This window comes from Drosophila guanche, unplaced genomic scaffold (genome assembly GCF_900245975.1).
Source record: "Drosophila guanche unplaced genomic scaffold, DGUA_6, whole genome shotgun sequence".
In the NCBI taxonomy this organism is placed as follows: Eukaryota; Metazoa; Arthropoda; class Insecta; order Diptera; family Drosophilidae; genus Drosophila; species Drosophila guanche.
Window position 1 is genome coordinate 3,688,777 of NW_022995754.1, and position 129,415 is coordinate 3,818,191.

The 129,415-nt window shown below is 44.5% G+C and overlaps 10 protein-coding genes and 2 long non-coding RNA genes across 18 annotated transcripts; 7 read left to right on the forward strand and 5 right to left on the reverse strand.

The window, feature by feature from the left end:
* Positions 1-15,185: 15,185 nt before the first annotated feature.
* LOC117589024 (POU domain protein CF1A) lies at positions 15,186-19,141 on the reverse strand. The gene is given in 1 exon segment (XM_034280653.1): positions 15,186-19,141. A coding segment is annotated over 1 exon segment (2,271 nt). The 5' UTR covers positions 18,218-19,141; the 3' UTR covers positions 15,186-15,946.
* Positions 19,142-23,733: 4,592 nt separating this feature from the next.
* Positions 23,734-52,463, reverse strand: LOC117589236. Its single transcript, XR_004574197.1, has 3 exons — positions 52,163-52,463; positions 51,824-52,079; positions 23,734-23,780 (listed from the first exon to the last, which is right to left on the reverse strand). It is a non-coding gene; the product is annotated as an uncharacterized LOC117589236 (long non-coding RNA).
* Positions 47,356-53,435, forward strand: LOC117589233 (radial spoke head protein 3 homolog B). Its single transcript, XM_034280991.1, has 4 exons — positions 47,356-47,664; positions 52,187-52,277; positions 52,373-52,788; positions 52,850-53,435. The coding sequence occupies exons 1-4, from the start codon at positions 47,444-47,446 to the stop codon at positions 53,367-53,369; spliced, it is 1,248 nt and encodes a 415-aa protein (XP_034136882.1). The 5' UTR covers positions 47,356-47,443; the 3' UTR covers positions 53,370-53,435.
* A 651-nt stretch (positions 53,436-54,086) lies between these two features.
* Positions 54,087-55,975, forward strand: LOC117589234 (IST1 homolog). Of its 5 annotated transcripts, XM_034280992.1 has the most exons (5): positions 54,088-54,378; positions 54,449-55,160; positions 55,241-55,291; positions 55,549-55,611; positions 55,685-55,975. In XM_034280992.1, exons 1-5 carry the CDS (start codon positions 54,197-54,199, stop codon positions 55,901-55,903), a joined length of 1,227 nt encoding a protein of 408 aa, XP_034136883.1. In that variant the 5' UTR covers positions 54,088-54,196; the 3' UTR covers positions 55,904-55,975. The 5 variants fall into 5 exon arrangements, with proteins under 5 accessions (XP_034136887.1, XP_034136888.1, XP_034136883.1 ...); XM_034280996.1 differs by lacking the exon at positions 55,549-55,611 and having other exon boundaries at positions 54,087-54,378; positions 55,721-55,975; XM_034280995.1 differs by lacking the exon at positions 55,549-55,611.
* On the reverse strand, positions 55,897-56,846 carry LOC117589235 (ribosome maturation protein SBDS). The gene is made up of 2 exons (XM_034280999.1): positions 56,666-56,846; positions 55,897-56,600 (listed from the first exon to the last, which is right to left on the reverse strand). Exons 1-2 carry the CDS (start codon positions 56,794-56,796, stop codon positions 55,973-55,975), a joined length of 759 nt encoding a protein of 252 aa, XP_034136890.1. The 5' UTR covers positions 56,797-56,846; the 3' UTR covers positions 55,897-55,972.
* A 246-nt stretch (positions 56,847-57,092) lies between these two features.
* Positions 57,093-64,807, forward strand: LOC117589232. Of its 2 annotated transcripts, XM_034280989.1 has the most exons (8): positions 57,093-58,090; positions 58,160-58,885; positions 59,005-61,464; positions 61,531-61,651; positions 62,205-62,323; positions 62,400-62,616; positions 62,686-64,130; positions 64,201-64,807. In XM_034280989.1, the coding sequence occupies exons 1-8, from the start codon at positions 58,010-58,012 to the stop codon at positions 64,555-64,557; spliced, it is 5,526 nt and encodes a 1,841-aa protein (XP_034136880.1). In that variant the 5' UTR covers positions 57,093-58,009; the 3' UTR covers positions 64,558-64,807. The 2 variants fall into 2 exon arrangements, with proteins under 2 accessions (XP_034136880.1, XP_034136881.1); XM_034280990.1 differs by lacking the exons at positions 57,093-58,090; positions 58,160-58,885; positions 59,005-61,464; positions 61,531-61,651 and adding an exon at positions 61,914-62,070 and having other exon boundaries at positions 64,201-64,803.
* A 943-nt stretch (positions 64,808-65,750) lies between these two features.
* Positions 65,751-80,375, forward strand: LOC117589231 (PHD finger protein rhinoceros). Its single transcript, XM_034280988.1, is given in 11 exon segments — positions 65,751-65,867; positions 67,120-67,261; positions 67,327-67,415; positions 67,485-68,119; positions 68,185-68,394; positions 68,906-70,165; positions 70,819-71,430; positions 71,488-71,612; positions 71,679-76,229; positions 76,295-76,907; positions 77,151-80,375. Coding segments are annotated over 10 exon segments (10,074 nt in total). The 5' UTR covers positions 65,751-65,867; positions 67,120-67,233; the 3' UTR covers positions 79,102-80,375.
* Positions 80,376-90,948: 10,573 nt separating this feature from the next.
* LOC117589133 (tyrosine 3-monooxygenase) lies at positions 90,949-95,057 on the forward strand. The gene is made up of 6 exons (XM_034280819.1): positions 90,949-91,463; positions 92,462-92,573; positions 92,745-92,873; positions 92,975-93,046; positions 93,440-94,259; positions 94,525-95,057. Exons 1-6 carry the CDS (start codon positions 91,395-91,397, stop codon positions 95,048-95,050), a joined length of 1,728 nt encoding a protein of 575 aa, XP_034136710.1. The 5' UTR covers positions 90,949-91,394; the 3' UTR covers positions 95,051-95,057.
* Positions 95,058-96,587: 1,530 nt separating this feature from the next.
* Positions 96,588-99,105, reverse strand: LOC117589134. 2 transcript variants are annotated; one of them, XR_004574190.1, is made up of 2 exons: positions 98,968-99,105; positions 96,588-96,800 (listed from the first exon to the last, which is right to left on the reverse strand). It is a non-coding gene; the product is annotated as an uncharacterized LOC117589134 (long non-coding RNA). The 2 variants fall into 2 exon arrangements; XR_004574191.1 differs by having other exon boundaries at positions 98,964-99,105.
* Positions 99,106-100,705: 1,600 nt separating this feature from the next.
* On the forward strand, positions 100,706-101,346 carry LOC117589177 (putative 60S ribosomal protein L33). Its single transcript, XM_034280896.1, has 2 exons — positions 100,706-100,842; positions 100,908-101,346. The coding sequence occupies exons 1-2, from the start codon at positions 100,780-100,782 to the stop codon at positions 101,034-101,036; spliced, it is 192 nt and encodes a 63-aa protein (XP_034136787.1). The 5' UTR covers positions 100,706-100,779; the 3' UTR covers positions 101,037-101,346.
* A 354-nt stretch (positions 101,347-101,700) lies between these two features.
* On the reverse strand, positions 101,701-105,039 carry LOC117589037 (ras-related and estrogen-regulated growth inhibitor). The gene is made up of 3 exons (XM_034280664.1): positions 104,441-105,039; positions 102,246-102,376; positions 101,701-102,188 (listed from the first exon to the last, which is right to left on the reverse strand). The coding sequence occupies exons 1-3, from the start codon at positions 104,526-104,528 to the stop codon at positions 101,784-101,786; spliced, it is 624 nt and encodes a 207-aa protein (XP_034136555.1). The 5' UTR covers positions 104,529-105,039; the 3' UTR covers positions 101,701-101,783.
* A 1,645-nt stretch (positions 105,040-106,684) lies between these two features.
* LOC117589036 lies at positions 106,685-121,130 on the forward strand. The gene is made up of 6 exons (XM_034280663.1): positions 106,685-106,915; positions 118,239-118,479; positions 118,553-119,395; positions 119,460-119,605; positions 119,668-120,451; positions 120,515-121,130. The coding sequence occupies exons 2-6, from the start codon at positions 118,398-118,400 to the stop codon at positions 120,868-120,870; spliced, it is 2,211 nt and encodes a 736-aa protein (XP_034136554.1). The 5' UTR covers positions 106,685-106,915; positions 118,239-118,397; the 3' UTR covers positions 120,871-121,130.
* Positions 121,131-129,415: the final 8,285 nt, after the last annotated feature.

The following is a 129,415-nucleotide window of genomic DNA, read 5'->3' on the forward strand; positions in this document are numbered from 1 at the left end:
GTAGGGTTCCGCGACTACAAACTACAAACAGGGCGTGTGCCCGCCCGCTTGTCCACTGACTCAGCCTCTCGAGGCGCTGACACTCCGATCCGATCTCGTATGTGCTTACAGTTTCCCACAACAAATTTGATCAGCCATAAAAAACACAGCGCCAGGCAATCAAACTTTAAATTGGATTATACATTTTATGGTTTCACCTAAAGAAAGAGACGAAATTGGCATGATATACGGAAGAAAATGTTAATTTCGGCTAATTTTTGCCCATGTTTTAGAAAGAATTTGCACACAAAAACTCTCAAAATAAAAATAAAACACCAAAAATATCACGGAGAGAAGACATCCCTCCCTCCATCGCTCGATTAGTTCCCATCCGAAAAGCAAAGAACGAGGCTAATCAAAAAGAGCCCGACACTTGTTACCACAAGAGGGCAGAGGAGACAGATACAAGCACATTTGTTTCTATTTCGAGGGCCTTATCGAGCGACAGTCTGTAATTAAGCCGCGACTATGACTCCGACGGCGACTCTGCACCGATCGAAAGAAACTCTCTGGCCACATCACTCCCTCTCTTGGCCACTTAGTTTACATGTGGGCTAAGATGGAAATTTATGAGCAGCTACCCCGAAGTTTGGAGAGTTCGCTTGGCGGTTGGTCATGGCGTTGATTAGCCTCCCAAAAAAAAGAACTAAGAAAAAGAAGAAAAAACAACGTTTGGTCAGGGGGCAGGCGGCAGGCAGGCACAAGTGACACAGCATGGCGCAGACGCAGTTGTCGCTGCTCCGTTGGGTCTCGTCTCCGCCGGAGATGGAGATGGCATTGGGAATGGGATAGGGAATGGGTCTGGGTCTGGGTCTGGGGATTTTGGAGGCTGGAGGAGGAGATGGCTGCTCTGCTCTGCCTTTTGTGTCCAAAAAAGAAAAACGAAAAAAATAACCATTTGCCGCCATTTGGCTTGGGGTTTCAGCTTTTCGTTTGTAAAATTTATGTCTCATCGAGTTGACAACCTAAAGAATGGGGCTACCAACAACGACAACGGCCCAAACGGCATAAGGCAAGCGGCAAGCGGCAAGCGGCGGGGCGGCCAAGAAGAAATCTATTCAATAAAAAATTCGTACCGCTAAATTCGAAAGTTACATTTTTGGAAATTGGAAGATTGCTAGAGCGGCGCTGTCAGGTTTCTTTCTCATTAAACTTTGGGGCTCATCTTCTTCTGCTCATTTTTTGTTTCTTATTTAATTTAATACATTTTTGGTCACTTTACGAGCCAACAATATCTACTAGAGACTGTTTCTTATGGATACTCAAAACTTTAAATGAACTAGAAGTCAAGTTCGTTTTTTTTTTGACATTTTTTGGCGCGCCTCGAAAATGTTGCATAAATTTGCAATTCATTAAAAAATTGCTTAATTTTTGGTTTCATTCGGCAATCGCATAATTTATGCTACAAGTTCTACATTTTATTTACTTGATTGTGAGTTGTGGTTAAGCATTTAATGGGTTCATTGATTGGCCGCTCCAGCATACGGCAGTGCCTTACACGTGGTTCCAAGTCCAAGTCTCTCAAAGGCAGTGGCAAGAGATTCATCTGGTAGGTGTATCCTACTCTTAGTTGTAAGGATATATAGATCCCTCTCTTTTCTTGCTCGAAGAAGCGTTCTCTTCATAAAACAAAGTGCTTAATAAATTTGCTTAGCTAATTTTCTGAAATGCAATAAATTTCAATGAAAATGTACTAAAAACAAATCAATGTAAAGAATGAGCAGAAAAAGATTGCTGCTTTGGATACCCTGCAAAGGAATGACTGGATTGAAACTTGGTTGTCGCTTCTTAAGCTTGGAGTGCAGCCTTTGGCTTTAAATTTTAATATATTTATGCCATAAAATATACTCAAAAATCTATTTAAATCACACGCTAAGTCAGACGCTTACAGACTCACATTTATAATAAATATTTAATCATGCATTTATTGTAATAATGTGCTGAATATTTCCTTTAATTTCCCGTCACTTTCCTCTGGCCCTTTTCCAGGGCACTATGCCCGTCGAGACCCCTCATTTCCTGCGGTCATTTCTCACTTGTTTTATATATTTTGTTGTTTTTCGAACAACATGTGTAGCAATAAAAGCACTGACCAAACAGAAAAACCAAATCAAAGCCCAAAAATACAGCCACAACCAATAAAAAAGCAACAACACTCCGGCAAAGTGCAGAATGGTGGGGAGAGACGACAACAGAGCCAGCCACAGAGCTACAGAACAAGAGCAAACATCAAACACGATTTGTTCAAATGTACGCAATTATTTATCGGGAGATCCGGCGGAGAAGCCGTAACAAACTATTGAGAGCCGCGTCCCTCTGCACTTGAGATGAGTTGAGTCAAGGAGAGTGTGAGAGTGCCACAAGAAGGAAGCCAGTGGAGATTTATGCACTTGGCCACAGGACCCTTTTGTCTGTTGGGGGCAGGAGGCTGGCTGCGAGACTGCTGTTGCAATTGAGTAGTAAAAAATAATTTCGCTTTATATGAGATTTATGTGGCTTGTTTGCACATTTGATGTACCCCAACCAAGCCGACACCTCGCTCAGGAGGAAGTCCAAAAGGAAGGAAGATTGTTTCCCTACCCCACCGAACAACAGTCCACTCTGGTGCCCCACGCGGCATATAAATTGCACTCAAAAAGTGGCATCAGTCGAGGGTGTTTCGGGTGGGGAGAGAGAGCCAATGCCACGCCCTACTTTCTATTTCTAAACGATTTTGGGTTTTCTTTCTATTTTGTTTAAATCAACAAACTTTCACCCAAAAACCAAAAAAAAACTGTCATTGATTTTTAAAACTGAGCTCATTTTCGTATCATTAGTAAGACGAGAAGGAGAAGGAGAAATAGGAGGTGGAGCCGACCCCTAGAGCGTGTGCCGACGCCCCTGAAATTAGTATCCAACTAATGGCCAACCATAAAATAAACGTTACGAACCCAACTATTTCGTGCAATTGCACAAATTGGATTCATAATAAAACTAGTAAAAATTGAGGCAAAACAATGCCCAAATGAAAACAAATAAAAACCCATTTTTAAGTAGCAATAAAAGAAGCCAAAGTGGAAGAAAATTAAATGAAAAAAAAAGCAGCTCAAATGCAAATGGGAATATTATTTAATGAGTAGAATGTGCGCGGGGTACTTATGCTATAAAGAAGCACCTAAAAGCTTCATGAAGAAAGAACACTACCACCACCACTTCCTTACCCTTAGTAATTACTCAATTATGTTTAAAATTTTCTTTATTTTAGTTATATATATTTTAATCGATTTTAAAATGTTCATAAAACACACACAGAACACATCCACACACACACACACAGGGGAGACTGACTACTCGCATGTTTTGAGTTGAAATAAAATTTGAGTTTTTATGTCTTCGTTGACCTTCGTCTAATAAGAGGAACAACAACAATGGTTAGGAGCAGCATCCCAAAAAACAAGAAAAAAAAACTTAAACTTTGGGACTAATGAAAGAAAACAAATTTATAGGCATCATAATTATGCGAAATTTCAATCGACCACAGCAGCGCGTTATCGAAACCCCACAAACGAGAGGTACTATGATAAAAGTTTGAGTTCATTTTTTATTCAATCTTTATGGGTAGGGTATTATAATTCTGCAGATAAGTTTGTGATGAAGAAACGGCAGGATGGTTGGGAAGACAGAATATGTTATTTTTCCTTGCCAATTAATATTTATTTTCTCTGGCCAAACATCTCTTGCAGGCATATGAATATTTTTTAGCTCTTTAAAAAACGATTCGAAGTCAAGGTTAATTTTCCTCTAATGTTATTCAATCTTTATCAATCCAAATCAAACCAACTACCGATCTCTAAGTGTATCCAAATCTTCGGGCTATTCCTTTCATGTTTTTCAATCGTTTTGTGGCTATTAGTAAGTTATGAAGTCGATGGGGAGAGAGAGACACACACAAAAATCTGGCCATAGATGATTGCCGTTTGGGCCAATCAATTTCTGGTTAATAAATTTGGCGCAAAATTGTCAACGGTCCAACAGAGAGACACACGGATCAGAGGAGCAAGAAACGAGGTATTTATGACAGTGTTTTTGCTGCTTTTGTTGTAGTGAAATTATTGTTGTCTCTGCCGCTGCATTGGAGTTGTTTTTGGTCTTTGGGTTTTAGCCATTTAGCTTCTTTTTTTCCTTTCTGTGAGGCGTTTCGGATTTTTGTGGGTTTGTTTTTTTGCTGTATTTTTCGCGGAGTTTTGAGTATATTTCGAAAACGGCACGTGCGCCTGTGTCAGGTTTTTTACGAGCGGCTAATTTTGTGGCCCGTGGTCGGTATTTGCTTTTGGGTCTTTAACAGACAGTCGTCTCCAATGATCTGTGGTTTATTTTTCATTCTCTACAAAATTAAATGAAGCTCTCGGACAATAAGGATGATCCAAAGTCACAAATCGATAAAACTAGGAATACAACAGAAAGCCATAAAGGTGGGCTTTTTTGTTTAGTTGGAAATGTGTTTATGCTAAAACTATCTGATGGATTGATTGGTCCGCTAGGCAATGATTGAGTTGTCTCTTGGCCATTGACGAAGCGAAACAAGAAGATGGAGCTGACTGGACAAGAAAAACGAACATGGAATACCCTAAAAAAATGGTTTAGATAGAAAAAGTAAGATATCTGTGATTGCAAGAGATGATTTCCCCCAAAACTCTTTCTATTAAAAGCTAGTTTTCATCACTTAACTTTGTCGTACTCTTTCCCATAGTTTATACACCCCGAAACACCCCTCTAAAATCATAGACCTACCCAAAAAACATTCCTCCTGCTATCTCGTATTTCATTTCTTATTACTAATGTCAAACAATCTGATAGATTGATTTGTCTACACCATGAATTAACTCGTTTTGTGGTCAAAGATGATGTTGATTTACAAGCTGACAGAATGCCACAAACCCAACACGACAGACGTCCACAGCTACAGTCACAGTCCACTTAGCAAATCCTTCTTTATCTTTATGGCGTCTGCAGAGGAGCTTCGAGTTTGGTTTCATTCATGCAAACTGGTAGCCAAATTGCCATCCACTGAGGAGCCCATAAAATTGGCCAACGATCGCTCCATTAGGCCAGAGTTTTCCAGAGCCTCTTCCCTGCGACTCTACCCAAGAGATCTCCTTCAGAGTGTTCGCTCCTTCATTCATTCGTTGTGTAATTGTCAACTGGCACGATCAGGCAGCAGCATCAACAGCTCATCAGGCTTCCAGCTCTGCTTCAGCTTTCCAACTCCGACTGCTGCTGCTGCCTCTGACAACTCAATAAACCCACCTCTACAGATACAAACAGCGACACACACATACGGGTGATGATGCCTTGGACTTACACCTGACCACAGAGTGAATAAAAAAACTCAGCCACTGCCAGGGTCAGTGTTGCCAACACCTCCTCCTCATCCTCCTCAGCAGCAGCCTGTTTGATTTCATTTCATTTCGTTTGCTGTGCGGCTGTTTTGCATGCTTATTGCCAGTTTTGATTGCAGGCGCTACACAGGCCGAGCGCAGCCACATCCCAGAGCTGGCTGCTCCTGCTCTCCCTCTCCCACTTCCACTTCCACTTCCAATCGCAGCTCCCAGTCCCAGTCTCAGTTGCAGCCACCAGCTCACAGGGAAGGCTGTTAAGAAGGCGTTAAATGCATGATTTGTGGCCACAGTTGGTTAATGGTAATGAAGCTGATGGTCAGTAAGCCAAACAGGCGACGACCGGCGACAGACAAACTGCCTACCAACCCGACCGACTCCCCGTACGAGAGTGTACTGCAGCAGCATTCGATTTTTGTTTTTGTTTTTGCTCCTCGCTTGATTTTACACTTTTTTTTTGCTTTTTCACTTTTTGATTTCAATTAAGCAGCTTTGTGTGTGAATTGCTGAAATGTTTATAGTCTTTTCGAAAGGGGTGGTGATGGGGTATTGAAATTGCCTGCCAGAATTGATATGGTTTCAGAGTAGTTAAAAATGAGTTTTTTGGAGGGAAGTTTTCTAGTGAAAACTCTACTAAAAAATACTTCTGCCTGAAAGTGAATATTGAGAAGATAGCTTGAAGTGTATTTTGCATTTGTCTTCCTTCAATTTTCCTGCCCATAAAATTCGGTTTCCATATATTGATAGCTCGCAACCTCTGGGTCTCTGCTTAAGCCTTGATTTCAAAGCACTCAAACCTTGCTTAGACTCCCTTTCAATGCACGCATTTATCATAGCCGACTAAATTGGTTTTGTTTTCATTTAAACTTTGATTGTCTGTAGGAAGGAATCCATCTAGATCCGACCATGACGTCACCCCACACCAATTGGCTGCAGTTGTTGGCTTGAAGCCTCCTGGTCAGAGAGCCCAAGACAGACCCAAGACCAAAGTCGCAATGAAACGCCCAGGGCGCCATAATCATAGACGACTGCGTCGACGTAGACGCAGCGCATTTTGTAGGTCAAGTCTGGCCAGGCTTACGATATGGTTGCTCTTAGGGGGCTCTTTGCAGCTCTTTTGTGTGTAGGTGTCAGTGGCGCTGCATAAAAGTTTTCGCAGCCGTCAACCGGCGTGGCGTGGCGCGACTTGCCTTGTTGTTGTTGTTGTTGTTGTTGTTGCTGTTACTCTCTGCTGTTGCTTTTGGCCAACCTTGTGCAACTTTTCAGACAGGCAAAAGAAACTACAAGCTCAACGAGACTGCAAAAATTTAACTGCAGTCAACGCGGCGGCGGCGCGACAACTACATACAACAATTGCATTGGGCCTCGGCTATGGCTATGGCTACGGCTAGAGGTCTGGGCCTGGGCCTGGCCAACACAAATGGCCAACTTAGCTGCCAATGCGACTCTCGGCATCATAAAATTTAATTTCCTGCGCTTTAAGCTGGCCCAAATATGCCTTCGCCCTCCTTTGCCTCCTCCTCCCTCGTACTCTACTCTATCGCGTCGGCAGCCCGTTTTAATTGCGCTTTCATTAACGCGACTTTGATTTATGGCTACCGCGTTGCCAAAGGTTGGTTGTTTTTTTTTTTATTATTTCAGTTTTCAGTTCTCTTCGGCACCAACGATTTCTTTTGCAAATATTTAAACATTATTTTTATTTTTCTTGCCTCTGTTTGTATTGATTTTCAACGGTGCTCCGCTGCTGCTGCTAAGAGAGCTTTTTGTTTAATACTTTTTCGGTAGTCAAATTGCTTCGAAAAGCCAACAAAAAACTATCAATCCATTGAATGCGTTTACAAAACTTCAGATGCTACCTCTCCCTCTCCAAAGTTACAGCTGAATCAGTGAATATTTTTGGAGCCATGATCCATCTGTCAGCTTTGCTGGGTTTCTTTTCTTCTTTAATTTTTGCGCAAAAGTCTAGACAACCTGACGACAATATCTACTCATCATCGTTGGGAGGTCTATTCGGTTTTTATTTGGTTCATTTTGTGCCGATAGATTTGCATCTAATCAAAGTAGAACGAGGTCTGAGGTGCGGCTTTTGAGAGGGTTTATAACTTTATAAGATGACAAATGGGCAGAAGAGTGGATATGGAAATATAAACTAAAACTTTGCCACACAAATGCTGTGATTTACGATGATTCTTTTAGGTTCCAGGACCAAGGCATTAACAATTTCTAATTCATTCAATAGCAAACTCTTTTCCGATTCCAAAACCGTACGACTCTCACATATCCCATCCATTAAGGTCACATTATAAGACCCCTAACCAAGAGAGCCCCACATTTTCCTCACAAATACCTTCATTTATTCACTTAAAATTCTCCTAAAGCATTTCTCCTTCTCTTTTTGTCTAAACAGCTGTGGAGGTCAGGCAGCAGCACCAGTGCAGTGCCATCAGGCAGCAGATGTAAACACAAGGAAACGCTCAAGCGGCGCCTGCAAGCCGCACCTACCGCCCACCGCCCTAAGCAGCCACTGCGGCGGCGTCTTCGTCATTCGCGTTGCATTTCAAATGCAAAAAATGCAGGGAAGAAGCGAAGAAAACAAAATTAGAAATGCAAATGTATCTGGAGGTTCGATGCAGCCACAGCAACAGCTTTGATGAGTCGTAGTCGTCGCCGTTGTTTGTCTTTTGATGATGCGCATGCGCAGCGCGAGTGGAAAAACGTGCGGCCACGGAAAACGAAGACTGGCATCAAGCATCGACATCGACCATCGACATCTATCCTCCTGCGTTTGCGCGCATTAAGGCAGCAAGCACGTGCGCGCATGCGCAGCAAATAACTGGGAACGGAGACTACTCCTACTCCTACTCCTTGGACCTGAACCTGAACCTGGATCTGGACTTGAAATTGAAGCAGGAGCTGGGGATGGAGCTGCAGCTAAAGCCTGGACGCCATGCCAACATGCCCCACTACTTTGTTTATTAATTCTTGTGCGCATTTTTTCGCGCTTCACTTGCGGGGATATTCTGTATTATTTTTGTGCTCGGTGTTTGGCCGTCGGCAAAAAGATTATTGCCGGTTTTCATTAAGAGATTTATGGCAGCGACAGCAGCAGCAGGCGAGGAGACAACATCAGCTGCTGGCTGCTGCAGCAGTGGCAGTGGCTGCTCTCCATGCACTTGACCGTTGCATGCCGCTGGCATTCGTTCACGGCCTTTTTTTTATTGCAGCGTATAAAATTCAAATTTTGAAATTCTATGCTGCACCTGAGCTACACTGAGAGGAATTCATGATGAATCGATGTGCATTTCCCTCAAGAAGTTCTTTCTGCGCACTTCTGCGCACGGTGATTGACTTGCCTCCCATCAAATGTTTACCAAAGCCCTAGCGAAAACCTTCAAGTATCCCCTAGAAATCCCTTTCATCCCATTCCCTAACCATTTCTGTCAGTGTACTTTGCCCACTATTTGCTTTGAGATAGCTATCTTGAGCGCTGGGCGACCTTGTTGCCGGTTTTTGGTCGGACAGACGTTTGGCAAAATGTCAAGCGACGACGACAACTACAACGACGACGACGTCTGCGACTGTCTGCACAAAAATTGTGTGTGAGAAAAACACAAATTTTGTTAATGTTTTTTGTTGGTATCGAAACTAGGGGCCAGGGTGGCCCACAGCTCTCCACACTATTAGTCTGTGCCCCACTCCACACCCATTGCTGCTGACTGCCTGCCTGCCTCCCTGCCTTTTTATTTATACGTTAAAAATGTGTGCAAACAACAGCGAAAAAAAGAGGCAGCGCAAAGTGGTTGGCTTTGACACTGCGCCGCTTGATCGCGGCGGCGGACTCAGACTTGTAATCGAACTCGGGCTTGGACTTGTCTCTCTCTCTCTCTCTCTATATATCTCTGGGCCGCCTTTTGGTTGCCAATTTGCTTGCCAAAGAGCGACGTGGGGCAGCAATTGAGGCAGCGGCACCGGCACCGGCACCGGCACCGGCTGTGGCAGCAGCTTATAAAGCCATTAATAACCCGCGCATTTTCAACAGTTAAAACCCGAGACTGCACACGAGACGTAAATGGAGAGCCACCCAGAGAGGAGACAATGTCATGGTTCAGACATCAATTGCGTTTGCTTATTAGAGGATAGATGTTTGTTTGCCAGTTTGTCTCTGAGTTGATTGTCGCGCTGTCCAGATTCTGTGGCTGGGGCTATTTGCCAGCGAGGGTGGCACCAGAAGTAGTGAGAGCAAAGGGGAATGGATTTACTCTAATTTCTGTCATGGTTAATATAACTATAGGAAAATTCCTCAACAAATGTTTATGTTTTAGTGCTACTAAAGGGCGAATAATACGAATTTCACAATATTTAATCAGTTTATTATCGAACTAAAGGTGTTAATCTATTCGTTTGCCAGGAATAAAAACTCTTTTTTGGTCCCCTACCAAGTCTAATAGTATTGAATCGCCAAGCTGCAGTTATGTATAAACTAATCAAAGCTTCAATCAGTCCATAATTACATCCTTAACATGCACATACTTGAATCTTTTTTCTAATTTTAAAACTCTTGTTTACCCTCGCTCTAACCATTACACACACCACAACAGAATGATGATATTCCATATATGATCTACCATATATGGGAAGCCCGCATTATTTATGTCTAGGTGTCGTATCTGCTGATCAGCACTCGGTAAGTGCCTGTGCGACAGTCGAAGGTGTCGTTGCGGCAACCCCCGCACCACAATCCACTTTGCACCACCCGCACCTCTTACTCTCTCCCTCTCTCTCTCTGTCGCTTCCCAATTTGGGGCTCACTTGCATTTTCCACACTTTGCTTGTGGGAGGAGGCATATAGAGATACACTCGTACACTCGCTTTTTTTTTCTTTGTGGGTTGTTAAAAAAGATTTCAAACGCTTTTGACTGCATTTGACTTTCGGTTTAATATACTTTTCGAGAGGCTGCGTTAAAAGGTCATACATATTGTAATTAGTGTAGGATTTTATAATGATTTTGCTCTCGGAACGAAATACGCAACTTAAAGACAACAAATATACTTATACGAGACAATTGTAAGTATATAAATTTGTACACTTCCTATCGGCGGGGGCTATCTTTTGTTTTCTCTCCTTTCGGAACTGTCGCACACGAACGCACACGGTCGCCAGAAAAAACAAGACAGAAAACAAAAGCAAAAGACGAAAAAAGAAAAAGAAGAGCAACAGCGAGAGAGCGGCGGTAAAAAGAAAATGAAAATTCCCAAAGGAAGCATAGATAATGAGCACAGGGTCCCCCGTTTCCCAACTCCGACACTCCACTACGAATGAATGGCAGTGAAAAAGTCGCCCAGCCGAAGCAAAACGCCATAGCAAAGGCCTCCCTCCAGTTGAAGAGACAGGTGCGGATTTGGAGTATTTAGGGTTGACTCCTCGCAGTAGAAGAATTTCATTGAACCCTCAAAAAACACTAACATTTTTTTCCTCTTCAGTCAAATACCCAATTCTGTAATTTCCCACCTATAGATCATTAATTTGGAGTATAAGCCATTACATTTGACTACTTCGCACCTGCTTCATGGGCAATCATCTACTGATTAAGCCTCGTTTCATTTCTCTTAATACTTTTAAATCAGAAAATCCCTCAACCTGCACAGTCCGCTCCTGATGGATGGATGGTCAGCGGCAAGTCAGTCACCCAGTTCTCGTCAGGGGCCAGAGTTTTGGGTGACGTTCGTCTACTTGTAGTGTCAGCCATTTTGCCAGATAGCCAGAGTGTTGGCACGGAGGCAACAGCACCGGCACCACAATGGCCATATGCCCCGGCCAGTTCCCCGTCCCGGTCATTGTGCCACCGCCGACTGCGTCTCCGACTCCGTTACCATTACTCTGTCGCTGTCGCTGTCGCTGTGTCTCTGCCTCGGATTCAGCTACTGCCTCCAGCTTTTGTTTTTAGCCATTGTTGCCACTGCTGTGTTGTTGCTGCTGCTGCCACCGTGGCTGTTGCTGCTTCTGCTGCTGCTTTTGCAACATTTGAATGATTCTCGTTGGTCGTGTCAGTCCCACGGGTAATTATTGACACGGTTGTATGCACGCAGCCCAAAAAGCACACCCGAGCAACAACAAAAGCAAGCGGCACGGCGGCAGTGCGGCGGTGTGGCTTTGCCACGCGAAAAAAAAATACAAAAAAATAAAAACTCCACTCGAAAATAATAATGAAAATGTCGGTATTTTATGCCTCGAGGAGGGGTTTCTCTCTATAGAGTTAATAGATGATATAGTAGGGTGGGTAGGGAAGCGTTAGGAGGGTGGGTGTGCGGTGGTGCTGTGGTGCTGTGGTGCCGTGGGGGTGTTTCCACTGTCGCACTTGGCACGCACACGGGGCCACGATTAAAACCAATGAAAACTACAATTTGCCCTCGTATAACAGTGGCTATATTATATGTGGAATGTGCTTTTTACTATAAAGGTAGGTGCTCTATCTATAATGGCAGGTAATTAAACTTTCGAGGAAGATAAAGATCAGGCCTAGGGGTTGAAAAAGGTTAATGTTTAGGGTAATGTATAGGAAAATCATTGGCATGCCATAGGTAAAGTTCTAAGTCCTAACAATATAGCATTTTAGTCGATATTTTGGTTCTACCTTAGGCTTCGCTGAGCGAATATTTCATCAGTAAGGAATTTCACTAATTTCCAGTGGAATATCACTACATTTGTAATATCTTACTTGACTGATGGAAAGTCTCAGTCCAGTTCCTGTTTATATTGAAGCTGAAACTTTTTGGGTCATCTCCTTCCCAAAAAAAACTACATTTAAATACTTATATATAACATTAACCAAAACTAATCATTATTTAATGAGCGCCCAACTTTTAGACAATCCCTGGAAATTCCTCATGAATTCCCATAAAATTAAACAGTATTTTCCAGCAATGGAATAAAAACCTTTTCTTTCGCGCGTTTTCTATCTATACTAAATACAAACTTTATATAGCCGCCTGAGGGGCAGGTTTTATCTATTGTAGGTGGGTGTGTGCATATGCGTTTCATGAGTGTACGTGTGTGTGTTCGAGTGTTTCAACAACCCCAAAAATGGCAGGTGGCAATAGATAATCGTATGAAATAGTAGGAGGCTCTTGTGGGCAGGCAGCCATGTTGTTTCCCCATTAAATTTCCCATTTCGCTGTCTTTTTTTGTGTGTCTGTCTGTTTTTTCGTTTGTTAGAAAATAATTAAGAGAGCAAGGAGAGAGAGAGAGACGGAGAACATTTAATTATATACACGATATATAATGGAAATATATAGGGGTATATTCTTCTATAGATATTGTTCAAGTGCAAGCAGCCGCAACGCGTGGGCCTTCTGATATCTATATCATTTTTTCATTTATATTTCATGTTATTTCATTCCGTTTGTTGTTTATTTGAAACATTTGAACCACGCGCCGAAGGTTCAGACATTCGGACGCATAAATAAAAATCATTGCACCTTGCTTGCGCTTCTGTATAAAATATATGTATTATATTTTGTATTATTATTGGTATTATTTGTTGTTCGATTGTTGTTTATATATTTAAGCCTAAAACTGGCTTTCAATTATGCGAATTTATATCGGATTTTCGAGGGAGAGCAGCAGCAGAAGCAGGAGGATAAACAAATATATGATACATATTTGATATTTACAGAGGCTGATGCAATTTTTATGCAGAATTACTAACAAATATTACTGTGCGACTGCCTGGATGTACGCAATTGTTAATCAACATCAAAATGAAATGTGCATTTAAATTATGAATTAAATGTGGAAAGCGTGCGGCACATTAGAAGCCAATGATGAAGACAAGCATCGCATCTCCACGCCACGGGGGCAATGTGCAGACGACAAAATGTGCGACACATTTAATGATATTTTATGATTTTGTTTTCAATTTCTTTTTTCAACAAATATGATGGGAGTTTTAAGGAGATGATAGTGGAGAGATTAGATTAGCTCTAGGCATGGGGAGACATTTAAAATCATTTTAATGTCAGAAGATTCATCACAAAAATTTAGAAACATTAAAAGATAACCCCAAATCAATCTCAGCTGAGATATAGTCAATATCTAAGAATCAGGAAAGTCTTTTACGCCTTAGAAACAATAAAATGTAACCCCGAAATCAGTTACCGCTGATAATTACCGAAAAGGGATAAAACCCCAGTGACCGTGTAAATCACTGAAATTGTCACATTTTACGAATATTGCCGCAACAATTGACGTCAATCTTTTGTGATGATCCATCACAGAGCTTCCTCCAGACGCAGTCGCATCACTTAAGGCCTTATGAGAGAGTAATTCCATCAACTGCCACGCTTTTTTATTGCCCAACTTTCATTAACGATCTCTGAATAATACCGATTTCCGATGTCCGAGATGTCCATGAGGAGGGGCGTTCCTTTAGTTAATTGCCAATTGCATTCGCACTGAACGGTAGAAGGGGTTGAGGGGGCAATCGCATTATAATATCCGCCACTTAATTGTTTAATGGCTTTTCGAACACTTTAAGCAAACAAAAGAAAATTAATAATACGCGTAATTAACGCGTATTCCATTGATATATAAACGCCCTATCGCAAAATTCCGAATCGGGAATCGTAATCGTAATATCTGCAAAAAAAACAAGGTGACTGTTAAACTCCCTGTAAAAACGACTCATAAACTGTTAACCAAAAGCCAAAACTCAATTGATAATTAAATCATAATAAAAGGACGTATGACTTTTTTTTCGAATAATATTCTTTTTTATTTTAAGAGTTTTTTTGTTGTGGTTTCTTTTTTCATTTTTTTCTTCTTGATTCTTTTTCTTTCAGTGTGTGTGTGTGTGTGTGTGTGTGTTTTTGTGGGTGTGGAATGTGCACCGCTTTTTCTTTTGTTTTTGTTGACTTGGTGCTTCTTCCGTTCGCTATAGCATATATATCTATCTGTACGATATATATATATATATAATTTATTATACAATTGAGGGCATGGCTTAAATCTTAGATATTCGGTTTTCACTTCACAAAAATAGTTTTCAACATACCATTAATAAAACAAAACAGAAAAATAAAAATTCTAAAAAAGTTACACCCAAAGACAGTAATGGAAATTTTGTTTAAAGTAATACAAAAAATTATACAATAATTTTGTGGCATATAGTATCAAAAAAGTGGAGTTTTGTTTTTATGTTTTTACACAATTTTTCGTTTATTTTTTGCTTGTTTTGAAATAATTTCAATGTTTGTTCATTTTTTTCATTCGTTTAGCATTTAGTTCTCTTTTGTTTTTTGTTTTGGAATGTACATCAATTTATTATATATTACAATTTATATATTTAGCATTGTGTTTCATAGTCGATTATTCGATTATTTAGTTTTTAAGATTTAGCTATATTTTTGTTTTTTTTTTCTTGCTTATAGAGAGAGTACTGTACTAAGTAACTAAACTTCACGTTAAAAATTATCGCCTAGAAATTACTCGTTCAATTTGTATATTTTATAAATGTTTGTTGTTGTATTTATTTTTTATGGTTTTCAAAGGTTTGTTTGTTTGTTTATTTAAAAAATCTACAATTGCATTTAAAGCTAAAAAATATGACTTAACTGTAAGTTGTTTTCCATTTTATTTACAGATGTTTTTGTTTTTGTTTTTGTTTTTGGGGACTCATCGATTCGATTCGATTCTTCGTTCGTTCTGTTTTCGCCGCGCGTTAAATTCTAAGTTTTCTTTTTGCGATTATAAAGTTGTTTGTTGGTTGTTTTTTGTTTTTTAGAGTACAATCTACTGGCTATATATATATAATATATATAAACACGGGGCTTGCATTTAAGAACCTAAAACCCTAGCTAGAACATTCGATCGTGTGTGTTGTGTGTCTTTCAACCGCGCCACAAACTGCAAAAAATATCTGTGGACTGTGTGTGTGGATTTACCTTTTGTTGCTTTTGGAGAGCAGCTGAGGAATTTGCTTTTCTTTTTTTGGTTTCTTAACACTTGAGTCGCACTTTTAACTAGTTGTGTTTTTTCTTTTCTTTTGTTCTTCCATTCATCCATTGTTTAGTTTTTAATTTTTAGTTTAAGTTTTTAGTTTATTTAAATTTTAAAACAACATCACTTGGTTTCACGTTTGATTTGAATTGCGTGTGGTTTTTTTTGTTTGTTTACATATATTAAAAATTTAGTTAATTTGATTTAATTTAAGCAAGTTTTTTAAACTTTAAAAACAAAAATTGTTTGTGGATGGCAGCTCCTTCTCTCCTCAAAAATCAATCCCTGCTTCCTGCTTTTTGCTCCTCCTTTTAGCTGAAGTTTTAACACAGATTAATGCACTGGTAAAAAAGATGAGAATCCTTCCCCCTAAATCATTCATTCGTTCATTCCTTCCTTCCTTCTACTATATCTATACATATATATTCCCGATTTCTATAGCTGATTCCTAGGGTTGCGGCTCTCGCTTGAAATGCGGCCACCCGTTCGACACCGAATCCTAGGAGGACTCGTAGCCAAACCAGGCGGCCGACGTATGCTATTCCCCACCAGCGCCGCCCGCACCGCCAAAGCTATTGAAGTGACGCACTGCACCGGGCGCTGCGGCGGCTCCAAACTGGAGGCTCAGCTCGAAGAGGCGACGTGCGTGCAGCTGTTGCTGCTGCTGCTGGTGGTGATGGTGCTGCTGGTGATGGTGGTGCTGGTAGTGGTGATGCTGATGCAACGCCGCCGCCGAATGGGCATTCAGATTGAGATGCCCACCCAGGACACTGGAGGCGGAGCCTGGCGAGGTCGCACTTGGCGGTTGCAGCGGCAAGCCACTGTTGCTGCCGGCACCAGGAGAGAGCTGGGAACTGCTGCCACCCGAGGAGGCCACGCCTGCGGCCGCCTGTTGCAAGTGCTGGGCATGGGTATGCTGCAGCTGATCGCTCGTATGGAACAGATGCGGATGGTGGGCGGGATTCAGGTGCGGATGCTGGTGCGGATGGGGATGATGCGGATGCTGGTAGCGCATGGGATCCATGTACATGGCGGCTGCTGCAGCGGCTGCTATGCTGGAGGCCTGTTGCTGTTGTTGCTGCTGCTGCTGCTGTTGTTGTTGCTGCTGCTGCTGCTGTTGTTGGTGGTGTTTCACCTGCTCCTCCGTGTTGTTGTTGTTATTATTGTTGTTGTTATTATTATTATTATTGGTGGTGCTATTGTTGTTATTATTGCTAGTCTGATTGCCAGCGGAGGAGCTGCCCAGCGGACTCTGCGGCGACATTACCTGGCTGGTCATCGTTGCCGATGAGCCAACACTCGACGATGGGGTATTCGGTGTATGCTGCTGCTGATGTTGCAACACTTGCTGCTGCTGCTGTTGTTGCTGCTGCTGCTGTTGCTGCTGTTGTTGCTGTTGCTGTTGTTGTTGTTGCTGGCTAAGACTATTGAGGGATGCAGGAGTGGACGCAGCTGCAGCTGAGTTCGACTCCTGGATTTCTGATTGCTAGTGAGCCGCCAACTGATGAGCGGCTACCGACGCCGATTGCATATTCTGTGGACTGAGCATCGGGGGGCTGTGCGAGTGCGAATGTGTGCCCATGGGGCTGCCATGCATATCGTGATGTGGGTGGTAGCCCCCATGGTGCATATGCCCCGGCGGCATGCCATCCATCATATCACCACCGAGTGTATTCGGCGGCGTCATGCGCTTCTCCTTTTGCCTGCGATTGCAGAACCACACACGGACCACCTCCTTCTCCAGCTGTAGGGAGTCCGCGAGGGCGGAGATCTCCTGTGCCGATGGCTTCGGCTGCTTGTGGAAATGCTGCTCGAGGGCACCCTTCACGCTCACCTCGATGCTGGTGCGTTTCTTGCGCTTCCGCCCTTGGGCGGCGATCTTGTCAATGGATGTGGGCGAGCCTGTGGTCGAGTCTGCCTCCTCCAGCCACTTTTGCAGCAGCGGCTTCAGCTTGCACATGTTCTTGAAGCTCAGCTGCAGCGCCTCAAACCTGCAGATGGTCGTCTGGGAGAAAACATTGCCGTACAGCGTGCCCAGTGCCAGGCCCACGTCCGCCTGTGTGAATCCCAGCTTAATCCTTCGCTGCTTAAACTGCTTGGCAAAGGCCTCCAAATCATCGGATGTGGGAGTGTCCTCCTCTCCGCCACTGATGGCATCCCGGTCGCCACCGCCCATGTGATGTGAATGGATGTGCAGCTGTGGGGACTCGCCCCGCAGCGCATGATGCAGTGGCGCCACACTCTGGTGGTGAGCAGCCGCCGCCGCATGTGCCGGATGGTGCAACATCCCATTCATCGCATGGTGGTACTGCAACGGAGAGCCGCCCGTCGGGGCATAGTGGCCGGCGTGTGGGGCATGCCAGGCGGCATGGGGTGAGGGCGAGGCCATGCCCTGCTGGATGCGTGTCTGCTGCGAGAGATGGGACATCTCCTGCTTGACGGTGTCCGCGGCCGAGGCCACGGCTGCGGCGGCGGGATGGTGATGCGTATGATGTGTCTGCAACGACCACGGATCGGGATGCAGGGCGCTCCATGAGCCCAGACCAGAGCCGGGACCCAGTCCGCCCAAGCCACCGCCACCGCCATTGCCCTGGCCATTGGGCGACGGGGAGGAGGGCAACTGGTGATGTGCACTGGCCGCAGCTGCTGCTGCCGCATGATGATGATGATGGTGTTGCATGTACTTCATCTCGCCGGCATCGGCTGCCGATCGGGGCGAGGATGTGTGATAGCCACCGCCACCGCCACCGCCGCCGAGCGCCATGTCCAGATCACCGCTGGGCGGCGTCATATACGATGTTGCGGCCATCCCCACCGCTCTGGGGCTGTTCAGGCCCTCCACGCTGGCGGGGTAGGGCTCCAAGTTGGGGCTCAGTTTAACGACTTTGTACACCGATCGATCGAAAGGAAGACCAGTGTCCCTATGCTCATTCCACTCGAACCGTGAGGCAACCGTTTTGAAGTCTTTTACGGGGTACGTGGCAGGCGCAAAAATATTCCAATTGGCGACGAGGGGCGACGACGGCACCGACGGCGACGGCGACACTGGTCGGTGATGTGGCACCTCCAGTGGCAGTGGCAGCGGCGACAGCGGCGACTCCTCCTCTCCTCTCCAGCAGCGTCTGGCGCTCAACAAGTCTTCAATTTTCGCGGCCCTCGAAAATTCCGACGGCAACGGCAACGTCAGCGTCAACGCGGCGAATGGATCGATGATGGATCGTAAAATCTTTCGATATTTTACTTGACAAACTTTTTATACGATTTCTTTGCAATCTTTACTATAATATTTTTTTTATCTTCTTGCTGCTGTTGTTGTTGTTGTAATATTTATAGCACTTTTCAAAACACTTGGCACTTTTTATTTATTTTGTTTGGGGGCAATATTTCGAAATGATATTCGCTTTTGCGGGGGAAATTCGCTTTTCAGATCATAGCATTAAGCTCTGGAATGATGTTGCTGCTGCTGGTTGCTGGTGGTTGCTGCTGCTGGTTGCTGTTGTCTCATGTCACAGATAATAACGCACTCTGATTCTCAGATTCCGATGATGTGTTGTTCCCGTTTCCGATTTCGTTTTGAGATTCTTTTACTTTTTTTTTTTTGTTTGGCTGAGAGAGATTTGATTTGAGAAACTCAAAACACAGACATGACACACAGAAACGGACAAGAGACAAGAGACCAGGGAAAATTCACGTGCAGACTCGTAGAGCTATCGAAGTGAACTAACCGTCATGTCTCGCGCGGCAGCGCTACGTTGAGCGGGCTCTCGACCAGATACAAAGATACACTCACACACGCACAGCTACAGGCACACACACAGCGGAAACATTTGTGAGCGGCTCTCGACACAAGACGTTTGCCACACAGATACGCAGCGACACACACACACAGAGCAACTCACACTCCCCGTACGAGCGCTTGTACGAACCAGTTTTCAACCCATGTTCCAGCATTCTGTGCGTGTTGGAAGAGCACCGCTAACAGAGCAGCCGTAGCATTAGAGAGAGATGGCCGACACACGACTGGAAGGGCAACTCTTGCGCTCTATTGGATTCCATACATTCCAGTTTCCAGCGTTACGCCCACAAAACGAAACGAGAGACGAACGCCAGAGCGGTCGAGCGACCAAAAGTTCTCCCTCTACGATTGTGTGTGTGTGTGTACATTCCCATGCAAAAGTGACATTTTTAATTGCCAAAGCGGCAAAAGGTAGCTGCCAGAGCGAGAGAACACGAAACGAACATCGGACATCGAACATCGTTCCCAGGGCTGCTCCCCAAACAGAGCACAGGGCGCCGCGCCGCGCCACCACACAATACTCGATAGTCCGATAGGAGAGCTTTTCTGTGTGTAACATTGGGGCTGTTGCTGCCCTGAAGGATACTCGACGACTCCCTTCCATAAGGCGAAGCTTTGTTCAGTTCCCTGCTGCTGTTCTTTGGATAAAGAGACAACTTTTGGTTTCGTTTGTGCCTCTTTTTCAGTGTGTGGAAAGGAAAGAGAAGTGGGGTGTCTGTCTAGAAATTAATTTTTTTTAATTCTAAGCAAAAAGCAAAAACATTTTCCATACAAAATCATTCAAAAAAATATTAATTTTGCATGAAAATATCATTCAGAAATAACAGAACTTAATTCCAAACAGGCAGACATCTTCATCGTCAGAGTTGGACTTCTTTTTCTATTGTTATCCCCATAGAAAGCCCCACACATTGTCTGTAAAATATAAATAGTGTCTGCGTCTGATTCCCTTTGTGTGTTGTCGAGTGTTTTGATTGTTGCGTTAGTTTACTGTTAAATTATAGCTCAAAGTTATTGATTTGCTTTATCTGGCGCAGCCAAATTGTCACAGAAATTAGCATAGCAAAAGGGTGTACCGGGTGTACCGGAATATTCTCCTAAGTTATGGCCACAAATACAAGTTCCCGCCCCATTGTCTTTAGTCTTTAGAGTGCAGTTTTTATTGTTTGATTTAGTGGAGCGTTGCGCAAACAAAAGCAAAGCAGAATCCAACGGAAAACATATTTAAAAGTGTATGGTAGTTCCAAAGGGCAAACAATGATTGAATGGAGGAGTAGTAGAACAATACAAAAATTGTTTCAAAAATGCTTAAATATTATGATAGGCGGAAAGATTAATCCATTTATTGTTTTTCAATAGGAGAATCTTTCAGTAACTGCATTAGCTTAACAAAGTATAATCCAATTTGTTATCCCTCAATCCCACACAAAACTCTCATCTAAGTTGCTTCCATAAACACTTTATTTTTCCCCTATTAAATCCCTTTAAAAACTATTGTCTTTATCACACTTTTTACACCCCTTCTGTAAATATACACCCTCTCTTCCCCTTTCCTGTCTCACTCATAGACAACACTCATTTTTGGGGCAGGTCAAGAGCTCAATCAAAAATAATTATGCAAACTAAGGTCATTCCACAACGAGACACAGAGCGAGAGGGAGTGAGAGAGAGAGACCAGACACAAGTTCAACCTTATATTTGCATGAAATTTGTTCAGGCATTTTTCCACATCTCCACATCCTTTCGGCCACACACAAAACACAACACTTGGGCATAATTAATAAGCCAAACACAACACGCCGCATATATTTTCAGCCTCATTCCCTCTGCCAAGTCACAGACAGCCAAAAGAGTCACTGGGCATCATCATTGTTCATCAGTTTGTTGTCCTTAGACACTAAAAATTTACATGATAATTAGGTGGCGCGGCGGCGCTAACCAACACGGGAAAAAAACGCATTTAAATTTCAAATGTCGAAGGAGAAAAAATCCTGTTTTTCCCCACTCCGTTGCAGAGTTGCAGAGTAGAGTGCGGCGGTGTGGTGTGGCATATGCTAAATGCGCACGCGCCGCGTTTTTTTTGGTTTTTTTTTCTTTCGTCTTTCAGGAAAGGACTTGTTGCATAATTATGCGCCCCATGCGAGTAAAAAAAAAATGGATAAAAAACCTAAGCGCTGCGTTTATGAATGGAATGGAAGAAGAGATCTCTTGCGGCCACGACCACGGGCAATGGCAACGGCAAAGCCGCTGTTGATTTTTGGATGATAATGAGGCACTCCGATTAGCAATTTGCCTGCATTTTTATACAGTCTGCTCTTTCATTCACACACACTCTACTGTCCTCCTCTCTTTTGCTCACACACACACACTTCATGCAATGCCCCGCACTTGTTTATAATTATTAGCATAATTTTCTTCTTATTTGCGCATTAATTTGTTGTCTGCCAAGAGACGAGGAAACTTTTTTGGGCGTCTGTTTTCGGTAATTAAAGTGCCATTATTTGCCAAAAAAAAGACATATAAACGGGGTCTGGTTTTGATCGCTTTGTTTATCGCGCAAAACAATTAATGCACAAATACAATACATATTTATTTGTATCTCTATATATGTAGCTGTCTGGAGAGGAATGAGGGTGTTTCAGCGATTAATTTGTGGCAAAGGCAAAGCAATTTCGTTTGTTTAAGTGAATTTTAATGCATTTCAACACAGCATTTTATTGAAAAAAAAACACTTTATTTTATTTAAATTACTGAAAGGTTTCATATTTTCATCAATTGGAAGCATGTAAAGCCTTAAAAGCAATGACAACCTATCGTAACTTGGTTCTGGCTTAACAGATCTTAATGAAACGGGTTTCGTGGGTAGGTCTTAAAGGGATAAAGGAAATATTTCAGTTTAATTAGTGTTTAAAGTAATTACTGTCATAAAAATACTTAAAACTCAATCAAAGTACGCGGAAATAAATAAAATACGGTTAGGAAAAGTAACGTCTAAAAGATGACACGAAATATCCATTATCCAAAAGGTTAGGCTCAAAAAATTAACCCAACGAAAATCGATTTAGCATTTCACATGCAATTAATCCCATCTTCGGTTTCCTCTGTGTGTCTTACCTACATCATCTTCCTGGCAAAAGTTCATGCAAATAATCCTTACATCATCTTCGTTTTTACCACTTCCCCGAAGTCCTATCTGCGAGCCCTGCACCTCTGCTCGTATCTCTGGCTCATTTGCAAACAAACGTTTTATTAAAGAGACACACAAACACACACAGAGAGATACTTCTGAACCTCATGTTCGTCCTCAATCTCTCTTCTTTCAGTCCATTTGCCTACAGAAACGTCTTCTTGCTTCGTCGGTCAACTCTTTTTACCATATGCCCAGAAACCAAATCACTTTTTTGCGCGCCAAAAAAAAAGGAAGAAGCCCCGAAGAAGACACAACCCAGCCCAAGACAACCCCTTGAGACGCAACCCTTTATCCTTTGATTCTTTCTTCTGCGTCAAGGTCAACTATCATCAAAAAATCTAGATACTCACGTAGGCAAATTGCATAGGCAAATGTGTATCCCTCGAAACCTCACGGGGAGTTGCATTCAACCCATTTATCATTTTTGCAATTTCAATTTTTGCAATTTTGCATGCAACGGCCGTTAAAAAACAAAAACTCTCTCTCTCTCTCTCTTTCGCTACTCTGATCCTTTAAATCCTTTCACTTTCGCTACCTAGAGGAAGAGCAAACCCACGGCGGAACCTATCATTGAGTTTTGCCAAATTCCAGCACACATCCTGCCACAGGCTTTGCCTCTACCTCTGCGCTTCTGTCATATGCAAATTAGTTTGAAGCCCAAAAAATATAAATAGAATTTTGTGTCCCGCCAAAAAAAAAATAGAAACACGAAGAACGGTGCACAAAATGGCAATTGTTGTCGATACCGTAGGACTGGGGGGGGGTTAACCGTTAACGTGTGTCCCGCTTTTCGGTTTAAATGCATTTTCTGGTGCGCCTCATTGGCTTTCGACGTTCGGCTTTCGGCTTTTCATGCTGTCAATGAGACTCCGCGTGTGCAAAGGGCAAATATGCAAATTAGTTGGCATTTTTTTCCCCCTTTTTATTTTTTATTTATTAACTAATTTATCTCTGCGGCGCTGTGACACGTCCCATAGGCAGAGAGCAGAGTGTAGCAGCAGACCATCAGCCCATCGGCCCCGTCAGGGTCGTGAATTATTGGCGAATGCCAGCCATAGAGGAGGTTTCGACAAAAAACAAAAATTATTGCAACACCTGGACACAATTTTTTTTCGTAGCATGTATGTATATCTTTTGGTGGCTTGTGGGGTAAGAGAGTGGCTCTAACGAAGGCCTCTGTTAAGTAGTTAAGTAGGCGATGTCGGGAAGGAGACTCAAAGGGATTTTAATATTTCAAAGCGAGCAAAATTGATAATAAAATTGAAGGATATGTTGGGAATCACTTAGCAAGATAAACATTTATGTGAAAGATTTAAAGTTATAGCATGTTTTGCACTTACATTTATTCAGTTGCGAAAACCCGTGAAGCAGAATAGATAAACAGTCCTGAAAGATATAAATCGAAGATAATAATTAAAATAGAATCCATGTATCAATCTGATAACATTTTAATATAAGAGTATTTTAAATAATTTAGTAAATTTGCCAATAAAGATGAACATTTCTTATTTACTTGAATATTCTTGCTGAATATGGAAACATTTGAATGCTAAAAGTGCATTCTTGGAAGCACTTTACATCATATTAAGTTCAACATCTTTCAGACGCTTTCCAGTTTACAGCTTATAGACCATAAATTAAGTTAGACCACATGTTTTTTAAACATTTGAAAGCTCTCTCTCTCTCTCTCTCTCTCCAGCATCTCTAAAACCATTCCAAAGATGATCTAATAACCCATAACAGTCCACCAATAATATATTAAACATAAGAGCACATAATTAAAGGCCTGTCCCAGTCATAAAGGTAACATCGTAAAACCCAATTTCAAACCACAAAATACCCCATTTACAAGCTGAATTTGCTTAACTCACTTTCATCAGATGTCAGAGTTTTTCCTGCATTTCTTTTAGGGAAATAGAAAAATAAATAATTCATTAAGGCATTAAATCTCCATAAACTTCACTTTTGTACGGGTGTGTCACTGTGGGCAGGCTCTCACTTTCAATCGCATTACAAATGCATCCCAAAAACCAAATCCGATTCCCAAAATCAGAGAGAAATATCGCTAGAAAATTATAAACTCTGTTCACACCCACTAAAGTGGCGACAGGAAACCAAAACCAAAACGAGAACTCCAGAAGTCCGGAGCAAAAGGGAAAGAACGAGAAACATATGTCAATAAAAATCTCTCAATGTTTTTTCAAAGTCCATTTGCATAATGCAGTCAAAAGGGCAACGCGTTCGGGCTCTTCCTGTGCCCCAGAGCCGGAGGGACCAGGTGAAGCCTTGGTCCCAGTCCCAAGGAAAACTTCAAACAGAAACTCCAGAACTTTGCAAACTATGGCACTATTATACTCCTCACTCACTCGTACACGCATGTTGTTTGTTGTTTCCTTTGAAAAACAAAAACCAAAAAAAAAAGTAAAGGAAAAAACGTATGCGTCAAACGATATCCATCGCGGGTCGCGACCTTTCGCCGGCGTCCGAGGGGTGCATATCATTAGCGACACACACACACACACACACACATACACATGGACACTAAAAACAGTGGCACACATTTTCCCCGACGACTGACACTTTTTTTATTTCACTCTTCCGCTCTCCTCTCGGAGCAAATGCCTCCTCCTGCTGACATACGACACATCAAAGGCCAATCAACTCTTCTTCCAATTGTGTTTTGCTTCTCTCTGGTATTTCAATAGGAGTTTCGAGTTCGTATAGGAAGCGGAAGTGGAAGCCAATTTAACCCTTGCCTTAGCCTCGACACAAACCATTCCAGTGGAGGTCGTTTGGGGTGAATTTCTGCTTGTCACAAGCAGCGTGGTGTGTTTCCTTGACCTTGCCATAAAAAAGTCTGCAAACGGTAAAAAAGGAAGTGAAAATTTGCAAGAGGAGACGAAAAAATGTGGTTAACTTTCACCAAATAATATTTTCACATTTCTTTTATAGATCAGATATTTTTATAACATAGTTTTTTCACCATTTTCCTTAACATTTTCTCCAGCAAACACTCTTATATTGCTTCGAATTGCACAGATTTATTATTAAACAAACAAATTTTAATTGAAACATAAACGCCATTTCGATGATTGCACGCGCCAAGCGACTCTGATATTTATGCACCGTAAAAAAAAAGAAACGAAAATTGTAGTCCGAAATTGCAAATTGCCCATAAGACATAAATGAAATTTTTATAATCGAAACGAAACGGAAAAAAGCTGCACATGCGCCGAATATGTTGTGCTGTTACTTTGGCTGCTGCTGCTGATATTATTTTAATGTTATGGTTATTGTTATTAACTTTTGGAGGTGTACAAGAGCAAGTGACTGGAGGAGCAGCAAGAGTAAAAACAGTAACTGGAGGTACAGCAGCAGAGATGTGATTGCAGACGAGCAGCAGAAGATGTGACTGGAGGGGCCAAAGATTTCACTGAAGCAGCAGAAAAGTTGAATGAAAGAGGATCAGCAGGAGATGTGACTTCAGTAGGAACAAAAGAAGTCCCGCCAAAAGCAGCAGCAAGCTCATCTAAAGAACTTTTGCCGCATCTAAAAGAGAGTCTGCACTTTTTGATCTTGCAGCCGCTGTATCCTACTGATGGGGGTGGTGTGTGGCACGTGTGTGAAGTACCATCTGCCAGCACGAAAACCCTCCTGCAGTGGCAACGGCACACAAAAGAATCAAGCAACAAACGCATTTTGATTCGGGGAAACCGCTTTGAAAGTGCGCGATGCTTTACACCTGATAACCAGAGGACCAAAAACCATCCATCCACATCCATCGCATCCATTGAGGGACGGCTGCCGCCACAGGACTGTGATGTAATCAGACTCCTATATACACCCCGATCTGCCCCGAACAACCGCTCACACCCCTCACCACGATTTGTGGTACGTGATATTGTTAAAAGCTTTTAATTGAAGTCATCTTCTTCTGCTGCTGGTTGCTGGTTGCTGCAAAAACAGGTAGCTGCTGTAGCTGTGTCTTCAGCGGTTGTTGTGGGCCTTCTGCTGCTGCTTCGATGTCGAGCATTTTTATGATTAAACTAATTTTTCTTTTACCGCATAGCAGGTGATGGGGGTTAGCCCCAACCCCCCCCTCTCTCTCTCTCTCTCTGGTGGCTGGCTCTCCTCCCCGTTCATTCCTGTGCGTCGTCCCTCTAGCCAAAGTTATTTTAATAAACTGCGCGACGTGATGGGAATTCTGAAATGCGATCAGTTTCAATTTTATTATTGCTCGTCGCTTGGTCGCTTGTGGCTTCTGTGGCTGTTGCTGCTTCTGCTTTTTAGATTATGTGTATTGCCAGTCAGGCAGGCAGCCAGCCAGCCAGCCAGCCAGCCAGCCAGCACTTGTAAGTGTTGTTAGAAGGCAGCCCCCAAAAGAGGAGTGCCCCGGACACGGTGCTGCTGACCAGGAGACAGACCCCAGCAGACCCAACAACGTGCAGGCTCATTTAACAGTAGCCCGCAAAACGTTTGTCGCTCTTTGTATAATAATTTAAAAAAAGAAGCGGCATTAAAGCATATTTTTTTATGATAAGATATAATGACGCAGGCGTTTGTTTCTTGGGTTTAACCAAAGAATACATTAGGAATACATTTGTAAAATGCTTGGAATATTTTGTGATAATAATATAATGGGGGTAATAACATAAAGCAATGGTTTATGGAATGATAATAAGGGAAATAAACTTGTAGAAAAGTTCACAGAAATACCTTAAGTGATTTCGGTACTTCATAGAGGAATATAGAGTCAAAAACCAAGTCAAAACTGCAACTCCCTGTGAGTCCCAAGGTTTTATTGCAACACACAGACAATCCCTGCCACAAATATCAATGAAAAATGCATTGAGACCTTCGTTTATTCCACTTGCTTATCGCATGCATCGCTGCAACCCATTTTGGAGGCCAGTCCCTCATTCGGGGGGAGCTTCCTCCACTTATAAGTTAATTTACAAAAGGCAGTAGGAGGAGCAGCAGGTACGAGCACCAGTACCAGGTAGTACCTTACCTACCAGATGCGTATGCGTAATGCATATAATTTGCAAAGGAAAACCAAAGCCAAGACCCACAACCAAAAAACCTTCGAGGCATTCAAATAAAATAAAGTTGTGAAGTAGCGCATGGGAGATAAATTACAGACACTTGACTGAACTTGAGGGCACATGGGGGCATGTGGCAGTTCATTGGTGGGGTTCTATTGATTAAAATCAACAGAAAATATACAAAAATTTATACATCTCCATGCGGCATGCAGTGCCACAAGGTAGAGATGCCGATACAGAGGACATAACTATGTGCCAGACCATTTCATTTTTCAACAATTGGCCAAAACTACGCCTCAATACACTTCAGATACAAAATCCCGAAACGATTCGAAAGCGGAGGGGCGTGTGCTGCCACAAAAGTAATGAGCAGTTGGCCACGCGCGGCTCCAAGGGGACGGAAGGTGGGGAAAAGAGACTCTACCCCGAGGGCCATACAACAGAGGCCAGCAGACTTTAGCCAAGAAGTTCTACTCCAAGAGCTGGAGCTGGAGCTGAAGCTCTCCCTCCGATACGACTTGGGCCTGCACTCGAGCCTATAATTATAATTGAAATAAATTGATTTATTTGCTCAATATCGAATGCTGGTACTCTCCGTACTCGACTCTCGGCTCCAGCTCCAGCTCCAGCTCTATGCCAAAACGCATAAAACCATAAAGAAAAATGGCAACAATACAATTCCATGGCTCTCGCTTGTTCTCCTCTCCGATATCCCCTCTCCGCCACTGCTGTTGTTGTATATAGCGCATGCTTAATTGTTGTTATTGCCTTTTGGTTTTGGAAAATACAAAATAAAAAAAAAAACTATGCCTCTGGCCAAAAGTTGTGCAGGCCCCTACGATGACGATGACGACGTCGATAAGGTCATGAGCAAGTGTCATTGCAGCGCATAAATTATGGTGTGACGGGGGTAAGGACTTAACAATAAATAAATGTTCGTGTACAGGTTGTCTGTCTATGATGAAAAATACTTAAAATATGTTAGGGGGCAGGAAAATGGTTAAGAATGAGGGAACTTCCAACCAACACTTAGGATAGGTTAACTGCAACATAAATCCAGTCCCCGATGGGCTAAGCATATTTTGCGAAGCAAAAAGCTTCACCTCTCCGTGTTCTTATTTCCCCTTTCAAATGGCAAAACAAATAAAATCACAAAAATTCAAGTACTGCAACGAAACTTCCCTCAGCGACGCTCATGCCCTTTACCATTTTTCTCTGACATTCTGCCGCCCTTCGAAAAAGTCCAACAGAAATCTACAACAAATCTCGTAAAGACTGTACTGCACCTGCTATCCATCTGCTGTGGTGCTCGCTCCCTCCCCTCCTCGCACCACACACACACTTGTTTTGTCAACGACAGTAGCTTCAGCCCCCGACTTTAGAAATAGTTGTTCCCAATGGCTGACAGAGGGTACCCGGGTATAGAGATACAGATACAGATATAAAGATACTGCTACTACCTGCTACGATGCCTTGGCTTGGCTTGGCTTGGCTTGTCCCGCGAACCTGTCTCACATTTCAAAATACATAATTAAGTATGCACAGCGAGTTTTGTTAGATAAAAATCTTAAAAACCCTTAAAAAGCTTTAAGCGCCTAAGACACACGGAAAAAAGAGAGACAGAGGAGAGTGGCAGCAAGAGGTACAATACTTGATGGATAACTTGATGAGTATCTGAGGAGACGGCACAGATATGTCCCCCCTCCCACTCTAGAAAGCACAGATATATAAAAACAGAAACAAAATAGTCGAAGAACCCGCAACAAAAACCAATCTCACGTATTGGATGTATGATACGAAAACACTTTGGCGACAATCATGGGAACACTTTTTGAAACTTTACGAATGGAATGGATTTGTGTGTGCGCTTGAGGGGGGAGACCATTAAAATGACCAAACCCCAAAAGAAGAGGTCACAAAACCGATGATAACGAGCGAAAGCTAAAAAGGCAGTTAAGACGACGACCACGAGCACCTGATCGGTGGGATATTTAGACGATTTGTAACAGAAAAAAAAAAAACAAATAGAGCTTTCACATGTCTGTGTGTGTGTGTCGCCAAAGAAAACCAAGAAACCCAAGAGCCAAAACTGAATCGAAACCGAAAACAGAAAAAAAAAAAAAAAAACTGAAACGAAAAAGTGTTTGACCAATCAAGCGACAAAAATCGATAAAGTTTCCCAATGCCAGGGCAGACACAGACGGAAAAGACAGAAGAAACTTAATTAAAAGGTCTCTCCTCTGTTAATGTTGTTAATTTGAAAATATTGTCCAAGGAAACGGACTGAAACAGCACACAGATATGCAGATACAAGGCAAGAGGGAGCGAGCGAGAGATACAGATACACTCTATAAAAAAAAAAAGACAAAAGACTTGTCCCGTAGTAGAAACGTCGACTATAAAAAAACAGGCAGCCTCAAGCCTCCAACATCTCCAACTAATTTTTATGGCCCCCGCATTTTGTGTGCGTCGTCTGCGTTGACAGACATCTCGGCGGAATCGACATGGAAATGCCGAATGGGTTTCCAAAGCTGTGTGGGGATGCGGAGTGTTGCTGTGGATCCCAGCCAGGTGCTGGTGCTGATGTTGGTGGTGGCCCGCTAATCCAGACCCACAAAATGCAGTTGACCAAGTTCGTTGCTCAATTCACTTTTTTTTGTGGTGCTCTGGCTCCGCTGCTCCAAATAATTTTGTGTGGCTCTAAATATTTTTCTTCGATTCACATAAAATATCTCATTGGTAAAAAAAAAACTTTATTCAATAACAAGTTCGTTGCCTAAGTCTTTTATTTCATGAACAAAGAATTGATTAAACAGTGAAACGAAATCAAGTTCAAAGGGTAGCCTAGAGATATAAATATTATCTAGAGATTCAATAAATTTGTTTGGAAATTAAAGAAAGAAAAGAATTAAATTGTTGTATTACAGCCAGAGGTAAAAGAAAACATCCCAAAACCGTAGAGACATTCTGTATGAAGGAGTACTCCTTACCTGTTCCTTCTTTCCCCTCATAAAATTCTCCTTTTCCCTACACCATTTTCCACCTTCCGTTTCTCTACTGTCCCACAGTTATTTTCCCTCAAGGGAAACTCCCTTCTCTGCATACAAATGAAACTCTTTAACTTTATTTTTTTTTTGGTTAATTAAACACATTCGAAAATTTCACTGAACGGACAAGTGATTTCCTCAATCAAAACCAAGCCATTGAAAAGGTAACTCTTTGTACAGTCGAGTACATAATAATAATACTAATAATAATGAGTCTCATAGAGCGGTTGGGGGCGGGGCAGCCACAGTGCAGATGCAGCAGGTGGTGGGGGTTTGGTGCTGCGTGGCCTCCGTTTCATTTATTTTTATATATATAATTTTTGTGTTGGTACGCCCGAATGGCGTTGCACGCACACATATACACTGTCGTACATTGTGGCGCACACACACGCACTGGCAGCAATGTAACTTCAACCTTCAATTGTTGTTGGCGATTGTCACGAAACGGTATTCGTGCGGCGGCCATCGGAGTTCACTGACAGCCGCCTCCCAAGAGACCGCGGGTTGGGGGCAATAAGAGGGGAACTGTGGGAGCTCATGCCGCTACCATGTGTGTGCGTGTGTGTGTGCTCTTTTGGTGCTTTTTCACATACAGTGAAGACTCGTTAGTATGGGACAGGCATTGGAAAATATTATGTGGCCATTGAAAGCTTGGAAATGCCTAAGATACACTCAAACAAGAGATAATCTAGCTATAAATTGGTCAAAACTTATGAATTTCTGTATCAAAAATGTGACTTAAAATACGTATTGATTGGTAAATATAATCTATAATAAAGTTCCACAAGATTTCTTATAGGAAACTGCAATTTTTCTTAGAGATTCATGAAATATCTTTATAATTCTCTAAATTCCACATATTAAACATAATCACAGCATTCCTTTTCCCATTAGCTTTCACTGTACAAGCCCATACACAATGTATTGTATAATAATGTTGCTATCCATTCGCTTTGTTTTTATTGCCGCTCTTTTGCGGCATTCGTGGCAGCCCACAAGGCACAACAACTACAGCCACAACAAATGCTTCCAGAGAGCCACAATAATCAGAGCCAACAACAGCTACTCCTCACCCATTGGCGGCCACATGTACGAGCGTTAACATGGCCAAGAGCCACCAGTACACAACAGTACAGTTTGCACCTGCAGCTCAACGAATAGCTAACGAAATATCATTAAATGCCTCAAAAGTTTAACGACAGAAAAAGAGAGAATCCCAACCAATTGCACGTGATTCACAATCGAACATGAAAACAATATTGCTTTTGCTTTTTTTGGGAAGGGAATTAGAGAATTAGAAAATCTAATCACGATCTCAAGCCATCGACAAGAGAACCACAACAATTCACCAAAACAATCCAACGATCGATCGTTAAGGGGCATCGGGTGGTTGGAGGGTGAACTATAGTAAAAAATTTCCTAACTTTCAGCGCTAATTGTTTGTGACAATAATAATAAAAATTACTTTACTTTTTTGGCAATTTGGATGTACAAATATTTATGATCTGCAATTCACTTTTGACTTTGAAAATACTTTGCATTCTCTTTAATTTGTTTCACATTTCGCATCAAATCTTTCAAATATAGTAATCAAGTGGTTGGAAAATCATAGGAAAAGCTTGGAAAAATCTGAGAATTTAATTGGTTTCAATCATGCAAGCAAACATTGTGAGAAAACTCAGCGGAGTAGGAGGAGGAGGCATCAGACATGCAATTATTTAGTATATATGTATATACAACATAGAGAGTTGCAGTAGTGGTGGTGATGGTGTAGGTGTGAGGGGGAATGGATCTATTCAACGCTCACACAATAAATTCATTAGTTACTGTTTAATTGCTGCATATAACGAAGGCAATTTCAAGTGCTGCGCTGCTCAATGGGCATAGGATTTGGCATGATGCGAGAGGGGATTACGAACGGGGAATTATGGCATTAGTTGTAGGAAGAAATATACACATAGTGAATACATTTCGTGGAGTGTTTGAAGGCACTCTTTTAACTACAATAATAACTCAAATTAATGTACACTTTTACTAAGATAAAACCTCATTAGATCTATGATATTTTCATCTAATTTCGAGTGCATGAGATATAGATTTATGGCAGAAGTTTAACGGAAGATGTCTACACGTTTCAGGCTCACTTTGAACTCTAGAAAAGTATTATTTTTGTTCCCCCTTTCGGTATAATTGATTCATGACTTCCTTTCGATCTCTTCCCTCTGCTCATTTTCCGTCATTCAACGCGACGCAGCAATTAATTGAAGAACCAAGCATGTTGCCATTTTACGATCATCATCAAAACCAACAAGAAAAAAGTGTAGAGTAGAGTGTGGGCTACCTCTTAAAAGGGAATCTTTAACGATCAGCCATCAAGCGCAACAACTTTTGACGCTGATTTGTTGATTAGGCAACAGATGAAGAGATCTTAAAGGAAGATCTCAACAGATAGCGAACTCCTTTTTCTCCATAAATAAAGTAAGTATAATTCCCTCCACTAAATGTGCTAATTCCTGTTGCTGAATGTGCGAAAAAGTGTGCAAACATTGTTGGTTGCTGGCAAATGAAATGAATTTTATTTTCAATTTTGAGACCCACCTTCCGTTTAATATTCATGAGTGACTCCATGAATGAAGAGGGGATCTCTCGCTCTCTCAAGGCATCAAAGTCTCTTCCAAATTCTCCACTTTTATGGCGTTATTTTTTTTCTGTTTGTGTGTGAGTTTTTTTGTGGCGTTGGAAATGGGCGTCACTTCGCTTAGAAGTCAATTAAAAAGCGGAAGAGAGTTCGGTACCAGTCGAAGGAGTACGGAGAATGCTGTCCACGCCCTTGACAGACATTCCTCTGGCATAAATCAGAGCTCCACGCTGCGCTGCTCCACGCTGCGCTGCTCCACTCTGCGCTGCTTTGTTGCTCCACTAATAACAGCAATTGTTGTCAATTTGCCACAAAAGCAGGCGCGAAAAATGCAGACATAATTCGGTGTCGTGGTCGTTGTTGGTGTTTGAATGTTCGAACGAACACACCCTGACAATTGACTGAATTTAAATTGTTTATAAAAATAGAATTTGTCCCAAAACACGCGCTCCAAACACACACACACACACACACACACACACTTGAATGCAGCTTTACACTGGCGCTGCCCTGGCTGTGCTTTTTTTTTTTGTCTTAGGAAAGCCGCCTGCCCTGCACTTTGGGGTTTGGTCTGCAAGCAACAACAAAAAATACTCGAAATATTAACAATTTCGAGCACATACTCTGCAAGAAATCAAGGCGGTAAAAACTGTTCCACACACGCACCGAAAAATAAAACCAAACAAAAAATTGTCTACTCTTTGAATTTATTTATGTCGGCAATTATTTTATTTGTATTGTCATGGCTTTCAGTGTCGCCGAGTCTCTGAGTCGCGCATTTTGCATTGTCCATTTCGTCGGATTTCGTAGTCAAAATATGTATTTGCAACGCGTTATGATATGCTACTCGTTTTGCTGCCACTGCCACTGCCACTGTCAGTGCCTCTTCTGCTGTTGCGGCTACTGGTTTTCGCGGTTACGTGGTGACACAGACAGAAGGTAGCAGGAGGCACGTATATCTCTTTGCAGTAGAAGTACGAGAATCAGGGATGGGAAGGAAATATCTCTCCGATGTAGGAGAACTTCAGAGACTCTACAGAAGGACAATCTTTCTTCCAGCAGCTAGTTTTCCTCTGAAGTACAACCAAATTACAGCGTCTTCAAGTTATCGTTTAGCCCCTACAGCTCGCTCTTCCGGCACACCGACGCCTCCACAGGGACGCCAGCCACAACAAGAAACCTACAGACAACAGAAGACAGCAGACAATATCAGCAACGTTGCAAACTGTCACCAAATAATGGCAAGCAACACCACACACACCACACCACCCGGAGACTCAGGCACCGCCTCCGCTTTGACCAGCGCCTCGATTCCTTGGGACCACAGACCACAAAACACAAAACACAAAACGGTAGCCCCTTTAATGTCCCAATCTCAGGCAGTCTCGGAGGCACAGTCGGTGAGCCAGCAGTCAGTCGTTCGTCAATCCGTCAGGGCACGAAATAACATTTTTGAAACGCACCACCACAAAAATCGCATTTCAAATTCAAAACGCGATTTTTCTGCCGAGGTTAAACTATTTTATCATTGTCACAAACGGAATTTTTTTTCACCAAACGGATCGGAGCCAAGCGGATCGTTTCGAACGCCTTCAAGAGCCCCCCACACCACTCCCTCTCTCTGTACCTTTCTGCCACGCCCATCTACCTCTTCTTTGTCCAGTCTGCAGCCCACCACCAATCTTTGCTTTGGGCACTCTGCAGTGCGCCCCCTTTTTGGCAGTGCGTGCGAAAAGGCAGCAACAACAGCAGCAGCAAGCAGCAGCGGATCGTTGATTGTGGAACGTTTTAGGGCGTTTTCTGGCCACAGTTTTTCTTTCTTTCATGGCATACTCTTTAAAGAAAACCATGACAACTGTAGCTAAAGGTTTGCAAAGGTGAAAAGGAAACTATGAAGCATGAAACTATCCTCAAAATTCGATATAAAAATCAAGCAAAGATATAGAAATATCAGTTTATCCCTCATGTATCTCCCCTTTTCAAGTGTATATTAAACTTCGACTATCTGTTATCCCTCCTGCATGGCCTCTTCATAAATTTTGCGTATGCAGCCAAGACAGTGAGACGAAGTCCAAGACCAAAACGCACTCTGGCAGCCACCAAAAGAGGGGGACCTGTGGTGCTGGTAGTCATGGTTTATATCTCTTCATTTGCCCCAACCGTCCAGTTATTTATTGTATTTTATGTTGTTGCTGTTTAATTGAAGGCCAAGAGCTGCCGCATTGCTGCATGCATGGCAAACATGTCCTGGTTGCTGGCCGTTGCCACTGCCACTGCGACTGCCACTGCTGCTGCTGCTGCTGCTGTTGTCGCCCGACGATGGCCAGTGGCCACCAGACATGCCCTTATTTGAGCCGTTGCCAGCCAATACGTCCAGTGCATAAATTATATAAACATTGTATGAAACACAAATTTTTCGCTAAATACTCAAGATATTTTGGATACGCTGGAAACGTCAGGAAACTATTGAGTGTGGAAAAGGGGCATTACGACAGCAACTTTTAGGTAGATTTTTAGGGATTTTAAGGGACATTTGGCATGCATAAATGTGACATTCAATTCAATATTTATAAATCATAATAATAGATATCCAAAATTGATTAACTTTCAAAGAATATTTTCGAACTTTAAGATGGAAAGCATCAACAGATCTCTAAGCTAATTTTTCAATGGATTTTCCATCGCAGCATTTTTTCAAGGGTTTCTCCTTCAGCACAAATCCAAGTACATTCCACATGTCCAACTCATAAATAAAGATCATCTTAAAATCTCAAGATCCCCTCAATTTCTCAGCTATTTTTGTTTGATTCATTTCCGCTAGCCTTAACCTTCGGTTTACCAAAACGAAAACTTTAGTTTCCATAAAAACCGTTTTGTGAAATGCAAAAATCGATCCACCGTACCACCAAGGGCATGGCATCCCTTGGATAACTTGATTTTCATTTTGGCATTGGATATTGGATATTTTTCTTACGGATTTGGCCACCGATCGAATCGGACAGATACAGATACAAATATTTATTCCTGCATATGCCGCACAACTTGCGCAACTGTTTTGGGGCTCGGAATCGATTAGAATATCTGTAGCAATTGTATTTGACATCCATAAAACATGCGATCGATTGGCCTCTTTAGGCCGCACGGATCAGATCACCACCAGAGCAGAGGATGATGCAAATTTCTCTACGGTTCGCAGATCAATTATAAATGCAACAGTCAACGCTGATAAACATAACTCTCGAAACGTAAAACCAGAGGACTGCCTGGCGGTGCCAAATACAGTAGAGTTCCCCAAAGAGAGACACCCTCAGAGGTGGCAGAGCTGGAGCAGGCAGGGGCGGGGGGAATATGATAACAATCTTGGGGTCTGTGGTGTGGCAGCAGTTTATATAAGCATTCAGCATCCGTAGAACGAAACGAACGCAGCCGATCGAGACAGTGACAGACATCGATCAATGCGAGAGGCGACCAGAGGCGACATTAACGCTGCATAAATTGTCATAAATTACACGAAAGAGACGACTCCCAGAGACGACTCCCGATTCCGATACTCACAGCAGATAGACACCGAAAATGCTCCATCCCCATGGATGCGGATTGTATTGTGTATTGTGTGGGTATTCGATTGTAACAAAAAGATATGCGCACTGTTTTCTGTTTTCTGTTGTTTTGTCAAACCCAAAATCCAAAAACCAACAAAAAAAAGTCAGCATTTAAACCAAAAATAGTTTTCACAGAGATCCCCAGTGCGGAGCCCAAAAATACACAGATACGCATCATCGTTTGGCTAAATGTTTACCCAACATGGCAGACGGAGATCCCCTGGCAGATCTTTATGTTAAAAATCGCGATTAAATGCGTGACGGAAAAGACAGTCTTTTGATTGACAAGAGGCTCTAAAGAAGTGAAACATGGACTTGTGGGAGTTATATTGTCAAGCAAACGAATAGAAAAAGGTTCTTCAAAAGGGTTCTAGCCAGAGTTTAATGAACTTCCCTTGGCGATATTTGTATTTATTTTATTTACATTTCCTTAAACATTTGAATGCCAATGCAAATGTTTAAAATAAAATCAAAATCAAAACTCTTACAGTAACAAAGGCACAAAGTGCGATGCGGTGAGCTGCATAAAAGTCGTGATACAAACAAATTTCATTAATGTACAACAGGCGGCGGCAACAAGTTGCAGCAGCAGCATCCTCCATGCCCAATCCGCAGATGCAACTCCCGAGTCCCCAACGATTCCATTCATAAAACGAAGCGCACTCTCTTCAAGCGCAAGACAGACAACAAAACACTAAGCGCATTGCATGATTTTGCATAATTTTATGCAAATTTAGCAACAGACGAGAGTGCGCAGGCGCAACCACCACCACCACCATCACTACCACGAGATACAAAGATACATTTTTGGGGCGTGGCCATGTCTGTGGAACGACATGATATATGCCACATGATGTGTGCTGTGTGTGCAACCACACGACAATGTTGTTGCACTGCGGCAAACAGTAGCAATTGCTTTTGTTGTACAAGGACACGATCAGCAGCAGCAGGATCCAACGGCTGTGGCGGATGTGTGTGCTATATGGATGGCAGGGATGTCCCATCCCCCCCCACACACACACAATTTATGCAAAGTGCAAAACGTGGCCCACAATTTCTTTTGTCTTCACTCGAGTTCTTTTTTTTATAAATTATTTAAGGCTTCAAAAAATGAGAAACCAAAAAAAATATAAAGAAATCGAACGAAAAATATAGATGACAATGAAAATGTAGAGGGGGACAGGGCAGGGAATTTATGTGGCATACAAAATATGGTTTAGGGGCAAAGAGTTCTTTGGAAAAAGGAAGCCAGAATAAAGCCTCAAAGATCCTTAAAATATACAGCACAAAGCTACAGTGGAGTGTTTAAGCTAAAAATTGCCTTAAATAAAGCTTTGAAAAGGGGATTGGGTTCTAAAAAGATGGAAATATATCAGAAATGGATATAAAAGGAGTTACCTATGAAATATCTATATATATCTATCTATCTTTCTATGAAATATCAACCAAAAACAAAGCTCAAAGGTTCTTCTCTGATACCCAAAATCATTCCATGGATTCCCTCAATCATTACATAATTTTCTATATTTTAAAGCAAGAAATTCCTGCACCAAATGACTCTTGCTTTGCCACTAAACCCCACTGTAAGCATATTTTCAGCCAAAGAGCGAGGATCCCTCGTTGTCTGTTGTTCCTGTGAAATGCAGCAGAGGTGCCCACTGACTCTCTGTTGCTGCTTGTTGCTTGTGTGGAGCCAGTGCCCGTCAGCCCCGAACGTCAATGTTGAAGCAATGGACGGACGAGGACGAGTTGAAGTTGAAGTTGAAGTTCTGGAGGCCTGGGCCCTCTAATCAGATTCAGATGTCGTCGAAAAATGCGCGACGCGCTGGCCATTTTAGCCTCCCGTTCGCGTAACACAGAAGTTGGGCTGAGATCTCAGTGTGGCTGGCATGCCACAAGCAGTGGGAAGAGGGAACAAGCAGAAGGAGCAGCTGAAGCTGAAGCTGAAGCCAGAAGAATGACGAAGTCATAGCCGAGATGCGTCAATTTTAGATTCAACAAAAATGATTGCAATGCATGTTGCAAGGTCCAGGAGGCAACCAGTTTCACTGCGACAGACAGACAGACAGACAGTCGAGGAGGCAGCAAGCCCAGCCAGCCATCGAGTCGTCTGTCTGTCAGAAGGCAACTTGTGAAATGCCAATTTATTCGTTAGCAAATATTGCATCTGATAGAACAACAGAAACTGGAAGGGAGGATCCCTCTCCGCATGAGCCTCGAGACTGAAAGGAAGCCTCGCATTCTGATTTCGATTTCGAGTGGCAGTGGCAGTGGCAGTGGCACTGAGACTGGCACTGGCAGTGGCAACAACATATGCAACAGACAGACATGACTCTTTTGCTGCTGCTCCAAGGATCGGCGGGGTCTACTCCTGCTACTCCTGCTACTGAATCATGTGTAAAAATCTTAAGTGCAAACAATTGTACGCGTTTATCGTGTCTCTGGGGCGACGACCACCATTGAAGCTTCCAACCACGGGATGTGGAGGAGCTCAGAAAGGAGCCCCAAAAGATCAGAGCGAGACAGAGAGGCAGAGGCAGAGACTGACTGAAGACTGACTCTGCCCCCAAGAGTTGCGGTCTGCCAGGAAGAGATTCCGTTTAATTAAGCTTCGATTTTTGCTCTTTTTGTTGCTGTGGAAATTGGTTTAAGCGAATTTTTGGAAAGCCCTTAAGGTAGTCCCTCGATTGTTGTGGCCAAAAATATCCATCAAATTGATCAATGCTCATAAATCATCCATATGATGTTATAAAACTCTTTTGGCTTTGACTTTTTGGCTGCAAACTTGGCGGCAGCAAGGGCCTGGGCCTCTTTGAAAATTAGTTTTGCTTTTGCCTTTTGCGTCCGTTATGCGCGACGCACGCTGCAGAGACGCTGACCCAATAATTATGGCCCATACCTTAAGAGTTACCTTCGCCCTTCCCCCTCTTCGAACCAACGCAACGAAGCATCCATCCTACCAAGAAATTGAGAGTGAAACGCGGCCCGCAGACATTCTATAAGATACATTTTTGGTGAGGAGAGGCATGTGCCCCGCGGGCGAGTTAACAAACATTTTTGCTTATCAGTTTAACCACAAAAGATAGAGCCTACAGTTTTTCCATGTTATAATGAATACTCTACAAAACGGCAGATGGGGTATATTGACACAAGATGTGGGAATGAATAAATGAAGGATGCAGAATTTTGGCAGAACTTTTAGAATAACATTTTTTAACTTCTTGGAAGAGAGAAATTTGAATTTTCCCTTAGAAGTTTCCCTTAGAAGTTTCACGGATTATTGAATAATTCCCACATAGAATATACATATTAGCTTTAAATATATCATACATTTCCATACATTTCAATCTAAATACTCGCGCAAAGCCCTCAATTTCCCTGCATTTATAGAGTATCAAAACCAGCCCTCACCCCTCGAAAAGCCCACTTAATATTTCTCTCTTTTAACTAATGTACAAAATGATTGGATGAATTATAATTTTGTGATTGTTATTTTGTGGCTTAGCACGCGACACACACACACACACACAGAGAGAGAGAGAGAGAGAGAGAGAGGCAGGGATTTTGGGAGAGTCGTCGATCGACGGGCCAGCGGGCAAATGTCACACCAGAGTCAGAGTCAGAGAGGGGCAGCCAGAGAGAGTTTCATTTTCGTCTAGACATCTTCTAAAGGGGCTTTGGAGCTTTGGGGCTCTTTTGGCTCTTTGGATTGACCGGGCTCTAATCAATTTTAAATGTGTTTTTGCGTGTCAATCGCTTGTTTGCGTGTGCGACTTTTATTGATATGCTTTTTCGGGGTCTCTGGGTCTTTGGTATTTGGTTTTTGATGGTTGCCAAGGCATTTTGTTGGCTAATAATTATTCCCCAGAGTATTGCCTTGAAGTCACTCTAATGTCTTCTCCTGCTGCCTACCCTCCTCCTCTTTCGATAGCTACTCGATTGTTTCTCTTCGAGTGAAATTCATTTGATTTATTGCACAAATTATGGAGACAGCGTCAGAGCCTGTCTATTGGCCATTATGCAAGACGAACAGCCAGCGACAAATCAGCGACAAAACAACAGCAGCAACAGTCTCTCAATCGCATCAACAGTGACAGTAAGACATGAAGAAAAGACTATACAAGGGGTAGCCGAAGCAGCAGATACACTTATAGAACGAAATCATCTAGGGGAAAGGAGTTACATTTGTAGTGCAAGAAAAGAGACAAACTTCATTCATTTACCACCCAAAACAGCTCTTTGCACATCCCCTCTTTTGCCTCTTGTCAAATTCATCATACCCCATTTATCAGAGAGCATCAAGAGTCTGTTTTACACTTGTCTCTGGCGCATTCTTACAAATTTGGCACGCTTGACCATAAAAATGGTATTCGCATAAAAAAGTGTGAAACTGAAAATGGCGTCGCCATCGATAGACGACGACGAGCAGCGGCTGGCTCTGGTTCTTGACTCGTTTTGGTAACACCATCGATTAGCATAGTTTGTGGCTGTCAGCTACACCAGATACAAATACAAATATAAATACACATATCTATGACAACTGCATTAGGACACACGCCATATAATAGCAGATACCAATCCATGGAGAAGAGAAAGGCATAGGGGTTGCAGTGCAAGAGGCAAATAGGCGTGGCCGAGTCGCACGCGCTGCAACGGAAGTTCAACTCATTTGGCCAGAAAGCGCAGTGGCTAGCGGAAGGGATTTCTCTTTTTAAAAGCATCCTGGACACACGTCCGTGTGTATCCACAGGGCAAGCCAGGACAGTCAACGACAACTTCATTGATATATTGTTTTGCGTTTGTTTTCCTCGACATTTCTTTTTTTGTAGATTTCCTGTGCGCCTTTTGGCCTGGGGCCTTTTGTGTGCCCAACCAACACAAACACACACAAAAACATTCCATAAAATGTAATAAATTTTCTTGAATATTACACGAGTGGCAGAGGGTTTATATTTTTATGTACTACCAACTTTTATTGGAAGTATTTTTCCATAATTAAAAACTCGTTCGAACCATTAAAAAAACCTTCAATAGAAATATTGAAATGTTTTCCAAACACACACACAAAATAAATACAAATAAAAACAAAGAGAAGAAAACCCCACGCAGCGCCATCTCAAAAAATAATAAAAATCCATAATAAAAATCTATAAAAATCGATTGATTGTTTAATTTCTTTCATAGTTTTCTTTTGGGATTTTATGAGGCAACAAAAACTCTTTTTCTTGGTTACCTTCTTCAATGACAATAAACCATCGATGGATGGTAGCTGTAAGTAAAGTGGATGACTCGATGACTGTTGAAAGTTTGATGAAGTGAAGATCGTTTCGCCCGATACAATATGATTATTCCCTTTGGAGAGTCAGAGGGGTGATTGGCCATTAAATACCAATTTGTAGGCAATCGACAAGTCGTAATAGGATTTAATCCCAGAGAACGAGAGAGAGCCCACCCCATGTTATGATTCGTTCCATGCATATTAGATTTTATTTGATGTTATTCTACGATGATTTTGTGTAGGGAAACGATATAAAGATGGAGAAAAGCGCGTAATTGGCATGAATATTTTTAATTTATAGATCTTTTATTTACAGCAGCGCCAATCGGTTGTTATAGCTTCGATTTTATGTATTTTGTGGCCCCTGGATGGTGCCTCAAATTGTAAGCAAAGGAAATGGAAAGAGAAACAGAGAGAAATCTTCAAATGATCTTCAACTTCTAACTGTTTTCACACGTCCTCCGTAATCCCTTTGGCTACGTGACTGCAACTCCTTCTGGCCAGTCACGCGCATCCTTAACACTTGTTCTTTCTACCCAACAGGAACGGGCAATTTCCACACGCTTTCCAGTGAAAACGGAAGTCGTCCCTGTGGCCACAACAAACTGCATAATGGGCAATTGATAATGGTTATTCCCTGCCACTAATAAACATCTCCACACGTAGCAGAAAAACCAAGAAAATCTTCAACTTAATTGAGTTATGAGCCAAAACAAGGCACTGACACCCACAGTCCAAAAAAGATCGATTACGATCGAGTGCCCAAAAAAAAAAAACAGAAACAACAACAATAATTGTTAACAATGTTTTTCCAGGGAAACTCTCGAGAGAATTGCACGTGCAGCCACGGCCTGCTGACTGCTAGCTGCTGGCAGGTAATTTCCATGGAAAACTGTCTGGCCAGGCGACAAGCAGTGAAAGTGTGACACCAGCAAGGAGATGCTTATCCTGGCAACGGGATTAAGATTTTAGGAGCCTGCACAGGTGGCGCCTAACGGTGCTGCGAGTCATAATATTTTGTTCTTTATGTGTGGGAATTTTGGTAAAGGAAAAAGTAGAAACAAATCAATAAAAGGGAGACATTTTGGACCTAATTTTCGCTGGAGAAATAAGAAATGTTCAACAAAAAATAATTTTTCTGCCATTATTATTAGAATTATTATTATTTGGAACGGATTGCTACAGAGTTTTAATATATTTACTTCATTCTGCGTCTCTTTCTTGGTAGTTCTTATCAAAATCTTGCTATTTTTGTACATTTCTCCACAGCTATACAAAAACCTGATAGCATTCCAACACCATTTCTGATCTACATATTAAATACCTACCGGGGGAAATCCACAAAGCAACTTCTCCTCAATATGTAATTGAAAAACTGCGGCTTTCCCAACTGCATTTCATTAGAGTCTCGCACTCGCACTCGCACTCGCAGCTAAAACTGTAGGAGAAAAAATCTCAGTTTCAGCAATTGAACTTTAGCCAGTTTTTTTCTTGGTTTGCAAGTCGCAGGGGCAGGCAAGAGTCGATGCTGCAGATAGAAATGCGAGTGCGACTCAATTATGAGGAATGGTTTTTGGGTTTTGGGATGCTCTAAGCCCGAAACACTGGCCGCAAACATTCGCATCAATTATGCATTCGACAATGGCAGTAGGGGGGAGTAACCGAGGCGGCAGCAGCAGCAGCAGCAGCAAGGACTCTGGTTTGCTTGGACCCTCTGTATCCAAAGGCCATGGCCCTGGCAACACAGTTTACCGCATGGCAAATTCGACGAATTTCCTGCGGTTTTCACAAGCATTTCACTTGCCTGCAACTTTGATTGCAACGAGCAGCAGGACTCGGACTTCGACTCCGACTGGGAGAGGAACAGCAGCAAGAGGGGGAAGCGGCAGCAGAGGGGTTTCTCTCTTAACCACAAAACAGCATTGGTCTTTGGTCAAATTCAATTTATTGTAAATGCTGGGCAAAAAGGATTTGTTTCTGGGGCTGCAGCTGTACCTCGAACGACAGTTTGTTCGTCTCGTTAAACATGGCACATCCGCATGTCAAAAATTGTCGCACAAAAATCAAACAGAAAGCTGAAACACACAAGTCCACAAAATGGAGGAGGGTCAGACACGGTGACAGGAACCCGGCAACGTAAGCGGCATTGGCCCGCCGTTCCAGACCCCAAAGATCGCGAGGGGCCACAGAACAGAAAACAACAGAAAACCGAACCCCCAGTCGCTGTCCCAGGTTCCAGTTCCATCCAAAACTCAGGAACAAAACCCCTGACAGAAAGAAACCCCAAGCAAAGCCCCGAACCGTACAGAAATCGTATAAGAAATTAGCAATTCCGATGCGATTTTATATATTGCTCATTCTCATTGTTGCTGCTGCTTGCTGCTGCTGCTGCTGCTGCTGTCGGTTCTGACTGTGCGCTGCGCTCTGTCCCTTTTGACGATCAGACGATCGCGTTTTTATTTTTATTTCATTTTCTATTTTCTCCTGCCCTAACCCTCTGTCCAACGCCTTGCGTTTCACCCTGCCTAAGTTATTCCAGAATTGTAGTTCACAATCGATCGACAAACGAATTGAATTGGATTCTCTTTTTTCAAGTCTGAACACCCGGCATGCAAATCCATCGGCACAAGAAGAGTCCCCCGGCAATGTCTAATGTCTGACTAACACTCGAACTTATTTAGGCAGAGGTTAAACAAACAGTTAAAGACCCACTTGTGCCACACTAAAGGTTGGCCATCAATAATACCCCCCAGCCGTACTTTCGCGGGGTAATATTTCAGTTTGCGTGTTTTGCATTTCTTATGCGTTATATGACTGAGACTGAGGGACTTGTCATTAAGACGGAAAAATTGTTATATTTATTTTAATTTGGGTGTGTTTATTGGTCTCTGGAGAGACTCGGATGGGGGCATTATCTACTGATTGAGGGAATTTACGTGTCAAATAAATTGCAAAAACCCAAAGAAGGAAATATTTTCATTTAAATGTTGTATTAATTATCGTACATTATTTATTTTAGGCGACAATCAAAGTATTTTAATGATATTTTGAGAACAAGTGCATAAAAATAATTATACATTTCACGGCATGCAAAAAAATCATTAAAAAAACTCCAGAAATATTTTTAAAACCATTCAAAAGCGAGTATCAAATAAATCAGATAAGAGAATGATTTTATTTCATAAATAACAATTGTAAATATAAAGAGAGAGAAAAAAAAAAAAAAAAAAAAAAAAAAAAAAATAAATAACAATAAAAAGGCATTAAAAACATTTCAAAATCGTAATAAAATTTGATAAAATAAAATTAAATATGAAAGTAATTTCTTATCTGCATTTTCGTACATTTTTTCAACATTGTGTAATATTCATCATCAGTTTCCTATTGGCGCCACATAAATAACTCATAAAGAAATGTCCAGTGCCCGCACAATTTCTGTCTTTAAAATATTTTTTACGAGCCCTGTGACACCGTTACCCAGCGGCCTTCAACCTACGACCCTTCCGTATCAGTTGTTCCCTTCTCGCAAGTCAATAAATTAATCAATTTTCTTGGGAAAACTGCAGCTCTCACACCTACGAAACGCACAGGAAAAAACAGTAGGTTCGAGTATGATTACGAGTACGAAGATCTGTGTAAAATGATTTGTTTGACATGGAGACGCACTGGGACACAAACATACACACTTTTCCTTTCCTTTCCTTTCCCTTCCTTTCCCCCGAGAGGCTTCGCAGAAAAGGCAGGGCTCAGGGCTCGGACTCTGAGTATCTGTGCAAATGATCGGGAAATTGCTTGGACAAAAATCCAAGGGACAGGGATCTGGCAGCCTCGTGTCGCCACTCCAAGGGGCTATCGCCTGTGTGGCCCTCTGTTGCCCATCGAGTGGTGGCATCATTAACCTTTTCCATAAAAGATTCAAATGTCAAACGTCATGGCCACTTATTGATTGTTGACTGAATGTTGAAGGGGCCGCCTGCCCCTGTGATCTTGTTAGAGCGGAGAGACAGAAACGGCAGCTAAAGGGGGTATGCCACACAGGACAGGGGACACAATTATCACCCCCGCGCATCAGAGACGGAGGCCAGACATAAAGCAAAACGTCATCGCACGACAGTCGCACAGTCATTGTCCACTCCTCATTACGGGCACACGGATCCATTGGATTGTGTTAATGAATAAGCAAAAACAAAACACAAAAGGATGCAACATGTAATTTCCCTTCCGTTTGGATCGGTATCGTTTAGAGCGGGGGATTAATGATAAATATTAAGAAAATGCAAGGGGAAAAGGCAATTAAATGACACGTTCCTATGAAATTAGATACAGGGAGAGCGGGCTGGCATTTGATTGAAAGCAGATTTGAATTGATTAATGCTCGAAAGGTTCTTAATTTTTCTAGGAATTAGCAAGGATTGAATCACAGTAATGTCCAATTTAAATGCATTATTTATTTAGCATTTTTCTGATAATTATCGGAAATTAGCTGCTCCAGCTTAAGTCAAAGCATGGATATGGATTCGAAATTCAAAAATTTAAAAGCGCTGCTTTGCCGCTACCGACTACAACTACTGCTTGACGAACAACTGCATTGATGCCGAAACACATTTACTGCTTACAAGCAGTTCTGCAAAACTGCTTTATGGCTGTGCTGCCACACTGTTCAAAAAACATTGCTAGTGTGGCAGCTAAAACTGCTTTACTTTCATGCTGCCACCGCGTTAAAAAAAACATCGCTTTAGCATTGCCACCACAGCAAGGCTACCACATGGCTACACAAAAATTGCAGTTCAAATTCAAAATTCCGAGGACAGAACTTCTCGAGTCCCAAGCTTTAAGCTGAGAAAAGCTTATTAAGTTCCTTGCCGCTGTCCGACGTTCCTATTTGATTAAGAGATATATAAATAGAAATCTCACACTAAAAGACAGACAGTAGACAATCAGCGCTTAAATAATTTATACAACCAATAAATCGGTGAGGAAAAAACACGACAATTAAGAAAAATCATAATTTGCTGTGACGAAAGTACTCATTCTTTTAGTCGATAAACTTATCAGAGAGACTAAAAACACAGATTTATCGGCATAGAAAAACTCCTCACCCCACCCCCTAAATGCCGCATTGCAACAGGAGGCAAGGACTCCGCCTCCTCCCCCACATCGGCAACAGTTTTCTTTAACAATGCCGCAAAATGCATTCCCATGGCAACTGAATGTAAATTCCGCCGTTGTTGTTTATTTTTGATACAAATTCAAGTAAAATTCAAGCAAAATTTCATCAAAATAATCAACAAAAATTCAAGTGAAAAGCAACAACAAAAACCCCAAGAAAAAAATGTCACTTTGGGACCATATTTGTATACACATAATTTTCCGTTCAATCTCCGAGTGATCATTTTGTCGTAAATTTATAAACACAAACAAAACACCCACAAAAGTGTGATGCCAACGATACCGAAACGCGACTACAAGCCAAATGGCTGTGGCCATCGCCTGGGTGGTGGCGGCGGCAACAAGAGTGCCGGCATGGATTTCCTCATCGGCACAGAGGTCACGGAGATGCAGCTCAAGTGGCAGGACAATCCCTGCCCGGCACCGCCCTGCAAGCAGGCATTCTGGTGGGCCAGTCAGCCGAAACCCATCAAAATCAAAGGTTGTCCCAAGTAAGTACAAATCGGAGTGGAAATCCCTTCCCTCCTCGCTGTTGGGGTCAATGGAATCCGTCGATAGGCATAGAAAACGAAAGTCATAAATTGCGTAAATAAATTATTAAATGCTTTTCGCGGGGCATGGCTGCGGGGGCCTGGTGGCATCCACAGGTCAACACAATGGACGGGAACACACGCAATCAATGGAAACCTTCGTGTGCCACAAATCGTGGCAACAATAGAAGTAACACGAAGGATGATTTAGGTGCGGGCAGGCAGGCAGGCGTCCTTTTTTTTTACGAACTGTCCACTGGCTCGTTGGGTGCTTAAAAAAATACAGAAATTGACGCACCAATCGTAAAAATATATCAGAAATGGGAAGATAATGACAGAAGAACGGGAATGTAGGGGGTGTAGGTCGTGGGTCGGATTAAGGTCAAATTAACGATTACAAGATTAGCGGAAGATAAAGAAATTAAAAGAATTTTTTGAAGGTTTTAGGGATATATTATATATATATATATATATCCTGAAGGATTAAATACACAGAACACTTTGGGAAGCACGAAATCATCCAGGGATCAAGTATTTCCCAATCTCAAACTCATTCGTGTATGCCCCAAACCTCTGAAACACAAGAGATATAAAGTCTAAAGAATATCGATTCGTAAAATCATCAATTCCGCGGATATCTATCAATTTCTATCACTAAAATCCTAGGGGAAACGATGATATACAATATATCATGTATTTCCCATGCAGAAAGTCATAAATTAAAGAAAACCTTTAGAATATCACGCAAAAACCAATACAGAAAAGTAAAATGTATTCCTAATGCTCAATCCTGTAATTCCTCAAGGGAAAACAATGATATTCTCTATCCTGAAAGCCCAAAGAGTAGATACGAATCATCTAAAAGCATTTCCTACCCACAAATATCGATCAAGTAAACCCAAAACCAGCGCCAGCTGTTCCCACACCCTACCCTAGAGCCCATCCCACATGTCCACAGTAATAACAGATCCTCCATCTTCATTTCCCAACCGACCTTTTCTTAGTAGGCGCTTTCTTATAGAGAAAACTCCCTGCTATGTCTGGGAGAGGCGCCTGCAATTGCCGCGAAATCCACTTAATTATGCTTCAAGTTGCTCTCTAATTTCTCGGCTTATCGTTTATCGCGATTGACCTTGGCCATTGACATTAGTTCCCACGAAAGAGAGGCAGAAAAGTAGCATTTCTTGGTAAGAAAGAAAAACCCCGCCCACCCACATGATTAATTCAATGTCAAATTCGATGGAAATGAGTGGAGTCATCTCCAGCAGGAGCGCGAGCCAGAAGGTGCCACAGGAAATGGGGCGACACTTGGATAAGGTGAAATTCAAGGTCCACCAATGGGAAAGGGGACCCGAAGCACACGACAATTCTTATGCAAAAATGTCTTGGGATTTGGCGGCCTGTTAACAGTTTTCGCATTATTATTGCAACACCATCAAAGGGGGGAAACCCCCACACCAGGCCACACTCTGGGGCTGACCAACCCAGAGGGACATTGGTATGGGCTGCACACGAAACTTTATCGAGTCAGGTCCCCCTGGTTCGGACCATCGCGAGAGGTCCTTTGGTCATTTGGCTTTCGCCACTCGATTCGTGCGGTACAACGCGTGTGGCACTCCGCTGTGGAAGGGCGGAATAAATACTAGAAAATAGAACGAAACAAAGGCACAAATATTGATTAACTTTTCAACGGAGTGTGGTGTGGTGTGTGTGTGTGTCGCGCCCCAAGGGCCATAAGCTATAAATGGACGTTGCGTTGACCGGCAGCGACCGTTCCTAAGCGGAGAGGAGCGGAAGGAGCAGCAGCACCGGCAGCAGCAGCAGCAGCAGCAGTGCTACAAAACAATTGTGGAACAATGCCAGAGACGAGCAGCAGTAGCCCCAATAATCAGCACGAGGATCACTTTCCCAAGCCGCAGCAGAACTTTTCATTCTCCAGCAGCTATCCCTACGCACCAGGACGCACCACCAACGCCAATTCCAACACAAACTCCAGCAACTACTACAACGTGCAACGCTATCAGAGTCCCTACAATTTCCAGCACGTGGTGACAAACGCCTTCTCCGTACTTCAACCTCAAGCCGCGGAGGAACTAGCTCTCAATCCGCGACCACAGCAGGCCATTGTGCGTCCCACACGCCGACAGGAGGTGCCGCTCGAACCGGAACCCTCAGTGGATCATGTAGATCCACCGCGATCCTTCTTCTCGCGGAGCAACCAGGAGGTGCGCAGTTTTGCGGATGAGTTGAGCCACAAGCTGCGCTTCCTGGCGCCGGAGGAGAACTACGGCGGCGGCAGCCCAATTGGCACCACCGGCGCCTGGATGGCCGCCCGCAACTCGGGCGAAATGTCACAGCGTCCGCGCTTCGAGACGACTGTACCCACGGGCATTTTTCTACCGCCGCCCCATGAGGTGCAGATGCTGCCCGCATCGATGCTGCGGCGTCATGTCTATGCCTACTCCTCGTATCCCATGATCCTGCAGAGCTACTACTCAAAGGACCCGCTCAAGTCACCCAATCCCGGGGAAAAGGAGATCAAGGCGGTGTCTGCCACCCGTTTAAATGGTTATCGTGCCACCGCTGCCGTTGCAGCAGCCACTGCGGCCGTGGCAGCGGCTCCGGCTTCAGTGTCTGCAGCACCCAAAGCTCCCTCCAGCGATCCAAGCCAATCCCTGGCCGGTGGTCTACACATAACAAAGGCACAATTCCAGCAGCAATTGCAGCAACGTCGTGGCACCAGCGACAAAAGGTAATAAAAGAGCCACAGAAATTTCCACCCCTGAAGAAGGCAGAAACCACCGCAAGGAGCAGGTTTCCTTTGCCGGATTGGCGGTCATCCAATGGCAGAAAAGTGTGCCGTACAAATATTACCATAAATTCAAATGAGTAACGGACTCGGGGCAGCTCTAAGGCAACTCCTTTCACCTCCTGCTTCCTTGCATTCCTTCAATCGATTTCGTGGGTCTCACATTTCAATTAGAACATGTTTTCTTGCTTTTCAATTCATTTGGTCAACTCTTGATTAATTTATAAAGAGGAAACTCAGCGAAGAGAAGTGGGAGAAGCTTGCATAAAACAAGGACAAGCAAACAGAAGGACACCCGTCTGTACTGTAGTTTGGGGCAGGAAGCTTAAATAATTTAAATCTAGATTTCGTAAACAACAACCAAAAAAAAAGAGCAAAGCAACGACAAAAAAATAGTGCCACAAATTGAGGGGGAAATTAAGTTCAATTGCGCCACACCCAGCCAGCGCCCAAATGTGTGGCAGGAAGGACATGGGACCGACCCTAGCCGGACACCCCCTCTGCCTCCTGGCACTGGCTAGTTGTGTCTCTGGTAAATGGCTCTGCACATTCGTCTGATGTTAAATATGTGAAATAAAGGGAGAGGTTGCATTAAGTAAATAACATTTTTTATGGCCTCTTTAGTGTAGAATTTCGAGTGTAATTTGCAACTAAAATAGGGAAAACAGAAGATAATAAGTGGAATGTACATTAAAGTGGGTTAAGTGTGAGTAAAATATGGAGAAAAAAAGAATATACTGGCAGTAACAGACAGAATAAAGGATGTAGCCCTTCCAATTATGGGAAATTTCAACAAACAGGAAGGATGAATAGTGAAACTGGAGTATAAATAACACTAAAAATATGGAATATGTAGGCTTTACAGCCGGTAACAGTCGAAAAACATTGAGTATCCGTTCATTAATGGGAACTTTGCATCAAAGTAATAGCCAAAATATAAAGTAAAGATACAAAAACTTAAGCTATTACCCAAATAACACTCACAAAACTATCTACACCACATTCTAATCCCTCTCATCCCTCTACAACTGATTCCGCTCAGAGCAGACCCAGACCCAGAGAAAATTCTACTATTACTTCGAGCCAAAAAGTTATAGGAACATGAGGCCGGCCGGCCGGTCGCAGCCAAACCAGACCAGACATTCGCGCAACGTTCAATGTCTGACTTCCGCCCAAAAAGTGGCTACAAAAAATTTGCATAGGTCACGAGTTCACGATCCAAGTTCTTCCAAGTCTGACACAAGGAATTGTTTGTTTCTTTTAGACGGGTAATACACGTACATAGAAATTAGCAAGTAATAAATTACTCACCAAAGCGACGCTGAAGGAGTTTTTAAAGCTTTAAAACTCGAGGGAAATCGACTAGTGGCTCGCTCCTTCATTTGACCCAAAAGTGTAGTGAACTTCGCTGGCGGAGTGGGTGTTCGAATTGATTCGAATCGGAGATGACTTGACAAGCAGCCAGCCAGTCAGCTAGCCTGCTGTTGGGCGTTGGGGCGTTGAGAAATGCACAAATTTGATGCTTATCGGCCGATGTTGGAGGAGGTGCAACAGATTTGGGGTTGGGCTATAGAAAATACAGAGAAGAGGAGCGTTAGGGAGCGTTGAACTGGGTCGAGGTTCGCGCCTTTAATTGATGGGAATACTCACCTTTTTTTCTTGCCTCCTCCACAGACCCATTGTGCCGCCGCCGGAGCCGTACAAGAACGTCATGTACGACCGTCGGGTCATAAAAGGCAGCAACTTTGGCAACGCCTCCATGGTGGTAAGTGGCTTGTTCAATTGCCGAGCAGTCAGGCAGTCCTGCGGCAGCCGTGACCCGGGAATGATCCACTTTCTTGTGTGTTTTTCGCTTTACAGACGGATGTGGATCCCTTCGACAAGGCCGCAGAAATTAAGCGACGGAATATGCTGCGAAAACGTTCGATCCAATGCAGAAACCAGCGCAATGTCCTGGGCACACCACCGCCGGTGAAGGGCCGCAAGCACGAGACCATTCAGACGGAGAAGTATTTGGAAAAGCTGGTGCAGCGTCCGCCCGAATTCACGGTGGACACGCAAACGGATTTGTTTCTGGAGAAGCCGCCAACGCCGCCATTCATTGCCGCGAAGGTGGGCGTCGATGTGGGCACCGAAATCGGCGAGGGCGAGCTCTTCCACTTCGAAGCCGAGGCACAGCCCATAATTGATGTCCTGGTGGATGCCTGTATCGAGCAGAGCATGCTGGAGGTCGCACACGAGATGGAATTGGACAGTTTGCGCAGCAAGCAGGAAGAGTACGACAGTCGGAGGTCCTTCCAGATATTATTTTTACATATTTTGTTCCTTCCGTTGCAGATTCCTCGCCCAGCGTGAGGTGGAGCTTGCCGAGCTGCGGCGCCTGGAGGCTGAGGAGTTGCGTCTGCGTGCGGAGAAGGAGCGACGCCTGAGACAGGATGCCATTGCCAAGGAACTCGATGCCGAGATGCAGAAGAGCGTGACGGCCGCCAAACTGCTGCAGGGCCACATTGCCAGCCTGGTGCCAGAGGTGCTGGAGAACATCGAGCCGGCCAGCGATGCCGTGAAGAAGGAGCAGCTCATGAAGAGCATCTGCCCCTGGCTCTCAGCGGAAGTGGCCGAGGAGGTGGGCCACATTGTGGACTCGCGCGAGATCCTCACGGCCATCATACAGGAGATCATCAAGCAGCGGGCGGAGGTGTATGCCGGTTACCGCGATGCCGAGCCCGAGGCGACGCCACGCACGCCGGAGGTGTGCGAGGAGGAGGGCTGCATGATCGACGAGATAGAGGCGTGTCCGTGCGAAACCGAACCCGAAGAAGAATGCCCCGAACCGCCACCGGATCCTCCGCATTTGTGAGCACATCGCAAAATGCTGTAAAATGAATTATTTTGGTTAAATTTAGTTAAGATTTTAAGTTGGAAACGAAAATGGCGGCCCCTCCCACACAAACACAAAAAATCATCCAAAAACACACATACCTACGCAAAAGAACCGCTATGATGGACATACAAGTTGGAGCATGGACGCTGCTTTGTGGTTGTGTCTGGCGGTGCTGTCTCCGGCACACACTGCGGCAGCCGGCTGCCAAATACAATTGCAGTGCAGCGGCGAAATTTCAAATTGTAACTAAATATTGTTAAAGGTTTTATGTTATTGAAAATGCAACGAAATAAAGCTCAAGAGACCACGAAGAAAAAAACACGCACAAGCGATTGAATTTACCGCTACTATTAGTGTGACCGCGTATTTTTCGATCAAATATACGGCCGGAGGCAGTGAGGTATACCGAAATATACATTCTTATTGTCAAAATATACCGTGGAAGAAAACGAACCCATTTTAGTTGTTGATGGGATATCATATTCCTTGATTTTGAGATTCGCTTCAATATTAAAAGCTGGATAGAAATCACAGCATGGTATATACAATTTTAGCCGAATAATGCATTTTTTTTTTTACTAGACTGTCACATCTTTCAAGAACCTTCTCTTATTGGACATCCTATAAAGAAAGGTTTAAGCAAAAGGTCAAAGTATACGAGCTAATTATTCACTTAGCTCCGCTCTGGCCACACTGTTGGCTTGCCCTGTGACGACATTTGTTTTTCTCTAATGAATCACCCAAATTTGTAGTTACTATTAGTTTTCACGGCTGCCACAGTTAAGTAGCTGCCCCACATCACGATGTTCTCCAGCGGACCCAACTACAACAAGCTGAAGACCAACCTGCGGTTGGCCCTCAATCGCTTGAAGCTCCTGGAGAAGAAGAAGGCGGAGCTGACGCAAAAGTCCAGGAAGGAGATTGCAGATTATCTGGCCACGGGAAAAACAGAGCGTGCACGCATCCGAGTGGAGCATATAATACGGTAGGAGACACACACGGGATGTCTGGTAACCCTCCACCACTACAGACACGTTTACTCTTTGTCCCTGCAGCGAGGATTACCTGGTGGAGGCGATGGAAATGGTGGAAATGTACTGCGACCTGTTGCTCGCTCGCTTCGGATTGATCACCCAAATGAAGGAACTGGACTCGGGCATAGCCGAGCCAGTGGCCAGCCTTGTGTGGGTGTGTCCCCGTCTGCAGAGTGACATTGCGGAGCTGAAGATCATCTCGGACATCTTCATCACGAAGTACGGGCCACAGTTTGCGGAGCACAATCGCACGGCCACCGGGGATCACAGTGTGTCGGAGAAGCTGATGCACAAGCTCACGCTGCAGGCGCCACCCAAGCTGCTGGTGGAAAATTATCTGATTGCCATCGCCAAGAACTACAACATCGAGTACGAGCCGGATCCACAGGTGATGCAGGAGGAACAGAGGCCGGAACACCATCTGATCGATCTGTCCGATCGGAATAATCTCAGTGGTAGCGGTGGTCCGCCGCCACAGATGGGTTTCATTGGTTATCCGGCGGTGCCGCCGCTGCCCAATATGCCGATGCCGCCCACAGGCAAACCCTTCAATTATCCGCCATTCGGCGGTGGTGGTGGTGGAGGTGGAGCTGCTGCATGTGCTGGGCCACAGCCGCCGCCACCGTTTGCCTACAACATACCGCCCAATCAGCCGCCACAGCCAACGACAATGCCATCGATGGTGCCCGGCAAATGCGCGGAGGAGAAGGATCTGAATACCAATTTCATAAATGTAACTACAATTTTTTGCTTTTCTTTTACATTTTCCCACTTTTTGGCATGTCTTTGCATGATTTTTATGGGTTATTGCAGCGGGAAAGTAACAATACGGAAGATTCGGGCAGCCCAGATGAGAATATTCTGGTAGGTTTTTCCTGTAGTTTTCTCTGTTTGCCTCTAACTAACATTTAATCGTGCTTCTCGGGGTTGTGTCTTCTCCTTTGTCTCTCTTATCTCTCTTTCTGTGTGACGTCAATGCGTGTAAGTCCAAACATCCCACAATATGATTCATAATCTAACCCTCCCTCACACACCTGCATGGCCCCAAACCCACACCTTTTTGTTCATTTTATTTACAATTTTTATTTGGCTTCGTGCTTCCCTTTTTTTTTGCTTGACAGCGCCAAAAACCCAACAATGATCCGCCGCCACGTTATACCTCCATTAATCCCGTCAACCTGCAGGTCAGGATGCACAAACCCAACCAAAACTATGTAGAATCCGGAGCCAAACTAATGCTTTTCCTCTCATTCACAGAATGCCAACAAACCGAAACCACAACCGCGCTCAAAGCTGCCACCTGGTGGTCCAACGCTACCCAGTGCACCGCCTGCCTTGGACCTTCCATCGCTGCCCAATGTACCCTTGGATCTGCCAGACATTCCCCCAGGCCCTGCTGACAAGAAGGAGGACGAAGATGAGATCGATTTTGATGAGTTGTCGCGTCGCTTTGAGAATCTCAAGAAGCGTAAATGAAATTTGTTATATTATCTCTTCCAACCTGTACTCTGTTTCACATAAATAATCACGTATAAATGTCCACACCTAGAAGACCTCCTCATTCTCCACGACCTCTTTGAGTTCGAGCAGCTCCAGCAGACCCTTGCCCTTGGTTTCGTTGCGCACGAGTTCATCGATAACGCGATACTGCCCTGGATCGATCAGCAGCGTCAAATGCAGAGTAGACTCCTCCCATTCCTCATGCTCCACGGCGTTGGCCAGCTTGACGACGGATTCCTTGAGCTTGCCGCCCCCTTCCTTGCCCGCAAAGCTAACACGCAGCTTCATGCGTGAACGCTCGATGGGCAGATGCTCGCGCAGCATTTTGATGGCCTCCAGCGTGTTCTGCTTCGTGTTTTTGTTCATCTTCACCGAAAAATGCGCATCCTTGAGGGACTTTTCAATGATCGAGGCCGAGTAGGGGCGACGCGTCTCGGGATTGACACAGAGCGCAGCGACACTGTTGATGATGCTGCTTAACTGCGTGTCCAGCACACTCTGGCGCTCCTTCTCCGAGACCTGTAGCTCGCCCTTGCTCAGAATCTCTTTGCAGATTTCGGTTTCATCTGTCTTGTTGAAGGCCTTCTGCAGCTCATCCTTCTTGGCCGCCTGGCCCTTGGACACGTTTGTGAAAACAGTGTGAGTTTGCAGCACCTCATCGATGTCCTTTTCGCTGCAAGAATAGAAAAAGAAGTCAAGGAACGTGTTCCCGTGCGGTGGCATTTGCGCAGTTGTCACCTGTTGCTGCGCCAGGACAGAACTTTGTTCTTGTAGCAGGCAATCTCGAAGCGCTTGCCACCCTTCTTTAGCCTCACAATGGCTACATTTGTGAGTCGAATTTGATTTGTGGGCGTGAATATTTTGGACATGATGAAATTATAATAAAATTGTTTGACATTAGCGATGAGAGTAGTCGAAATCCAGAATAAGTTCGATAAATTTTAAAATACACTTTTGCTCATGTAGTAACCGAACATGTATATTAACCTCTGAAGACAACAAAAATCAGCCAAAAAACATTGGTTTAATTCCTCTATTTGCCCTATTTATCACCGAAACTTAAATTTTTCACTAACGATTTCCATTAGCCGTTGCTATCGGTTTGGTCTATCGCTGTTCTCACGTCTCTAACGTATTCTGTTGTTGTTGGATTCTCCTCTTCTTCTTTCAACCAATCTGCAAGAGCGCGCTGTCCGTTAGCACAAACGGCCCTTAAATCGCGATATCAATTGCCAAAAAATCGTGTTCGACAAAGTGCAGCTTATCAAGCTGATAATGGCCAATAAAATGATATCAAACAGTGAAACGCGGGCTTCAATGCATAAATCAGTGAATATTAGTGCAACTCCAATGCCTCGAATATTTAGTGGTCCCAATAATATGGCTACATGCGAAAGAGTGGTACCACTAAACATTAGACGAAAGCGGCGAAAAGACAGACATCGATAAACGAGTGTAGCAAAACGCAACGCTGCAAAATGTTTATAAACAGCTGCGAAACTCCGCGAAGCCGCCAGAGGGCGCAACAACTGCGCGTGGGCATTGCCAGAAAAATCAAATTGAAATGCTGCCCTGTGGAACGCCATATTTGATTCGACTGCTTGCATTATATTACAAGAAATTAAAATTTTCAACCGAAAACGCTAGCCCAGGCTTGCCAATCACTTGTCCAAATGTGTGAAAACTCTCGCGAAGATGATTTAGCACAACTAAAGTGATTCACGAGTGGAGTCCAGCAAAGCAACGTCGGACGTATCCAAACTCCCAGCAAACCCAGCAGAAGGTGTGTGTTTGTGTGTGTTTGTGCATGTGTGTGGAACGCATAAAAAAATGGTCTGAAGAAATGTCACAGAAATTGTATAATAAACGTGGAATAAACGCTTTGCTTGTTAACGGAGCAGTGTCAACCATTATCCCGGATAATTGATGTGGGGTAAAAGAGTGTTTTCCGTGTGCTGAGCGCTCGCCATGTGTTTGTGTGTGTGTGGAAGGCCATCTTGTAGCGGAGACCATCATTAAAATATTGTGTGTACTCTCCGCTCTTTGTACTCTCTCCCAGTGCACCACAGACCCCACCACAAAATGGAGCAGTATCTAGTGCCGTTAGAGGAGCCCGTCTACTCAGATTTGCAGGTGGTGCAAGTGCCCCAAGAGGAGGTTGGGGTGAGTATTTGAGTGTGCAATCGGAAATCTTGATGGGAATCTAAACTGGAAATGCCATTTATGTCGCAGTCTCTGGTGCTCCAGGATGACCAGCAATTGGTGTTCAACGACCAGCAGCAAGTGGTGTATCAAACCACAGCGCCGGCCCAATACCAGCAGCCCCAACAGACCACAGCTCCTGCCCACTACATAATCGGAGGAGAAGATCTCGCCCAGCAACAACAGCAGCAGCAGCAGCAGCAACAACAACACCAGCAACAGCAGCAGCAGCAAGTCGTGATGCATCATCAGCAGCACCAAGTGCAGCAAGTGCATTATCAGCAGCAGGAGGCACAGCAGCAGCAGCAACAAATCCACTTGGAGCAGCAGCAGCAGCAATATGTGCAACATCAGCAGCAACAGCCCGCCATACAGCATACTCAGCAGATTTATTACACCTCCGAGCAGGTTCTACAGCCAAACACCATTGTGCAGCATGCATCCATGCAGCAATTGCAGCAGCAGCAGCAACAGAAGAAACAGCAACAGCAAGTGCTCCAGCAACAACAGCAGCAGCAACAATATCATGCGCCCGCCTATCAGCAGCAAACGGCGCAATTGGTGCAAACAAGCGGGCAGCAGCAGCAACAATTGCTGCAGAGTCCCCAGCAGCAGCAACAGCATCAGCAGACACAACAGCAGGGCCAAACATTGCATCTGCAGACATCGCCCGCCCAGCAGCAGCAGCAACAGCAGCAGCAGCCGCAAGTTGTGTACCGCATGACCACCACACAGCAGCAACAACGACCGCTAACTGTAAGAATAAAGTTATAGACTATAAATTCAGAGTTTAATGCATGATATTTAGGTTTTATAATAGTTATAGTCTTTTATTTAATACTTTATTTAACTCATTTAACAATCTTTTCATACAGAACAACATGCATGTCATCGTGCAGCAGCAGCCGGTGCTTATCCAGGCTCAGCAGCATCAGGAGCTCATCATGCGCCAGGCCACGGCCATTCATCCGTACAGCAATCGCGTGGTTTATACCACATCGCCACAGCAGCAGCATGCCCTACAGCAGCACGTGCAACAGCAGCAGCAACAACAGCAGCAGCAGCAAATGCAACTCCAGGCCACAGCACAGACGGCACACCTCGTGCAGACGCGTGTGGTGCCGCAGCAAACCCAAAACGTGGTCTACCAGCAGCTGCAGGTGCAGAAGGTGCCACAGCAGCAACAGACTCAACAGCAGCAGCAGCAAGTGGTGCACACACAGCAGCCCCAACTGGTGGCCACATCTCAGGGGGGAGGAACGCTCGTGCGGGCCGCGTTTCGTGGGAAGAATGCAAGAGGAGGAGCCGTACTCACGCGCACAATGATTGCCACAAGTGGCGGGGTACGACCCACGCTCAGTCCTACGACAATTGTGCGCCACGTGCGACCCCGAGGAGCTGCCGGCACCGTCCAAGGTGGCATTGTGAGGAACATGCGTCCGCCGGGAGTACGTCCACGTGCCCAGTTGGTGGTGCAAACCAGCTCCCCGGAGGGAAGCCAAACGATGCAAATTGTGACACAAACGCAGATGACAAAGCATATAACCATCAGCGCGAATCTCGGCCAGCAGACGGTGCCCGGCCAACAGCTGCAGCAGCGGCAAGTGTATCGCACTCACATGATCACCGACGGCAGTCAGCCGCAGCATCCGCAACAGCAGCAACATCAACAGATGCTGATGATGCGACAGTCGCCGATGCGTTATCGAGCGCCCGTCTCCCTCACCACGGCTGTGGCAACGCCCGTGCCAGCCGCTGTGACAGCCACGCCCGCGGCATCAACCACCAGCAGCATGGGCATAGACATGGAGGAGCGCATCCAAGCGGCGGTGCTGAAAAAGGAGCAACAAAAGCCTACCGCCAATCAAATGCCCATACAGCTGGCACAGGGCACTAGCCTGACGACTTACTATCCAAGCAGCAACACGGCACAGGCCAACACCGAAGAGGAGCAGCAGCAACAGCAACAACAGTTGCAGCAACAACAGCAGCATCAACAGCAGTTGCAACAGCAACAATTGCAACAGCAGGTCCAAGCAGTGCGCACGGCGAGTGGAGCGAGCATGTCGCTGGCAGAGTTTAAGAAGCGCCAAACGATGACAGTGTCCACGGCTGTGCCCACGTCCGTGGCGACAAGCGGAAGCTTGACGCCCCTGCGGCCCATGACACCGGGAACTCTGGTGCGTGCTGCGCCAAAGCTGATAGCCACACAGACGCCCACGGGCGGAGTGCTGCCGATTGGCACACGCATTATGCAGCCACAAAGAGCAATTGCACCACCTGCAGCAACGCCAGCAGTTGCCCCGACGCCCACACCACCCGCACCAGCAATTGCACCGCCATCTGCCTCCGTCGTGGATGCTGGCGATTCGCAATCCTCCTCGCAGTCCGGCTCATCCGTGCAGCAGACGTCGCACAACAATTACGAGATCCACTCGCAGCATGTGCTCAACAATCGTGCGGGTCAGGCGATACCAGAGAGGGATCGTAACAGCGCCAAGATGCTGGTGATACTCGCATCGGGCGAGCAGCGATTGATCACCTTCACGCTGCCGCGGGAGTCGTGCACGGTGCAGGATCTGCTGGAGCAGGTCTGCGTGCCGTTCGACAACACCACAACGATCCAGTGCGTCGAGCATCGTGGTGCCAATGTGGATTTTGTGGTAACTGTGGGCTTTTCCGTCAATGAATCTGCCAGCGAACTGATCTCCCGTGCGGAGGAGAGTCTCCAAATGAATCGCCAGCAGGAGAATGCCGCCGCCAGTGCAGCGCCTGCACAATCTGCGCCCACAACCACAACACCATCGCCGGCGTACACTCAGGCGAATGCAGCGGCAGAGCAGGCCAAGCGAGAGGCAGCCAGTTCAGCGGCACCAAATGGAGGCATTACTAACGGCACGGCCACGGGCGCAGGTGTCGTGTCGGTGGCCACCGAAGGACGCAAGCTCATCGACGGTTACTATGCGGTGTGCAAGCAGTGCGGCTTCACTGGCATGGATCATGCCAAGTGCGAGCGCTGCAAGCGAGTCTTCCTGGAGCCACCGAAGCGCAAGTCCTACCTGCCCAAGTCGAATGCCACCTCCTCACCGGCATCATCCACCTCCAGCGAGACGGCAACGCCCGCGGAGAAGCGGGAGCTGGCAGCAGCTTCACGCTACAACAAACAAATGGGTGGCGTCACCTTTGCCACGGGAGCCAGAGGACGCGGTGGCATGGCCTCAATGCGGGGACGAGCTCGTGGCGGTAGACGAGCGCCCGAGGTGGATCCTGTGGTGCTGCTGAGCAGTGAGGATGAGGCCGAACCAGATGATTCCACTGCCGATGGCAGTGTTAGTGTAAGTCTTAGCTACTTTTATTTTGGATTTTCCTACAATAACCCTCGCTTGTATCTTATTTTGCAGCTTCCATCAATGCACTCGAGCCACTACAGCCATTTCATGAATGGAAAAGTTCCTCTGCCCGCCGTGGCCTTTGCCTGTGAGCCCGTGCTGCCCGAGGTGGACGAAGAACCGCTGTACAGAGGTATGACCCTAATAGAATGGTTTTACAAGCAAATAATTAGGATTGGCGGCGCATTTTCTGGTGCTGGTGTATGTACATGCAAAGCAATGTTTGTTGTTTTTGTTTATGCAGTGTGTGTGTGTGTGTGTGTGTGTGTGTGTGTATCGAAATTTCGTGCCTGGCAATGCCATCGCACTATTTTTAGTTCTGTTATGTACCGCCAGGGGTCGCTGCGCAGAGCGTCACGCCATTTTCTGTGTTGGTTGCGTGAAGAAAAAGAGTATGAGAAAGAAGAAGCGAATGCGTGAAAACAGCTCGTTCTCCATAGTTATATTGGAATTTTTGTGAAATCGTGTTAGTTTCAAACTGATTTTACTTTAAACAACTAAGTTATAGACAAGCCGCACTCTGCGCAACCCCCACAAACATGAATGACGAAGGTAATTACACCAAATTGTGGGAAAACGTGTGCGCAGTGCATAAAATGAAAAAAAAAATGTGGCTTTGCGATAGCAGCAGCACATGTGAAGGGAGAGCAATAAATAAATGCAAAATTAACATTTTTCGCTTGCAGATTTTGTGCGCGGCGATGTTATGGACTTGACGGATGTGCCGGCTAACGAGCAATTCTCCACACCGATCACATGCAGCTGTGTGCGTCTGATGCCCTATCGTTTCGACACAATTGAGCCGGTATGTCCCCCCCCCTGCCTCTCACACTACCTGCTATGTGTGCTTATATTGCTTTCTTTTTTTTTTGTTTTTCCAGGTCACCTTCACCTCGAAGGGCATACGTATAAATGGCATATTGCACGACATGGACGAAAAGTTCACCCTAAACATCTACAAGCACGAGGTGATCAAGGTTATTGCACATTTCGGCAGTGTTGACCAGCCACAGACACTCCTTACGCTCTACTTGCTCAAGACATGCGCACTGTATGTGAAAGCGCAACTTTGTCTACCCGATGATCAACCAAATGAACGTAAGTTGCAGCTTGCGCCCTTTCCCGATTTGAATTCCTGCTATAGTTAAATGCTTTCCCCTCCCGCAGAGACTGGCTTCAAGTCACAAACCTCTATCCACGCACGACGCCTCGTTCTGCTGTTCGATAGCATCTCTCACAGCGGCCGTGAGACCATCAAGACAATGTTTAGCTGCGTGGACGAGATCTCGGCGATAGATGCGGCCGATATATTAGATCGAATTGCCGACTCTGATCGCAAGGCTTTGGACAAGTCCACACAGCCTGTAGTGCGGCAGTTGCGTGTCGATGAGCAGGTAAGCCTGCTGATGTATCCTCCCACGGGCACGGGCAGCCTTTGCATCCGCATGGAGGACTTTGTGTGCCTCACGAAGGAGTCGTATCTGAACGACATCATCATTGACTTTTACCTGTTGTGGCTGCGCAACACACTGATACCGGAGGCAACACGAGAGCGTACGCATGTGTTTAGCACATTCTTTTATAAGCGACTGACTACTCTGACGCGTCCCACCGACATGCGGCAAACAGCTGCACAGAAGCGGCATGCCAGGGTCCAGAAGTGGACGAAAGTGGTGGACATATTCGACAAGGACTTCATCATTGTGCCCATCAACGAGCAGTCGCATTGGTTCCTTGCCATCATCTGTTTCCCGAACCTCAAGGGTCCCGTCACCTATGACACCAATCAGCCCGTGGAGCCGCAGCATCTGAAGCGTGCACGCGGAAAGAAGGGGCCCCTGCAGATTGGCAACACCACCATCACACCGCTGACGAAGAGGGGCGAGGGAGGAGCCCTGCCGGCGGCACTCAACTCGGAGATCTGCCGGCTAGGCGACGACGGGGAGAGTGAGCGAGATGAGGCGGAGGGCGATGACAGCGACATGGCCTCCGAGGACAGTGACAACTCGAATTCGGGCAAGGAGCCAACGGCCGCCAAGGAAACAGCGGCAGCCACACCCACGCCACAAATTAGCAGTGGCCCAGCGCGGATTTGCGGTGCGGAGGAGGTGCCGGCGGTGAAGCAGCCCCTGATCCTCATCTTTGACTCGTTGGCCGGTGCATCGCGCAGTCGTGTGGTGGCCACGCTGCGGGATTACCTCACCTGCGAGTACAGGATCAAGAAGCCGGATGCGCAGGCGCACGTCTTCAACAAGGATAACATGCCCGGACACTGCGTCAAAGTGCCGCAGCAGAACAACTTCACCGACTGCGGCCTCTATCTGCTGCAGTACGTGGAGCAGTTCTTTACGGAGCCCATCAGAGACTACAGACTGCCCATCAAGCAGCTGACGAACTGGTTCGACTTTCTCACAGTCACCAAGAAGCGCGAGGATATTGCCAATCTCATCCAGAAGCTGATGGACGAGAGCAGCCAAACACAGCGCCAGGTCCTGCCGGTCATCGAGTTCCCCACCCTCAACGGTCAGCTGGTGGAGTATCCCGAGGATACGGAGAGTGCCGAATTCGAGGAGGAGGAGGGACACGAGGATGAGGAGCTCAATAGCGAGAGTGTAAGCACAAAAAATTACATCAAAATGTTGGAATTATTCTAATCTATTACCATTTCTACCGCCCCATTAGCATGACGAAAACAATACCGTGAGTGAAATGGAGGTAGATCCCGTGGGCGATGATCTGCCTGTGGGCAAAACCACCACGGCAGTGGTCGTTAGCAGCACCGCAGCGACCGTGAACAGTAGTGGTGCGACAATGGCAACGGCCGCCAAGACCAAGAGGTTCGTGCTGAAGCGTCCCATGCAGAACGGTCTGGGCACCACGCTGACGAGCAATGGCATTGGAGAAATTCACAATGGGAACTTCCAGTTGCCACAGCTAGTTAGCACAACGACGGCGAGTGGCGCGCTTGGCGGAGCTGGGGCAAACCTGGCGCAACGTGCCAGCAGCGGCAGCCTTAAGATACGCAAGATCGAGCCTTAGCATAGGGAAGATGTGCAACGCATCGACCTGCCGCCCGCCCCGCCACGAATAATGCGGCTGATGTTGCCACAGCTGCAGCAGCACTCACAGCAGCACCACAATATGTAAATAAATATTAAGAATCATAAAACATCTATTGTAATTCTCTTACCAGCATAATTTGTATCAATATTACTGTCGGCACTGAATGAAAGAAAAAATGCAAAATCGTTAAAATAAAGACTACATTCGTATGTATAAAATACACCAGCAATATTTGTCTGTCATTCGTTCGTTGAGTTACACGTCTGGCAGCAGGCAGGGGAGGCTTTCTAATGCATCCACATCCACCGACATGACACGCGTCGTACACACCGCCACCCGCACACTCGCACCGCCCTTGCCCAAACCAGTTTCGTGGCGGCGGCCTGCCATGTAGACTAGAACCGTCATGTAGGCCGAGGGATATACATGGTGCATGGTACATGGTGAGACTCCCCGAGGCAGGGCGGTGGATCTGATTAAATTAGTGACAAATTTGGCCCCATTGCCGATCTTCAGCAGTTGCTGGAGTTTCAGCTGCAATCGAACTACGATTGGTCATTTGTGTTGCTGGAGTTTATTTGATTGTTGAGTAATTGACGGCCCTTTACCGCGCCCCGCGATACTTACCATGTAGTTACTCTAGAATACATGGCAAGCTACATGGCACGCGTACACACACCAATGCACGTCGACCCACATGGATGTGCCTGCACACACGCACACAGACACACGATGATACATGATGCCATGTAGCTGAACAGGCTGAAAAGTAAGGTTATATTCACAGCTGGTTGTAGAGGAGGAGGGATGGTAAGAGGGTGAATTTCGGGAAAAGAGGAAGCGAAGAAGTGAGTGAGGGAGAATGGAATGGCAAGCGAAAAGGAAATTGGAGATATGCATATCGATGTATCGATTAGAGATGATTAAACGGAAAAAGGTTGAAATATTGAATGTTGAAATGGAGTGTTCAAGAATTGGAATTGACTGCAGGACACTTTTAATTTCACTCTTTATTTTCACAAGACTTGTAAATTTAATTTTAAATCAGATTTATCTCACGTTTACATAATGCAGAGATGTAATATTTTGTAATATTCTGTTTATAATTGAGTTGGACATCTCTATGCAAACGATACTATCGGAAAGCAGTCGATAAGTTCGCAGCTCTACGCCTCCAGCAAGAAGAAGAAGAAAGCAGGCAGCAGTTGTAGCGCAAAAGAGGAAAATAGAAATTATCTGCGCCGCCTTTGGCCTACTGCAAATCGAATCAACGGGATTGAAAAAATGTTAGCAAAACTACTTTACAGTTCCAGTGCGTGCTTGTGTGTGTGTGAGACGTGTGTGTGCAGCTGCAGCTGTTGTTGGGCAAATAATTAATAATTTAATGCAGATGGAGCACCTCTCTTGGCCTGTGTGTGCTGTGCGTGCGAGTGTGTGTGCTTGAAAAAAGAAATTGGAGGAATTCGGCAGAGGGAACAGAGAGCGAGAGGAGCGGCAGTGGCAGCGATTGGGCGTCTCTAAAGTTAAATGACATTTTCGCACGTAACCTGCAGCGTTTGTGAAAAATATATATACATGTATTAATAAAAATAAATACACACTGGCCAGCAAGCAAAACGCAGAAAAAGGCGCACCAGGCGCCGTCGTCGTACCCCGCGCGCATGCTCCGGAAAACGAATCGAAGTTGGAAATCCCTCCTCGCATACCCCAATACAGCGGCTAAGACGCCCGAGAGCTTCCTGAAATTAACAGCCTTTAAAACTGCGTGCAGCCATGTAAATTACATATTAATTAAAATAAAAAGAGTGCAGGCAGCAGGCAGGATGAACAGCAGGCGGAATAGTGACGATAGGAAGAGAGACGGCATACGAACGTGAAAAAGTGAGCGGCGCCGCTATTCGAGTGCAGCACACTCGCCGTCCCACTCTGGCCTACGCAATCGTCGCTTGTTGGCTGTCTGTTTTGATTTTCTCTTCGTGAAAATAAGCGCGCGAAAGGGGTGCTCGTGTACTTTCTTTTGACCTACCACCCGCCCGCTCTCCCATATTTCGCGAGTGTGCGTGGATTCGCGTGTGTGTTTGCCTGTATCGCAATGCATGATAAGTGATAAAGCCAGATGTTTGTGCATATATCTTGTAACTGTAACAACAGCAGCAGGCGCCGCAGCAAACAACGGCGCACGCACACACATGTTGCACACATTTATGTCTATGCATACCCTATGCAGAGAGAGTATGCTGAGGTTGTATTGACACAAAAGTAGAATAAGGAAATATTTAGTATCTGTGGCTCGGTATAGTAACAGTTGAATGGAAAGTCGATTGGAAATGTTTGCATACAAGTTTTTAAAAATCAATGGCCGTAAAGTAAAGCTAACATATCAAGCAATCTCTCTGTAGGGTATCAACTCATCGACACTCGAAGTTTTCTTTTCTGTTTCGTAGCTCTTTCTCCTTTGCTGCAACCTGAAACTAATTTGTTAACGCATCGATACGTTTGTTTTTTCTTGTTATCCATTCCCGGTTAACAAATCCATAGCCTGCCCGAATCGAGTAACCAAAGAGCTTCGTATTGGAGGCCCTCGAGGGATTTATTTATGTTATTTAAACATCTCGCAGTGAAGCAACGTTTCTAATAAGCAAGCATATATAAATGGTTTCTACTTTCATTGGCCTATTGGGTGAGTATCACAGATGATGCATACATACACACATATACGATAACAGTTGTTTATTTTTTCTGCAGACATTCAATCATGGTGGGAGATACCGTGTATTTCGCATTTCTGTTCATTGTTTAGTTCCGCCTTCGAATTACCCGATATAGACATCGAGGTAAGTGCTTGGATATGCATATCTCATTATGCCATAGACTTAATACGATATTTTAATTTATTTATTTAGGACCTCGAGTCGGCGCTGCTCTCCGATGGTACCAGCGATGAGGATCAGGTTGCCCTAGTGCCCGAATTGATTGTGCGCCTCCTCAAGGGCTGCGATGCGCTCCAATCGGTAGCGAAGGAGATCACACACAGCAACTATCAGATGTTCTTGCGCCGCCTGTTGCGCCAACAGTGTCGTCTGCATCAAACAGAGAATCCCTTCGACACGGACATTGACTTTCAATCGCTGCCACCGCGCAAGCGCCTACACATTCTGCACGATCTGTGTCACTTTCGCCTGGAATCTGCCGATGTGCAGGTCATACTCAGCAATCTAGAGGCGGACAGCCTGCGCGTAGAGCCACTCGGCCACGACTCTAAAAATTCCGGTTATTGGTATTTCTACGGCACTCGTTTGTATCGCGAGGATAAGGCCGTTGGCGGGGCCGCCGCAGCATCGGCTGGCGGTGCAGGCAGCAACTGCAACACCGTGTGGCAGGTCATCTGCTTCACTGAGGAGGACTGGCAGAACTTGGCGGCCAAATTCAAGACCTCAAAGAATGCCAAAGAGCGTGACCTCTTCCAAATACTCAACAAGAACTTTCTGCCCAAGCTGCCGCAGCTTTTCCGCGAGCGTGAACGTCTAAGGAGAAGAAAGTGAGTGCCAAAATTGAGCTATTTCTAGGAGGAAATTTACTCTAAATCTTTTCTTTTATTGGCAGACTCTTACAAGTGCGAAATTCGAGTCGCATTCGCAGCATTGCTGAGCTGAAAGCTCGCCAGGAGGAGGAGCGTCTGGAGCGGGAGCGCGAGCTCGAAAGGGAACGCCAGCGAAACGAGCGCGAGCAGAGAGAGCGAGAGTACAGAGAGCGGCAGAGCGCACAGTGGGTGGCACCGTCAGCCCAGAACCAGAACCAGCGCACACGTAGACGGTTAGAGCGCCCAATATTATAAGAAACAGAAGCAGCCTTGCAGGAGGACACACACCAGAAACAGAAAACAAAAACAGAAACATCCAAAAACATAACTCACTCATCTTTGATTTCGTTAATTGATCGTTGAGTTGCCTTTAATTTTGATTTGGTTACGAAAAATTATACGTTTTGCAATCAGACTCATACAAAATCATTCACATCGACGCTAGCTAGCCAGCCAACGGAAGACAAAGCCCGCAGAAGAGGATGTCCAGAGCAAGGATCATCACTTAATTTGAGTTTTGCCCATCATTTAGTTTTGTATATGGGAGAATTAATTGGAATTCCTTTTCAAAATACACTCTGTAAGCATGCTTTTTGATCTAATTATGATTTAAGTTAAGTTTTAGACACATTTTTTGAAACACCATAACGCCATTATGCCATAATCCATAATCATAGATTCGAAACTCTTCCTAAACTGCAACTAAATACTGATTTTTTTTGTTTTCTGCTCTCCCCCATTTAGCTCTCAATCAACATCGACTGCCAGCGGTATTTCCACATACGCAAGCTCCTTCCGACGTACCACAACCACTAATTCGAGCGAATTTCTGTGCCACAGGGAAACCTTCTGCCTATCGCCAGAAAGTGACGAGGACACTGATACCGAGGAGGAGGACGAAGACGACGCCAAAACAAACGAAGCGGAACAGTCATCGTCGCCGACAGAACAGCAAGAGCAAGAGACTCAATTAATTGCTGCCTCAGCATCAGTAGCGGCAGTAGCAACAGCAGACACCGATTTTCGTACGCCTCAAACACCGCCACCGTCAGAATCGCAAACGCCAGCGGAATCAAAGAGCAAGAGCCATCATCGTCATCAGCACCATCATCATCATCATCACCACAAGAAGAAAAAGTCGGGCAAGAAGCAGAAGAAGCGTTCGCGTGAGCATCGACACCATCGGAGGCGTCACAAGCATGCCTCAGAGCCAGAGGCAGATCAAGAAGACGACAACAACAACCAGCAGCTGCAACAGCATCATCAGCAAAGCGAGAACAGCAGCAGCAGCAACAGTGGGCCGCATAAGCGACGTCGTCGTCAGCAGCAGCAGCAACAGCAGAGGGAACAGCGCACAGACGCTTCAGAGGAGCTACCGCATGCAACATCTCTGAGTCCCGAGGACAAGGAGAACTTTTGTCGGCAGCTTCAGCTCTTGGACTCGAATTCGGCGGCGATTGCCGTGGCCACAAGCATCGCAGACCTGAGCATACCCTCGCCAGTGGCACATGAGAGCGACGTGGAGCAGCAGGAGGCGCAACCGCAGCAGCAGCAACCAGCAGAGTCCCCAGCTCGACCACGACAGACGACGGCCGCCGCAAAGCGCGCGCAACGGCAAATGGCGCCGGCGGCGAATGTAAAGCTGCCAGGCCGGCAAACCAACAATTCGCTCAGTTCGCTGACTGGCAACATTTTCATACCAGGCAGCACTAGCACACAACAACAACAGCCGCAGCAGACGCAATCGCAGCAGCCACAGCAACAGCAATCGCAGAGCAGCAGTAGCAACAGCAGCATATCCGGCGCCTCGGGATCTGCCAGCACTGTGCGCTCGAAGAAGCAAAAGGATGTGCTAAATAATAGCTCGACGGACAAAGAGACGACGACGACGACGACGACGACGACGGGCAACAAGAGCAAGAAGTCAACACCTTCATCGGCCTCATCATCGTCCAGCAAGGCGGAGCGGCACAGTGGTGCCTTCTCGGACAAGAGTGGCGATGAGTAAGTGATGCGCAAACCACGCAGTGGAGTGGAGTGGAGTCCCCACCATACGCCCCACCACACAAAGATCCTACTAATATTTAGAGCCTAAGCCATATATCATTTAATCCAAGCTTCATGCTGTTACTAAATGCTAGAAATAAGGATTATGTGGGGTCTCTTCGCCCAGCTCCATAATTCCGCTGCTTTTGTTATTAACTGTGTTTCATTTTGGTTATGGATTGTAAACTTTTTATGTATTTAGTTTTTATTTAGTTCCATTAGCAGACTTGTGGAGCAAACTGTACATTGGAATGGCAATTTTCCGTGTATCCTTTCATCTATGGAACATTTGTATAGCAATTAGTACAACCGAAAGGAAATTGAATTGCAAATGTATCCTTTCGCTTATGGGAGTGTTCAGCCAATGGAACTTTGGGCCTAAAATCGCTTGCATGTTTTATTTTTTCAATGTTTTGGTAATCCTTTCATCATGTAATAAAATACTCACCCATCAAATTGTATATAATGTGATATCAATTGATTAACATATATTTATCATTCGTTTGTTGTAAACTTTTGTACCTACCTCAACCACTGAACCACCAACAACCAACCAACCAACAACAACTACATTCCGACTGTTCATCACAAAAAATGTACGATAAATGTAGCCATGTAAATAGTAGCAAGCGTAGCACCACCAAAACCACCATCACAGCCACCACAACCACCACCACCAACAACAACAACAATAGCAGCAGCCTTAACAACAACAACAATCATAAGCAGCACCACAATCATAATGGAAAGAATAATAATAATCACACGACGGCTACAGCAGGAGGAGGCATAGGAGTAGGATCATCGTATGGAACCCATAATAACCACCAAAATAACAATCACACAAACAAAAATACAAACACAACCACCTCTGTTACATCCCACTATCAGTACCCCCCGTACCATCAGACAACCACTAATCATAGTAATAAACACAAATCCAAGACGCACCACCAACACCACCATCACAGCCATCACACCCTAACAATACATCCATTCTCCTCAATTACAAACCACACAACAACAACAACAAAATCAAACATCAACTCAACGTACAACTCCTCCAATCATGCGAATATTCTTAGCTTCACCGAAACGGAGGAAGTGCTACAAATTGGAATGCACAAGGTGCTCGTCTACGTGAAGAATCATCGGGATGCATGGCCATTTATGGATCCCGTCGAGGAGGACATTGCACCGCGGTATTACTCCATTATTAGGAGGTGAGTAAATCATTTGATATATCTGTTTTGAGATCGCTTTAAATACTTTGTTTGCAGACCAATGGATCTGTTGAAAATGGAGGATAAACTGGACAGCGGAGAGTATCACAAATTTGGTGAATTTCGTAATGATTTTCGCTTGATTGTTAACAATTGTCGCCTGTACAATGGTCACAATAATGGTAGATATCAGTCCCTCGATGAAATATCCTTTATTTTCCTTTAATAATTATATTTCTACCTTTTAGAATACACGGAAATGGTGAACAATCTGCAGGATGCCTTTGAGAAGGCCACCAAAAAGTACTTTGATAATCTGTCGGACGATGAGGATGATGACCCAAATCTAAGCTATCCCGCTGCCGATTCCAAGATGAATGTTTTCCGCGAAAAGTACTTCAGCAAGAAGGCCAAGGAGGAGGAGGGCAAGGATGCGGCTGGTAATGCTTTGCATGCGGACAGCAGCGCCGAGGAGGAGCAGCCGCCCAGCGCCATGGAAGAACCATTGTCGGAGACTGCAGCGGCGGCCACTGCACAGCGGGCCCAAAAGCGCAAGCGCAAGGAGAAGGATAAGCGGCGCAAAAAGAAGACCAAAACCAAGTCAGATCGCAGCGGTGGCCATCTGGAGGATCTGGACACGGACGAAGAGGAGTTTGAGCCCGAAAGAGAAGCAACGCCGCCACCGCCGCAGCTGCCGCCACCAGCACCACCTCCAGCCACAACCAAAAAGAGCAAAGCTGGCAAAGTAATCAAAGAAAAGGTGAAGGAAAAGGACAAAGAAAAGGACAAGGAAAAGGAAAAGGAGTATTCAGCTGCCGTCAAGCGCGGACGAAAGGGCAAAGGCGAAAAGACCGCAGCAAAGTCGGGCGGCAAGACACAGCAAAAGACCAAAAAGGGTGGCAAAAAGTCGGCACCCGAAACGGAGTCGGACCTAAGTGATCCACGCGAGGACGAGGACGAGGACTCCAGCGATGACGAGCAGTTGGCCCTGGCCAAGGCCAAGTCCCTGATGAAGCCCTCCGCACGCACGATAGCCGCACAAAAAAATAAATCTGTGCCGGCCGAGTCCAAGGTGAAGACACCAACGCCGGGAAAGCGTCAGCTAAAGGGCAAGAAGGGTGGCAGAAAGTCTACGGCTAAGGAGGAGGACGGGACGGATTTGGACAGCGATCATTCGGATGTGAATGCAAAGAAGCAACTGCTGCCACCCACAGCAGCCGCAGCGCTCGCGGAGTCGGCCGCAGAGTTGGAGGAGGATGAGGATGAGGATGAGGACGATGATGATGACGATGACGAGGCTGATGAGGATGGATCGAGATCGCGCAGCATGTCACCCTTTAAGGTTGATCTCCATAAAAAATACTCGAAAAGTGCCCTTAACGATGATCTCTCCGAGCTGCTGACGACGGTGAAAAAAGTACCTACCGCAGAGACCACGAAACTCAGTGCCAAGCACGAGGACGAGCATGAGGAGGAGCAGCAGCAGCAGCAGCAGCGGAGCCAACCACGACGAGTGTCCTTGAGTAGAAGTCGTTCGAGCTCCACAGAACTTCGCCCTTCACCGGTGGCCACCACTAAGAAAGGGAAGAAGGCAGCGGGAGAGAGCAGTTCTCCAGCCAAAAAGGACAAGGAAAAGGATAAGAAGGGCAAGGATAAGGAGAAAGATAAAGATAAAGGACGCAGTGGGAAACACAAGAGCAAAATAAGCAAAGAAGAGTCGGCCGCTGCGGCTGCTGCCGCTGCAGAGCAAGCGGAATTGGAGATGCTTCTGCCCTTCATGGACAAGTACGATGTGATCAAGTATCGACGCAGTCGCGCGGCACAAAGTGGCTCTTCCGCCTCCAATTCGATTGCGCCCAGCGAGGACTCCAAATCGGCCAGCACCAAGGGCAGTCGCGAGAGCAAGAAGGCCGCCTCCAAGCGTGAAAAGTCACCAGAAGCGCCAGTGGAGCACAAGCGTGGTCGCAAGAGCAAAGAGCAGAAGCGTGCCAAGGATGCCGAGAAGCTGGAGAAAACCGAGAAATTAGAGAAGAGCTCGTCAAAGCCAGCCAACAAGGCGGTTGAGACGGAGAAGCATGGGGAAAAGTCAAAGAAAGCAGAGATACCAAAAAGCACAGCGGAGAAACCGGCACCCAAAGAAAAGTCACCACCAGCACCGGCCAAAGCGTTAACGACAGCCGCCGTAAAGCCTTCAACCTCCAAGGCATCGACAGCAAAAGCGTCGCCCCCAAAGGCGGCAGCTACAAAGGCAGCAGCTCCACCCAAAGCGACAGCCACGGCGACCAAATCGGAGGCAACAAAGGAGCCTCCCGCCTGCAGCAGCAGCACGGTTGCAGCTGCAGCGTCTACAGCTTTTGTTGCCACTCCAGCTGCTGCTGCAGCGAGTTCCAAAGTGAAGGAATCACCAGCTAAAGCAGCGGCCAAGAAGCGTGCGGCCAAGGAAATGCCACCACCACCAAAGCCAGCAGATAAACCCAACGAGAAGGGCGCCAGAAAGGGTGCGAACAAAAAGGGCGTGCAAAAGGGCGGCGGACCAACGACAAATAACACCACGAACCTCGAAGCTCTAGATGTTGAGACAGAGCAGACCCTCAAGGACATCAATCGCTGGCTGGAGCACACGCCACAATTTACGGCGGAGTTTAGTTCCGCCAGCAATTCCCCCAACTCGCGTTACAATCTGTTGGATGACTTTGACTCTGCGCTGGGTGCCAGCAAGCTGGAGGCAGCGGACTTTCGACGACCGGTGGCCCTAGCGGCGCCCAAGGTGGAGCTGGTGCCCAACAAACTGGCCGAAGCGTTGAACGATTTGGTGGCCGATGGTCCGCCCAAGGAGGGAGCCAAATCCGAATCGGAATCGGCAGCGCCCACGGCCAGCAGTGTGAGCAGCAGCTGTGGCACACCGCCGCATTCGATGCACTCGAGCAACTCCATTGGCAGCACCTCAGCGACAGCTGCCTCCAGTTCGAATTGCTCCAACACCTCGATGCCCACACCGCTGCCGGTGGCTGTGACGCCCACACCTACAACGCCCACGCCACCGCCAGTGCTGCCAGTACCGAAACCCAAGGAGCCGTCGACGACGCAGCTGCTGTTGAATCCTCCACCGCCGCCACACATCAAGCAGCAGCTGGCCAAGGAGGCAAAGCGGAAGAACCTCAAGGAGAAGCAGGCGGCCACGGCACAGGCGCAGCAGGTGAAGGCCAAGGGGAATGTGATGCGAACGATTGAGCGGCTGCAGCCGGGCAAGGCCAAGGGAAATCTCATCCAGAATGTGGCCGCAGGCAAGGCAGAGGAGAGCGCAGACACCACACTCAATCAGGTGGCCACCAAGACCAAGGAAGTGAAGAATGCACTCACCACAGAGACCACCGATGGGGCACCGAAACTGAGTCTGGGCACTGTGATCAAAACTCAAGACTTTACGCTGGGTAAGACGTTCGATGAGCTGGCGGGTGCGGGCAAGAAGCCAACGGATGAGGATGACTGCAGTCCCAACGAGGAGAGCAAATCAAATGAGTCGTCGGTGAGCCCCAAGACCCCGAGCAAGGATTCCCCACCCAAGCCTTTTGAGGCGCTGCTGGAGCTGAGCAAATCGGCCAAGGGATCCACGGAGGCATCCAGCAAGGCGGCTGAGGCAGCTGGGCAGAAAGAGAAGCCGAATTGGAGCGCCTGGCTAAAGGCTTTTGGCGGTCCAAAGGTGAGCAAAAAGTCCGACGAAGAGGAGAAGCAACAGACGACCGGTTCGGGCGGGGATTTGTCTGGCGAGTCGAACAAAGTGCCGCCACCAGAGCACTCGCCGGCGGGTGATAACTTCTCGCTGCCGACGGTGATGCGTCAGAGGAAGCCCAGCACAGGCAGCACCAACTCCGAGAGAAGTTCCTTCAGCCAGGATCCAGACTCGCCGCGCATAGCCATCGATGAGCGTTACGGGGCGTATGCCGCGGGCTCCTACACCTCGCCCATAGGCGCCTCACCGATTGGTGCCTCCCCGATTATGGTGTCGCCAAAGCCCAACGATGAAATGGGCAAGCCAGCGTCGCCCTACCCGCTTAATGGAGCGATCAAGGTGGGCTTCTATCAGGACACCACCACCAAGAGCAGTCCCGACAAGAGCTGCAGTCCGCGTGAGATGAACTCACCCTATCCGCAGTACTCGCAGCACATTTACTCCTCCGCCTCATCGCCAAATGTCTCTACGCCGGATATGAGCGGCACATCGCCGTATGGCGGCGGTAATAGCTATAATCCCTCGGGTTCGGAGGCCTCCAAGACGCCAGCGTATTCGTCCACATCTCCGCTGCCCATCTACGATCAGTACAAGCAGCCGCGCTCCCAGGAATCTGATTACAATTCCTCCATGAGTCCGAGCACACCGAATCCCCATTCGCCCTATCAGCAGCCACAAAGTTCGCCCTACACGACGCCCCAGCAGACGCAACCGTCGCCGTATCATGGCCAATCGCCGTACCATCAGCAGCAGCACTCACCATATCATCCGCAGGCGGAACAACAGCAGCAGCGCGGCGGCGGCGGTGGCTCACAATCCTCACACAGTCCGGCGGCGCACCAGCAGGCGCACAGTCCGATGCAAGGCAGCGTGGGATCGCCTGCATCCTCAGCAGCCACACAACCGCCAACGCCGCTGGCCCAGTCTCCGGCAGAGCAGCAACATTCGCCGTATCAGCAGCCAGTGCTGTCGCCCTACCAGCAGCAGCAGCAGCAACAGGTGGTGCAACCTCCTGTGATTGGTGCGGCACCAGCGGTACAGCCAACCACCAGCGCTGTGGCACCAACAGGTGAGTCTACGAATGGAGTTCCTTATGGGAAAGGTGGATTTATATGTTGTTTCTTCTTTGTACAGCTCTTGGCAACAATGGCTATGGCTCCGGGTTAGATGGCTATCAGCAACAGCAGCAAAGATCGTTGTATAATCCGGCAACGTTGATCAATCCACTGCCCACTGCGGCGGCAGCTGTGTCCTCGGCGGCTGCCTCCATAACGAAACCGAACAATGAATGGAGTCTGAATCGCAGTCTGTTGCCGCCGAGCATTACCAACAACGTGAATCAGCAGGCAACGCAACAGCAGCAGCAGCAGCAGCAACAGTTGCAGGCAGCGGCGCAACAACAAGTCTTAGGGCTGCAACAGCAAATGAAACCCAAATATCCAACGTACGCGCAGTATCAATCCACCAATGCGGCAGCCAGTGCAGCAGCAGCAGCCGATGCAGTGGACAAGCAGCAGCAACAACAGCAGCAGCAGCAGCAACAGAAAATTGTGCCCCCTACTTATGGCAGCGACATGGCCACATTTATGCAACAAATTCAGCAGCCGCCGAAGACGGAGACGCTGATCAATCCGCTTAAGAGACCCGGCGAGGAGCTGGGCATGGATTTCAGTGGAAATGCAGCAAGTAAAATGCCGAAAATAGACGATACTGCGCCACAGCAGCAACAGCAGACGCCAGCACAGATGCAGCAACAACAGCAGCAGACGCCGCCACAGATGCAACAGCAGACGTCGCCACATATGCAGCAGCAACAAACACCGCCACAAATGCAGCAACAACAGCAGACGCCAGCACAGATGCAGCAGCAGCAGCAGACGCCAGCACAGATGCAGCAGCAGCAGCAGACGCCAGCACAGATGCAGCAGCAGCAGCCGACGCCAGCACAGATGCAGCAGCAGCAGCAAGCGCCCGCTCAAATGCAGCAGCAGCAGCAAGCGCCAGCACAAATGCAGCAACAGCAGACGCCGCCACAGATGCAACAGCAACAGGTGCCAAACCACACGCAATCTCACTTGACCAAGCAGCAGCAAATGTTCAACAGTTTCCTGGGTACCGTCACATTTGGCAAGCCGTTGGGCAACATTGCGCCAGATAAGGCATTTGAGATGTACAATCGAGCGGCAGCCATGGGTTTCCCCAAGGATTTTGGCAAGGACAACAGTTGCCAGCTGCAGCAGCAGCAGCAACAACAACAACAACAGCAGCAGCAACAAGCAACGCAACAGGCGAGCGGCAACAAGCAGCAAACGAATCAGCAACAAACGCAGCAGCCACACTTGACACAGCTGCAAACGCCGCATAATCAAAATTACCAGCAACAACAGCAGCAGCAGGCTCAAAAGTTGCCACTGCAACAACAGGAACAGCAGCAACAGCAGCAGCAACACAACTACCAGCAGCAGCAGCAATCGCAATTAAATCATAATTATACGACACAGCACCAGCAGCAGGCGACGACGGATAAGCCGCCAGTCACACAGGCCGCAGGAGCAGTCGTCAGCGATGCGAGCAACATGATGCATCTACCCTCGACCGCGCACCAGCATCATCTCAGCCAGACGCACCATTTGGCGGCATACAACAAGCCGACACCGCCGCCACCGCAGACCTACAACAATCCGCTGATGCACAGCCTCACCGAGTCGATGCTGGGCTATCCCGGAAACTACTTTGACAAGGCCATGCCGCCGGCGGCTCACATGTTCAGTGCCTCGAGTGCAGCGGCCACAGCGTATGGCAATCCAGCACAGCAACTGCCCGGGAACTATGTGCCCGGCAGCAACAATCCCGCGCAACAGCAACAGCAGCATCAGGCTCCTGTGGTAGCAGCACCTCCCCCAGAGGTCAAGGCACCAGCAAAGCGTGGCAGGAAGAAGAAGGCAGCCACCATTGCTGCGGAGGCAGCGGCTGCGGCAGCTAAACAACAGCAGCAGCAGCAGCAACAGGCGCAACAGCAACAAGTGCAGCAGCAGCAACAGGCGGCTGCCGCACAGCAGGCGGCAGCGCAGCAGCAAGCGCAACAACAGGCAGCGGCGGCGGCGGCGGCGCAGCAACACCAGCAGACAATGGCGCAATACAACATGCCACAGGGATTCCAGCTCTATGCTGGACTCAAATCGGGCGGCGTCTCCTCGTCGGCCACTAGTGCGGCGGCCACGCCCACAACCGGAGGAGCGAATGGCAGCAATCAAACGGCAGCAGATGCCGCGGCAATATCCCTCAAAACCTCCACAGGTGGCATGGTGCCGGGCAGTGCCTTTAACTTTGCGCCCACACCCGGAGCACTCGGCCTGTACGGCGATCAGTCGGCGGCTGCGGCTGCCAGCAGCTACTTGGATCAGTTCCGGGATGCCACCAATCCCTACTACATGCCACCGGCACCAGCGCACCAGCTACCAGCGGTAGCCAATGCGGCTGGGAATGGAGCGGACAAGACACAGAATCCACTGAACACGGCAGCCGGATCGTATCCCTTCCTGGCGGCCGCACATCCATCCACCCGAGCGGCGGCCGCAGCGGCGGCATATCCCTTCCCGGATCCAAATTCTCAGCTGTATCAGCAGTATCTGCGGCGCGATGACTTCCACACGCGAATGATCTTCAACCAGAGCCTGCTGGGGGGACCAGCGGCGGCGGCAGCAGCGGCCGGTTATGGCCAACCGCCACCACCGCCATCCGCCTATCGATCCGCAACACTGGGCATGCCCAAGCCGTATGACATTAACAGGCAGTCATGGTTTTAGCAGTACGCCAGTGCCGCCAACGTGGATCTCCAAGGGGACGACATAACGGGGGCGGCAACTGGATCAGCAACAGCGGCAGCAACGGCCACAGGAGCTGCCACATCAGCGGCAGCCACAGGAGCCACACAGCTATGAGATTGCAAATAGATTTAACAGCAGGGCAGAACGGTTTCAACCAGGCCAGAGAGATTTTATTGTGTGGTGTCGAAAGAGGTCCTGGGGCGTAATTGTTTCTAAATGATATTGTTTAATATTTAAGACTCGAATTTCCTGTGTCCTTATTTTCACGATACCCCCCGTCTCCTTTCCCTATCCTTTGTGCAATTTTTCCTTCAATTTTGACTGCAGTTGCGCCCCTTGGACCAAATCGAAGTGAAGCGAAGCGAACCCTTGCGCCCCCAATTAGCCAGTTAGTTGGTCTTTTTAGTTAGTATTTAGTACTAGTTCTAAGCCTTTACTTTATGACAATTAACTCGTACTAGGCGTAGCTCTAATTAGGCCTCTAATTTTGATTTAATTAAACTTAATTTGTTTTTAATAATTAACAAAACAAAATGATGAAAGAACCAAGCGAAGCAGGAGGAGAATAGAAATTCAAAGAATACCCCGACTATAATTAGTTTTTAGTTTATTTCCACAGAATTTACAAATTAGAACGTGTAAATTATGAATATTATTATTGATTACGTAACTATCTACTATTACAATGACTATTATCGAAGCAGAAAAGGAAGGCAGGGTGATCGAGCAGCATGCCGGCAATTTGTTGAAATATTTATTAAACGTAAAACTAAGCAAAGAGCAGCAGGCACACAAAACCGAACTACTATCTATCATAAAGGACACACACACACTTTTAGTTTGTAGAAAGCCAAGCAAAAATTGTATAAACTTTTGTTAAATATGCTAAGTAAGCTCTTAAGCAAACGCCCAAAAACACAAATAAACCAATTACAAAACAGAGCATGCTCCCATCTAACATATTGTGCAACATTCCGCCACAAAGAAAGGAAAACCCTCAGCACTTACACGCCCTCCACCCCTCCCACAAAAAAAATAAATATTTAGAAATACTCTCGACCATTTTTGCTGTACATAAAAACTGGTAAAACAAACACATCTCAAAATTGTAGCTTTAAACGGTGTAAAAAAACATTAATTGATTCGAAATTAGATGGAAAAATTTATGAAAAATGGAAAAGTGTCTTAGTCGCTATTAAAAATTAGAGAGGGAAAAATTCACAAGAAAATAGAGTCAAGAGAGAGAGTTAAAATAAATATAAATATAAAATATATATAGAGTCCCCTGCCCGGCCCTCTACCCGTAATCGATTAAGTTGTTAAAGCTTTCGTTTTTCGCAGTTAAATTTTAAATTTTCATTATGAATACACAAAAAATAGTTTATAAATGAAACAACAACAAATCGAAGATTATAGAAGAAGGAAGAAAAAGCGGTACCTAGAGCATAAAAGAGCAGAAACAAACATATTTAAAGAACCACACAATGCTAAACAAAATATTATATTAATAATGAATCAAATATATACATACACTATATATATATTATATATTATATGCTGTACAATGTGTACAATCTAAATGTATGTATAAACAACAACAAAAGAAACACAGCAAACAACAACACACAACAAAAAGTAAATTACAATAAAGAATTCTATTGCATATTGTACGAAGAAACTTTTTTTTGCAGGCATACTAATTTCGCTAAATTACGGAATACATATAGTAATTATTATGCAATCGGAAAGCTCAATGCACGGCGGCACGCGTTCATTTGCATACAATTGCCAGGGGGAGTGAGTGCGGTGTGCCCTTCACCAGCTCCAGCTCTCCCCCAAACACAGACACAGATTGCAGACAACGAAAAAAACAACTGCTGCCAGCTGTGGCTACAAGTGTATCCCCCTAGTATTTATTATGCGATATACATCTATCATCTGGTCAGGTCTTCTAGAATGAAGCACGATCTTGAAAACGAATCAAAAACGTGTGGCAAATGCTTGCTTGAGGGGTCTCTCTCGAGTGCGCTTTCGAATTGCTGAAAGCAATTGATCAGCTATAATTATCATCCGCTACTAAAGAATTTGCTTGGCTTTCGCTTTAGATTCCTTTAGAGTTAAATATTTCAAGAATCTCTGGCATGGCATGGACTTGGACTTGGAGCAGGCAACAAATACCTTGCTGACAGAACGCTACCTTTATGACGTGTCCCAGAACTCGCGGGGGTTAAGGAAAAACACCCAATTATATTAAACATGCTGATAATTAACGATCAAAAATTGTAAAACAAAAAAACCAAACCAAACCAAACCACGCTGTGCATGACTAACACTCGCGGCCTGCGGACTGGTTCTGAACCGTCGTCTTCTTTGATTCAGTTTGGATTTTCCAGCAATTAATGGAGCTGTCATTACATTGGGGTTTCAACACCTTTGCGCTTGAATTAGTAGATACTCCATATTAAAGATAGTCTTTGAGTCATGACTCCCAGTGATTAATGACCTGACATATGGCCTGGCAGAAAATTCCATCCGGTTCTGGCCGGCCAGCGATTGTGATTTTTTATTTATAACAATTATTTTGCATGTTAATTGGTTTATTCACCAGCAACGGCAGCAATATCCAATCGATGGAAAGGAGCTTTTAAAATATATGGAAATTAAAGCAAACAAAGCGGCCCTGCAAGAAAACCGGCACTAACATTAAAATTTGAATTTAAATAAGCATAATAAATTCAGTGCAAATTTGGATTTAAAATGCGCTAATTAAATGCCGGCAGTTGCGTAACGATTTTTATATTTTAAGAAATTCTCTCAATGTTATTGACATGCAAGGGAGATTCGGCATTCCTTGTAGGCGTAGGGGCATTTAGAATATAATTTTTTAAACGGAGTCTCTACGGTGGAGTCACGCAGCGATTTTAGCAGCATTCTAAAATAGCCTCCGGGCTGTAGATTTATGTGTGGCAGTATTGTTGCATAATTTACGAGCTCATTGGGAAAAAAAGGCTAACTCAAAATAAAAACAACAACAATAATACATAATAATCATGAACACAAACAAACAAAACGAAAAAATTATAAGTATATTTGTGCGTCGTCGTTACGTTGCTGACCAAAAAGGTCATAACATTTAATGCAGTTTTACTCGTAATTGTTGCTATGGCGTTAAGCCACTTCTATATTCCGTTCTAACACTTTTGTATCTACATAGTAGAAGTTCTAAAAGTTGTTTAGCTTTCGCCGCCAACCGAGCCAAGCAACCACCATGCCAATGGGTGGGAATATTACTTTTAATTGGGTACATCAGCTGGCTGCAGGTGCTGGTGTACTATAGCTGGCGCTGATCTATTAATAGTTGCATTCAGAAATAATCCTTAAGATTAGTTTCAACAGTAATATCAATTCATAATAATTCTACACCCATTAAAGTTCATATAATTATGAATATAAAATAGAAATAGCTAAAATTCGCAATTCCCCATAGAAAAATCGTGCATAAAAGTCTCCATTATCGACTCTTAACTGGTGTTATATTTATACCAATATTTAATACATTTTAATTCCCCTGGGAATTCCTACAAAAAAACAAACTCTCCCGTAAAAATGCGATTATTAGCCATTAAATATCGACTCTCTGCAGGAGTGCATTGTGCAATCGCCATGCCAAATGGTATTCTTGGGTGGCAATGTGTGTAATTATTGTATTACATTGGTGTAATGGGCACGTTAAAATGAATTTTATTGATTTCGTGTGTAGTTAGCGGCGTGGCGGTTGTAAATCAAGGAGAATGTGCAAATAACATGCAATCATACATCTGATTAGTCAGCCAGTCAGGCAGTCAGCAAAGTCAGCATTTGCTTATCCCAGAGACAGAGAGCATATTGCCTTTTACTTTCTAAATTTAAATTACAAGCCTTGCACTCTGCCTCGTTGCCGTTGCCGTTGCAGTTGATTTAATTTACAAGAATTTCTTTAGTCAGCCACTTGACTTGGACTTCCGTTTGTGAATCAGTTTTTGGAGAGGGATTATCTGGCCAATTAATGCAAACCAAAATCAAATTAAATTGAGCTTAAAAATAGCGCTCCCTTGGACCTGCCGCTGCCGTTCATTGAACCTTTGTGTGTGTTTGTTTTTTCTTTCTTTTTTTTCAACGAATTTTGCGGCCTTAGTTGTCAATATACTCGCTCAATATTGTATATATTTTTGTGGTTAAGACAATGGGCCAGTTTTATGGCGGGTGCGGTTTGAACTTGGCCTTTGATTGAGCGATTTTAACTACAATGTAGTGTAGATCGAGCCGTGCATAGCGCCCTGTCATCTGCAACACTCCATTAGATAATGCCCTCATTTGATTAATGACACATTAGAAGAGGATTATGCAAAAGTTTGCTGTTGTAATTTTACATCCACAGTCATAAACATCGCACATTATCTTTTTATTTAAGAGCAAAGCGGCGCGTCTCTCGTTTCCGACATAATCAAAAGACTTAAGCAACAAGCTCCACTTCCTGCACGCAAAAAAATGTCGCAAAAGTTCAATGGAATTTTTGTGGTTCGTCGAGCACACACGTGTTGGAAAAAAATTTAAATTTAGAATGCAGTGGCATTTGATTAAGTATTGCATTACATAAATGAGAGCTGAACCCCCAGACACACACAGGCACACGATCTGGATTCTCGTGGCACTCGGCTGGCTGTAATTAGCCGCCGCCACCACTTTTCGCCCTCGTTAAGCATTGAAAGTATCTTAGATCAAAAGCTAAAACATCATCCAGCCAGCCAGACAGCTGGCCTAATGAAATTGTTACTAGTTTCTATGGCCAGCTGCTACCGATCGGACTGAATCGCAATTTATGTTAATGCTAAACACTAGTACTAACACCCCAGACACCAGATATTAGAACCCACAGCCCCGGGGCGACCATAAACAGACCTTAGAAAGTGCCCGACCTTCGTGCGGGATCTCTATGCCTAGCAATTGCCTTAGCATTAAGACACATATTTGGACACAATTTCCATAAACAGATGCCATCCATGAACGGTAGCTTATCAATGGTCTTCTAACAAATAAAAAACTGGACGTTAGTGGAGCATATTAAGCGTTTTATGCTAAATAGTCTGTGGCAACAGGTTTGACATAGAGAAACCCAAAAAAATTTGTCAATTCATTCTCTTGATGCCCAAAAAATATAATAAATACTATTGTAAAAATATATAGAACGTTTCCTAGGAAATAGATCTGCACAGAATTATGCAAATCAAACAGAGGGGCAGAGCCATTGGTGATATCTTCGCTTGTGGTTGAAGTCGCAGCATTTCCTATTTTGATGATAAACTAAAAGGAAAAATTCCCCATGTAATTTGTCATTTGTGCTGCAAGCAGACACACAGATATTTGGGCATATATTGAAGGAATGGAGAGGAATTTTTAACGATTTTAAGTGTCCATTTAGTGACACTTTTGGAATATTGATACAAGAAAAATCCAACCAAGTAAGTGGCAAAAGTAGTGAGATATTTCTGCGAAATGTAGCTTCAACGATCCGACAGCTAGACACACTTATTAGAAGACTATTGAGCTACAAAAACGCTTCGTTCACGCATCATAGGATATTCCAGTGTTTATTTGCCTTAATTAACATGTCTACAGCCCATTTATGCAATTTATCTTTGCATCCAGTCCACACCTGACACATCTGGTAATGATTCCCCATACAATTCCTCATAACTCGTTTATTTAGGAATTCCCCCAAAGACAAGCCCCAGAGCAATCTGTGACATCTTCTCATCTCATTTCAACCGCAGCATTTCCGTTTCTGAAAATAAAACACACAAAGTGTCCCCTTCCCGACAGAACACACTAAGAATTTTGATCAAAAGAAAAATCCCCATGTAAGTGGGAAAAATAATCGCGTTTTTGTTATTTTTTTTTGAAAGTATCTCTCAGCTGACACTCGTCCATGACTCAGTTAGCGATCGATAGTAGGCAGCAGCCACAAATCTCACAGCTCTTGACGCACTTGTGCGTTGGGGAAGACCCAACTAACTTGATTTTGTGGCACAAACAGACTGTAATCTTTGCATGATGTGGTGATTTCTTTGGCTTTAATTGCAGTGGCCACAGCCAAAGCCACATGCAGCATTTGTGGCGAGACTTTACCTCTTTAAACAGAATTTTGTGTGATTTACATTTCGGTGCCGGAAAGTTTTGCTGACGCTCAAAAACAGAGACAGGCACTTGACAAATGAAAAGCACGAGTGGCTGGCGGCTCTCTCTGTGTGTTTTTGTGGAGACACCACCCAAAACCACCCATCACATGTGAACCTGTGTGACCTGTCAATGGCAGATGTCTATTGATTTTTGAGAATTACTCCCACACACATGTCCTTTGGCTAATCGGGTCAAGTGCCTGCAGAGGGGAGACAAAAAACGTTTTGAAGTGACTAAAAGGCTCCTTCATTTGCACCATTTAATACGCTTATTAAATTAAATATGTATATCTCTCGGGGTCTTTAGCAGTTTGGCCCGTATTTCAGTGCATTCCTCCAACTTAATTTTAACTTTCTTTGTGAAGTTAGTTGCCCCACCATCGGGGCTGCTGCAAGGTGCAACAAACTGGTTTAGTTTGCTTTGTTTCCCAGCATTTAACGACAATGTGATAATAATGAAAATATACTTATACCGCCCAGATTTGTATATATATTTTTGATTATTTTTGGGGGCTCGTTCGCAGGCATCAGGCATCAGGCACCAGCGCACCAACAGCAACCATCGTTGCTTTTGCTGGTGATTAAGCTGGTGCTTATTTTGGTGCCTCCACGCCTTCGGAAATGTTTTGGAATACATTCACAAATAAGTAAGGCAAAGTCATAAACTCAACGATAAGCTAAATATAAAATTGTGATTGGACTGCCGGAACGGACAAGAGAGTCCTGAGCAAAAACGGGGGAACTTCCAAGGCATCATCATCATCGGTAGATTGTCTACCATTTGCACGATCTATTTAAGTTAATTTGCAGTCGAGACATAGCCCCGGGGAATCTATCAAATTATAGCTAATTATTTTCGATAATTATTTAGTTAAAACCCCCCCATGGGACAACGCATACTGTTGACTGGTGATAGTTCACATGAAATCCCAGATCCCAGATCCCAGCTCCCAGAGCAATGTGTCAATCTCTTGGCCCCCAAAACACGTCAGCAGGCGGTGGTCCTTGCCAGCCCAACAAAATCCCCCACGCTGATGTGATTTTGTTTTTTATGTTTCGGTTTGTTTGTCGCACGTGACGCAAAATCGCGAGAGAAAAAACAAACAAAAAGTGTGTGATAAAGAAACCATAAACAGAAAAAACCAAAACAAAAATGCGAACGAGGCGAGTCGCGCGGCTATTTTGCATATTCAAATGAACAATTTTAACTGCTAAATGCGGAGCGATACGAGATGAACGAAGAGATACAGATGCCAGCCGATACCAGCCATAGCCGGCGTCATCTTTGGCCCCCAGGTGAATCAGCCAGAAACGAGTTCGATATGGCTTAGAAAGCGACAGCCGGTGGAGCGTACGACGTCGTCGTCCAGTCTCTCTGTGGCATGTGATTGATACATCAGCGTTGTGTTGTGTGGACTCCCCCTGACAGCTCATCCACATGGACACTGCTCCACTCCACCCCACGCCGTTTTGGGTGGCATTTGGGAAAGCAAAACCTCAATATTATACAATAATTAGCAACGAAAACGATTGCCATTTGTAATTAATGCACATAATTGCCCTCTAGAATGGAAAAAAATTAAATATTGAGCATTTTTGAAATGGATTCGTAATTGTATTATTAATTGCACTTAATTGAATTATGAATAATATTTGATTTGCTTTGAGTTGCTTTCAATTGATTCATAGGAAGTGGAGTCCCTGCAACAGATTCACTTTATTCTCGGAAGTTTTCAGCAAGGGCACATGACGAGGGCTGGGAAATCACTGGGAGCTGCTCAGCGGCAAGGCTGCAAGATTATGGGAAATGCGAAAAGTGGGAAATGAAACGCAGCTGGGAAGGTTGAAAAAAAAAGTTGTGGTCTGTGGGTAGGAGCATCTGGGGTAAATCTGCGGCTGTGTTTTCTCACTGAATTATGTGCGGATTTATGTGGAAAACATGACTATAAGCAGCATACAAATCTAAATATGTATTATACATTTTACAACCAAGTTCTCTCCATAATTTATGCTAAATTTTCAGCAATCTTTCCTACCGCTCCTCATCTAACCATTCTGCTATTTATCTACACTTTTATCTACATTTTTATTCTATTTCTATTAGCCCAACAGCACTCCGGCTTTCTCAATTCTCAGACGAATCCAATGGCCAACAGGAACTGCTTTCGCCGCAGCGTTTTTTGGCCATTTCATGCTGACAATTATGATCGATGGAATGGCTACAAAAAGAAACAAAACTGTACATCGATGCCCCCCCACCAACTGGACTACGTGACTGAATCAAACTTAAATATTATCTCTTTTTTTTTGTATTAGAACAAAGCCCTCCATCTGTGTTTTGTGTGTGTGGCACAGTAGAAATCAAATAAAATCCGCTAAAGGTTTTGCCGCCTGTGAAATTATTTTTAATTATAGAATCTAATTTGTTTGAAATGCTCTTTTATATCTTTTATTTCTTTTTTTTTTACTTTGATGATTGATCATTAGGTCTAACCGAAAAAAGTAAATCCGTCTTATGTAACAAAAGTAAAAAATTGCAAAAGCTAAAAGCTAATAAAAATCAGCGACCTTCAATCTGCGAGCCAAATTCATATACAAACTCAAATCAAATTCTCAAAGGAGCCATTTCGAAAAATTGATTGTTTAAACAATTCAACAAACAAAGAGAGGGAGAGAGATAGATCGGGGGGGAGATCGCTGGTAGTTTTGCTTCACTTATTATGGTTTTGATCATGAGACTTCAAATAAAACAAACAAACTGGTTGACCAAAACTCCACTCCCCAAAGGGGTTTGGAGGGGAAATCTCTCGCCTAGAAACGGAGGGCTAGTCAACCGTTAAAGGTTCACGGTCAAGGACAAGGAAATCCCAGTGAATGGTTTGGATATCTCTGCTGTAGCTGCCTACGTGTCTAGAATGCCATGAATCACGATTCTCCAGCTACAGCTACAGCTACAGCTACAACTCCCCTTACCCAACTCCAGCTTTAGCAGCACAATTTTGTGACTTCTGGAACCTTGGCCGTGTGTGTGTGTGTGTGTGTGTGTGTGTGTGTTTGCCGTCTTATAACTCGAACGAACAACTTTAGCATGAGCAAGCGTGCACAATTAAATTTAAATATTTAATAAAAAAAAGAGACTTTAGCAACAATTATAGAGGCTCAATTATGCAGCAGCCAGGCCCAAGCCAACAGCCACCAGCCAGCACACAAAGAACGAACAATCGTCGAGAACTACTCGAGTCGGAAGAAAAGTTTGCCCATTAAGATACACATTTTGCATGCTTTGAGCTGAAACCTTAAGCTCCAATTAAAGTTTTTGATTGGCAGTGCCTAAAACGAGTGCAACGCAGTGCAAATCGGAAGTAAATGTTTAGAGCGAATGGAATGGAGTGAATGGAATGGGGCGGGCGCAATGCTAATGTGAGAACCGAACCTGATCCAATATGAATCAATGAGTAATGTGGGAAATCAAAGCAGCCTTAAACGGGGGAAATCTTAGAGCAGGGAATTGTGAGTGAATTTATATTGTGTTTCCCGCTTTCAATGCTCCTTTGACTTATATATTTTTGCAACCAAAAGATGAACTTCTCTGCGTTCTCCTGTCACTCCACACACACCTCCCACAGCTCCTGCTCTCGCCTTTATATTTTCCCTTAACTTGTCGCACATTTTCCTGCTTACACAACCAACCACAACCAATTGAGTCACAACATCCCAGTTATACAATGCAATTTGTATAATGAATCTATCAGCGTTAAATGATTATGTTTCTTTTTTTGTGTGTATGCCTTCTCCTCGCTGCTGGATAATCTATTAAATTTAATAACTTAATGCCGCTGAGTGATCGAATCGTCGCAGATCGCAGATCGTAGCATGACGATGATGTGTTGGCTCATTATCGGCTCGTTAGCGATCTACTAATTTGAACGGTTTGCATTAACATTAGACAGACATTAGTTGGAGTTTGTTAGTTAGTAGCTGCAAGGATGACCAGATTGTTGCAAGTACAAGTGCACAAACACATACACATGTACATATGTTTGCATGTAGATCAATGGCAAACCGAGTTTGGTTAAGCCCCTGCGACTGCCACTGCCACTGAAAATGTAATGTCATTCAGTTGCCGAGCCAAGACCAATTTGAGAAGCGGTTTCCAGCCTTGATAGCGGGAGCGGCAGCCGCGTTATCAGCTTACAGGAATATATAATAATACTTCTCATACCTCCACCCCTCGCTAGTGTTTGTTTTTCGATCTGATTTGTCAGCTGCCATATGCAAATTTCATTCACCAGATGTTTTCACACGGCAGTCACTTATTTTTTTATTGATCTAGTTATAGAATTGTTATGGCATCCAATGGCTTAGTTTAATGTCGCTACACTTACACACTTACGCATGCAAATTAGCTGCTAAATATGCTCTTAAATATATTAATTATAATGGCGTGCGAGTGCCAGCCGCCTACTCAGCCGCCCAAGCACACACAAACAGAACACACATTGAGGCCCACTTCCTGTTTACCACAAGTTTTGCTTTTTTTTCTATTGACTTTCACTTTGGACCGTCCCCAAATGATCCGCTTTTGTATCCGCCACAGATGTGTTCTTAAAGTTTTCTGGAACTCGGCGTTGATTCATTCAGGATATGGTGACATTTTTCAGTGTCACTTTTGAGGCATTTTATTTTAAGTCTTTCCTGAGGTATTTGCAGCATCTAAGAACATTTTTGAGGCATATTTTTCCAGGATTTAAACACAGTTTTCATTGATAACTTTTGTTCTTTTGTTTCTTTCTTTTGTGTTCCTAAATGATTTGTGATTGTATCCGCTCCGGCATGTGGTCTAGCACTTGATCCGCATTTGTATCCGCTCCAATTGTGAGCTGGTAATTGTTGAGTCATTGATAACTTTTTCATTGAGAACTATTGGCATTTAGCAAAGGTTTTTCCTAAATTTCTTATTTTATTTGTTTAAAAATATTCTGTATTAAAAAGGTGAATTAATGTTCAATCAAAGAACTAAACCCGTTTTTGGGGTATCATCAACTTTAAGCGGCACTTTGTAGTGTTAGAGAACTGTACCTCTCTGAAAAATCAAAATATTTTGATGCTGCTTTGCTTCTGTTTCACTTTGCTTTGGTAAGTCCCCCCTCAGGATCTGTTGTTGGTTCATTCATAACCCATTTTAGCTTTCGCTTCTTGTGGTATTCCAATTTGCTTTTGGCTTTTCTGGTGACGCTTGAGACAATTCCAAATGTTTTGGTTTATTTCAAATGGTTGGACTGACGCGCGCACGCGCTAATGGTTTAACCCCGCTCCAGCAGCAGAAAAAGCAACAAAAGCAACCACAATAAAAACACCACTCTATACATTCTAGCCTGTTGCCGCACTTGAACTTGGTCGAGTCAGGCAAAACGATTCTCGACCCACTGCCAAATGGTGAGAGAAAACCCCACGGCACGACGGCGGAGCAGCGACAGCGACAGCAGCAGCAACCACAAGAGCAATAAACCAGATACAGCTGTGAGGCTGCTGTATCTCTCTCTCTTTTTCTCTCTCTCTCTGTCTTACTCTCTTGGAGCAACTACGTCACAGTCGCGTCATGCGAAAACCAGTCATCGGATTCGACGTTGTCGTTTCTCTGTGTACTGCCCATCGCTGCTCGTCGTGTGGCGGCCCTCGGCATCGTTTGGCCCGTTCGGCAATTTGGTTTTGCCGGACTCTGGGGAGTATTTAAGCACTGGCAACACCACCTGGAGCATGCATTGATTAGCTATCATCCGCTCTAAAGACTTGTGCCCAGCCTCAAGTAGTTTGCTGACTCTGTTTGTTGTAATACAATTAGCTGAAAAAGGATATAAACCAAGAACCGTCATAGCAGTTTCGAAGTCGCGAAAGGATCCAACACACACAAAAAATCTACCGACACAAATATATCCGCCGTGAATCGAGAGTTCTTGTTCATTCAGCTCAATTCTAGACGCAAACAGTTCAGTTCCAGGAGCGTTTTTCTACCCAGCCACACAAATAAGCAGTGAAAGTGTCAATACATTTCGAGTGCTTATTGCCAAATCAAAGAAAAAACAACTGAAAAAAATCACCAACGCAAGCAAATAGTATTCCAAGTGTTTACACTTTGCATAAATTTTTGTTCTTCTTAAATAATCACAAAAAACAAACAAAACACAAAACAAAATGATGGCCGTTGCAGCAGCCCAAAAGAATCGCGAGATGTTCGCCATCAAGAAATCATACAGTATTGAGGTGAGTCCACAGTCCCACACTCCCAAAAGAAAAGCCAAGAAAAACAAACAGAGAAACGTATTTTGGTGCTGGTCTACGTGACTAGTTAAAGGTTTATTTTTGAAAAACCTGTCGCCAAGGCATTTCTTATTTTGATTTTTTTCGCATAATCCGAGCCCAAAGTTGGTCTAAGAACGGTGTGGCCCAATTGGAAATGGCAGCCTGCCACCCAAACACGTAAACGTCGCCCAAGACGGAGCGGCCTCTGATTATCCCCAAGTTATTATTTAACAAATAAGTGAAAGTCTTGCCCCTGCACTTACCCAAGAGACAGAGAGGCGCGCACACACCAGACAGAGGCTGCTCATTGTTGACTCCAGCTTGGAGTCGGTCTGCCTGTTTATGTTTATGTTGCGGCAACAGTCCCAACAAAAACCGACAAAATATGAAATCAATAAAAATGATTCAATGGAAGGCAACATCTTTCATCAGCCAAAACCAACCAAAAATCGATGGACCGAAAAACAACAACGTCCCGTCCAGTCCCAACTTCAGCAAGTGAAAACTGCAACTGGTGGCCTGCATTTTTCCACTCCATTCAGAGATAGAATCGTATTGTATATCTTTTCCGCCATATATCACTTATACTTGGCACCTGCCAACGGCTCTGAACGAGCGTCAAAGCCCCCCCCCGTGTGACATCGCATTAAATTAGCATCACAAACGATGGAGCTTTATGAATAGCGTTGGCCCCCAGCTAATGGCCAAAAGAAAAAAGATCTGAAGACGCTTTCACGCCAGAGACACACACACTATTTTTTTTATATAAGAGTCAAGCCCCCTACCCTCTGCCATGGTCCAACAATTGCGCAATGTCGCCACAGAGACACAAACACAGCAAAGGTCAAGGCAATCATCCAATTTCCGTTGCATATCCTGACTGTCTCGCTCCCTCTCTCTCTTTTCCCGGAAAGTGTCTAAAACTAAAATGAAAAATCTCTTTTTTTGTCATCTTTCAGAATGGATATCCATCGCGCCGCCGCAGCCTGGTGGACGATGCCCGCTTCGAGACTCTGGTGGTCAAGCAGACCAAACAGACCGTCCTGGAGGAGGCGCGCAACAAGGCAAATGGTAAGCAAAGTCAACATTTGTGGCAACAAGTGGTGGGGCAAAACACTCTTCAAGTGGTGGAGATTTCAGTTTAAAATTCAATTTTTTGCCTTCAGTTTATTCTTTATTTTATTTACTATTATTTCCCCTTTTATTTATTATTATTTTCCCTTTTATTATTATTTTCTAAAGACGCTTCTCTGGAGGAGTGCATTCAGCAAGCCCAGGAGCACATCCCAGCTGAGCAGAATGTGGAGCTGCAGGATGACCAGCCGCACCTCGAGAACCTCGAGTTGCCCATGGAGAATGAATACGTTCCAGGTGCTTATTACCCCTGCCCACCTCCCTTTATTACCGCTCTTTTGATTTGGAATTTGATTTTAATTTTATGATTTTTTTCGTTTTGATTTCTTTTTATTTAGTTGAAGATTTTGAGATTGAGAGCGCTGAGACGCAGCAGTCGCAGGAGCCAGCGGGCCAGGCGCCCAAGAACGGTAAGCCCCCCAGTCACACCCTCCCCCCCTGCTGCCTTAAGTAGTACTTAACTTCTGAGAAGCTTTTGAAAAGCGTGCGACATTGATTTAAGTGCTTAATATGATAAAGTACTAGAGAAGAGAGAGAAAGGAATGGCAAGGAAAAAGAAAGAGCAAAGCACTCAACCGAACCGAACGAACAATTGCTGTGGAAGGAGTGGAAATGTCGTCGCATTTCCCTTTTTCATTTGTTACGCTCGACTTGATGGAAATATGAAATCCCCAGCCCTGCCAGCCACAACGCCCACACGTAGTCCCCGATTATCGTTTACGTGACCTTAAGCCGCTTGCCGTCTGCCGTCTGTCGTCTGCCTCATGATTGCATCTTTTTGGTTTTTTTTTTCCTACTTGCAGATTACGGTCTTACCGAGGAAGAGATTTTATTGGCCAATTCCGCTTCAGAGTCGCCGGAGGCTGAGGCAGCCATGCAGAGCGCCGCCTTGGTGGTGCGCCTCAAGGAGGGCATCTCGTCGCTGGGCCGCATCCTGAAGGCCATCGAGACCTTCCACGGCACCGTGCAGCATGTGGAGTCGCGTCAGTCGCGCGTCGAGGGCGTCGATCATGATGTGCTCATCAAGCTGGACATGACACGCGGCAATCTGCTGCAGTTGATCCGCTCGCTGCGTCAGTCGGGCTCCTTCAGCAGCATGAATCTGCTGGCCGAGAACAACATTAGCGTGAAGGCGCCTTGGTTCCCCAAGCATGCCTCCGAGCTGGATGACTGCAACCATCTGATGACCAAGTATGAGCCAGATCTCGACATGAACCACCCCGGATTCGCCGACAAGGTGTATCGTCAGCGTCGCAAGGAGATTGCCGAGATTGCTTTCGCCTACAAGTACGGAGATCCGATCCCATACATCGCCTACACCGATGTGGAGGTCAAGACCTGGCGCTCGGTCTTCAAGACTGTGCAGGATTTGGCCCCGAAGCATGCCTGTGCCGAGTACCGTGCCGCCTTCCAAATGCTCCAGGACGAGCAGATCTTTGTCGACCATCGTCTGCCCCAGCTGCAGGAGATGTCTGACTTCCTGCGCAAGAACACGGGCTTCTCGCTGCGCCCCGCTGCCGGTCTGCTGACCGCTCGCGACTTCCTCGCCTCCCTGGCCTTCCGCATCTTCCAGAGCACCCAGTATGTGCGCCACGTCAACTCGCCCTACCACACCCCCGAGCCGTAAGTATCTTCCCCCCACAAGCTAACATCAAAGGGTGCAGAAAAAAGCTTTTTGTTCGCTCCTAATTGCATTTGGCCTGGCAATGGCGTTGGGTTTCCTGCCTCCAGCTTCCTGCTACCAACTTTTCTCTTGTTCAACGGAGAAGCAAATTGGCTGCAGGAAGCAGGACACCCATCTGCTCATTTTGGCCTGGCTAATTGCTTTATGTGCGCTTACAATTTTCCACACATTTTCTAACCATTATTTTCTCTTGCCTCCTTCCAGTGACTCCATCCATGAGCTGTTGGGACACATGCCGCTGCTGGCCGATCCCAGCTTTGCCCAGTTCTCGCAGGAGATTGGTTTGGCCTCACTGGGTGCCTCCGATGAGGAAATCGAGAAGCTGTCCACTGTCTACTGGTTCACTGTTGAGTTTGGTCTCTGCAAGGAACACGGTCAGATCAAGGCTTATGGCGCTGGTCTCTTGAGCTCCTACGGCGAGCTGTTGCACGCCATCAGCGACAAGTGTGAGCATCGCGCTTTTGAGCCAGCCTCCACGGCTGTGCAGCCCTATCAGGATCAGGAGTATCAGCCCATCTACTATGTGGCCGAGAGCTTCGAGGATGCCAAGGACAAGTTCCGTCGCTGGGTCAGCAGCATGTCTCGTCCCTTCGAGGTGCGCTTCAACCCACACACCGAGCGCGTTGAGGTGCTGGACTCTGTGGACAAACTGGAGACTTTGGTTCACCAGATGAACACGGAGATTTTGCACCTGACCAATGCCATTCACAAGCTGAAGCGTCCCTTCTAGAGTGAAGCAAGAGGAAGTGGTATCCAAGCTGTCCAAAACTGCACCCAACCCAGCACTGTCCCCGCAGCATCCCCACGCCCCACTCACATACAGGTGCAACGGTCTCATCTTATACAAATTAATTTTAAATTGACATACCGCACACAATCCCTTTCCCCTCTCCACCCTCTCCGTACCTGAAATCCCACGACAATTCAGGGCATCGCATATTATTTTTTTATGTTTTTGTTTTTTTTTTAATTTTATTTTGGTTTTCATTTGAAGTTCTGTTTTTGTCTCTGTCAAGAAAAAGCATATTTATTTTATTTTGATCATCCAAAAACCCTGTAAAACCCCGTCCTCTCCCCTGTATCACCACAACTATTATTGGACCAAAAAATCGTTAGACTTTTAAGTGATGTGAAAACAAAGCGAAGCCAAGCAAAAGCGAATTTCAGTGAAGTGAAAGCAAAGTTCAGATCTATCACACGGAAAACAGCTTATATACTCAGACACACATAATTGTTTTTTTGTATTATATTATACCCATTTTCACTCACTCTCTTCATAAATATTTACCTAAGCTATAAACCATATAGTATTGCCGGTATTTAAACAGAGAGAGAGAGCAAATCTTAAAGAGAAAACTCAACAATAGAACAGAAAGAAAAACACTCACAGGAAAAACAGCTAAAATGTGTAGAAAGAACAAAAGAAAAACAAATGGAAAAAAAAACAGAATAGAATTTCATTACATTGTACAATAACTGTAAACGACAACTATTGTGTACTATTATTATTATTATCTATTATCTATTATTATGCTTATGACTATTACGTATTGTATTGTAGGTATGTAGAGTTTAAATTCTATTATTTTATTTAAGTTTTGTGTATTAATAAAATATAAAATGCAATTGAAAAATAATTAACTCTTTGGTTTTTTATCATATTATTTCTTTGGTTCTTCAACTTTGGTTGCTTAGATTTTGATAATTTGGTTGTCTAGATTTTTATTTATCTTTCTAGCTTGAAACTCTAAAGTCTGATTCTGTTTAGGGAACATTTTATGACACGAAAAGGGAATATATTTATTTGAAATTTAAAGATATTGACTTAGAACTAGACGAAGATTATACATTTTTAGATCATTTATGTAAAGAAAAGGAATTGAACAATTTAATTTTAAGAGAGTGGAAAAAATAGAGGATGAATAAAGATAAATTAGAGGAATTGGAGTAACATGGAAAGAAAATAAGAAATATGTACATGGTAAAAAGAAACCTGAACAAATATTTACTGAAGGCAAAGGAAACTCTAAAGGAACAGCAGGATGGGAGTGCAAAAAGGAAATTGATAGAAAAGGAAGAAATATCTTCAAGCTATCGTTCTATATACAAACTTAATCAAATATTGAACTTAAAAATCAAATGAATAATCAAAAACCCTTGGACCAATATATACTATATATAAATTATACAAATTAAAAGTTATTTCAATCGAAAGTTTACCAGTAGATTCAGCATTGGAATTAAATTTATAACCTACTCGTATATGAAATTAAAGTTAATGTAGCGTAGCATTTTATTGTTATTGTTCAATGTAGTTGCAATTTGATCGAAAGCCAAACAAGTGTTAACCAAACTATAACTATTCATAATCGCATATTTATCAGAATATATTTAAACAATCGCAATGGCAATGCAGTTGGTACCCCACCAAAACAGGCGCAGTTGGCCCCCCCCCAAAACAGGCGTAGCTGGGTGGAGCTCTATAAGAAAGAAAAACGACATTTACAATTGGAGAATACAAAAGATTATTATTATGAAAAATTGTTGAACGTGCAGATCGAACTATTATAGCCATATATCAATATACAACTATGTAATCGCTATTCTATACAATTAAAGTCTGCATTAATAAAAGTTGAAAGCGTTTAAACTTGACCACAAAACCGAACGTGGAATGTACATAAATGGGTTCTTAAATCATAAGCACATAGCCCCGAGCTATGGCTCTTTTTTTTTTGTTTTAATTGGGAGCGACACGAGTGAAAGATCCTGTGGCCATGATTAGCCATGGCATCGGAATGGGGCCTTTCGATGGAATTGTTTTTATTATTTCTAATCTCAAGTTGAGAACTTATGCCAATTTATTTTAATTAGCCAGCTCTAGTGCTTAATTAGCGCTTAATTACACATGAGCAATCTGTAATTAGTGGCATAGAACTTTACTTATTAAGATTGGATTTAGTTTTTGTTGGTTATTTTTGTGTGTTGCTTGAAGATTATTTAACAAATATTTAAATGCACATTTGAACATTTTTGAGTGGATTATCAAAAGCGACAGCTGCTTGACAACATGACCTACCTCAGCCTATTTTTAATTTAGAAAGAAATATTGTAACACCTGAGCGTATTTATCATCTGGCAATTACAATACGAATACTTAAGTTTATATTGTGATATAATAATTGGCGCTGTGTGTGAATATTCTAATAGAACAGCAGCAAACATGGCAACAATTAACGGCTGCTGATCGAATGCAGGCGATATCGAGTGGACGGACTCCGTGGGAACGCCCACGTTGCGGTGCCTTAATTAAAATGAAATTAATATGAAATCCGAACGTTAAGGGTTGATGAATCGAAACTTGAATGCCCTCGCGCAGCTGCGCGTATCACTAAGTTGCACTTAAATAATCGCATAAACGAATAAATTATATTCATAAGTACACTAAATCTTTCAGTCGTTTGATGAACTGCAACACGTGGAATTTCAGAGGAAGTAAGGAAGTGTTTTGGCTGACTTTTGAGTGGATTAAAAGCGGTTTAAAGTTCGATTTGTTGTGGGTAAGACTTTGTAGTTCTTTGGCGATTTGCTCTTGGGTTCTTCCCTCCATAATTCACAAGCTGCATGGCTCATTGGCTATACCCTGTCTGGCACTTTGCCATAGCTAATGACATTTGATAAATCTCCATTGTGGCATTTGATTTTATATGAAAATCGAATCAAATGAGATGCCGGCTAAGGCTAGTTAACAGGTGGAGGAGGGAGGCATTTATCAACTTTAGTTGGCTGATTGTCTGACTGATTTGGGTCAGACTTTAAAGCCTGCCTGGGCCAGCCTGGTCTGCTACTTTGTGCTGTATTTGATGGGTGTAAACATTTGCACTTGATTCAATTGCAAACGCGACTTTGCGCGTTCGCTGGAGTGGCTTACGTGCCGTTTTGCCGAGGTCCGGCTCTGCCAGGTCTCTCATACACTTTACGAGTACTTGTGCATTAAAGTTCTTTGATCGTTTTTGGTTTTGGTTCTGCTGTCAAGGTCACTGAGCAAATGGGTTAGGGTTGCAGGAAACGCTCTGGGACAGAGCGTCCGACTCAGAGTCGTAGCCAGAGTCGGTTTGTTGAACCTGACTAATTGCCGGAAGCCCAATGCACTTTGCAATTAAACACTTTTCATTAATTGTTCAAGCCAAGAAGAAAATAAAGACAAGAAATAGCAGTGGCTAGTAGCACAGAGCCGAAACACGTTTCATTTACAGCGGCAGCATTTCAAATTTGTCTAATTAAAACCGCATAAAACCGAAAATACCGAAAGACCCAAACCCAAAATAAAAGCCAAGGTTAGGCGGTGGTGCGCGCAGTTGGCTTTGACAGTAGCCAAAGGAATTAACTAGAACATGTCTATGGCGGCGCCAGATTTGTGTGTGGTATTTTTTTTTGTTGGCTTTGGCTAATCGAAAATCAAAGTCAATGACTTACAGCGTGCATGGCCAAATGTTTGCTTTGGGTTTATGGATTCTTGTTGGATTTTGGCTTTGGCTTTGGGTTTGTTTGGTGTTTTTTTGTTTTTTTTTGGCATTCTCGTGCCCAATTAGTTGCAACTACAAACTTGAGTCTTGAACTTTTCAAAAAGAACACTAACTAACATACTTAGCTGCCACGCCAGTCTCGGCTCAAAGGTGCTACTGGTTGCCACTGGTAATCGCTTATCTCTTTGAATGCCACGGGGAAACTGGAGGTGTGAATTTAATATTTTTGTTTTTTTTGCAGCCAAACCGTTAGCCAGCCCACGGCACACTGCACACTACGAGGCGCACCTGTTGGCCAATTCTAATTTAAATGATCGTGTATTAGTAACTGCAATAGCTCTGGCTCTAATTAGAGTACGGACAGGTTTGCAGGTTCCCCCCATATATCAGAGATATCAGCTATCAGCTAGGGCTGCTGCAGGGGTGTGTGTTTGTCCAGGGGTTTGTGCTAGACTCATTTGCATTGTGAGCCACAACAGCTGGCCTCATGAATATGCACTTGGCACTGGAGTGGTGGGCGTGAGAGATCTATCCATGAACACACCGGCAATAGATTTAGACATTAATTATGCATAAATTAAAAGAGGAAATCCGTGGAATCTGACCCACTTTCAGTGCATGAAGGATGCTCCCGAGCATCTCCAAACTTCCATTGAATCCTACAATCGACCTTCAGGGGCAATCGTAGAGCATGCAAAGCTTCTCCTGCTGCCAGCAGCACACTTAATGTCGTACGATCCATAATTAAAAGTTATTACAGCACCAATTGAGCAGACAATTACGCCAGGAACAGCTGCAACAGAGACTGGCTAAACAGTTCAAACAACTCGGAATTCGAGACATGGAAACGACACCTGGCCCAGATAAGTGCCAGCAGTAGACAGCAGCCAAGGGCCGCCAGGCTATAGCATGTTAGATAGATAGACCACTTTCGATAATAAATTAAAATTAGAATTTTAAATGCAATGGCTAATTAAAAAATAATGAAAATACTTGGGCGAAAACCTGTGAGATTTCATGCCCTCAAGCTGTTGATGTGACCGTCAATGTTGTTAGACAATTGCAAGAAAATTGTGCATATAATTTCCCATTAGTAGCCAGTCAGCCGGCCAGTTAGCCAGCCAGCCATCGGGTCTGCCCGATGACGTTGTTATCGCTGCCAGGTGGCTTGTCTCGGCCCGTCCACTAGGGCGTATGAGCGATAATGATTGCACACTGCCCCGCACGGCATGGCACGCGATTCATTCCGATTTGAGAGTTAATTTGGTATCGCCATTCATGGCTATGTGGAGCGTCTGCCAATGTCAATATTTCGGTTTTAGTTGGTCAAATACAACGGGGCAACAGTCGCGAAGACAGAAAAGAGAGCTGACGCAATGTCAACAGCGTCCACTGTGAGATGATTTCGCTGTTTGTCGCTGGTGTAGGTACAGCTCCAAGCAGATGATGAGTCGAGCCTAGAGCCAAAAAGTTTTAAGTAGATTTACACGCTTCACTGGCCCACTTGTTGACTCTGGCTAATTAAAAGTCGTGCCACACGCGCCATCGTGCCGGAAGTTTTCCCAGGCAGATAGAGAGACAAAGGTTGGTCCGTCACTTGGACCGGGAATCACATTCCATCTGATAAAGATTTTGCGCTAATTTGTTGGGTGTTTTATTGGCTAACGATTAGGCGTTAATTTGTTGAAAGAAGAGCACGCGTGAGTCACTTGCGAGGATTTGCAAGAAACTTGGAGATTTATCCAAGTAGCGAGTGCCACAAAGGCACTATTCAGAAGGGTGCTGAAATTATAGGGTACAGAATCACTTCCCGAACTCTCAGAAGTGCGGGGCAGGCTTTGTCTAACTTTTCTTTTGATTCGACAAACAGCAAAAGAAGAGCAAACAAATATTAAATCAACCCGATTGAGTACACAAACTCAAGTAACTCAAGATGTCCGAACGGTACAACTTCACGGATCACTTCAACAGCTACACAATACGCGGACGTGCTAACGTGAGTACTCCCAGTCCCCTCCCACTCAAAGGGTTTTTCCCTGATCTGGGTTATCCTCTGCACAGGTTGCCAAGGCCACGCTGGCCGCTCTGGGTATCGCCTATGTTGCGCTGAAGATGAAACAGGCTTCGGTGAAGCGTCGCGAAGCTCAGCTCTACTGCAAGGGCTGTCAGAAGGTTCTTCTTCGTAATTAAAAAGAAGGAGGAGGAGGAGTGGTGGATCAGGGGGAGCCGTTGGACCGGGAGTCAATTATTGTAGGATATTTCAGATCTTAAAATAACGGAAATGTTGAATGTTCTGCAGCAGTGCTGTATATCGCCTCTGTAACATTTTTACACGTATTTTACCTAACCTCTGCATACATTTCTCGAATGAACTTTACATGTGCTTTCGCTGAAAGCGCTTTATGTATATCGCGCAGCTTTGGTCATTTGGTTTTCAGTACAGACAAACGCTGACTGCCATGAAACAACACAAATAAACAGCTGTGCGCCGTAAAATTAATTTCTCGTACTCTTAAGTAGATCATCGAATTAGGAAATTGTTTGAAATCTCAGGCAATCAATGCCTCTTTTATCTTGTGCAAAATTGATTGACAAATTGAATAAAATTATAGTTTCAGGCCTGAAAGTCCTAGTTAGCTGGTAGCATTTAAAAGAATATAAAAATCGAGGAAAATGATTTGCGACTTGGTATGTTTGCAGTATCTTGAAAATCTTATTTCGGTATATTTCTGGGGTATTTTTGTGCGGTATATCATGGTGTGTTTGGACACGAGGTGCATTTTACCTTACAAACCTGAATTTGCACGGACGTTTTGCCTGTTTTCGCCACCTTTCTTTTATACACCAACTTATGTTTACTTTTTTTCTATATTTATTAGATATACAAAAATAGTCGCTAAATTTATAAGCTATCTCCACGAATTTAGCAGTTCAGTGTCAGTCTTTTGGCAAATTGCTGTCGCTCTTCCCCCGGCTGTAGGGTCGGGCGCCGCCGAGCATGCGCTCCAGAAGACTCTGCTTGGACTTGCGCTTGGAGGCGAGCACCTCCTTGCAGAGTTCGTTGAAGATTTCGGCCACCTGATCGACATGATCGGCGGCGGAGACTTCGCTGAATTTGCACTCAAAGTCTTTGGCGAGAATCTCGCCCTCATCGCGACTCACTTGCCGCAGATGCACCATGTCCACCTTGTTGGCGCACAGCTGAACGGGCGTGTCCGACTGCAGATCCGACTTGGCACGGCGTATATAATTGAAGCTCTTGCGATCCGTGATGGAGTAGACGAGGAGCAAACCATCTGCCCACTGCACCAGCTCCGCGGCATTGGGAAACTCATCATCGGCCTGGGAGGGACAAGCAGGTGAGTGGAAAACATTCTTATTTGGTGGCTAAAAACTCACCTTGGGACATGTGTCGAGTATTTCGAAGAGCACCGGCTCACCGTCAACCATGGCCTCGTGCTTGTAGCGATTCTCCGTCTGATGATCGTACTCCCCTATGTAACGCTTCGTTAGAAAGCGCACAATTAGAGCTGCAATCAAATACGAAAAAGCACAAACCATTTACGTAACATGAATTTAATTTTGAGTCGCTTTATCATTCGCGCAGATCAGGTGTAAACCAGGGTAACGCCCTGCTGCCCCGAGACACCCTCGCGCTTGTGCCTAGGATTTGGGTCAGCACTTAAGCGAGCGTGAAGTGGAAGCACAGTCCAAATGGACTGCACGGGGACAGGACAACTGCAGGTGGAATACTCGCTTGTATGCCCCTTGTGGGGTTAATAAACCCGCAGCCGCGGCAAACACCACTGCAAAACAACAAAAAGTACTGAGCCCTAATGTTGCGTGTCGCGTGGACGTTGAAGTAGGCTTTAGACGGGTGGGGGAGGGTGTTTGCCCTGTGCCCGGTGCTAGGGCCTGCCTGGTCTTTGGTCATTTCCTATGCAAGTGCTTTGAACTCGGAACTAAAAAACGGTCGAGCTGTCGAGCCGCTGGGCACCCAAACCTCAGGCGCCACTTCTAGCAAAGGCTCACGATGACAGAGTGCTGGATGTGTGTATTTTGGTGTCGGCTAAGGGGCGCCTGGGTTGCCTTGGCTGCTTTGCGACTTTTTTTTTTAACGACATTTTCATCATTTATTTTCCCAACACCACATACTCGGCCAACGACTGCTTTTAATTTATGTTTTCCGAATTTTTCTCACTTTTTATTTTCCACGAGGTCAACGTTTAAATTTTTCGACACACGACGCAAAAATGGCAAATGGCTGGCTGGGTGGCTGCTGGCTCTGTCTTCTGCTGGGCACTGATCGTGTTTATGCGTGCACGGGGAATTTTTCGGGGGGCAATGGGTGTATATTTGTGGGCGTTTTAATTGCCACCCCCGCCGACAAATACTACCCATACACACTTCCATAGACATTAAATATTTGTGAGATTCTGGCGGCATGATATTAAAAACTGTGGTTATAAATTTATTAAGAATTTGTTCTTAAATTCTATTTTATTGCCAAGAACTTTTGGCCAAATTTAATTGGAGAAAATGGCTAAAAGGGAAGGTGATAATAGGGAGTAAGAGTGGGAAATCTGCTAAGAAAAACTGACTCCAGCAAGTATTTCCATGACACTTTGATGGCTGGTCATTGCTGCACTCTAACTCATCTTTCATTCAAACTTTTCATTTTGAAATGGGAGCCCATCACTTGCGAGTGTCAGACCTCATCCATAACTCAGCCCAGCCAGATGCGTAGCTCATTCATCTGTCATCTATGTATGCCCCCGCCCAGACATCAACTTGCTGCATGCCACGCTGTCTCGTTTGCTGTCTTTTCCTTTTTGCCTTTGCACATTATATTTATTAGTGAGGCATTTTTTCTAGTCATAATTCAGGCGGCTCCACTGTCCACGATCTGCTGCCAGTCTCTGGCTTTTTTTTTTGCACTCGGAATTATGCGGCAGGCGGCAACATATCGCACGCAGGTGTAACCCGAAGTTGACAGCCGGATTGCATGGCGGAGGAATAAATTTACACGCGGGGATCATGGGTGCCTAACAAAATGTTACAAATTAAAATTATTTCGATGCTTTTGGAATGGCCAGACGTGACGGCTGACACGGGGAACATTAATTTCAAGCTAAGTCGCCCGCAACGAAGAAATATGCAACGTCTCGTTGCCAATGATCCATGCCCCCCGAAGCATCATTCCGATCTCTGTTCGACGATGTGCTCATTTGGGGCTCATCATAAATTAGGGCATGGCTCTGGTCCGAGGCAGAAGGCAAAGGCGCAGCATTGCTTGTCAAATCAAACGGTGGAAAAGCGATTAAAGCGGCAAGGCAATGGCCAAAGTGCCAGGCCAGATACATTTGTAGTGGCATCCACAATCACACACACACACACACACACACAGCAGATACATGTCTGTGAGTGTCTGCATGTGTGCTGCCACTTTATAAACAAAACAAACAACAGTCTAAATATACACGATTCAGCGATTGCTCAACTAATTTGCTGTTGTTGCTCGGCATCCATGCCACAAGTATCTATCGGATGTGTGTGTCTGGTCTGCCGAAGTACTACTTGCAACTGTTTCTTACCGCTCTTTCCAACACTGGGTGCCCCAATCACGGCTATCTTCAACTCCGTCAGCGTCGACTTCTTACGGCGTATGCCACGCGTCGTCATCTTTAGCTCACTGTTTGAGTTCCTTCCCCGTTGATGTTTGTGTTCTCTCTCAGGTGTATCTCGTATCCGTTGTGTCTGTGTTGCTCCGTTTTAATTATCCTATTTTAATGGTTATTTCATTTCAATGTCAAAACAAGCGCATGAAATGCGTTTAAAATTACAGCACACCGTCTCGCGCATCCGTCAGATACCTTCATTTGGTTTTTTTGTTTTTTTTTATTTTCCTCGTTCTTTTGCTTTCACCCTGACACGATATTGGAAAATTAATGAGTCTTTTGCTTCAGGTTATTTTCAAAATAATTTTGTTAATTTTTGTCTTATCTTTTTTGGGCATTTTTCATTATGGGATACAGGAATCTGTTTGTGAATCTGTTTGCGAATCGGAATCAGAATCGGAATCTGAAACGCGCACTGCACTCTTTGCCATGTGTTGTGATGGTACGTTGCCACCGAAAATTCATTTATTTATTTATTTTAACCATTCAATTTTTGCGTATTTTGCCAGCCAGTGATCCACATCTGATCTGATCTGTTGGAGTATGTCTTTCCTGCCTTTCTTTTAATGGCTGTCTGCTTACACTCGCTCTACTCTCTCGGATTTTCCACCGATCCACCGATGCGATTTGTGCGGCCAATGAATTTCTACTGAAAGGCCGAATCTGTGCTACGGCGGACTGCCGATCCGTACGCAAACGCTGCTGTTGCCTCTCTGCTCGCTACGGTGTCTTCTGCTTTTCGCGATCGAGAGCGAGCGCAACTAACCAAAAATAGCAACCACAGAGAGACCGACCACTGCCTCGGGAGAAGTCCCAGCAGTCCCAAGAGAAACCATTCCCATGCCACGTGCCCAGCAATGGGTTAAAGTTAAAGTTCCATTGGGGCATTGGGCTAATCGGTGGCATCTGAAATAGACATTTAGAGAGCATCATCAATATCGGAATATATGTGTATGTAGCTAATGCCTACAGAGAGCCAAATGCATCATTGTATGTACGTCTGTCGCCTTAAATTAAACTTAAAGCAGGAACGGCAACTGTTTCTGTTTCCTTCTCCCTTGGGTTGGAACTCTCCTAAAAACCCCTTCTAATAGGCAGCTGTTTTGTGGTAGCTGCACTTGCACCTGGAGGGCCTCAAACTATTAAGCGTTGTCCCCCGTACAGCGCCATGACAATTAAAATCTTTTCCCATGAAACTAATATTTATATTTAGTTAACTTTCCCTCCCTTTTTTTGCTGTCCCTCGTGTAAACATTAAATTACAGACCTTTTAGTTATGCATATTAGGTCAATATTTTCGAGTTCATTAGGGGAAATTGTATATTTTATTGCATCAATCATATGCAATATGCAAACGACAGTAGCCAGACGACACACACAGACACACACCTCCCCCGATACAACAGTTGCACGTGTGTCTCTATCCCTATTGTGTCCCACTGGGAAACCAGTGAAGCCAGTGGGGGTGTCTGTTGTGCCTGTGCAAATGTGTCCTGGTGCTGAGTGTCTGTTCATAAGGGTTGAAAATTTCCAGACGGCAATAAGTGAAATCCATCCACTTCGACTGGAAGGTACCCTGGCTATGATTTTTCAAGGAGTGCTATCATATATTATTAGTGAAAAATTCATGAAAATATTATACTGATAGCATGCTGTATCAAATTATTTAGGAGTGCACAAATCAGAGGATTTTCTCTAGTTTTTGGAATGATCAAATCTCAAGAAAGATCATGGCGAAATCTACAGATATTTTATTACCATTAAGGATGAATAAATGGAATCAAATGCGCTTCTCTCTACTGTTAAAATCTTTTGCACACATCTAATCTACTCTTCCGTTGAACACACTTTTCTCTGCATCCAATATACCCTTTTGGCCCACAAATACCTTGTTAATAAAACACAGACACACACACACACACACACGGAAAACGCCTGAAAGGCCGCTTTCCGGAAAATCTTGGCAAATACTAGCAGCGAGAGTGGCTGCTTGGAAAAAAGCATAGCATAAGTAATACGCGTCCATTTTGTGCCGGCAGCTAAAAGTATTCGATGAATTGCACAAGACAAAGCCACAACAAACAGCTGGCTGGCAGTCAGAGCAAGTCGCTAGCCATCAGTCGCAGTCTTGCTTGCCTTCGCTTGTTCGTTATTCGTTTTTCGACCGGCGACGTGTTTGGACGTGTTCGTGTGCACGAGCGCGAAACTTAAATCGGAATTCGGAGTCGGAGTTCGTAGTCGAGTCGTGGTCTTCGCAAGCACCCACGCCGAAGCAGCGTCTCTTCTTGGCTTCTTGGTGCCGCCAAAAAAAGAAAACATAAATAAAATTAAGAAAATAAAAACGCGAAGAAACGTTTTTATTTGAAGCAGCCGCGCTACGCGCGCTTTTCGGTGTGTGTTTCCCTCTGCCACTTTATATTTGATATTTTTGTACGATACTTGTGCCTGTGTGTGTCTTTTCACTATAGTTTTTCAATTCGAAAACTTATTTTCGTAGTCTTTGCTTTTAGAGATTTTTGCTCAATGCTGCCCCTCAGTTCGTGTTGAATTAAAAATATTTTCCTTTAATTTCAAAATAAGAGAATTACGAGTATAAATAAAATCCAACGACAGGAACAAGTGCGCGTGTGTGTTTGTGTGTGTTGTGTGTGTGTATGGTTGAGTGGTGCGCTGTGGTTAATGGAGAACGAATGTACTCAAATAGCAAATAAAAAGTCGAACGAAGAACGTAGAAACGACTTGATTGGCGATTAGCTGAATAATTAGCCTAAGGAATTAGCTGCAATGACGGAAAAATGAAACAAAAGCGAATGTTTATGGCAAATAAAGACGTAAAATTGTACTTTGGCAATGTATTCAAAATATTTACCATATTTATTCAGAAACTATTCGCGATTTCCTAATTGAATGGAAATGCTGTGAATATTCATTTAATTGTACATATGTGCTTTATTTCTTAATGCTTATGGAATAATTAGCATTTGTTATTTATGATCTATGAATTGGAAATTCTTGAAGAGAGATTTTTATGACAAAGTTTTCTGTTACTTGTTAATTTTTGGATTTACTACTAGTATCCACTCAAGTAATCTTGCTCTCTTTCTTTAGACCATTCGTGCATCTAACTCCTCCTCAATCATTTTAAAAACAAATACAAAAACTCAATAAGAAATCTATTTCTTTTTTTGTGTATTTGCTTAGCCATGAGCTTAGATTCTTACATTGCTCTATACCTGATTATCCTATAAACATTCTTTTTGGCTGCCTTCTTTAAGGCTTTCTCACCATCAATCATATAAGTACATATAAACAGTCCACACAATCAAAGCCACTCACAAACAAAAATTGTGATGTCATCAGGCTTGTTGGCGGCTTCTGCGGTCATCATTGGCAGCTAAAGAAACGAAATTAAAAGCGAAAATGATGTGACTTGCTGAACAAGAAAAGGTCTCGACAGCCATCCACTGACTTACTTCCAACTTCGTTTTGGAAGCGACTTGCTCCCCGACTTCCTCTTCGGTGACTTGCTCCTCGCATTGCTCCCTCTTCGACTTGCTCCTCGACTCCTACTTGGACTCGTTTTGCCTTCGGTTAAACTACGAACGAATCTCCGTTTCACATGTTGCATTTGCTTTGAAGGATATCCGTCAGCAGGCGCTCAGCAAATGAAATCATCAACAGAAAATAAAACCAACAGAACAGAAAATCAATGAAATTCTAGGGACATGCCACGTACTTTGTACTTGTAGTTTTTTGGGTTGTCGCAATGCAATTCTCGTGGCGACTCTGCGACGCTCAGACTCCCTGGCGACTTGGCCATGGCACATTTACGCGTATATTATAGTGAAGAGAAAATTGCTTAATGCACTTTACCCACTCTACCGCTGCCATCTGCATTGTTGTCCTTTTGTTCTTTACCCCACACTTTGTCCAGTCGGGTAATTTAATCAGCCAAACGCTCAATTGACGCCAGGATAGCGGGCACATAGTCGTAGCCTTGGTAACTAAATTGCTCACAAACCGCGAGGCCGTGAGCCCTGCGTGTGACCACGCAGCCGCCCTCTAATCGTAGCATTGCAGCAGAATGACAGGTCCCCACCCCACCATAGGGGTGGCAATTACAATTTGTTGTTATTTTTATTGACAGTTTTATTTTCTGCCCATGACGTCGTTGTCGTCGGTCGTCGGTCGTTGTTGTTGCAACTGTTGCATGGGCTACCGTGCACCGCACATTGTTGCCAATGTGCATTTCCATTCGCATACTTTTTTTTTGTCGTTTACGAGCTATTCGGAACGTGAAGACGAGCCCCTTATGTGCTTTCCTTTTATGGGAATGACCCAATACATAGTTGCTAAATAGGTTTATGGGCTGCCGAGACAATAAATCGTAGAGCAATTTATTACAGATGCATTAAAGGTTTCTTGACAAACCATATGGATTTTGTTTGCTTTAATTAAAGGATATCCAAATGGTTTACAAAGGAAAATAATATTCCCAAATTAAAGTATCGTATTGCATTGACAATAATGAAATATGAGCCAAACCGAAATTAGATAAAGAACTACTCAACGCCAGCTACCCTCCGGTGACCCATAAAATTCTTAGCTGGCATATTTCAGGATCAATTCATAAATAAATTAAGCAATTTATCAGTAACCCAAAAGGCAGCAGCAGCAGCAGCAGCGGCAGCCATAAAGTAACCAAAAATATGAAGAAATTATGCCTGCCCCGTGTAAGATTTTGTGTAAGGCATGCCGATGGGGTGGTAGGCAGGGAATGCCGGCACATAAAACAGGAACCACCCTTTACGGGATGGTACAATAAACTGGGAAATCGGAATTAAAACACGCCAGGCGTTGCCATCAATCAAGCCCAAAGTGAAATCCACGCAAAAGAGGGCCAAGACAAGCGGTAGAAAAGCAACCCCCGAAAAGGTAGAGTGTGTCAGGGAACCACCCTTACAATAGGACATAGAGCTACAATAGATAACCACCCCAAGTCAAAGCCAAGAATAAGCAAAGGAACTTCAAGACATCTAAGGTGGAAGAATAAACGTTAGGAATGGTTTTTGCTGACTTACTTTTTCTGATATACACAAAAAAACACACCCGCAACCATCTGCTGTGTGTGAACTTGAATTTCGCAGAAAGCAAAGCAAAGCAAAGCAAGAGTACGATCTGTGCAGACTGACAGAAACCCGACAAACAACTTTAGAGTCTTACCTTACCCGTAAAACCGGCGGACAAGACACATTCTAATGGCAAACAATGGAGTCCCACAAACAGAGAGCAGCAGAGCGGGGAGGGAGGGACAGACAGCGGAAGAAAGGTCCAACAAATATAAGTATATAAATATAAAGCGTATATATGGGCTTATGTGTATTTGTATAATTTGAAACACAAAACTCGAAACAAGCTTTAGATATGAGGCATTCGAGTGTGTCCGTTCGGCCGCCAGCACATATATGACATCATTCGGCGTCATCAACACAGATAACCTCATCATGATCTCGCTGTCGGTACGGTCTGTTGTCTGCAGATCGCATTCCCATTGGAATTATGTTAGCTAATTTCAATTTTTGTGCTGATTTTTTCCAGAATTTTAATGTACATATTTGTATGTATTTGTCGACATTTTGAGCTCATCTGTCCGCACATCTGCTGAGGATATTTATTTTGTTATTTGAATGTTGTTTTTTTTTGTATTTCAAAACTTTTGGCATGTGGGCAAAATACACAGGGGACTGTGCCAGCCCCCCCAAAAATTCAGCACAACATAAATAAATTATAAAGTAAATATGTACCGAAGGAAGGAAAGGAAATGAAGTGAAGTGAAGGCAGGGTAATGGCAATATGCTTATTATTATGGGAACATTTCGGTGTGCCACAAATGTATACAAAGACGCGAACTTTAATGTATGTAGATCCACTAACCCTTAACCTTCGTTTAGCATTCAAAATTCTAAGATTTCTTCTATCTGTTGTAAGACTCGCATCTTTAGCTCTGTTTGCTCTTTTTTTTGTATATTTCGTAAATACTTTTTCTATATGTGTGTCAAAGCTTTTGCAAGAATCGCATGACTCACAGTGATATTTTCGGGCTATTTCGGCAACTGTCATGGACCCCTCCCAAACCCATACAGTAGCTGTTTGCTCTCTGTTTGTTGCTGTCTTTTATTTATGACGCACCAACTACTCTCGGACACCCGAAACTAGGGCAAACTTTTGTGGGTTCTGTTTTGATTTGTTTTTGGCGAGCAAGTCTTTGAGTTTCCTCGAGCCTGGGGGCTTGCCAGCCATTACCATTAAGTAAGGCAGTTAAAGTGCACAAAATTTCAATGTCAGGCTGTCAGACACGAGTGGGACAAGGGACAGGCTACGGCGCCATTGTCAATCTAATGGGACATGGAACGTCGAAAGCGCTGCCCACGCCACAAGAGATTTGCTGGGATTTGGCTTCAAGTATCGCTGGGTAAAAATCTTGTGAATTACTCGAGAACATGTTAAAGTTAATGTTGCATTCGAGGAAATGTTTTCCTGTTTCTGTTTTTTTTTTTTTTTCCGTGCTTTGACTGTCAGGCCAACGTCAAAGCCAACTTGTAGCTACAAATGTATTCGTGTATCTCCTTTTGTGGCGTTCTTGCTGGCGCTCTTGGGGGCCGGCTCTGATGTTCAACTAAGAATTGCATTTGTCGCAGTCAGTCTTTGCCATTGGAATTGGAAATCAAGTCTTTGAGGAAATGATTGCAATGCGTGACTTGACTTCTTCTCTTGATCGTGTCAGCGCCGTTTGGCTCCCCAAGACTCCAGCCAGAGTCTGTTGTCGGTCTTTGTCTTTGGCTTCACCTTGACTGTGGCACTGTCGTGGCTTACCATACACTTATGGCGGTGGCAACCCACAGCGCATAGTCGCATCATCGCATGGATGTCTCAATTGTCGGCCTGCCCGACTCTAATGCTGTTTTCGGATAGCGGCAATTAACGCATTGACTAATTAATTGAAAAATGAAATGAACCCCGACAATTACAAATCAATTAAAGGCAGGCCAGAGCCAGCGGCAGCCAATTGCGTGTTTGAGCCGAAGTTTGGCAAACATTTTCCAAAGCATTTGGAAAGTCTCTTCGTACATTCCAAATGCATACAGAATTACGAGGTCAAATGCAAATTTGTGTGGAATATTGAGTCAGACTGGGAAGGTCTATGATATCATTATTACGGCATTGTGATTGAAAATCTCAATCGAACAAACAAACTGCTTAGAACTTCAGCGAATTGCCTCTAGGTATACCTTTGCCTGAGTCCCCCCGCCAGATTGTCCGCTAAAAAGTCTTTTAAATATAGATCTTACACCCCAAAAAAAATATTGCGTCAAAATAAAGAGATGATGTCACTGCTCCACATAGCGATCTAGAGATATTTTCTGTGATCTCGTCGCTCTCGTTGTCGTTGCCACTGCCACAGCGGCTACTGCCGCTGGGGTCATGACACCAACAAATTGGAGCATAAATGGACAGCTTAATGGCTCTTGCTACACCGCTGACGGCAATGAAAATCAACGAAAAATGTAAATGTAACATTTTTGCAATCTGCCAGCCTGCCGCCGCCCACCGTCTGGCAGACCGCTGACAGAGCAGACAGAGGAGCAGAACGGGAACGAGAGAACATTGTAATGTAAACTAAGAGGCAAGGCAAATGCAACAAGTTGCAAGCAGGCGGTGCCCCATTTGCAGCCAAGGCAGAGGCTCGGCATCCCATGATAATCCAAACAATATGGAAATTTTGCCTATTGATTTTCCTAATTGTGCAAAGAGGGTGTTTGGCAAAGGGGAAAGAGCATTTTGGTACACACAGAATGTTTTTGTATGTAATCAAGATCGCAATTATTAAAGGAAAAATTTATATATATTTATTTATCTATCTTTAATGTATCACAAACCCCCGCAAATTCCATACATCTGCCAGGGTATCAAACGATTCGTTGCCACCTAGCTTATCTTCCTTTCTCGTTTTTGGACACTCAGCATTTTCAAACAGATTTCCACACATTGTGTGTTCCAAAAATAACAACAAAATTGACTTGAACTTCTTTTCCCTGCCGAGTATTAAGGGTGAGGGGCTGGGCTGCCTGCTTGTTTGTTTTTCTTGGTTAAATAAAAAACAGGAAATCAAAGCAGCCAGAACATTTAGCTAATAGGGAAATCCCTTGAAATATTTTTCATAATTATTGCCTTGTACGATGTGTTTTCTTTTGTTTAGAATTTTGGTTATAAAATGTTGTTCTAAAAACTATTCAAATATAAACAGAAGCAGACTTATGCTGCGAGAATATTTTCAAGTATTTATGAATCTGTTTTGTCGGATGCCCGCAAAGACAAATTTTTCTATTTTTGTCCAGCACTAATTGAGAGCATTTTTGCCATAAACTATGTGGAAATATATTTCACCACTGGATTTGTACATCTGCATAACTTAACCACCACCAGCTACCCCTCACATCTACTATCAATGGGGACTTGGGGACTTGCGTGTGGGGCCTCAATAAATTGCTCAATCATGGAAGAATCTTTCTGGGCTTTACATTTGCACATAAATTTGTCTGTAGGTTTTGTTGAAGTATTTTCCCCAATACAAACTTCTCCCTAGGCAGAGTTCGGAGGGTCATGTTCTACCCATTTCCCCATGCACTTTCGCCGCTGCTGACTGACTCTCACTCTGCTCTGGTGCTGACCCAATTTTCTTGCCTTAATTAATTAGCCGGCAACAGGCACGAGCCAGCAGCATATGAGGTGTAGCGTGGCCTGGGGGCTAAGGTCGGGCAGGAGGGACGCATTGCGTGTGCGTCCACCCAAACAGGGGCGTGCCCCAGGCTGCACCCCGTGGCGCGTTGTTGTTTAGTTGTTGTAAATGCGTTTCCGAGTGCATTAAATGGGGGAAATAAGAGATGCTAAGTAGTCGTGTAGTCTTTAACGCGTCCATAAATAGAGAGATATTTTTATAAGTATCTATAGTTAATATTTAAGACCCTGCTTAGCTGGCGAGCATTCCTAACAAGCTGTCAACACGTTTATGAGTCAGGGAAAAGCGGCTTTAATGTATTTCCATATCCAATGCATTGTGTCATGGCATTGCAAATGCAAATCTAGCATACGAAGAGACCTGAACAACAATGAATGAATGATTTACACAACATTATTTACAACAAAAACGACAAACTCTCTAGCGGAAATGGGCTTCATAAAGTTGCCCTGGCCAAGGTTTGGCTTTTGGGGCGTGCGACGTTGCCGCGCCTCACCTTAAAGCTGCCCCACGCAACCCTGTCTCCCCTGCCGACACATTCACCAATAATTCACCTACTCTATAGATTTGCGTTACGGTACTCTGCCGCATCAATCGTCCGTGTGGGGGTCGCTTCAATGCAATTGTAATAAACAAAACAAAACCAGAATCAAGCTACGTGCTGACAATTTCAAAACAAAAAACTTCGATACGTCACATCAGCCCCTCACCACCCCTAATTAAACGTACAAATTTAATGAGGCAATCGAAGAAAAATGCCAAAAGTGCATAGACTCGTACAAGTGGCAAAGGTTTATCCGTAATTATGTATGAGTCGCCGCTGAAAATGAATCGAAATTCAAAAATTATCCATGGGTTTGTCTGTTGCTCTGCCGCGGGGCCCAGCAAATGTCAAAAGGTGCCATGAAATTTGCAGTAGTTTGCATTTAGTTTGCATTTGAAATTGCCTTATTTTTTTTTTTTTAATGAAAATTTGTGTGCCCATTAATGGGTGCATTGACTTGATCCCAGGGCATCAATAATGGCTGTAGTTGTAGCCATAAACAGACGACATCTTCCTTTGTATTGCCTTTTGATTTGCAGTGCATTTTTGCATTCATTTCTCTCACTTTCATTGGGCGAGACTGCCACCCTTGGATGCACTTGTTTTGGGCAGACAGACAGACAGCACACGTAGGCTGCTGCTGCTGCCCGGCCGCCCATGTGCGGAGCCAAATTGCTGACACAGTTCGAATGGTCGCACAATTTATGCATTTAAAATGTTAATTAAGCCGCTCACAGTGCCGTGATCGGTGGCAGCCACCATTCATGAGTTGCGCCTTTGTTGCGGCTTTTCTATTTTCCTATTGAATTCCGCGCTGCCGTCGTTGCCGTCGTGTTACGCATAATTAAGCGGGCGGCCTGTCATGCGCCGCGCTGTCTGATCGCAAACCGAAGCCCCAAGTCCCCCCCGAAAATAAAAGCAATTGACCCACAATGAGTATCGAGCTGCACCACAGCGATGCAAAGAGAGTGGCTCCGGCTGCTACCCACAAAAGGTGCTAAGAGATCTTTGGCAACAAAGTGGCAGCCAGGCAGACAGACCAGCCTTGGGCAAACACCGCCAGTAAACAAACAAATGCAAAAGCTAACAAATAGAATTTGCACAAGGCAGCGACAGATCCAACAGATACTTATTACCTCACACACACACACATTCGATTTTTGATTTTTTCGGCTTTGGCCCTATCACTAATTGACTTTTACACAAGTGATAAACAATCGCCATAGGTAGCCAAGACCCCTGGCTGTTCGCGGGCAGCAATTGTCGTTTGCTTGTGATTGTAATTAAATTTCTATTTCGGGTGCTGCCTGGGTTGCCTCGCAGATATCTACATAATTACCGCCATGCTGGCGACGCCAACAGAGTTCTCACAGTAGTGCCACACAGTAATTTTCATGCAGATCCACAAAAAGAGCGCCAGCCAAGCGGAAAAGTTGCAGGCGAGCGTGTGGCGAAACCCGAACAGAAAATTTAGAGCTACATTAGTACAGGCGACAAAGGTGTCGAGTGTGATATCGGTTGGGACATATATCTATTTTCCATGATTTTATGAACTTTTTAATGTAGAAATATTTTTTTGATGTAATTTTAAATGTAAATTCTGGAATATTTATTCATACATTTATTTGATGTTAGCAACTGAAAATTATGTAAAATATTAGTGCTGAAAGCTATGTACAATTATTTCTTCATCCTTTTTCCCAACATAATTTTGCCTTACAATACTTTTGCTTAATTCCCTGTCGACATTTCCGTTTCCTTTTCAATCGCCAAAGTACAACGAGTACTTGTATGTGATGGCATTTAGTTAATTGCACTCTGCCGCGTCCCCACATCATACTTAATTGTCAGACGTTGGGGATTGTTATTTTGCCGGTTGGCAGTTCCATTTGGTCTCCCAGCTATCCCATCGGTTGGCACGCAATGGAAAATGTCAGACATTTTGGTTGCTAGCGCCGGCAAAAGTTTACCTTAGGTCATAAATAAGCGCACTATGTCATAGACAATGCCCATGTGGGGCAATCAGAGGTAGTCTGACTATCCATCGTGTGTGCTTCCAGGGTGTGTGGATGTGTGTGGATCCCAGCTTGAATATATTTCTATTGGATTTTACGCTCTTTTTCGGGGTGTGTGTCTGCGTGCGAGGCGTTTTGTCATTAAGTTTCAAACTGAAGCTCCACTTTTTTGTTTGTGTGTGTGCTCTTTGCTGGTTACTAATTTGAATTTTTAGTCTCAAACCCAGCGACAGTTTTTTATGGTCGCTGCCGGCTTACGTCATGCTTTGGCTTTTGTGTTCAGCGATTCGACCTAAGCTCTCTCCCTGCTCTGTCTAATTTCAATGCTGATGCTTCAGATAAGCCAACAACTTTACTATATTTTGTTGTGTTTATATGCCAGCAATTTGTTGCAGCCATCAGCCAGCTGATAAGAGATTTGTGGGATCCGATCTGAGCCCTATATCTGCGTAGATTTGTATTCGAGGGGCGTCACGTTTGTCAGTTTTCCTTAGTTTATAGCTCAGATAAGACTTTGTCGAAATGAGTCATTGCGTTCTGTTTACTTATAGATTTTTCTATGTTTTTATTTTGTTTAGTTTAAAGTTTCGTGTTTGACCTTTGGCAAGGCCGTCATCAGACCTTATTGATGGGCACTGTAACATTTACATTAAAACTTAGGCAGTGCATAAATTGTGGACTAATCAGACCTTGAGATTGATTCATTATATGTACATTCGGTGGCCAGCTGTAGGCAAATTGCCTGCAAGAGCGTTTATCTGCTGCTGCTGAGATCTTGCAGATGTCTGCCGCCCAATGGGTCGCTCGTCTGCCCATCTGCTTGGCCTTGTCTGTGGCGTTGGGTTGGGCTTGTGCTGTGGGTTAGGGGGCGTAGATCACACGCAGAGTCAGTCAAATGTTGCGCTTTCTGCTCGGGGTGATGTAATTTGCTTTGGCTGACAACACAAACAACCGGTTTAGGCTTAAGCCGACAACAGAAAAACAACAGCAAATATAACGAAGAGGAATGCTAAGGCTGGCAAAACGACTAGTAGATACCCCGTGCTGGGAAGTTGCGTAAAAGTGTCTGCTGGATGGTTGGAAAATTGAGAGCAAAGTTGTTGAAAAGGAAATTATTTGTTCATTTCCGTAGCTCCCTTATTTTGCAGCCTATCGTTGCCTCTATTTCCTCTACCTGTTACCCACACTTCCCCCAATACAACATACCCTTTTTCGCTTCTGCTACCCCTTAATAAAATACTTAAGATCTTGTTTCTTGCTGCCAGCATTCTCTCTCTTTCTGTCTCCCTGCTGCGCAGCTGGAAAAAATCCAACCGCAACAAGTAAAATGTTGCCAATGGGCCCGCACTTTCCTTTGCCCTTTCCATTCCATTTTCAGTATCATTGTCAAACTTGAGCACTCTTCTTCACTTCCACTTTAGGGCATCATCTTGCAAATTGCAATTCAGACAGGGAATGCTCCCTCGACACATGCATTTTAGTTATTATAAAGCAATTTACTTGTCGAGTGTCGAGCGGGTTTAATGCACTGTCTAGTAGTTGCATTAAGCTCAAGCACAGGCCACTCTTTTTATTCCACACGATTCTTATCATAATCGCCAGCCTATAGAGTTTAACTGACGATTAAAGCTGCAATGTGTGTGTACCGTTTCATTGACAATTTAATTCAAATTGATGTCTAGGGCAGTGGCTGTATATATTTCAATACAATTGTTGTTTACAATTATACTCTATGGTAGAGGTAATACCCATTGAGAGTGGGTTGTTACCCCTTACCCTAAGTAGCAACTGCCTTTAGTAATGGGTATTCCAAACTTCGATCGCTGCCATCTCGTCTCTACGCTCTCCTCTTGCTATTTCGCTCAATTATTGTGTTATTTTAGTGGAGCTTCGGCTGCCGCCGTACGGCCTATTGCCTATTGCCCATTGACACTTGTTTATTTTTGACACCCAATTGTGTCGAACATACAAATATGTAGCTACATATACGCAATGCATACATCTATCTATATTTATGATTTTGGTTCTCCACATGCTTTGTTTGTCTGTTTGGTTCATTGACAATGACGATTATCATCAATGGTTTGATTGGTTTCTGTTGCATTTCCCCTACTAATTGGGCGTAGGGGAGGGGCAGCCTGATGATGAGTAATATTATGCAGTAGATTATAGGGTGCATAAATAGTTTTAACCAGCTCTGACAGCTTCATTGCAAGAGGAGTGGGGAGGGAGTGAAGTGTTTGCCTTGTGGTTGCCTGTCTGCTGTGTATCAGTGTGACTTTTGTGGTTGCGTGTGGCTTGCCTCCGTTTTGCATCACAGAGATGATAATAATCTTTATGCTTGCCTTTTCTTTACAGAACCCAACGGAGTCAGTCGTCTAACATGAGCAGCGTACAGCCAGCAAACGAATAGAGAGAGAAAGAAGCGGAAACGAAAACGAAAACCCACCGAAAAGGTGGCTTAATTAAAGAGATTAAATATAGATAGTTTGTAGCAGCAACTCGGGAATCGAGGAAATGGGTTTCATAGCCGATCGCAAGCCGCGTGTCAACAAGACGTTGATTTCGCTCAAGTTTGTCGTCTTCTTTGTGATCAGCGGTGAGTAGGAAACCCAAGGGGAAACCCCAGACAAGTTCCTTCTTGAGACTTAAATTTCCTCACTCCCTTGCAGGTCTGACGGCATTGCATGTGCTGCATGCCACCAAGCCGCTGCTGCTCGGCCTGAACTTCTCCGAGTATCGCACCATCAGCATCATTGCACCTTTTGTGTCCATTTTGGGTCCATTGATTGCCGGCCCCTGGGCTGATCGTTTGGCTGCACGGAATCCCAATACCTTTGGCCGCACTCTGCGTGTGCTGACTGCCGTCTTCCTGCTGATAGCCGCACTGATTTACTCCTTCCTGTTTGCCATACCCGAGGTCAGCCGCTCGGATGCCCACCAGCCACAGGTCAGCTTCGGCTGCGACTCCAGCGGTGCCTTTCTGTTCCAGGAGCGTTGCGGCGCCAATGCCAGCTGCAGCCAGTGGGACCAGAAGGAGGGCAGCATCAATCTGACACGTTGCACCTACAGCTGCCAGAATCCCAAGCACTACGAGAACATGTATCAGGTGTGGCTGGCGGAGGTGCCCACCCTGGCCCCATCCACAGAGCAGAGTTCAGAGTTCGAGTACGACGATGATGCGACCAGTGCCGTCACAGAGAGTCTGCGTTCCAAGCGGGAAGTGGTGGACTCTGTGGATCCCGATCCCGCGGACAGTGCGGGCATTGAGTTGGTCAGTGCCGAGGCGGCACGTCGTTCCATTCGACAGACAAAGACGCCACCCAAGAAGGTCTACGTGCAGCCGCCACATTTGTGCATCACGCAGCGTAACTCTTTGGGCCAGGATGTGGTCAATCGCTGCCATGCGTACACTGAGGACACGACGAGTGTTGTCATGCAGGCTGTCATGGGTTCGGCAATCAGTCAGGAGGAAAAGAACGAAGACTACGAGGGCTGGTGTCAGTATCCATTGGGTGAGCACCAGCAGCCTCAGTGATTATTTGAATTTAGTTTTATTTAATGTTTATTAATTTGTAGAGGGCTTCCAGTGCCACATACCCGAGGAGCAGGTGAACTACATGAAGGACTTGAAGAACGGCTCCAACTGCAAGCCCATGGTCGAGTGTCTGGTGGTGAATCCCTACCACGATGAGAGCGTACTCTCCAACAGTGAATGCGTGAATGTAAGCATAAACCTGCTCCCAGATTTCCCCATTTTAATGCCAAAACTTTCCTCTATCGACAGACCACTGGCAGTGTTCAGGATACGCTGTTGGGCTACACAATCATTCGCCTGCTGGGCGACATTTTCCCCATGGCTGCACTCACTCTGCTCAACACTGCCATCGTGATTGCGGTGCGTGAGACCTCCGAGGGACGTGGCGAGGTCTGCCGCCAGTATGTCTGGGGTGCAATTGGCTATGTGCTGCTCTTCTCGCCGCTGGATCTGTTCTTCTTCCAGCAGGAGCCCAATCAGGATGCCGCTTTGGTGGCTTTGATCATATTCATTGTGTGCTTTGTCCTTGGTGCCATTGTGCTCCTGTGTGCCTCCCAGATGCCACTGAGTCCACCCGAGTGGTGGTGGCACACGAAGACCGGCATGCTGGTGGTGCCAATGTCTGCCATTCGTCGCTATAGTCCCGAGATTGTGGTGCTCACGTTGGTGTCCATTCTGTTTGGCACTTTCTGGAGCAGCATCCACAGTTTCCTGCGCTGGACCTTCTCCGATGTGGATGCTGTGTGCTATGCCGGACTCATTCTCGTGCTGGTGCTCTTCTTCAATGTGGACAAGTTCATCGAGTACTGCGGACACTCGAACATATTCATTGCTGGTCTGGCCATCTATGTGATACGTTTCACGGCTCTCAGCGATGCCCAGACCCAGTGGTTGACCATTGTCATGGAGGCCATAGAACCGGCTGTCATTGGCCTGATTTGGATTACGATTATTCTGTATATGCGTCATGCCATGCCCAGGAAACTGACGGCCACGGGACAGGCCATAGCTGTCTTGGCATTCTTCGGATTGGGTGAGTTTCGGCAGCAGCTGCAGAATTTCTTAGATTTGTTTAACCTTTTTATTCCACTCGCAGGCAAAGGTTTTGGTGCTCTGATCGGCCTGGCGCGCGATGAGAAGAATCCCAAGCTGGAGGCCTGGCAGTGCACCTACCAATGGCTGGCCATTGTCGCCTGCATCGTGGCGCTGATTTACTTTGTGATCTACAATCTGATACTCGCGCCGCGCTGCACCGCCAAGCCACAGCACTCCGAGGAGCTCATCTCGGGCTCAGCCTCTCAGAATCTGGGCGCCACCTCACCCGGCAATGGTGCCAGCAATGGCAATGGAGCTGGTGCTGGTGCCGCACTGAATGGCAATGGAAATGGCAGCTACTCCCCACTGAGGGTCTACCACAACGAGAGGGGGAAGAAGGGACAATTTAGGTACTAAGAGGGAGATGGAAGGGCTGGATGGGGTTGCCCGTCCAACACGAATCTCGCTGCGAATTCGAATGATATTCTTAGTTTATTAATGTGTACACCACGCCTACTCGTCCTCCTACACGCCCGCCCCAAACCCAGGCCCGCTTGAGGGCAACACTGCTAATAGTTTGTAATGCATATTTTTGCTAAGTGTATACACCCAGAGAAACGAAGAACAATACAGAAAATACATAAACGAAAAACCACACACAAAAAAATAAAAATAAAAGCAAATGAACTTTTTTATACATATGTAAATCGCATGTACAATTTATTTTATTTTTTGTTATTTAATGCAAACTAAGCGAGTTCATAATTGTTAATTAAAACAACACATGAAAATGCAACAATTAGCTGCCCAAAAACTTTAATTGCAACAATAGCCGCCACAGAAACACAGAAATGTACCTCCCCCGACATCATATGATATGATATGGTTCCCCCCGCTGCCACTCTTTGAGGTTACAAAAGTAAAGGCATCAATTTTTAATGATACATTTCGCGTGATTTAACTAAGCATAATGCATGATGATGCGATACAATACAAACATAAAATCAACATACTCGTAAATGTAACAATAAAACAGAGAATGTAATTATACAAAAATATAATTAATGGTAATTAAATGTTTTCAAATTAAGCGTAATCACTGCTGAAAGGGTTTTGTTTTATGCGTTTTTATGCCCGGTACTCGTTAGAGTTGAGTAACACAGAGAGCTTTGGAGTTACTAATATGCACACATAGCATATGCATATAAAGATTACAAGATAAGAAAGCATTACAAACAGCCGCGCAGCTACATAGAGAGTCAGGCAATCATGTATTGACATATGTACATATTTACATACACACATTATTAAGAGAGCAAAAGATCTGCACTGGTTTCTTCTCTCTTACCTTTTGTCCCTTGCTGCATTTGCTGTTCCGTTCCTCACACACAAGTAGAGATTCGTTTTTGTGCAGCTTCAACTTCCCTCTCTCACCACTTACAAATGCAGGTAAAAAGCACATTCCACTTCTCCCCTGTGCATACGTAGGCGACGTAATTTCTAGAATATTCCATGCTCCCCTTTGTCACCTACCACGTTCTTCTTATGTTTTGCGGTGCTTCTACTCCCCTCTCCAGACGCAAGCCAACCGCTGGTGCGCATCACTATCCCCTTCTCGCCATTCACCGTTGCATTTGCAAGTGGTCACTCATCAAGCGCACAAAAGTTCGCTCTCTTGGTGGTTGGAGAGGGTGAACGCAAAAGACAAGGTCAAACGAGAGAGCAATTAAGAAGAGAGCATGGAATGTTCTAGAAGCTAAGCTTCCCACGCATTTCAATCTGCGCCGCTCTATTACAATTTTTCGGACGGACAAAGCGCGTGGTTTTAAGTCAGCTCCGCGTTGCGGGTCGCGAAAATCGGTAAATGGATGAAAAATCCTACGGGAAAATTGTCGCGCAGTGGTGTAGTGTTGTGGTGCAGTGAAGTAAAATTTTCAGGAAAGTGGTGCAGTGAAGTGAAAGTGTACAGTGAAGTAGTGCAGTGTTGTGGGGCAGTGACTACAAGGCAAAAGGCCCGAAAGTGCAAGAAAAAGTTCCTGATCCAGAGAAGCGGCAGCCGACGGCAAAATGGCATACAAAGGGCAAGGCAGCGGAAAAATTGGCAATAAGTGAAAGTGAAAAGTGAAATGGTTGAAGTGAAATAGTGCAGTGTAGTGGGGCAGTAACTACAAACAAAAAGGCCCAAAAGTGTAAGAAAAAGTGCCTGATCCAGAGAAACGGCATACAAAAGGGAGAGGAAATAAGTGAAAGTGAAGTGTTAAAAGTGTATCTATGCTTAGTATTTTATGCATACATATTTCTTTTCGTGTTATCACGTGATCTCAGTGTATCAGTGTGTTTGTGTGTGCAATTAATCCAGAAAAAGCGCAAAGCTGCGTCTCTTTCACACCCCAAAGTCCAATGTGAAAAAAGTGTAGAAAGAAATAAGAAAGGAGAGAGTGCAGCGTGTCCACGCTCTCTCCCTCCAAGTGTCTCATTACATGGCGAGGTGAGGTCTATGTGATCTCATTCTCTCTCGTTGGTGATTCAACACGAACTTCAGTCCTGTTTTGCCTCACCTTATATTGATCTAACCAAAATTTGGGCTCCAAATCAAGTGTGCTTGGAATGATTTCAATTCCTTTGCTTGTGATGGTGTAATTTCGCATTCTTTTTGTAAATCGTTCTTTCGCAAATCGGCGCAAAATCGCTATTTCGCAAATCCGTTTATCGTTCCGACGTTATCACGAAATCGTCGACTTATTGACGACAAATGTTATTGCCCAAAAGGTAAGAGAAAGGGATGGGAAAACAAAAGAATGTATATTTAAATCTTGGAGAAATTAGTTTTAGTAAAAGAAAATCTCCAAATCTATAAAGGGGCGACATCTGTAGAGTGCTTTCTGCGTAAGCTTTCTTATAATTTATTTCCTCACGAACTTTGAACTGTGTGAAAGCTATGGAAGCTTAAGTTATCAAAAGCTCTGGCCTTTGCATCCACCATGTAATATCCTTCTCTTTTCTTAATTATTTTGGTATCTTTCCCGCCACGATTTACAATTTATGAGTCCAATGAATTGCATTTACTCAGTCAATGACGTTGCGTAAATATTTTGCCAGCACTTGGCCGTCCAATATATAAGTCCTTGAGTGGCAGAACCAGGACGGGAACGAACGAATGAGAAAAAGGAGCTCCACTTGACCCCGAATGATATTCGAGGATTCCTTGGCTTGGATGCCCAGTCCTGGCTGCTAATAGCCAAAAACTAAAGAGGAGGCAACACTCAGAAAAATTATAGATTTTTTATATGTTTTCTATTTGCGGGGTTTTTCAATTTTAAAACCAAAAGATTGGCTGAAATTAATGTGAAATGTTGTGATATTTCTTGAGCTTAAGAAACTATAAAAAAATCCCGAATGTATCCTCTTTTTGCTCTGTGCAGCCTGCGACAGTGTCCACTTGGGCAGGCGTTAAATGAAAGTAAATAGCTACACACACACACAGAGATGGATACCCTCCCATATATAGTGTCACGTATATATGTACACACTCATGGCTATTTACTTTTGCGTACATACTTATTTAGTTGCATAAAAGGAGTAATAAGTGCGGATTTTATGATGCGACGCGACACAAAGAGGGACACACATAGCACACACAGCGGGGCTCTCCGCCTCGATTGCCTTCCTCTTGAACTCTCGACGTGCGTCTGCCCTTTGACATTACCCACACACAATCATCAAGATACTATACACAAACACACACAGTCGTGCAAGTACTTTGTGTGTCGTGGGTGTGGGTGTGTGTCAAAGTGACAATAAGCCACTTAAGGCAGCGCGCACTTCATTAGTTTTCTTTATTGATATTTTCACAGCAACCCAAACAGTTATGAGTAGTTTGTATGAGAGAACGGTTTAGCGTTCGACTTGTCCCTGTCGTGTGTCTGATTTTGATGATTCCATAAAAATACTGGTGCCCTTAGTTGAAGCTTTAATGTGGATGTGTCGCTGAGTTTAGTTGGGGTTCAACGAGCTCGCAATTCTTTGATATAAACTCAAGCAGCTTAATGATAGTTGATTTCCAATTGTTAAAGATGGATTGGAGATGGGTAATGGAAAGATCTAGCAGAGCTTAAACTAATTTACGATAACAGATTACCCATGCACTTTATTTGAATGCTCGACTCGCTGCCACAGGGCGTGTGTGTATAATATATGGAAGGCAGCTGCACTTTAAGGCTGGGCTTGTGGTTCGGGTTTCGGATTTGAGCTGGGGTTTATTCTTTCGGTCTACCAAGCAGCGCAAAATCTTGGCAATTAGGCAGTGACAGCGAAACAAAAGCCTCGACACAGGACGAACTGGCATGGGTCTGGTTTGTGTTTCTCTCTCCACCGCTCTCGGGATGGAAAGACAAAATTATTGTCACTTGGCACCTCGCAGGGAGAACACCAGCGGGAGCATAGCGGAGTGTAGCAGAGCTGCAGGAGCAGCTACAGATGAAGTGGGCAAAGGATCTGTAGTTTGGGATCTAAGGGGAGTTTTGTAAGCGCTTTGCCCTATGAAAAATTGCTGTCATTTGCACAGCATAAAAATAGGAATATGCTGGGTGAACCGGGTTGGAGCGGGACTGAGAGGAGGGCAGGGCCAACACACACACACATTGCTAACCATAAGTTAACGGAAATCCACACAACCACATGGCCACATCCACATGCAGGCGACAGTGCAATGGAAAAAGAGGAAAGTTGCTAAGGGGGAGTGGTGTGGGAGTGGGATGGGTTTCTGGTGGGAAGGCTGCAAAGCACTTGTGAAAAATAACTTTGCACATCGTTGAATTTGGTGTGCAATTTTCTCTCCATCCTCCTTCCTTTTACTTTTAATTTTGTTTGTAAAGAAAACTCATTTTCATCATTTTGAAGTTGCAACTGCGCTTGTCTTTTGTCTGAGAGCGGAAAAAGGGAAAAGCGAGAGAGACAGAGAGGAGAACGAGCGAAAAAAAGCTGCACCACATGTAATTATTTTGATCATTTGCATGAGCAAAACCCACAAAACAGACGCCAAGCGGGCTACTACGACCTTAAAGGCTTTAAGGGGAACCGAGAACCCATTGCCAGTGAGATTTCTAGCTTCCCATTCCCATCATCATCATCATCTGGGGGGTTGTGGCAATTTATGAGCTCGTCTGCACCTTTTGCAGCTTGCACGTGTGAAAATTGTTTTGCCAGAGTTGGTTTTTAGCCTGCCCCATGGCAACGCACTCTGCGAATCCCTAGCCCTATCCCTATCGCTATCCCTATACCCCTTGACTGCTCTTTGTCTGCCCTCAACATTTATTACAGCGTCGCATATTGTGTCATAATTCCAGCGTACAAATCTGCACGAATGCACAATTTAATTTGTATGAAATTTTCCTTTGCTCTGTTGGCCGTATGCATAAACATTCTCTCTGATTTGTGATGGTTGGCCTCTGATGGAGGGTCCTGTGGCCGGACAACAGGCACCGGGACACCGGGACGCACACCTGGACACTCAAGTCCAGGGCGATAAAAACCCACCGATTGTATGAAAAATTCGTTGCCATTTCATTTTGGTATCCATTTCAATGCTAATTTGTTATATTCTGGCATTTTTTGTTTGTTTGGTGGGGTGTTCTTTTGTGGTGTTTGCAGGATCGTAGGCGTAAATAAATGAATTTCATTGCATACTTTTGTGGGCGAGGAGAATTTTTTTATTGTATGTCCTTTTGTCGGCCGCTGAGCAATTTATTCATTCTGAAAGTTGTGGCTCTGAAGCGTAGCGGCGAAAGTGCGAGTGACTGCCTTATACATATAATTGAAATATTGCCAGAGGTGTCGCCTCACTGAATGAATAATACTTTTCAAGTGCCTCTGCCTCTGCCACAGCCACTGCCACTGTCAGTACTCGTATTTCGTATGTTCGCATTCGTATTCGTACAATGGAATGAATTCATTTCCATCTAGGCAATCATTTTGACTGAGTGACTTTTGAAAAAAATCATTTTGACTGAGTGACTTTGGGTCGAAATATTGTTAAACTCTGAAATGGCTGCCATTATACCACATACGAACGTAGGAGTATGCGACTCATAACAAAGCTATGCTAATGTATCTCTCTCCCCTCCAAAGTTCTTTAGAATTAATTGGATAATGCTGCCCATGCTGATACTGGGGCTCACTATACACATTTGGGCTATAATTTACTTGGCTGGAGGGGAACCCCATTCATTAGGATCCCACATACCCCAACAGACAACGAAAAAAAAGCATCGGATGTCCCTTGTTTTTAGGCGTAAAACTTTGCTAATTACTGTGAACATTTTCACAGCGTGCAACTTTTTTGTTTCTTTGAAAAGGTGCCCCCTGACGAAGGTGGTTCGCCCCCAAGCCATTAGCCCCGCTCTATTTGTATGTGTGTGAGTTCAATGTAAGGTGTTGACTTTTTAATGGTATGTGAAGAGTAAACGACAGAGAGAGAGAGAGAGCGGGGAACACAGCCCGGAAGAAGAAGCCTGATGACAGCGAAAATAGGCTGAGAGGCCTTTAATTTGCCCACGGTTTGTGCTGTTAATGAGAGGGCATCTCACCTTTTGTTGTATCATCGTTCTCGTCATCGTCATCGTCGTCGTACTGAATGCAATTAACACTTTCATAAATTACGAAATTTATTTTAAGGAGCGCACATCAGAGCAGGGATTTCATCTTTTGTTGGATCCGATCCGGCTGATGTGCGCATATATAAATTTACAATTTTTAATTGGCCATCTACATGAGAGCCGCCTGGACGCAGACCAAGACTTGGACATGAACATGGACGTGGATGTGGGACCTCGACCTGAACGACGTCCTTCATTGTCTGCATTCAGCTGGTTGTCTGCATAATTAAACTTGTAAAACTTTATGCCGACCACATGCAGAAAATATCAAAATCCGAGCCGGCAGTCTGTTCGTGTACCCGGCAAAAACTCCATTTACTTTTGAGTTCTTGACGTGGATTTTTTGAGTGACCTTCAGGTGAATGATTGAGATAATGTTATGCAGATGTTTAAGTGGAAAAATGTCTGCGAGGTTTTCATATTTCCATATTCCACTACGATGCTCAATATTTTAAATAAATAATTATCCACAATTTGAACTTCAGTTGAGTTTTTTGCAAAAAATAAAAAAAAATATCCATTCCATGTATGCAGTTTTTGTAATATTTTAGGCTTTACATTCATTAAACCAATTAGAATTGAAATATTTTTTGCAAAGAATTTAAATTACTTTACATATTTATGGAAATCCAGTGCATAAATCTACAAAAATGATTTGTCTATTTTTGTTGCTAGGGATTTTTGGCCTTCTAAGCTGGTCAATAATTTTTGTTGGCTTTCAACGAATTCTTGTCTGGATTAAATTTTTTTTTGCGAAATTTAAAATATTTCAATTGTGCTCGGTCAGCAGACAGACAAAGAGAGAGAAAGAGAGAGAGAGGTAGGGAGATGATAGGGAGAGATAGAGAGAGTGAACGAGGGAAATCTAGCCACGCGTCTTTATTAGCTGCCGCCTTGAGCTTCCAAAGTTTTTCGCTTGCCAGCGCAGTTTTCATCATCAAAGGATAAGCGTCTCTGTGGGGAGTGGTAGGCGTGGCATTGGGGCTGGGCATGGGTGGGCATGGGACCGTGTGGCATGGCTGTACGTCTCCTGCATTCAAAAGCGCACAAATCGCATTTTCTTGAGAGAAAATGTTGCTTCATTTGTGCAGCGAGCGGTGGTTTTTGTATAGAAAAATGTTTGAAAGGATTTCTCTCTTTCAGTTTTCAGTTGTGTGCGTAGGTGAATTAGACCATGACTATACGCCCCCCACCTCTGTGGCTAGGGGATAGGCAATGGGGGATTGGAGGGTTGGGCAAATTGCATGTGCAAAATTAAATAAAAGCGCAAAGCCATAAATGCAATTTAGCTGCAACTGCAACTGCATTGAAAAAATAGATATCAATTGATTTTTAGCTATTATTTAGATGGAGAGCTGACTCGTCAGAAAAAGAAAAATATATAGAAAATTAAGTAAATGCCAAGGATAATTTAGGATCAGTTTCAAGAGACAAGACGAGCAAGTGCTCCCTTGCAAGTGGTTACTCACGAAATGTATATCCGAAATTCGACAAAATAAATTATTGGAAGACAAAAGGATGAAACAGATTTCTTGGCAATGGCAATCCTATCTCTAGCCCCAAATTAATGTACACCTTTATTACGCATGGGGGGATAAAGTCCATCCTCATGCTGAAATTGATTGCCAAAATCCGGGGGAAAACAATTAAATAAAATTACCTACAGGCAGAAAAAGTATTAAAAATCCATTAACATTGCATTGCCATTAGGCGCAAATTGTATGAACGTAATGGAATAAAAGTTAAGCAAGTTATTTTTATTTGTCGTCATTCCTTTTGCTTAATTTTTATGCGGCTGAAGCTTGAGCTGAGGCCGAGGCTGGTTCTGCTACTGGTTCTGGTACTGGGCAATAAAAGATAGAAACTTATTTTATGGCGCTATTTATTTTGCCTGATTACAGTTTTTACGAGGCGATGGCGACAAGGCGGCCAACGCCACAAAGCGGGCCGAAACTGCTGCATACCTTTTGGCGCAGTAACTGAAAACCTAACTCAATATTCAAAAGCCACGGACAAAAAGAGAATATACAGAGAGAAAGACTAAGAGCGAGGGTGGTAAAAAAAAGGTATGGAGAGAGGTATGCACGGAGCTGAAAGAATGGGAGTGAGGGAGAAGCCAAAAAGCAGCGCAGCCAAAGCAATAAAAATGCATTTTTATGAGCAAAACTACCAACAAGCATAAATCTCTATCGAAAGCTGCTTTGCATTGCCAGAGTGCAGAGGAGAAAAAGGAGGTGCAGCATGAGGAGCAGCGCATCCACTTCCACCTGCCCCGTATGGCAGTTTGTGTGGGGAGTACATATGTAGTA

Excerpts from the sequence above, each read along its gene's own strand:
- LOC117589036 (XM_034280663.1), top strand. The coding sequence starts at position 118,398 with ATGGGTTTCATAGCCGATCGCAAGCCGCGTGTCAACAAGACGTTGATT. Across the intron at positions 119,396-119,459 it reads CTGGTGTCAGTATCCATTGG|AGGGCTTCCAGTGCCACATA; the intron begins GTGAGCACCAGC and ends ATTAATTTGTAG. Across the intron at positions 119,606-119,667 it reads CCAACAGTGAATGCGTGAAT|ACCACTGGCAGTGTTCAGGA; the intron begins GTAAGCATAAAC and ends CTCTATCGACAG.
- LOC117589234 (XM_034280992.1), top strand. The coding sequence starts at position 54,197 with ATGTTCTCCAGCGGACCCAACTACAACAAGCTGAAGACCAACCTGCGG. Across the intron at positions 54,379-54,448 it reads CGAGTGGAGCATATAATACG|CGAGGATTACCTGGTGGAGG; the intron begins GTAGGAGACACA and ends TTGTCCCTGCAG. Across the intron at positions 55,161-55,240 it reads TGAATACCAATTTCATAAAT|CGGGAAAGTAACAATACGGA; the intron begins GTAACTACAATT and ends GGGTTATTGCAG.
- LOC117589235 (XM_034280999.1), bottom strand. The coding sequence starts at position 56,796 with ATGTCCAAAATATTCACGCCCACAAATCAAATTCGACTCACAAATGTA. Across the intron at positions 56,601-56,665 it reads CTGTCCTGGCGCAGCAACAG|CGAAAAGGACATCGATGAGG; the intron begins GTGACAACTGCG and ends CTATTCTTGCAG.
- LOC117589177 (XM_034280896.1), top strand. The coding sequence starts at position 100,780 with ATGTCCGAACGGTACAACTTCACGGATCACTTCAACAGCTACACAATA. Across the intron at positions 100,843-100,907 it reads CAATACGCGGACGTGCTAAC|GTTGCCAAGGCCACGCTGGC; the intron begins GTGAGTACTCCC and ends TCCTCTGCACAG.
- LOC117589232 (XM_034280989.1), top strand. The coding sequence starts at position 58,010 with ATGGAGCAGTATCTAGTGCCGTTAGAGGAGCCCGTCTACTCAGATTTG. Across the intron at positions 61,652-62,204 it reads CGAAGAACCGCTGTACAGAG|ATTTTGTGCGCGGCGATGTT; the intron begins GTATGACCCTAA and ends TTTCGCTTGCAG. Across the intron at positions 62,324-62,399 it reads GTTTCGACACAATTGAGCCG|GTCACCTTCACCTCGAAGGG; the intron begins GTATGTCCCCCC and ends TTGTTTTTCCAG.
- LOC117589133 (XM_034280819.1), top strand. The coding sequence starts at position 91,395 with ATGATGGCCGTTGCAGCAGCCCAAAAGAATCGCGAGATGTTCGCCATC. Across the intron at positions 92,574-92,744 it reads GGCGCGCAACAAGGCAAATG|ACGCTTCTCTGGAGGAGTGC; the intron begins GTAAGCAAAGTC and ends TATTTTCTAAAG. Across the intron at positions 93,047-93,439 it reads GGGCCAGGCGCCCAAGAACG|ATTACGGTCTTACCGAGGAA; the intron begins GTAAGCCCCCCA and ends TCCTACTTGCAG.
- LOC117589233 (XM_034280991.1), top strand. The coding sequence starts at position 47,444 with ATGCCAACGATACCGAAACGCGACTACAAGCCAAATGGCTGTGGCCAT. Across the intron at positions 47,665-52,186 it reads AAAATCAAAGGTTGTCCCAA|ACCCATTGTGCCGCCGCCGG; the intron begins GTAAGTACAAAT and ends CCTCCTCCACAG. Across the intron at positions 52,278-52,372 it reads TTGGCAACGCCTCCATGGTG|ACGGATGTGGATCCCTTCGA; the intron begins GTAAGTGGCTTG and ends TTCGCTTTACAG.
- LOC117589037 (XM_034280664.1), bottom strand. The coding sequence starts at position 104,528 with ATGACGACGCGTGGCATACGCCGTAAGAAGTCGACGCTGACGGAGTTG. Across the intron at positions 102,377-104,440 it reads ACCCAGTGTTGGAAAGAGCG|CTCTAATTGTGCGCTTTCTA; the intron begins GTAAGAAACAGT and ends ATTTGATTGCAG. Across the intron at positions 102,189-102,245 it reads TACTCGACACATGTCCCAAG|GCCGATGATGAGTTTCCCAA; the intron begins GTGAGTTTTTAG and ends TGTCCCTCCCAG.